The sequence below is a fragment of the Dipodomys spectabilis genome, unplaced genomic scaffold (assembly GCF_019054845.1).
Source record: "Dipodomys spectabilis isolate Male_0828 unplaced genomic scaffold, ASM1905484v1 ptg000207l, whole genome shotgun sequence".
Classification (NCBI taxonomy): Eukaryota; Metazoa; Chordata; class Mammalia; order Rodentia; family Heteromyidae; genus Dipodomys; species Dipodomys spectabilis.
The window spans coordinates 11,096,582-11,239,130 of NW_024870884.1; the positions used below are offsets into that span (position 1 = coordinate 11,096,582).

General features: G+C 44.3%; 5 protein-coding genes and 1 pseudogene across 9 annotated transcripts; 1 reads left to right on the top strand and 5 right to left on the bottom strand.

The window, feature by feature from the left end:
• The first annotated feature begins 4,367 nt into the window (after positions 1–4,367).
• Positions 4,368–38,382, top strand: LOC122122265 (core histone macro-H2A.2). Its single transcript, XM_042696354.1, has 9 exons — positions 4,368–5,284; positions 20,837–21,067; positions 26,338–26,444; positions 28,864–29,061; positions 29,886–29,996; positions 31,656–31,755; positions 34,536–34,625; positions 36,544–36,718; positions 37,403–38,382. The coding sequence occupies exons 2-9, from the start codon at positions 20,896–20,898 to the stop codon at positions 37,566–37,568; spliced, it is 1,119 nt and encodes a 372-aa protein (XP_042552288.1). The 5' UTR covers positions 4,368–5,284; positions 20,837–20,895; the 3' UTR covers positions 37,569–38,382.
• Positions 38,383–38,608: 226 nt separating this feature from the next.
• On the bottom strand, positions 38,609–55,767 carry Aifm2 (apoptosis inducing factor mitochondria associated 2). Of its 4 annotated transcripts, XM_042696352.1 has the most exons (10): positions 55,743–55,761; positions 47,392–47,590; positions 46,784–46,899; positions 45,683–45,799; positions 45,244–45,336; positions 43,498–43,606; positions 42,211–42,363; positions 41,129–41,329; positions 40,152–40,308; positions 38,609–38,645 (listed from the first exon to the last, which is right to left on the bottom strand). In XM_042696352.1, the coding sequence occupies exons 2-9, from the start codon at positions 47,567–47,569 to the stop codon at positions 40,157–40,159; spliced, it is 1,119 nt and encodes a 372-aa protein (XP_042552286.1). In that variant the 5' UTR covers positions 47,570–47,590; positions 55,743–55,761; the 3' UTR covers positions 38,609–38,645; positions 40,152–40,156. The 4 variants fall into 4 exon arrangements, with proteins under 4 accessions (XP_042552286.1, XP_042552285.1, XP_042552284.1 ...); XM_042696351.1 differs by lacking the exon at positions 38,609–38,645 and having other exon boundaries at positions 39,003–40,308; positions 47,392–47,585; positions 55,743–55,767; XM_042696350.1 differs by lacking the exon at positions 38,609–38,645 and having other exon boundaries at positions 39,003–40,308.
• Positions 50,418–50,833, bottom strand: LOC122122266 (annotated as a pseudogene).
• Positions 55,768–60,221: 4,454 nt separating the features above from the next.
• On the bottom strand, positions 60,222–68,850 carry Tysnd1 (trypsin like peroxisomal matrix peptidase 1). Of its 2 annotated transcripts, XM_042696494.1 has the most exons (4): positions 67,538–68,843; positions 65,884–66,014; positions 64,779–64,964; positions 60,222–61,107 (listed from the first exon to the last, which is right to left on the bottom strand). In XM_042696494.1, the coding sequence occupies exons 1-4, from the start codon at positions 68,707–68,709 to the stop codon at positions 60,890–60,892; spliced, it is 1,707 nt and encodes a 568-aa protein (XP_042552428.1). In that variant the 5' UTR covers positions 68,710–68,843; the 3' UTR covers positions 60,222–60,889. The 2 variants fall into 2 exon arrangements, with proteins under 2 accessions (XP_042552428.1, XP_042552429.1); XM_042696495.1 differs by lacking the exon at positions 64,779–64,964 and having other exon boundaries at positions 67,538–68,850.
• Positions 68,851–74,167: 5,317 nt separating this feature from the next.
• Sar1a (secretion associated Ras related GTPase 1A) lies at positions 74,168–84,576 on the bottom strand. Its single transcript, XM_042696345.1, has 7 exons — positions 84,475–84,576; positions 80,938–81,011; positions 80,691–80,810; positions 80,128–80,193; positions 78,709–78,812; positions 76,685–76,816; positions 74,168–74,324 (listed from the first exon to the last, which is right to left on the bottom strand). Exons 2-7 carry the CDS (start codon positions 80,993–80,995, stop codon positions 74,208–74,210), a joined length of 597 nt encoding a protein of 198 aa, XP_042552279.1. The 5' UTR covers positions 80,996–81,011; positions 84,475–84,576; the 3' UTR covers positions 74,168–74,207.
• Positions 84,577–100,881: 16,305 nt separating this feature from the next.
• Ppa1 (inorganic pyrophosphatase 1) lies at positions 100,882–129,602 on the bottom strand. The gene is made up of 11 exons (XM_042696341.1): positions 129,421–129,602; positions 127,218–127,276; positions 121,621–121,674; positions 120,429–120,548; positions 115,919–116,005; positions 114,123–114,249; positions 108,203–108,330; positions 107,267–107,352; positions 104,789–104,858; positions 103,278–103,320; positions 100,882–101,229 (listed from the first exon to the last, which is right to left on the bottom strand). Exons 1-11 carry the CDS (start codon positions 129,482–129,484, stop codon positions 101,198–101,200), a joined length of 870 nt encoding a protein of 289 aa, XP_042552275.1. The 5' UTR covers positions 129,485–129,602; the 3' UTR covers positions 100,882–101,197.
• Positions 129,603–142,549: the final 12,947 nt, after the last annotated feature.

A 142,549-nucleotide genomic window follows, 5' to 3' on the forward strand; every position in this document is an offset into this window, starting at 1 on the left:
AGAAAGAGCAATTTTGTTTAGGTGCAAGGTCACATCGCATGACCTATCAACACAGATGCCAAGGTCCAGATTCTCTGGATGCCGTCACTTCCCATTACATGCTGCAGAGCTCTGCTTAGAGATAACAGGATGATCTCCCAGAGCACATCGTCGAGCTGAGCAAGACTGGCCCCCTGCCCCTTAGCTTTGGGTTCTGTGTCTGCTAAACTTAATAATACCATGTGCCTTATTTTCCTAACCCAAACTTTTCATAATTGGGACTGACAGTGTATGAAAGGCCAGAAATACCTCCTTTTCCTTTACAATACAGTTCATCAGTTAAATACTAAATAGTTGGTAGATTCCTGTCGATCAAAACCAGCCTTACTCTGAGCCTACTGTAATTTCTGGCACTGTCCATCTTATAACTATATATAATGTAACAGTCACATCAAATATTTACATAGTCATGCACACACACAAACACACAGATTTGCATCTGTGAACACTCACTGGTGCAAAGCTCAAGGTTTACTATCCCAAAGGATAATTTTTTTTCAGAATCAAGATTAGGAAAATGCTTCTTTTGCTAAAATACCAAAACATTCATTTCATCCAGAGATGGTAAGACTCAGTGGGCACTGCTGTCCTTCATTCACAGGTGTTATCTTCCTCCAAAAATGATTCAAATTGTAAAACTTTTGGTTCTGGTCCAGGAAGTACAAGTTTAACACTAATTGCATCCACTGTTCAAAACAGAACAACATAAAAATGTGCAAGCTTCTAGTTTTAAAAAATTAATCAGATTGCTTGTGTGGCCTTTTTCTAGCTATACAATACTTTGAGGCACTTGGGAGGCTGGGACAGGATGATCTTCAACTTGAGTCTAGCCTAGGCTACATGGGGAGAAAAAGGATATGTTGGAAACCCCTATTTATTTTTTAAAAATAAGTGAGATGCTGTTTAATCTAGTGCTTGTGTGCATTTAAATCCTCAGACACACGTAGTTATTTCAAGTTATGTAAATTGATGCTTTAACTTGCCCACCTAACATCCACAGAAGAGCTGAACCAATAACTTGCATCTGTTCCTGTGACACTCCTAGCAATCTCAGGTTACTTCAAAGGAAATCAGAAACTCTCAAACAAAATTAATCTGGTTATACAAATCTCTCTCTCTATTTCTCTCTCTCTCACACACACACACACACACACATACACACACACACACTTATATATGTCAAGTATAAATGCTTATCTATATGCAAAGTCTTTCTTGGAAGATGCAAAGGTAAGAAATCAACAGGTAATTGCTCATAAAGATCCTACAGAGGTAATATGATCTCATTACAGTGATTGGATTAGAGCAAATCTTGGAAAACCAAAGTCCACTCACTTCACACAATATCATACATGGATTATAAGACTTCTAAGATTATAAGAAAAAAAACAGGAGGCCAAAAGTTATGGAGCTACATTTTAAGATCTTTGCATTTTTATTATCAATAAGTTATACAATAGAATTTCATTTTGTCATGTACATACAATGTACCAGGATCAGACTCTCCTTCTCCATTGCTTCCCTCTTCCTTTTCTTCATTTCCCAAACTAACTCAACAAGCTTCATTCTTCCACTTCACATATGTACATAAAGGATTTTTACCATATTTATTTTCCATCCCTCCACTCACCCTCTCTAGATAGTACAGGATCCTAAATAGTACCTATCTATTTAGTACATTCCTGTCTTTTTTTCTTTTTGGTGTATGTTATTTGCTTTTAAAAAGCTACATTGGAGGTGTATTGATTTTGAATTACTAGTTGATCCAATAGGACATGAACCCAATTGCATGGCTGACTTATTGGATCCATTTTTTATCCTCATCTCTAAGTTATGCTACATGCCTGGTTCTGAATGGTGAAGCAATTCATCCTGCATCTCAATAAACTTTTACTAGACATCCGTGTTGCTAATGGAGCTGACTCGAAATCAATATATGTATTTATCATGTTATACACACACAGGTCAAAGGTTAAGAAAATGTTTTCCATGAAGTTGTAATCAACCATACCTCTTATAATTAGGCTGCTTGCTCACTTTGTGCAGATATGTTGGGAGGAGCCCAGAGGGCTCTCAATCATGTGAATAATACAAAATCCCTTTGCTTAAAGCAAATGCACTTCCTCACCATCAGATTAAGATGATGATTGACAGAATGAACCTGCTGCCTCCTAACTCGGTGGACAAGCTTCTCACCTACTCTGTGCCTCAGTTTCTCAATCAAGTAGTGCCTAGCCCTTAGTTGTAAGGATAAAATGAGTTAATAAGGGTGAAGGACACCTAGTAAATGTTCAGTAAATGTGAGCTCTTATCACCATTTATAAAGACTTCACAGAAATTTCCTGAGGAACTTTTTGAGATCACAGTAGAATTCAAGATTACCAGCAAATTTATCATCATGTCCACTATTTTAAATGTATCTTAGTTATATACTGTTCTCTCCATGTTAGATGTGTATGTACATGCATGCATGTGTGCATGTGCACAGGTACTGGGGCTTGAACCTCAGCCATTATCATTAGGTATCCAGGAATGTTTTGGAAGCTCTGCCAGATTTCTTCCCATAAAAAGAAGAGTGACCTCTCTGATGCCTTCTAGTATAAGAGTATTATAAAGTTAATGGTCCCCCTGATTCTCTGAATTGTGAGTACATCTTTGCCAGATAAACCTGACTTTACAATGGTTCAGCTTATGATTTTTCAACTTTACAGTGATTTTCCAATTCTACAATGGTGTAAAAACAATGTCATTCTGTGTAGTACAATGTTCTTGAAGTTTGGATTGTTGATCTTTTGCCAGGCTAGCCCTATGCAGGGTCATCTTCTCACCATCTGAGCAGCTCAGCAGCAACTGCAAGTTGCCAGAAAACAGCTGGCTTTTTACAGCAGACCCCATTGACAAGCCAGGACACTCAGTAGATTAGATGCACATGAATTTCTTGAATTCAATTTATAAGTTCTTTCTGGTAACATAATCCCACCCTAAGTGGGAGGAGCATCTGCGTTTGAAGAAATCATGCTGAACCAAACAGGAGAAGGCAGGCTCATAAATATCCTGCCCTTAGCCTTTCTCGGGATCACATATAACCAAATTCTAGAATGAAACAAGTTACACGAAGTTCACATAAAAACCAAACCAAACAAACAAGAAAAGACTAGGTGTATCATTTTTACTGGGAAATTACAAGGAGAACATGAGCCCAACACCACAGAGTGGGGGTAGGGCCAGAATAGCAGGGAGTATTTAGGACAAGTAGTCCTAGAAGGCTCCAGGTCTCTCTTGAATGTTGGCCTGATGATTTTTAGAAATAAGAAGAGAGGTGGGCATTTCCTCTAGAAATGGGAACAGAAGCTACAAGGAGGTACTCTAGGGTCTCATTGGAAATCCTTCAAATATGTCTCATGGAAAAGAAGTCTTTGTCCTGCCTAGACTTGACAAGTAGTTCAGGAGACAAAGAATAGTGAGGCCACATGTAGAAAAAAAGGGGTTAGGAAGAAGAGTATGGATGTGTCCTCTACTAAGAATATGGGGTTCAAGGAGTCAGAGAAGCCGTGAGGTTTAATCAAAAGAGGTTTATTTATAGCTTCCTAATGTATGCATGATAGGTGACACTGGAGAGGAAGATGGCTGGTTCTTCAAGAAAAGAAAATCTTGAGTTCAAATGCACATAATCTTAATAGTCAATGAACACATCTGAAAATGGAACCTGAAAACTTGAGGAGACAAGTGGGGATGGAATGGGTGGGGTGGGGAGAATAGTGGAAGGAATGGCTCTGACAGACAATTGTACACGTACACACACACACACACACACACACACACGGACCTGTTACATTGGAACTCTTTGAAGATAATACAAAACCCGCACGATCTATAAATGCCAGCCACTGCCATGATTAGGTCATATAAATCCCCTGAGGTTGTACGCATTTGGGCTCTGCCTACCCATCTATGCAATCATAAACTTCAGTCACCTAAGGGCCCCTTTGCCCACAGAGTTACAACTTTATAGTAGCAAATATATATATAGTATTACCAAATAGTAGTTAATGCCTTTGGAAAGCATCCATTTGGCCAGTGGTGAAGAATTGTTATCACTTGGGTGGGTTCAAAATGTTAAATATATGTATGCATATATATATATATACATATATATCCATTTGATTTATTAAGAAGATATAATGGGAAATATGGATGATGCCACAGCAAGTTAGGATTTTTGCCCCCCCAAAATAAACACATTCCTTTGGCCCTGTAGTCAGGGGCTCTTGCCAGTTCTCCTGATACAAAAGATCTCCTCCAGGAATGGAGCAGTTACTAATGTCATTGTCACACCTGAATTTGTCCATGCCCCTGCCCAACTACATAAACGGTGAGTTTCCTAGAAAATAATAAAAATTGCTCCTTCAGACAATACCTCTGTGCTAACCTCAGTCCCCTTTAGAAGATGACAAATTAACGCACAATTAAAAATCACATCCACACACACGGTGTGACCCACCAGAACACACATCTGCTATTCCAAGTATGACACAACAACGGATTCTAAATCGATGTTAATTTATAAAAAGCGGCCAGGCATTGGGAGATACATTCCCAGTTCTCGGAGCTGTGGCCGCCCTAGGCTAGCTTCCCAGTGGTGGACACAACGTCGGTGTGTTTTGTTCTTATCGAAGGACACGAAAGAGCCTCGAAGGTGGCTTTTCTCTCTCTCGATCGCTTGCCCGGGTTCATCCTCTAAAGCTGTCCCCAGCATGGGCAGATGAACACCCACGCCTCCTTCTTCCCTCCAAGGTGGATCTTGGCTAACAGGAAAGCAGACTGGGTGGTGACCACAGTGCCTTTGTGTCCTCGGATCTGGGGCAAGGCTCAGCTTAGTCCCCGGCAGATCGGCGGAGGCCGCGCGCGCCGTTTCCTCATTAAAGCCCCTGAAGGACAATAGCTCATCAAGCCCCACCGAAAGCCCCAGGCCCGTGGCGGAGCCTGGGCTGGCGGGGGCTGAGGCTGAGCGACTCCTCCTAGAGGTGGTTATGTGGAGAAGGAGCAATCCCTTCTCCCTCCTCCTCCTCCCCCCGCTACGATCCGCGGCCCAGAGAACTGCCGCTTGCCGCCATTGACACGCACAGATAAAACCCAAAGAAAGGCAAAGAGTCCTGCCCCGCACCGGCGCTGCGCGGGCCGAACCTGCGCCCGGGGAGGGGCGCGCAGAGGGCACCGGCGCCCGGAGCAGGGGGCGCAGCACCAGGTGAGCCCGCCATGGCGGTGGCATTATTGTTTAGGAGCTCTGGGGGGGAAATCTGGAAACAAAACGCGCTCTGGCAGGGCAGTGTGAGGGGCCGGAGAAAGCCACCCGCCTCTCCCCCCCGCCACAGCCCACCCCAGCCCCACGGGCGCACCCCATAACCAACCCGCTCTGTGCAAGAGGAAAAAAAATTAATAAATCAATCTGCCCAACTTGCATGGTCGGGAAATGAAAGGGAGATTGCTCAAGAAGGTGAAATTCCTGCGGCGGGCGAGGGGCCGGGGCACGGCGGGCGAGGAAGGAGGGCTGCGGGGTCCCGCGGCGGGCCCCCCCGGCCCGGCTGTCTCCGAGGGAGCACCGGGCTCTTGGGGATGCGGAGTTTGGGGCGCGGAGGAAGGAGGGGGAGGGACTGGGCGAGGGGCGGGGGCTGCGCCAGGGCCGCTCGGGGCCTCGGGGGGTGCCCAGGTTGGGCGCGGGCAGCTGGGGGCTGACAATGGAGGGGCTCCGGGGCGCGGGGCAGCGGGAAGGGGCCGCGATCCGGGGATGGGCGGGCGGCGCCGGGGAAGGTCAGGCCGGGGACGCCGGGCGGGTGGCGCGGGCGCTGACCCGGACGGCTGCGCGGCCCCTCGAGCGTGCGTGCGCCCCGGGGCGGGCGGGAGGAGGGCGCGGGGCCGGGCACTCCCCTCCGGTTCCCTTTCCGGGGCGCCCGGTGCCGACGCGCGCGCGCGCGCGCGGGCGGCGCGGCGCTTTCACCGGGAAATGGCGGCCCCTCCGCGCTTCCCTCTCGGGGAAGTCTCGGAAGCTTGCTTTGCGCGGGAAAAATAATCCTCTAAAGAAAAAGGACATCGAAGCAAAGTGGCTGCGACGCCGTGAAGACCCGTGCCAGGCGCACGCCACCAGGGGACTCGCGCGTGGGGCGCCCTGGGGGTGGACCAGTCCTGCCATCCCCGGCTCGCAGCCAGCCATCCAGGTGTGCCCCAGCGCCAGCCCGACCGGCCTCCTGGAAGGTCCGAGCCTGCCTTTCCACGCCTTGCCTCGTGGGGGCGCCCTCCGTTCCTGCCCTCTTTGTTTCTCCCAACAATAGCCTTAGGGGCATTGGTCCCGCAAGGATCCAATGAGCTGGCTTCTCCAAGGGTTTCACACAGATCATTGTCCCTGGGGTGAAATGGGTCGCTGTGGGTCTGATTGCTGGGGCACCTGAGTGGGGGAAAGGACCTGAGAAACCCAATGGGTCCTTGTGTGCTTGATAGGGTGCACTGGCAGCTCTGATGGTAGGGCAATCCTGGGTACAGCAGTCCCAGAGAACACAGGCCAGCCCTGTCCAGCTCAGTGAATTTCAGACACAAGAGCCCACAGACCCAAGGACCACCCCACCCCATTGAGGACCGTCGAGTAGCCAGATGGCAATACACTGTTGCAAGTGGTGGCCTGGCTTTTCTCACTTGTGTTTGCATCGGAATACAATTGTACCCTCTCTGTGCAGTTGCTATTGAAGTGGTTCAGGAGAGGAGAGAAAAATGAAACATTAAGAGTGTCTTTATTTTTGTGGTTTCCAAACAAAGCTACCCATAATTCTCAATCCGTTCGTGCTCAATTGCAAGTTCTCGCTTACTTCTTCGGAACAGTGTTCTAAGGTTCAAATTCAGTGTCCAGGGCTCCAAGATTTGTTACTGTGCTTTTAGATTTTTTTTTTAATAGCACTGCTTTAGGCCAAGATGATCGTATAATAAATATAGGCATTGTCCAGTGGGAAGATATCTCTTGAACCACATAATGTACATCTTCAACGCTTTTCTTTCTAGCATGCAGAATCCTTCTTAAAAGATGCTCAGTTTTCTTCTGTTTCTGTTTTTTTGTTTGTTTGTTTTGTTCGTTTGTTTGTTTCTATCCTAATTGTTCTATCTCACCTGAACCCATTTACTCTCAGGCTCTCGACATTGTTCCTGGCTTGTGCTATTTCAAAACTCCATGAAAGAATTTACCTCCGTGGATCCAAAATGTGCCAAAGAGTCTGACTACTTTCTCACTGTTGTATCTTCTGTCTAGTTCCTAGGGTTTGTGAGGCGCCTTTGGTTGGCTCTGTCCCAGCAGGTGGGACACCCTGCTAGGTATTGTCTGAGACAACCAGTCTGTTTTCTCTGCCTCCTGCCAGCAAAGCAGGAGGGGATTTACGTCCCAGGCAACTTTAAATGAAAGCTATCTGTAAATTGCTTTAGGGCAAGTGGTGTGCAAAAACTCAACTAATTTCCTTAAGAATGCTTTTCAGTCTTAAGAAATAACCTAAGCTGGGCACCAGTGGTTCACACCTGTAATCCTAACTATTGAGGAGGATGGGATCTGAGGATCATGGTTCGAAGCCAGCATCGGCCAGAAAGTCTGTGAGATTCTTATCTCTGCCAAACGACAAAATAAGCTGGAAGTAGAGCTGTGACTGAAGTGGTAGAGTGCTGATAGCTCAGGGATAGTGCCCAAGCAGAGTTCAAGCCACAGGACAGGGAAGGGAAGGGAAGGGAAGGAAGGAAGGTACCCTTAAGACTCATGCCCATGATCTTAGCTATTCAGGAGGATGAGAACTGAGGATCCCAGTTAGAAGCCAACCTGAGCAGAAACATCTGTGAGACTCATCTCCAATTAACCATCAAAAAACTAGTGGTGGATCTGTGGCTCAAGTAGTAGAGTTTCAGCCTTAAGCAAAAAAGCCAAGAATAGTATGAGGCCCTTAGTTCAAGCCTGGCACACACACAAAAATAATAACAATAATAACCTCGAGGTATCAGACACAATCTTGCAGTCTCTAGAAATGCTTTTGCAGAGTGTGTATTCCAGAGTTGAACAGAGTGTATGGTTAACAATCATCAGCATCACCTGGGGTAGGAGAGAAGATGGGAGGAAGTTATACCCTGTTTGCCCATTAGGCTCCTGACTCAAGCCTAGAAAACAAAATGCAAATTCAAGCAAAATAAGGTAAAAAGTGGTAGTGGAAAGCTAAGGGGAAGACAGGTACGTTCATTTACCAACAGGAGTGTATATTGATAGAGCCAGTTTGATAAGTAGTTTGGCACTCTTAAATGAATGATGTCCACATTGTATGACCTAGCCTTTCATTTCTTGTTATCTTAATGAATTAGGCACCCAGTTGGGCACTGTGATTCCCAGAGGTAGCCCTCTGCCCCTTTGCAACCACACCTCACATTTCAGCTGACTTTAGGAAAGTGCAAAGCCAAGTCCCTTCCAGACTTAACCCATGCTTTTTTGAAATCCTGTGGCCTCCACATTGCAATGCATGTAAATCTCAAGCAGGTGGAATTTTGGTGAACATGGGATTAGATGAGGAGGGATCCAGAAGTGCTCAACCAACCTTAGGAAAAGACTGTCCAAGTTTCCCTAGTACCAGATTGGGGACATAGCTCAGGGATAGAGTGATTGTCTAGGGCTAGGCAAGCTCTGGACTCCAGCCTCAGCATCACAAGTAAGTAAATAAATGAAAACTTCATTATCACTGCCAGGCTCTGGTAGCTTGCGTGAAGGAGAGACATGAAAGATTTTACTGGGTATCTCCTGTTGTGACACACAGCCTCAAGCCCAGTAATCTTAGTCTTGACTCTGAAACAGAGGGATGAATAGAGAGAAACATGATGAAGAAAATACAAGAAGACTGCCTCCTACAAAATAGTTCTGTGTGCCAGTGCTGGGTCTTAAACTCAGAGCCTCACAGTGTAACTTGACTTTCCTGCTCAAGGTGGTAGCTCTGCTACCCCCTCCACTTCTGCTTTGGTTGGTTAATTGAAATTAAGAGTCTTCTGGTCTTTTCTACCCAGCCTAGCTTTGTTTTGTCGGGGGGGGGGGGGGGGAGGTGTTTTTGTTTTTTGTTTTTGTCAGTTGGGGACTTGAACTTAGGGCTTGGGTGCTTTCCCTGAGCCTCTTTGTGCGCAAGTGCTCTACCACTTGAGCCACAGTGCCACTCCAGGCTAGCTTTGAATTTAAGATCTTCAGATCTTGGTCTCTTGAGTAGCTAAGGTTACAAGCGTGAGCCACCAGCACCCAGCTTATAATGGTTTCTGTGGAAAGGACACATCATAATAGGTTGTGTTTATTAGGTGTTTACTGCCAGCCAGATGTTGCTTTGAGTACTTTGTATGTCTGAACTCTAATTCCAACCACAGCTCACAGGGAGATACTATTATTACACCTATCTTAGAGAAAAGAAAAGCTAAGAGCCTGCTGTGTCACTAGCTACAGACTACATTCATTGGAATAGTGCTGTATGCAAATTATTTTTAAAAATCCTATTTGCATCGCTGTTTTACCTGACATTTTTATTTTCATGACAAATGAAAGATAAAGAGTATCACATTGAGCCACATGACACTGTACTTTAAACTGTCTTGTCACAAAGTATTAAATAAGATAAATTTGGTTTCTCTGAAGCCCTTACTGTTCATCTAACCACCTCACCATCCATCATACTTTGCCCAATTTATTAGACTGTCATTGCCAATTTGGACCCAGGATGGAGTAAGTCATTCAATTCAAAATTCCCATACTATGAGGGGAATGTGGGCAGACAAATGCACCAACCCCCAGCTAGATACTCACTTCAGCTCACTGTTGGCTCAAGAGGCTTTCTACACTGGCCATTTTTTGTTTTGTTTTGTGTTTTTGTTTTTGTTTTGCCAGTCCTGGGTCTCAAACTCTAGGCCTGGGAGCTTGTCCTTTGCTCAAGGCTAGCACTCTACCACTTGAGCCACAGCACCAGCTCCAGCTTTTTCTCAGTAGTTTATTGGAGATAAGAGTCTCTAGGGGCTGGGAAGGTGGCTCAGTGGTAGAGTGCTTGCCTTGCATGCATGAGGCCCTGGGTTCGATTCCTCAGCACCACATAAGCAGAAAAGGCCAGAAATGGCGCTATGACTCGAGTGCTAGAGCACTAGCCTTGAGCTGAAGAGCTGAGGGACAGTGCCCAGACCCAGAGTTCAGGCCCCATGACCGGCCAAAACAAACAAACAAGAATCCCACAGACTTTCCTTCCTGCACTGGCTTCAAACCATGATCCTCAGATCTCAGTCTCTGGAGTAGCTAGGCTTACAGGTGTAAGCCACTGGCACCCAATAGTGACCATATTTTTTTTAACCCAAAATGACAATATGACATCCAATCAAAGAATTGGGGGGTTGTTTCTGGATGTGAGAAGCAGTCTTAATGGTAGAGTTTAGAAGCCTAATTTGAGGTGTTTCCATGACAATGGGACAAAGATATAATAAGAGTAAAATCAGACCTATTCTGGATCCCGGACCCTGTCTATGCTGGGCTGGCCTTACCAATCCTCTAGACAGAGAATGAGGCAACTTGTACTTTTGACAACCTCCATTTCTCAACAAAATTAAGGAGTATAGTAGTGGAGGAGTTCACATAGGTAAAATCCAGTAGCTTATGCATTGACAGCACAGACCATTAGGTCGGATGATAATTCACTGGGTTCCACATCAGAGTGGTATACTTCCAAGTTGATGACTCTTCTGCAATTTTATTAAAGTAAAAATCCACTCAAGGGGCTGGGACTGTGGCTTAGTGGTAGAGTGCTTGCCTAGCATTCATGAGGCCCTGGGTTCAAATCCCCAGCACCACATAATCAGAAAAAGCCACAAGTGACATTGTGGCTCAAGTGGTAGAGTGCTAGCCTTGAGCTGAAGAGCTGAGGAACAGTGCCCAGGCCCAGAGTTCAGGCCCACAACTTACAAAAAAACAAACAACCAGAAAAAGCCAAAAGTGATGCTGTGGCTCAAGTGGTAGAGTACTAGTCTTGAGCAAAAGAAGCTCAGAAGAGACAGTGCCTAGGCCCTGAGTTCAAGCCCCTGGATTGGCCAAAAAAAAAAAAATCCACTCAAATATTTCCCCACACCGTCCCATCATTAAACTGAATTTTTTTTTTTATTGTAAAGATACTATACAGAGGGTTACAGTTACATGAGTAAGGTAATGAATTAGTACACTTCCTATTGAGCATTGTTACCCCCTCCATTGATTAAACTGAATTTTTACATTAGCCAATCTGTAGTCAACAATGTAGGTTATTATCTTGGAGTGAGAAAGACATTCCTAGAGGCAAAATTAAGGCGAATTGGGGGCCCACTTTTTCTTTTCTATGATTTTCACGGGCAGTGAGCTAGTGAGTGTAAAGGCAAGCTCTCTGGGTGTGGCTTCCTCTCTGGGTACTTTGTGTCTGCTTGTAACAGGGTCAGGAGGAATGGTTCATTGAGCATCTTCCTGTAACAGTATCATCTTTCTAGCTTGGGAGGACCTTGAAGGTCAGGAAGTGCAATGTTCTTAGGCAGAGCTATGCAGAGCCTGGGGCATGAAAACCACCCAGGTCCCAAGCACTTCCTTCTCCATCCAGGTCAGGTCTCCTCTCATGTGTATTAAATATTAGAGCTCCTACAAACTTTGGTCCAAGCCAAAAAAGAGTTCTGGCCACACCTAAAATCCTAGTTACTCAGGAGGCTGGGGTCTGAAGATTGAAATTTGAAAACAGCCCAGGAGGAAAAAATCCATGAAACTCTTATCTCCAGTTAACCACCAAAAGCTACAAGTAGAGCTGTGGCTCAAGTGATAGAGGGCTAGCTATGAGCACAAAAGCTCAGGACAGCACTCTGAGTTCAAGCCCCAGCACACACACACATGCGCGCGCGCACACACACACACACACACACACACACACACACACACACACACACACACACACACACACACACACACCAGAGTCCCAGTGTGCCAAAGTTCAGAGAAATCCTAAAAACCCTCATTCTCCATCTCTTAGTGCCCCTGGCATGGCTAAAGTAAGCATAAATATTCTGCCTCTGAGTTACAAAAAATGTTCAGGCTTCCCTACTGCTCAGCATAAGTGAAAGGCTTATTTAAAAGGAATGATTTGCAATCATCATATAATTTAAATAAATTGGATTAATGCTTGGTTCTTAAATTCATGGTTAGTTAATTTGGTTAATTTCATCTGCATGTCATTTTGATGAAATTGCATTTGATGTAGCTCTTTACATTATAAATTGTTAATGTGTTTTAACATATACGACGATAAAATTATTGACTATTCTCATTCACTTAAAGGTGGCCCTCAAAGAAAATGGTTTGGAAAGTATTACTTGTGCAATCATGATTTGCCCTTGGAGTTCATAAATGGGAGTGTAATAGAGTAAGAGATTTAGCTGGTGTTACTGAAATGGTTTTTACAGCTACCAAGCAATGCTAACAAATTATTATTATTTTAATACAGTAGTTAGGGTAATACATCAAAATATATTAGAATTCTATTAGGTGTGAAGCTGTATAAGAGATTTTCTTCATACCCTTTAAAATACCTTTCTCCACAGAGTTAACATATTTATATTGAATTCCCTGATGGTCTACTTAGTTTTATTTCATGTCATTTTCTTTTCCCAAAGGACAGTTTTGAATTGACAGCAGAAAGCTGCTTCTTTTCAGTGTCTACTTCATGTTTCATAAATATTTACAATATAAAATATTCCGAAGCACAGCAGTACCTAGTGTACTAATGGTGGTTTGTATCCATGAGAAAACATTGTGAAGATTAACTGTGAACACATTTCCAAAATGTTCATACCACACCTGAGTCTATTAGGTACAACAGTGTAAATTTCATGCTCATGATCATATCAAAAAACAGTATTTGAAGATTTTTGAAAAATTTACTTCTATCATTAAAAATCCATTTAAGGCCTCATTTCTTGATTTTAAATTATATATATGAAAGTATTCTGATATATATATATATATATATATATATATATATATATATTTCTGAAGGATATATCTCAAGAATATTTTTGAATAAGCTCTCGTAATTTTAGATCCTGTGGCAAGTTATTCCCTGGTATGACAAAACCTAATACTTGTTTTCTCTCTCTCTCTCTCTCTCTTTGGCTCTGGCTTTCTCTCTGTCTCTCTTTCTCTCTCTTTCCCCCCCCCTCTTCCCCCTCCCCCCCTTTTTTTGGTAGTCATGGGGCCTGAACTCTGGGCCTGGGCACTGTCCCTCAGCTCTTCAGCTCAAGGCTAGCGCTCTACCACTTGAGCCACAGCGCCACTTCCAGCTTTTTTTTTTCTACTTATGTGGTGCTGAGGAATCAAACCCAGGGCCTCATGCCTGCAAGCCAAACATCCTACCAATGAGCCACCTTCCCAGCCCTCCTCTCTCTCCTTTTAGGAAACTTTGGGCTACAGGCTGTAGGTCAGTTGTAGAGTGCTTATCTATTGTGCTTGAGATCCTGGATTCAATCACCAGCACTACAAAAATAAATAAAAACTAAAGTCTTTTTCTAGAAGCTTTATTAAAAAGCAGTCATTAAACTGGACATGGTGATATACATCTGTAATCCCAACACTGGAGTCTGTAGCAGGAAAATCATGGTTCCAGGCCAGCCTGGGCTGCACAGTGAGACCCTGTTTCAAAAAGCCAACCAGGGGCTGGGAATGTGGCTTAGTGGCAGAGTGCTTGCCTACCATGCATGAAGCCCTGGGTTCAATTCCTCAGTACCAAATAAACAGAAAAAGCTGGAAGTGGTGCTGTGGCTCAAGTGGTAGAGCGCTAGCCTTGAGCAAAGGAAGCTCAGAGACATTGCTTAGGCCCTGAGTTCAAGCCCCAGGACTGGCAAAAAAAAAAAAAAGCCAACCAGATAGATAGATAGATCGATAGATAGATAGATAGATAGATATTTTAAATGGTCATTTAAATCAAGGCACTGAAAGCTTCTTGCTAATTTGCTGTGTCTTTTCAGTTTTAAAAAGAAGTGCCAAGAAGTTGTTTAAGGCATAAAAAAATTGATGCTCTCTTGTCAGCTCTTTATACTTGAAAAAGAGCTTACATATAAGAAAAATAAGGGTCTAAAGAATCCAGACCATTTTTTTAGGAAAGCAGTCTGTGTGTGATTAAGTTTTCCATTCTTCACCAAAAGCAATTTATACAGTAAGGACAAATGCTAAGGGTTTGCCCTTTCTTTTTTTCCTCCCCCCTGGAATTGTAGTATAATTTGAAATATTGTTTGCAAGAATGCCATATGTTGCCACCATGCAAATACAGACACACTGAATTGGAGTCAATTATATCAATGCGTGTTATAAATCTCTTGATATGAAATTTTATACTCTCCAATTATCTTCAGATCGGTTAGTTTCTAATGACTCACCTGATGATAAAAGTGATCTTAATTTTTAATATGGCATTATTATTTAATTATAAGATGGGTGAGCAGTTGTTCCGCACCAGCATATCTACTTCTAGGCTGATGTCCAAGCAAGGTTTGTTAAGATGTTAAAGGAAAATGACATTTCTAGTTTCCAGTTCAAAATGATGGACTGAGAGCATATGCTGTCCTTCCACACCATGCCCCCTTCTTCCTCCCTAGAGCCCACAGAAATAATAATAAAGATGTGTAATGGTGTAATTAATGGGGCACATCTGTAATCCCAACACTTGAGAGACTATCTCAAATTTGAAGCGGGGCTGGATTATACATAATGAGTTAATTTAATTAATTTTAAAGCACAGCAACAAAAGAGCAGGACTGGTGTTGGTTATTAGAAAGATCAGAGATAAGAGTGAAAGCAGGGGCTGTGAAGGTGGCTCAATGGTAGAGTGCTTGCCTTGCATGCATGAGGACCTGGGTTCCATTCCTCAGCACCACATAAGCAGAAAAACTCAGAAGTGGAGCTGTGGCTCAAGTGGTAGAGCACTAGCCTTGAGCTGAAGAACTCAGGGACAGCGCCCAGGCCCAGAGTTCAGGACCCACGACCCACAAAAAAAAAAAAAAAAAAGAGTGAAAGCAAGCCAGTCATGGTGGGACAGGCCTGTCATCCCAGCACTGGAGAGGATAAAGATGGTGAATTCAAGACCTGCTTGGGCAACATTTGAAACCCTGACTCCAGATAAAGAAGGAAAGCAAGACGTCGTAAAGATGGGCAGGATGGCAAGTGGGACTGGTTGAAAGCCTGTCCCTTGAGTAGCTAGGTGAATTAACTTCTCTTCCTTCTCAGCCTCTAGTTGAACTTAAAAATCTGGTGCTCACTGGGCACTGGTGGCTCATGCTTGTAATCTTAGCTACTCAGGGCTCTGAGGTCTGAAGATCGTGGTTTGAAGCCAGCTGGTAGGAAAGTCCTTAAGATTCTTAACTCCTCCGATAAACCTCCTAAAACAAAACAAAAACAAAAATGAAAGTGGAACCGTGGCACCAAGTGGCAGAGCTCTAGCCTTGAGCCTTGAGCAAAAAGAGCTCAGGGATAGCACTCAAGCCCTGAGTTCAAGCACAAGGACCAACCACCACCACCACAACAACAACAACAAAATTACCTGGTGCTCATCTCTCAAGCTTGCAATCTGAAGTTTCCACTCTAAAGAAATCAAATAAGCCGGGCGCTGGTGGCTCACGCCTGTAATCCTAGCTACTCAGGAGGCTGAGATCTGAGGATCGCGGTTCAAAGCCAGCCCGGGCAGGAGAGACCGTGAGACTCCTATCTCCAATAAACCACCAGAAAACCGGAAGTGGCGCTGTAGCTCAAGTGATCGAGCGCTCGCCTTGAGCTGAAGAGCTGAGGGACAGCACCCAGGCCCAGAGTTCAAGCCCCACGACCGACAAAAAAAAAAAAAAAGAAATCAAATAACTACAGGGTTCATTTAAAGTTTTTAAGATGAGAATGACTCTACAAAATAAATCTCCCCATTCTGGCCGTGGAAGCTTTCATTTCCTTTCAGGACACCCTAAGGTGATTTCTGTTAGTTGGCAAGCTTGGCATACACAACCAGCAGCCCCAAGTAGAAAGCCTTCCTATTAAATACTAGTTACAGAAAGTTCTTCTACTTGCCTGTGGTAATCAACTATGTGCTTCATGCATAAGTGCCAGTGAATAACCAAAGGCCATTAGATGCTTAGGAAATCCAGTGTAAAAGGTAAAGATGAAAATAAGCAGAACAACTTAGAGATCAGAAAGCAATCTTTAATTACTAAACAGTTTGCGGACATGGTACACGCATAAAAGAACAGAATGCTATGAGAAAATAACAGAGCTCTTGATATTTACAATAGAATGATTAAATTAGATATTAGAAGGAGCAAAGAAATGAGAGAAAACGGTATAGAAGAGATTTGAAGGCACAATCAGGACATTCAACATCTGGCTTACAGGAAACTCAGGAGAAAAAGTAAATATGAACCTGGGGGATAATAGAGAAAAATGCCCAAGTGATCCAGTTTGAACTGACTTCCAAGTGCTGCATGGGATGAATGGAGAAGGGAGGGGGCCCACTAATGGCCTCAAAAGGCTGGAGCATTGGATGCCAGTCAGTACTTACCTACTTAATGATAATCCAATCCAGCATCATTCAATGAATGCAGTTCTGTTCATAAACAAAGTTTACTTCTCTATTCTGTTCCTAAAAAGTTCAATAAAGTATATAAGGACACAGTAGGAAAGGAGTCATGGGACCATGGAGAAGCAGAGAAGGCAGGTCCCAGGATGATGGAGGGAAAAAACAACTCTCATGCATGTGTGGCACTACACAAACCTTCATGTAGCCATATTCTTTCTTCAAACGTGTAAACAGACATAATGTATTGTAGTCCTGAAGCTTTGCCTAATCAGAGCAAAATTGCTTAAAAACAGAAGGCAAATAAGTATAAACATTTCAATATTATGCAGATGCATAATATTTCAGTGAGTGCTTTGTCTTTAGATGGTAGACCTACATCATACTCAAACTCCCAGTATGCAAATACAAACTGCCCAAGTTTTGAACTCCTAGCTTCCCAAGACTGAATAAAGTGAGAGGAAAGGGTAACCTACCTGGAAGAGATAGAAGTTTGGGTTATAGTTTCTCCTTACTCCAGGCACAGGGGGCAGAAGTGGTCTTGGGACTTGGAGTCTTCTGAGTGGGCCTTCCACCTGTGGCTAGGGTAAGTGGAACATGTCAGATTATATCAGCCCCTATCCCTACCCCTAAATTCCCTGAGAATTCCTGATGCACTCAGACCTACTGTGGAAAGGGGTCTCAGAGCCCGACACCTCAAGAACCCAAGAGATCTACACCTTGCTGCTAAAAGCACTGTGTCTTCTATTTCTAGGTAAAGCACATCCACCAGTCACCTGGCCCTGCATTCCAGCTCTGGCCCAGGCCCTTATGGAGAGGAAAGCTGAAATCACAGAAGGAAAGGCTTGCCACCAAGTGTGTGTGTGTGTGTGTGTGTGTGTGTGTGTGTGTAGGGGTGTCTACCATGTGGCAACTTCATGCAGGGTTGGACTAGTAGGGCACAATTCTGACCATTTAGCACACAGAGTGTCGTCCATGGGGCACATGTACCCTGTGATTGGCTTCTCAGGTGGTTTCCTTGGCAGCGAGACTTCTTTATCCTCCTCACACACACACTTGCCACAAACTGCAAAAAGCACTTAATTGGCTTAGTGAAATCACTAGCACATCTTTGAAAACCTGCATGAACTTCTGAACCCTAGAACAACTTCTCAAGAAGGCTATGCTAAGCCGGGCGCTGGTGGCTCATGCCTGTAATCCTAGCTATTCAGGAGGCTGAGATCTGAGGATTGTAGTTCAAAGCCAGCCCGGGCAGGAAAGTCCGTGACCACTAGAAAACCAGAAGTGGTACTGTGACTCAAGCGGTAGAGCTCTCACCTTGAGCTGAAGAGCACTGGGACAGCGCCCAGGCCCAGAGTTCAAGCCCCATAACTGACCAAAAAAAAAAAAAAGGCTATGCTTCTTTACCAAAACATTTCAAAGTACATTATAGAAAAATCAAAAAGTTTAAGCCAGAAGGACCTAAAGGATCAATTTAACCCCCTCTCAGCTTGTATAGAAGAAGCCCCAGAGGCCCAAGCAGGTGACACAGGATGATGACATAGGAGTTACGTAGAAGTCAGACCATACCCAGCTTCCTTCTTCCAGGCCCGGGATCTTTTTTCTCTACCAAGAGCCATTTGCATTTTGAAAACCAGCACTCAGCCAGCATACATGTGTGGTGTGAGCACAGGGATCATGTAACATTGCCGAAGGTCCCCAGCCCCTAGGACAGCGCAGGCCAGCATCAGGTGGTCCATGCTTTCACCGAAGTCTGGCTCCAGTCTCCTCCATGTGTGCTAGTGGGCAGAGCTGGCTCCAGCCACATTTCGTGCATTTGTGACAGTGGCAGGAGGTTCTCAACATGCAACACTGTTTGGCCCTTGTCTCTGTCCAGTAACATTTAGAGGCTATTTTTGTTTACGCTTCATTCATGATTACCAACAACCTGTGCTGGCAAAATGGCATATCAACTAAGCGTAGTAATCCTCCTGAACAGTTAATAATAACCTGGTGAGCCATGTAGTAAAACACCCCAAGCTCGCTCATTCACCTCGGCTAGGTAATGCTGAGAAAGTGATGCTATGTAGTGATGATTCATCACTACGCAGCAACCAAACATTGCAGAAAATTCAACTCTAGGTTCACTCTTTAAACCAGATTACATAAATTCCAGTTTGGGCCATGTGTTCATTTAGTATTTTCTTTCCTCGCGCAGTTAATCACATACTCAGACTTGATTCTTTGCCATCCTGGCTTTGAGAGTGGTTGAGAGGAAATGTAACATGGAAGCCTGGGGTGTATTCTGACTGACCATTTGCTAGTTCTCGTCATTACTCTGCAGTACCTTATTCCATACCATTACAACTTCTGGGTCACTTCTGTTTTCAAGAATGCTATGTGATTGCAGAAGTTAAAAAGGCGTTTGGACAAAGGCACAATGCCTAGGTGCCTCTGATCTTATGAAATAATATTTATCAAGATGAACTGCAGGAAATAGAAACAAAAGAGTTTTTTTCTTTGTTGTTTTTGTCTTGTTTGTTCATTTGTCTGTCTGGGGAGGGTAAGAGGATGCACAGAAATGGAGGGACAAGGGTGAACAAATGCAGCAGTGGAAAATGACAGCTATACAACTTGTGGGTGAGGATGGGAGGAAGGGACTGGGAGAGAGCATGGGAAGGGGTGACATTGTCCCAAAAAGAAATATACTTATGCTGGGCACTGGTGGCTCATGCCTGTGATCCTACCTATTCAGGAGGCTGAGATCTGAGGACCATGGTGCAAAGCCAGCCTGGGCAGGAAAGTCCATGAAACTCTTTTTTTTTTTCTGGGGGGGGGGGGTCTGGTCGTGGGGCCTGAACTCTGGGCCTGGGCGCTGTCCCTCAGCTCTTCAGCTCAAGGCTAGCGCTCTACCACTTGAGCCACAGCGCCACTTCTAGCTTTTTTTCTTTTTGCTTATGTGATGCTGAGGAATCGAACCCAGGGCCTCATGCATGCAAGCGCTCTACCACTGAGCCACCTTCCCAGCCCCTACATGAAACTCTTATATCCAATTAACCACCAGAAAACCAGAAGTAGAACTATGCTCAAAGTGGTAGAGTGCTAGCCTAGAGGAAGAAAGAAAAAAAAAGCTCAGGGACAGTGCCTAGGCCCTGAGTTGAAACCCCATGACCACGAAAAAAAAAAAAAAAGAAATGTACTGATTAGCTGACTTGTGTCTGTTCATTACCTATGCAATAACGATTAAAAATAATTTTTAAAAAGGAAAAAGATGTTCAGAATAAATAACAAATAATAAATGCATATCGGCTCCAAATAATGTTGCTCAAAAGTAATTTTAATGAGTGATTATACAATTTTTATAGACTTTTTGTTGCGTATATATTTACACATATATAAATACATACATAGTCTTTTTCTTTTTTTTAGACAGTCTTACTGGGTAACTCAGGATGGCCTCAAAATCATTATCTCCTGCTTCAGCCTTCCTAATGCTGGCATTACAGTTGCGCGCCACTACACTTGGCTTGAGTGTTTGGGTTTTTTTGTTGCTGTTGTTGCTGCTGCTGCTGTACATATGACCTCAAGCTTCAGAGTTTTGAACAATACTAAAGTCTCTTCGAGTTCTGAAGTATGAAAGCTGACATCATCTCTTCTGTGAGCTACAGAGCAAGTGCTGGCACACAGGTTTCTTCTGAAGGCTCCAAGGGGAGAATCTATGGGCTCTGTCCCTACACCCACCACTCCTCATTGATTTCCTGCCTCTCTTAGGAGGACGCTGGAAATTATATGAGGTCACCCAGATCACCTGGGATAGTCTTCTTAATCTCCAGATCCTTACCTTAATCACACCTGCGAAGTTGCTTTGTCACAGGAAGCCACACGCTCTGTTGTGGGGCTGAGAAAATGTCATATTTAGGGGTCATTGTGCAGCTGACTGAGGACTATACCCGGTCTCTGCTGGGCAATTTTCTCTCCTCTGTAAGGTGAAGCTGCTGGCTGGGGGAGACTGGTTTGCGGGTAGGCCACCCATTCCCAACAGAGACCCCCCCTCCCTACCTGGCTCTGTGCCCACAGCACCTTGCACTAGCAATCAGATGTTAGTGGCAGCAATGTCCTAAGGTCACACCACTATGCCCATGTGTGCCCACATTTCCTGCCACCTGTCCTCAACCCTGCTTTTTCCTTTCCAGCATTGTGTTAGTGCCAGGAGGCCAGTAAGTCAGCAAGCTGAGAGGGAAACTGAGGCAAAATGTCAGGGCGGAGTGGGAAGAAGAAAATGTCCAAGCTGTCCCGGTCAGCCAGGGCCGGCGTCATCTTTCCGGTGGGCAGGCTGATGCGCTACCTGAAGAAAGGGACTTTCAAGTACCGGATCAGCGTGGGCGCCCCAGTCTACATGGCAGCTGTCATCGAGTACCTGGCAGGTAAAGAAGCACCAGAGGGCTCCACCCACTCCCAACTCCCCATCCTCCCCAGGCACTGCCCACACAGAGATTGGGGTGGGATGCTCCCATCAGCCCAAGGCTCGGGTGGCTGGTGACAGGGTTTTTCCTGTCCTGTGGGGCCAAGGTGAGCTTCCACAGGCACTGGGGGGAAGATGAGAATGTGGGAGGGACAGATGGCAAATATGACAGGCAACCACATGCAAGTGGCTCTTGTTCTGCCCCCAAAGCTTGATGTATGCAAATATGTAAATTAATTTGCCTAAATTCTTGAAGAAGAGAAACTGCAGAGAGAATGTTGTAAAAGGGGGAGAAGGTCTTGTCTTTACATCACATTGCTGACTAGGCATCTGTTTTCTGGCTGTATTTAAACTACGACTCAAGTCACATTTATTAGGACATTTAAAGCATGAGGCCAGTATACCATCCTCATTTTGCTCTCCTTGCTGAGCTGGTTCTTAGTTTCTGTGGATACATAGGGAAAAGTATGTGCGTGCATGTGTGTGTGTGTGTGTGTGTGAGAGAGAGAGAGAGAGAGAGAGAGAGAGCGGGACCAGTACAGGGGCTTGAACTTGGGACCTCATGATCTCCATTTTTGCTCAAGGCTGGCATTCTAACTGCTTGATCCATATTTCCACTTAAGGCTTTTTGCTGGTTAATTGGAGATAAGAGTTTCAGATTTGTCCTCCCCAGGCTGGCTTCAAACAAGGATCCTCAGATCTCAACCTCCTGAGTCGTTAGGATTATAAGCATGAGCCACCAGTGCCTGGTCATTATTTTTTCTGCTGATAACTGTCTTGCTTTTTGATGCATATTTTTGGGGATTTATTCTGTTTTTGTTTTTGTTTGAAGATAAGGTCTTGCTACATAGCCCAGGCGGCCTCAAATCATAATTCTCTTGCTTCAACCTTCCAAGGGCCGGAATTACAGGTGTAAAGTACCATGCCTGGCTTGATCAGTATTATTTTAAAAGAAAGAAATTGTGTAGCAACCTTATGCAGCATACCAGGTTATTTAATACTGTATTAACTTCCATAGCATTCTGTCCCATTGTCCCAATAAATGTGCTCATTGTTTTGAAACCAAAAGTCTCCAATCTTTTATTGGGTATATAAGTGAGTTTTTGGTATACATAATATTCATTGCTTAATAATCTGGGAAAGATACGAGAATGAGTTTGCAGTGATTTAGCACTGATTTTCTACATTTCATTATGGAGATGCCATGTAAATATTTAACTCTAATGTTTATTTTATTCTAATTTTTTGTTAATCACATTTGCTTAGTTAATATGGCATATTTATGCCAAGTTTTTATTATCAACATAGATTTTATGGATAATGGCAATTTTATGTGCTATTTTATTTGAAATTAGGTTGATGGTAAAGACTTTCTGCAGAATTGCCTGATAATTTATGGTTGGGGGTTTATGACATTGTCCTGGCAGATTTCCTCAAAACACCACACACCACACACACACACACACACACACACACACACACACACTGCCTACACACACACAAAGGCTAAACACAGAGTGCCTTCACACACATACACTCCACATAACATACATGCAAACATGGTGCCTATACAAACACATGCATACAGACAGTGCCTACACACACAGAGTATCTGCATGCACACCCACAAACAGAACACATTTATGCAAACACACATACCTACACTTCCCCCAACCATTACCAATGGGACACGATTGGTACATTGCTTCTAGATTTCTAAGTGAAGAAGAAAAGGAATTTTTCTTAAAGGTGAAGTCATACTTTTTGATGTTGTTGTTGTTGTTGTTGTGAGCCCTGAAATCTGGGCCTGGGCACTGCCCCTCAGTTCTTCAGCTCAAGGCTAGTGCTCTATCACTTGAACCACAGTACCACTTCTGGCTTTTTCTGCTTATGTGGTGCTGAGGAATGGAACCCAGGCCTTCATGCATACAAGGCAAGCACTCTACCACTGAGCCATCTTCCCAGCCCAATATACTTTTTTCTTTTTGAGATGAAGTCTGCCTATGTATCTCAGGCTGGCCTTGAACTTAAGATCCTCCAGCCTCAGGTTCCCCACTGCCAGAATTACAGGATCGTACCACCATTCCCAATTCATTCCTACTTGTTTTGTTGGGTTTTTTTTTTTCCCATTCATACTTTTTAAGGAAAATGAACTCAATTCAGCAGGACATTCCTCTAAAATTGAGGAATATAAAAAAAATAAGAGAAAAGTAGCCAGGCACTGGTGGTTCACCCCTCAATCCTAGCTACTCAGGAGGCTGAGATCAAGAGTTCAAAGCCAGCACAGGCAGGAAAGCCCGTGAGACTCTTACCTCTAATTAACCACCAGAAAACCAGAAGTGGAGCTGTGGCTTGAAGTGGCAAAGTGCTAGCCTTGAGCAAAAAGAGCTCAAGGATAGCACCCAAGGCCTGAGTTCAAGCACCACAACCAAAAGAGAGAAAGGGGGAGAGAGGGAGAGGAAGAGGAAGAGGAAGAGAGAGACACAGAGAGAGAGGGGAGGGGTAGAAAGCAATGCTTTTTACAAAATGGCCCCCAGATTTTGATAGCATATAAAATAACTTTGGGGAAGATCATTGTTAGCATTTTCACGCCTACCAAGTGCCATGTTTGATAAAATCAGAGTCATATCTATCCTGATAGGTATGTGGGAGACCCTGGAGCCCCAACATGCCTTCCTACCCAGGATTCATGGGTAGCATGTTTGTGAATTCAGTTTTCCCTATCTACTCTGCTCTAGGGTAGGGCAAAAGGGAAAAGGAGAATCTGTAGAAGGTTCTGGTGGAGGTAGAGACAGCTTTACCTACAGCACTATTTTTTTTTCCCTAGACTTGGCTCTACTCTGTAGACTGAAATTTAGGTCCTAGGAGTCTGTGTTAGGATTCACTTCTGCTAAATGTAATTTAAGCAAGAGAGTTTATTTTACTCTCATACAAAGGAAATCTAGAAAACACTGTCCAGTTCTTTTTTTCTGTTTCAATATCCTTAGTCTTTTTTCTTTTTGTGGTCAGTCATGGGGCTTGAACTATGGGCCTGCGCACTGACCCTCAGCTCTTCAGTTCAAGTCTGGCGCTCTACCACTTGAGCCACAGTGCCACTTCTGGTTTTCTGAGTGCTTTATTGGAGATAAGAGTCTCACGAACTTTCCTCCCTGGGCTGGCTTTGAATTGCAATCCTCAGATCTCAGCCTCCTGAGCAACTAGGATTATAGGTATGAACTTCCAGCACCCAGCTTCCTTAGTTCTTTTTTTAAAAACATTCATTCATTTATTTATTTTGTGCCAGGACAGGTGCTTGATCTCAGGGCCTCCCTTAAGCTTTTTCCCTAAAGGCTGGTGCTCTACCACTTGAATCATACTTCCACTAGTTTACTGGAGATAAGATCTCTCAGATTCTTGAGTTCAAGCCTCAGGACTGGCAAAAAAGAAAGAAAGGAAGAAAGAAAGGAAGAAAGAAAGAAAGAAAGAAAGAAGGAAGGAAGGAAGGAAAGAAGGAAGGAAGGAAGAAGGAAAGAAGGGAAAACACCATTCAACTTCTTCATAGCTAATACTGTGAGATTAAAAGCAGTATTTTAATTTATGGCTTGTGTTCTTGCCTGGCAGCAGCATAAAAAAAAAAACTATTTTTCATCAGCTCTTCCACATTTTGGTGCATTTCTCTAGACTCATTATTTGAAATGATTACCATGGATGAGATAAACGTTTCACGTTTAAGCTAAGCACTGGATGGAGTCTCACATCTGTAATCCTAGTTAATCAGGAGGCTAAGATCTTAAGATCATGGTTCAAAGCCAGCCTGGGCAGAAGTCCCCAAGAAACTCTTTTTTTTTTTTTGGGGGGGGGGGGGGGTCTGGTCGTGGGGCCTGAACTCTGGGCCTGGGCCCTGTCCCTCAGCTCTTCAGCTCTAGGCTAGTGCTCTACCACTTGAGCCAAGCGCCACTTCCGGCTTTTTTCTTTTTGCTTATGTGGTGCTGAGGAATCAAACCCAGGGCCTCATGCATGCAAGGCAAGCGCTCTACCACTGAGCCACCTTCCCAGCCCCCCAAGAGACTCTTTTTTTTTTTTAATACTATTGCTTTTTTTTTTTTTTTTTTTTGGGTCTGGTCGTGGGGCCTGAACTCTGGGCCTGGGCGTTGTCCCTCAGCTCTTCAGCTCAAGGCTAGCGCTCTACCACTTGAGCCACAGCACCACTTTCGGATTTTTTCTTTTTGCTTATGTGGTGCTGGGGAATCAAACCCAGGGCCTCATGCATGCAAGGCAAGCACTCTACCACTGAGCCACCTCCCCAGCCCCCCCCCCCCCCCAAGAGACTCTTATCTCCAATTAATCACCAGAAAACCAGAAGTGGAGCTGTGGCTAAAGTAGCAGAGCACTAGCCTTGAGCAAAAGAGCTCAGGGACAGTTCCCAGACCCCAAGTTCAAGCCTGATGACCAAGAGGGGGGAAAAAAGAGTCTCTCAGACTTTCTTGCCTGGTCTGGCTTTGAACCTTGATCCTCAGATCTCAGCCTCCTGAGAAGAGGATAATAGGCATGAGCCATCAGCAGCTGGCTTTCCTACGTTTTGTTTGTTTGTTTTTTATCAAAGATGGCTACTCAAAGTCTAACCATCATGTCCTCCATGCAGGAGTAGGAAGGGAAGAAGGGCAAAGCCCTTCATTGATGGCATGTTCCCAGAAACCCTAGAGCAACTACTTGTCTCCCATTGGTCAGAATTTAGTGACATGAGCACACAACAGAGGAGGATGGGAAGTGTAGCCTTTGTTCTACAGTTTCAGGCTTAACAGAAAATCAAGTGCCAATACAGATTTCACATAAACAATTAAAGATTTTTGCCCCAGGATTATATGTAAGGTCTTGCTAAAAATCTCTTCCTCTTAATTTTCTGGGTTTTTTTCTTTTGTCAGGCCTGGGGTTTGAACTCTGGGCCTGAGTGCTGAGCTCTTCAGCTCAAGACTAGCACTCTACCACTTGACCCACAGTGCCACTTTCAGTTTTCTGGTGGTTAATTGGAGAGAAGAGTCTCATGGACATTCCTGCCCGGGCCAGCTTTGTACAGTGATCCTCAGATCTCTCCGGAGTAGCTAGGATTACAGGGGTGAGCCATGGGCATCTGGCTTTACTGGATTTTAGGTCCAGGTGAAAGAAAGTCACAAATGAAACACAATTTCTAACTGTAAAGAAAAGGAACCCTCCGGCTCCCAATCTGTGAATGTTAATGTCCTGTTTTAATTTCAGCGGAGATCCTAGAATTGGCTGGGAATGCTGCAAGGGACAACAAGAAGGCCCGGATAGCCCCTAGACACATCCTGTTGGCTGTTGCCAATGATGAAGAGCTCAACCAGGTATGTCTGAAGCACAGAGCACCTGTTAAAGGCTGGCCAGGTGACTCTGCTGGCCACCCTCACTCCCCTAGCGGTTCTTAGTCCCACCTACATAAAAACTGCAAACCAGGAAGGGAAGAAGAAATCCTGACAGCCCTGTCATACGGAGTCATAATCAGGTCACCTCTTTTGCCTTCTGGATCTTGCCAGACCTTGTTTCCTCATGAAAGACCAGATCTGTGCTGCTGAAAGACATGCACACCCTCATTCTTGCCGTTTCTTCAAACCTCATGGATGGCTTCTTCCTTAGTTATTCATTGGCACTGACCCTTTACATTTTGGAACTCTCTCCAAAATCAACTGAATGCCCCCCTCCACCCAGTCTCCATCCTGGGATACACAGGTAGTGGGAAAATAGTATAAGTATGTTTATATTTCTTTTTTTGGGGGGGGGGTGTTACTGGGGTTTGAACTCAGGATCTTGAATGTGTGTGAGCCTTGCTTCCAATCCTTTTTGCTTTGGCTATTTTTAACAATATAATTTCATTGTCATCATGAAGGTGTTGTACAGAGAGGTTACCATGTCACAATTCCGGTAATGTGAACATTTCTCTTTTGGACAATGTCACCCCTTCCTTCGCTCTCCCCCAGTTTGCTTTGGTTATTTTTTTTTTTTTGGTTGATTGTGGGGCTTGAACTCTGGGCTTGGGCGCTGTCCCTGCGCTCTTCAACTCAAGACAAGCACTTTACCCCTTGAGCCACAGCACCACTTCCGGTTTTCTAGTGGTTTATTGGAGACAAGAGTCTCACAGAGGGGTGCTGTAGCTCAAGTGGTAGAGTGCTCCTCTTGAGCTGAAGAGCTGAAGGACAGCGCCCAGGCTCAGAGTTCAAGCCCCACGACCGACAAAAAAAAAAAAAAAAAGAGTCTCACAGACTTTCCTTGTCCAGGCTGGCTTTGAACCTTGATCCTCAGATCTCAGCCTCCTGAGTAGCTAGGATTACAGGCACCCAGCTGCTTTGGTTATTTTTGAAAGACGTTTTCTCCTTTTCCTCAGGCTGACCTAGACCACAACCGTCATATTTGTGCTTCCTACATATGCCAGGATGACAGGCACGTGCTTCCATGCCCAGCTTTTTATTAGTTGAGATGGAGGTTTTTGCCAGCTTTTTGCCTGAGCTAGCCTAAACCAAAGTCTTCCCAATGTTCATTTCCAGAATAACTAGAATTACAGGAGTAAGCCACTGCACTTGCCTCCTATTTATTTTGAACCACATTCTTCTCAGACTATGGTAAAGAATGTGAATTTATTGCCAATCCATCAAAGACTGATAATTTCAAAAATGTAATAAAAATTGATTCTTAGAAAAATGTAAAAAGCAAAGACATACAGGCTACAAGCCATAATAGATTCAATAGATATTCAGTAGCTGTCTATTTGCTGTGAAGGTTTCTAGATTCTTACTTTTGCATGGTTCTTTTATCATACAAGATATCTGAACTTCTCTGGTCACAGGTAACCTAGCCAACAGTTGACATATGAGTCGGATTCTGAGACCACTCGGCCTGGTGCTGCTTTAGGAGATGTAGAATATATTAGTGTATCAATACAAGTGGATTATTTCCAAATATATATATTAAACATATCAATTTGGAGCTGGCACCAGTGGCTCACTCTATAAGCCTAGCTACGCCAGAGGCTGAGATCTGAGGATTGTAATTCAAAGCCAGCCTGGGTAAGAAAGTCTTTGAGACTCTTATCTCCAATTAACCACTAGAAGACCAGAAGTGGCACTGTGTTTTATATATATATCAATTGGGAGGTGCATAACGAAACATCTTTTCCTGACAGTACACATACTCCACAGTGTGCAGCGCACTGCTGTGTTTTCTGCTCTCATCCCTATGTTGACCTTGGAACTTAGTTTTGTCCAACTGTGTTCCCCATGGGTGAAGTCCTTTATCTCTGTTTTGTCTGGAATTCCAATGTCTGGGCAGCATCCCTGGTTTTAATTCTTTTCATTTTGCTTTGCTTTGTTTTGCTTTTTGGTATGAGATCATAGCATGCTTTGATACCTACAGAGAGATGATGTTCTAACAAATAAAAGACAGGAAAACCAATTAAATTATGTATTATGAGGAAAGTAATGACTAGAGTCGAGCCTTGCTTTGCCAGTAATTAGAACTGAATCAAATCTAGAAGCGAGCTGGGCATGGCTGCATACTTCTATAATCCCAGCACTGGGGAGGGAGAGGCAGGAGGATCATGATTTTGAGGCCAGCCTTGGAAAGGTCCTGTCTCAAAAAGCCAAAACCTTGGCAAGGAAGCTCAGTGTAGAGTGCCTGCTAGCATGCACAAGGTGCTGGATTTGATCCTCGGCACTGAAAAACAAAATCCAGAGCTAACAATTGCTTTGCCAGAACATGTATTTCTCTCCCCAGCTGCTAAAAGGAGTGACCATCGCCAGTGGAGGTGTCCTGCCCAGAATTCACCCTGAACTGCTGGCCAAAAAACGAGGGACCAAAGGCAAGTCAGAAACTATCCTTTCCCCGCCCCCAGAGAAAAGAGGGAGGAAGGCCACATCAGGCAAAAAGGGAGGCAAGAAATCCAAGGCTGCCAAACCACGGACATCCAAGAAGGTAAGCCAAGCACATTTCATGCAGGTATGCACACCTTCCCGGCCTCATTGATTGCATCTCCCCAGAATTCACTTGTTAAAACCCAATAGAAAGCCAGGCACCCGTGGCTCACACCTGTAATCTTAGCTACTCAGGAGCCTGAGATCTGAGAATCACAGTTCAAAGCCAGCCCTGGCAAGAAAGTCTGTACGAATCTTATCTCCAATAAACTACTCCCCAAAAAAACACAGAATTGGAGCTGCGGCTCAAGTGATACTAGCCTTGAGCAAAGGAAGCTCAGAGACAGTGCCCAGGCCTGGAGTTAAAGCCCCAGTACTAGCACCAAAAAAAAAAACCAGACAAAAAATGAGACTAAGTGGTAAAAGGTGATGAGGACTGACTCCAGATCCCTCACCTATGAGACTAGAGCTACAGGAAAGAGACAGAGATAAAGGGACAGAGACAGAGACAGAGAGACTAGAGAGAGAGACAAAACAATGTGTGCTAGAGATTTCCAGACCCAAAGCATGCTGGATTAAAATCACTTTCACTGCCTATATTAGACTACTTTCCATTATTGTGAGAAAATATCCCCCTCCCTCCTCTCTCCTTCCCCCCTCTCCCACTCCCTCACCCTCTACAAAGAGTAGAGGCCTGGGACGTGCCCTGCTTAGCAGGTACAAATGTCCAGGTTTGATCCCTAGCACTGTAAACAAAACAACAAAAACATAGCAGGATATAACACTTTCCTTCTACACGTCCCAGACAGCCAAAAAAGGAGTTTCACAGGCACTCTGGGCTTTCTCTGGGTTGCTTTTCATCTGCCTTTCTGATTTTTACAACAGTCCAAACCAAAGGATAGTGATAAAGAAGGGACTTCAAATGCCACCTCTGAAGATGGGCCAGGGGATGGATTCACCATCCTGTCTTCAAAGAGCCTTGTTCTAGGACAGAAGGTAAGAAGAGTATCAATGTACCTTGGTCAGCCAAAGGTCAACATAGAGGATCTGCCTTATCAGTAGACAGGATAAGCATTAAATGTTTTGCTGGGCTTGGCACTGTGGGCTGGGCGCTGGTGGCCTACACCTGTAATCCTAGCTACTCAAGAAGCTTAGATCTGAGGCTTGAGGTTCAAAGCTAGCCCAAGCAGGAAAGCCCATGCAACTCATCTACAGTTAACTACCAGAAAACGAAGTGGTGGTGTGGCACAAAGTGGTAGAGTGGTAGAGTGCTAGCCTTGAGTAAAAGAGCTCAGGGTCAGCTCCCAGGCTCTGCTTTCAAGCCCCAGGAACAACAACAGCAACAACAAATTTGCTGGGAAATCTCCAAGTCCCAATTACATATACACCCACCCCACCCCTCAAAAAAATTCCATAGTTCACTGCTTCAGACAGCCTGGCTTTCATGATTTGATGCAATTCATCAGAAAAAGAAAACAGAATACATGTTTCCTGTATCTCTTTGGTGTGAGAAATGAATTATTTGCCAATAATTCAGTGTGCATGCCTTTCTGGGCTGCAGGAATTAAAAAAAAAAACACACAAGCAAACATAATTGTATATTTGAATAGTCTCCAGCTACACAATAAGCAGCCTGGCCAGACATGTAAATAATTCATCCTCACAGCATAAAGTTTACTGAGCAGACAATTTATCTGCACATAGAGAAATTCAGAGAGTCAGATCTCTGAATGTTGGCAGGTGCATGCAGTGAACTTCCCATTCTAGCTGCTGTGAAGTGCATGTTCTAAGAAGTCAAGTGTGGCAGGTTCCTAATTCATCTCCTCTGGGATCTAGGGGCAGGGAAGTAGAGAGGAGGGATTTATGTCTGATGATTAGTTTTCTCTCAAACTTGCCGAGGGAATTTTGAAGTTCTCCTCCACGCAGGGGGACTCTAGAAAAATGCTCTTTATTCTGCTCTGCATTGAACAGCCCCAAGATTGTGATCTCCAAATAGCAAGGCAGTCAGAGCTCATCAAGTCAGAGTCAACCCATTTCTTCCCTTAAACAAGATCATTGGCTGCAGCACTCGTTCCCAAAGTTCCCTACTACTCCAGAACACTGGGACAGGGAAAGAGTCCCTGTCCTAAGAACCCCAAGTCCTAGGCTCCCCTCCCTCCCAGATCCACTTGGGTACATCACCCCAAACCATGGCCACCAGCTTGGGAACTAAAGGCATTAGCTGCAAGGGAAAGAAAGAGATAGCAAGCCAGGTACTGGTAGTGCATGCCTGAAATCCTAGCTACTCAGGAGGCAGAGATCTGAAGATCTGAGAAAAATCTGTGAGACTCCTATCTCCAAGTAACTAGCAAAAATCTGGAAGTGTAAGTGTGATCCAAATAGTAGAGCACCAGCCATGAGTGAAAGCGCTAAGAGAGAATGCAAGGCCCTGAGTTCAAGCCCAAGTACTGGCCAAAAAAAAAAAAATGAGGAAATAAATTTGTTGCATGTTCCTAGCCTTGTAGGAACCCACTGGAAACCAAGCACTGGGACACAGGACATTGCTCTACATGCAGCACTTAAGTTGGCAATTGGTCAGAATAACTGAGAGAGGAGATGGGGATTTTCCGTGGGATTTAACGTTTCTCCTATTTTCCTATTTTCTTCCTAATGCAGCTGTCCCTGACCCAGAGTGACATCAGCCACATTGGCTCCATGAGAGTGGAGGGCATTGTCCACCCAACCACAGCCGAAATTGACCTCAAGGAAGACATAGGTAAGGCCCGGAGACTTCCGTAGCAGTGCGTGAATAGCCCAGTGTCCAGGCAAGGTCTTGAGAAGGCTGTAGCTGGGTGCTGGGTGCTGGGTGCCATCTTGCCCCTGAAGGTAATGCAATGATGTTGCCAGAGGTTCACTCACTTGGTGTTAATATTTACTCATGGTTTGTTAAATCCACATAGTCGTGTCATATAGAAACAGATCATTAGTGTGCAGCTTTATGAATTTTTCTCAAAATGAATACCTCCATGCAACCAGCCCCTTGATAGGGAGGTAGATCCTCCCCAGTACCCCCAGAAACTCCTTAGCTCCCCACCACGGCCATTATCTCCTCCAAAAGAAACCAACACCTCGTCTTCTAGCAACACAGAGGGGTTCATCTGCTTTGAACTTCATTTAGATGAAATAATATGCTCTTTTTGCTCAGATTAGTGTTTGTGAAATCTGCCCAGGCAGATGGGTGCACTTGTGTTCATCCATTTTCTTTGGTGTATATTACACCACATGGATAAACCATCATTTTTGAATTCATTCTACGACTGACTGGGCCATCATAAACAGTATTGCTGGGAATATTGTTGAACATGTTTTGCATCAATTTCACATAATATTGTATTTTGCATATTGAGAATGCTATTGGTTAAAAAAAAAAAAAAAAAAAGGAAAGGGACAGAGCCAAGTGTGATGGTGTATCCCTGTAATCACAAAACTGGGAGAAGAAGGGAGGGTAGTCTGGGCTACATAACAGAATCCTGCCTCAGAAAGCAAAACACAACAAAGATGGAGGAGGACACCTAGAAAAAATTAAGCTATCGTTAAGCTGGGTGCCAGTGCCTCACGCCTATAATCCTAGCTACTCAGGAGGCTGAGATCTGAGGATCATGGTTCAAAGCCAACCAGGGCAGGAAAAGTCTGTGAGACTCTTATCTCCAATAAACCACTAGAAAGCCAGAAGTGGCACTGTGACTCAAGTGGTAGAATGCTTGCCTTGAGCTGAAGAGTGCAGGGACAGCTCCCAAGTCCAGAGTTCAAGTCCCATGACCAACAAAAAAGAAAACATTAAGCTATCTTTAAATCTATGTCCTTTGACTTATTTAACCATTGCTCTCCTAGCATGAGTTGGGGAAGAGAGCTGTTGCTGGGAGAGGAGGGGCTTGGGGCTGTGGTTTAAACTGTCCAGGGAGGTCACGGGCACCACACAAGCCAAGTAGCCACCATGGTCACCATGTTGACTGCCCTAAACTCTCCATTGAAAAGTAAAGTGGACAAAGAAAAGCCTCTGTCCTAGGGAGCAGGCTGGCCTGTGGGTTGGATAGTTGAGGCCTTGATAGCAGTACAGCCCTCTCCGCACCCCACCCTCAGCTCATTTTAACTCTCTCCTGGCATCAGAAACTGAAAAAGGAGATGGGAGGACTTTGCTGCCCACTAAGGGGCAAGGATAGTCCATTACCTCACAGGGGACCAGGCCTGTCAGTTCCCACTGTAGAAGGGCACCTCCTATTGGCCCAACCTCAACTCTGTTTTGATTTGTGTCCTAGCTTCTTGCAAACAAAGCAGATTGTTCCTGCCTCATACATTCCCATGTGATATGGGGTGGGGGGAGAGAAAGCAATAATAAATAATAAAAACTTCCTTCTTTTTGGTAGTAAAGGGGTTTGAATTCAGAGTCTTATACTTGTTAGGCAGGTATTTCACCACTGAATCATGCCTCTAAGCATTTGTTCCACTGGTTATTTTTGAGATAAGGTCTGGTCTTCATCTCTGGACACATGCCTGGGCTGCACTGTAACTAGGATAACAAGTATATGCCATCATACCCAGCTCTTAGTTGAGAACTTTTTCCAGTCTGGTTGGCCTGGAGCCATGATTCTCTTAATCCTAGCTTCCTAAGTAGCTAGAATTATAGATGTGAACTATCAACAGTTGGGGGGAAAAATAAAAAGTTCTTTGTTTTAAAAGTAACAGAGTAGAAGTGTAGAAAAAAAAACCCATTGCTGGGAGCTGGTGGCTCACACCTGTAATCCTAGCTACTCGGGAGGCTGAGATCTGAGGATCACGGTTCAAAGCCAGCCCAGGCAGGAGAGACCGTGAGACTCCTATCTCCAATAAACCACCAGAAAACCGGAAGTGGCGCTGAAGCTCAAGTGGTAGAGTGCTCGCCTTGAGCTGAAGAGCTGAGGGACAGCGCTTAGGCCCAGAGTTCAAGCCCCACGACTGACCAAAAAAAAAAGAAAAAAAAACCATTGATATTGGAGCAAACACTCAAACTCAGACCATACCAGTGTAGAGAAAAGAGGGGAGAGGAAAGGAAGGGAGGGGAGGAGAGAAGAGAGATGAGGAAGGGAGGGAAAGAGAAAGAAATATGGCTTTCAAATCTGCATTTTTCCACTTATAATTAAGGCCCAGATAAAGGAAACATGGCAGGCTATTCTGGGCCTGTGTCTGGCCCTTGACCCCAAATCCTTACAATATGTTGGCTATGCCGCTGAGAACACTATAGAAATTCAATATGGGTTCTAAACATATAGAACAGAACACTCTTGTGTTCTGTCCCTTTAAAAAAATCCTCAGGGCTCAAGTTGTAATTACTGCATGGCCCTAAAAAGATCCTTTACTAAAGCTTGCTGCCTAAGTCTGTCACGCACAGATCCAGAGACCCCTGCTACTGGGGAGGATGGGAAGGCCAGGATAACAACTGGAAGCTCTGAGTCCTGGCTGTTTCCTGATCTCCCTGAAGGAAGGACAGGATACCTTCAAACCCTCTACTGTTCTCTGCAGGTAAAGCCTTGGAGAAGGCCGGGGGCAAAGAGTTTTTGGAAACAGTAAAGGAGCTTCGCAAATCTCAAGGCCCTTTGGAAGTTGCTGAAGGTAAGGGTGAGCCTGGGCCTTGTTCCCAGTGGGGCCCCACTCCACACATCACACACATATTCCACATGTGCAGCACAACACACTAGAGCTAATCAGACTCCTCTCTGACCATTTGAGTGGCCCAGGCAGACCTTGTCATATGCTCTGGGGACTAGAAAGTGTCCAATGTCCACATGCAACCTCTTCCCCAAAAGGTACAATGGGTTGATGTGTGTGTATGTGTGTGTGTGTGTGTGTGTGTGTTGTGTGCATGTGCACGTGCATAGAGATTAATGGAGTGTGGGCTTGGTTTGGTAGTGTCCCCAGGAGACATAGAAGAAAATGTAATTTATTTCTAGAAGGACTCAGCTTTAAGCAGGCTGATAACAATTATTTTATTTTTATTAAAGATGTGAAAGCTGGTAGCCAGTGGCTCATGCTTGTAATCCTAGCTACTCAGCAGGCTGAGATCTGAGGATCATGGTTCAAAGCTAGCCTGGGCAAGAAAGACTAAATAACCACCAAAAAGCTGGAAGTGGAGCTGTGGCTCAAGTGTTAGAATGCTAGCCTTGAAAATAAAAAGCTCAGGAACTGCACCCAGGCTATGAGTTCAAGCTCCATGGCCAGCACAAAAGATAGAATGCAGGAAGGCAGAAAGAAAGAAGGAAAGAAGGAAGGAAGGAAAGAAAGAAAGAAAGAAAGAAAGAAAGAAAGAAAGAAAGAAAGAAAGAAAGAAAGAAAGAAAGAAAGAAAGAAAGAAAGAAAGAAAGGAAGAAAGAAAGGAAGGAAGGAAGGGAGAGAGAAAGAAAGAGAGAGAAAGAGAGAAAGAAAAAGGAAGGAAAGAAGGGAGGGAGGGAAGGAGGGAGAGAGGGAGGGAGGGAGGGAAGCAGGGAAAAAGAAAAAGTTAGCTTGGCAAAAGGAGCTAACCACAGCCAAGCAGGCATAGGGTCATCCGCTCCACAGAGGGGCCTCCAGGCCTCCATGTCCCCTCTCCCCCACCCCGTCATCACTATTCATTCTGAACGAGAACATGGTGCTGCTGCTAGGGAACAAATCACCACAGTTACTGAGTCAAGCCTCCCAGGCACGACATGCCAACTGCTTCGTTGGTATTTGGTGGACAGGCTCATCCTGTTTGGTTGCACACAGTACCCACTGGGCACAGGCAAAGCCAGGAGCTATAGACTTACCTGCCTGATTCCAGCCCCCAGACTTGCTCTCCACCCCTGCCAGCAACTATGTGGACATTGTATCTTTCAAATGAATCTTTCTGGTTTTGTTGTTTGGTTTTGTTTTCTTTTGTTTTCTTTTTTTGTTGTTGGTGGTGGTGGTCATGGGGCTTGAACTCTGGGCCTGAATGCTGTCCCTCAGCTCTTCAGCTCAAGGCTAAGGCCCTTCCACTTGAGCCACAGCGCCACTTCCAGTTTTCTGAGTGATTTATTGGCGATAAGAATCTCATGGACTTACCTGTCCAGTCTGGCTTTGAACCCTGATCCTCAGATCTCAGCCTCCTGGGTAGCTAGGATTATGGGTGTGTACCACTGGCGCCCAGCTCATTTTTTGTTTGTTTAATTGGTTGATTGGTGGTGGTAGTTGGCTATACTTAAGACATACCTTCATCCCTGTTTTCTTTCTCTTTTTTTTTTCTTTTCTTTTTTTCTGGTGCCAGTTCTAGGGCTTGAACATGATTGTTTTGGGGAGGTCACTAAACAACCTAATACAACATGACTTCCATGTGTCCCCACAACTAGATGTGGGAATAAGTTGTACCCAGAGCCCATTGGTGGCCACATAAGCGTGAGACACTGTCACAGACTCAGCTCCCTGCACTTTGTCCCCCCATGAATCTATCAGGTGCCCCTGTGAGGCTCTGCTTGACTTCCTGGCTTAAGTACACTTAGGGAATCACCTGCTGGTTATTTTCTTGCCCATGTCCCAGCCGCCATCAGCCAATCCAGTGGACTTGCGGCCAAGTTTGTCATCCACTGCCACATCCCCCAGTGGGGCTCCGACAAATGTGAAGAGCAGCTGGAGGAGACCATCAAAAACTGCCTGTCAGCAGCCGAGGACAAAAAACTAAAGTCCGTTGCCTTCCCGCCCTTCCCCAGCGGCAGGTAGGATATGGTTCCCGAGCTGATGGCTTCAGCATTTTTGTTGGGCACCAACTACTCCTCAATACATTTATCCTTGCTCTGCCCATTCTAGAGCCCACGGCCAAGGCCTAGCAGTACAGCCAAGCACAATAGCCTGGCAACAGGGTGAGAAACCTAGTTTCCACCTTCCACACATCTAGAGGCCTTCTCTCCAGCTGCAGAGAGATACCATGATCAGAGGCGAGGTGGCATGTATGTTGTTTTTCTGTGCCAGTTCTGGGGCTGGAACTCAAGGCCTAGCCACTGTCTTTGAGCTTTTGTGCTTGAGGCTAGAGGGATATCACTTGAGCTACAGCTCCACTTTTGGCTTTTTGGTAGTTAACTACCAAAAGGTCTCACAGATTTTCCTGCCTGAGTTGGCTTCGAATTGTGATCCTCAAGTCTCATCCTCCTGAGTAGCACACAGCTATGAAATGCTGAACTGCTAGAGGTTTTTAGGCCAGCATCTACTTGGGTCAGGAGACCTGCCAGCCTGGTAACCTTGGCTAGTAGTATAGTATCTGTTAATGTGGCACCTCTGAAGAGAGGTTCCAAGTGAGGCCCCTCACACCATTAGGACCTGGTAGCACTGCCCCTGGGCTAAGGACAGTTACAGCAGTGGGACTTGGGACAAAATGACATGGCTCTCCTTTTGCTTTGGCACAGAAACTGCTTTCCCAAACAGACGGCTGCCCAAGTGACCCTCAAGGCCATCTCGGCCCACTTTGACGACTCAAGCGCGTCCTCGCTGAAGAACGTCTACTTCCTGCTCTTTGACAGTGAGAGCATCGGCATCTATGTGCAGGAGATGGCCAAGCTAGATACCAAGTAGGGCCTCCAGCACCAGCAGGGATGGAGAATCGACTCATGAGAGTGGGGTTTTATTTTTTAAAGCAACAGGGAAGGATGTTGGCAGGGGAGCAGAGGGCAGATGAGGGGTCGTGGGTAGCCAGGGAGGAGCAGACCCTGCCCAAGGAAGGAGCCCTTTGCATTATCTTGTCTTTACAAAGGGCCTTGGCTATAATTTTCCAGGTCTCCACCAGGGAGTTTTTCCATGTGTTTTCTTCCTGTTTTAGAACTTTTTTAAAAAAACAGACCTCATTTTAGATTTATAGCATTGACTTTTACACTCTCTCTCTCTCTCTCTCTCTCTCTCTCTCACACACACACACACACACACAAAATCTTTCCAGGATTCTTAAATCTTTTGTTCCTCCTTTTACTGAGGGAAGATGATATGAGAGGGACATGGGTCTGTTGGCTATCTCTTTCCTACAGGGAAGAGAAGAAAGGAAAGAGATTTCATGGGTGCTTTTCTCTTGTTTTAGAGCCCCCTCCCCTGACCTCTGACCCCTATAATATCTGTAACTCTCCTCAAGTTTTTTTGCTCTGGGCTTTCTTGTTTATTTCATTTTGTTTTTTAAAGAAAAAGAAAATGAAAGGGAAAAAAAATAAAAGATTCAGTGTCTTTCTTATTATATATTCTTTTTTTATTGAAAGCTTTCCTTCATTCTTAAAACTGTTCCCTTGGACAGATACTTCTAGACGGGTTTGTATGTAAATAACAAAAGGCAGTGGGGTGTAATCCTAGCTACCCAGGAGAGGCTGAGATCTGAGGATCAAAGTTTGAAGCCAGCCCAGGCAGGAAAGCCCATGAGAGTCTTCTCTCCAATTAACCACAAAAAAGCCAGAAGTGAAGCTGTAGTTCTGATGGTAGGGCACTATCCTTGAGCAAAAAAGCTCAAGGACACTGCTCAGGCTCTGAGTCAAAGCCCCAGAACTGGTGCGCATGTGCGCATGCGCGCGCACACAAACACACACACACACACACACACACACACACACACACACACACACACACACACACACACACACACACACACACACACACACACACACACACACACGCTGGCAATGGGTCCTGCCTTTGGGTAGAAGCCTGCTGGATAGGGTCCCAAGGGCAAAGCTGTGGACAAAGCCACATGTGGGCTACCAGCCTCTGGGACAGAAGCACAAGTTTTACTGAGACCTGGGCAGCTAAATGAAACAGACTTGGTGGGCACCAGTGACTCACAATCTTAGCTACTCAGGAGGCTGAACTCTAGAGGACTGCAGTTGGACCATCCTATCAAGCACAAAATACTGAGTTCAAACTCCATCAAACACTACTACGTTAGAAAAAAAAATCTATATAAATGGAACAAAGAACCAGTGGGGCTAGTCCCCAAAGACTGTCCCAGGAATCACCATCAGAAGTGTTCAGAGATCAGCAGAACCAGGCCAGAATTTATTCAGATGATCTCCATTTAGCTGAGGCAGTCCAAAAGAGGCTTCTCCATATTGGAAGGTCCCTCTCAAATACAGAATTTATTTGTATACCTAGCCAAGTCAGTGGAAGACATTACCACCACCAGGCTGAGCCTGCAAACCAGGGATAGGGGTTGACCAGGAAAACAAGCACAAAACCAAAAAGTCCCTGGGATTCTCTTCGCCTCCCCCAGAATTGCTAGAGCTTCATACAAATTTGCTTGTAAGTCTCACTCTTGTCTGTTTCTGATTTCCCCTCTTAACACTTCCTCATTGTCGTTTTTATATGAGTTGCATTCCCCAGAAACATTAGGGTAGCCTGCGGGCTGCTCTCAGCAACCTGAATGCACTCATGACACCTCCTCACAGGTGATCTGCCTTTCCTTAAATACATCAGCAGCCCGCACAGCTTCACAAAACCTCACCATGACTAGCCAGAACAAACTGTGTCTAGCTCTTCTTAAATATGCCTATGGTATACAGTTAGGACTGAAAACAGGAGAAATAGAAAGGCTCACAAAGATGCAAGAAGATAGAGACTAGTCAGGTACAGCAGTATATACCTGTAGCTCCAGCAACTAAGGAGACTGAGACAGGAGGGTGCTTGAGCCACAGTTCATAGATATTGTGTCCAAAATATAAAGTACAAACACTAACCAAAAACTAGAGTTTACAATAAGGCTTACTAACACCCTGCTTATTGTCTGAGCTTCCTCAAACCCATCTGAGGAAAGGCTTGGGGTGCAGGCCAGTTCCCTTTCTTAGCTGTTCCCACCTACAGGCTCTCCTTCCTGTCCTCACAGACAGATCTCTGCCCAACTCTGAACACCACACTCAAGCCCCAACACACACACACACACACACACACACACTGCAGAGGAGCCTGAGGGGCAGAAAGCTGCCTGCATCTTCCCCAAGACCTTGCCAGCTGAGCAGCAAACAGACCTTCAAACAATTCTTTCTTTTAATGTTCCCCTCTCTCTACTCTCTCTCTCTCTTAACTTTTTGGTTTCATACGAGTAATTCTTTCAGACAGGACATTATCTCCTGCCCTTTGTCAAGAGGCCCATTGCCCATCTGTAGCAGTGCTGAGCCTTCCATCTGGCCTCCCCGTCAGGGTGGAGACTGCCGCATGGTTTTCCAGCTTGTAGAGATAAACAGGTCTCTGCTCTTAGCCAGCCGAACCATGAGCCGGCCCACGTAGAAACCACTGATCTGGCCCACACCATCATTTCTGCCCATGGTCAGGAGGAAGGTCAGTGCACCTGCAGGGCAGAGACACAGCAGAGAGAAGGATCCACTTACAGCCATGGCCTGCAATTTCTAGAGTGTACACTTTTCCCTTTCCCTCCAGGGCAGGAGTTGTGTGATTTTTAGGGAAGCAGTATCCTAGGGCTTAGGGGGACTTGGTTTGCTTTTTGAGCTAGAGTTTCAATATATAACCTAGGCTGGCCTTGATCCCCCTGCCTCAGCTTCCCAAGCATGGGTATTACATGACTTTTTTTGTTTGTTTTATTATGTGCTAGTCCTGGAGACTAGCACTCGGGGCCTGAGCTTTTGTTATCAAGGCTAGTGCTCTACTACGTGAGCCATAGCTCCACTTCTGGCTTTTTGGTGGTTAATTGCAGATAAAAGTGTCATACACTTTCCTGCCCAGGCTGGCTTTGAACTGCAATCCTCAGATCTCTGCCTCAAGCAGCTAGGATTACAGGGCGGGCCACTAGCACCCCAGCTAGTGGTTTACTTTTTATTCCCCCCTCTGTCAGTCAAGGAGCTTGAACTCTGGGCCTAGGCGCTGCCCCTCAGCTCTTCAGCTCAAGGAGAGCACTCTACCACTTAAGCCACAGTGCCACTTCCAGTTTTCTGGTGGTTAGTTGAAGGTAAGAGTCTCATGGACTTTCCTGACTGGGCTGGCTTTGAACTGCGATCCTCAGATCTCAGCCTCCTGAGTAGCTAGGATTATAGGTGTGAGCCACCAGCACCTGGCTGCAAGTTACTTTTAAAGAGCCTTAAAGGGAGTTATTTGTGTCAGCACTATGGTCTAGTGGCTGGTCATTTTCCCCATGTGATGCTCACTCCCCGTACCTGGTTTGTAGGCCTTGAGGGGCCTCTGTTTTATGGAGTTGACGATGTTGGCCACAACAACGTTGGCATGAAGGCCAGCGTGATAGGCCATCTTGGGCTCCTTCACGTCGGCACAGTCACCAATGGCATAGATATTGTTGTAGCCCTCCACCTGGAGGAACTCATTCACTCTCAGAGAACCATTTCCAGCCAGTCTGCTCTCTGCAGGACAAGACACACCCAGATTAAACCCAAGGAGCCACACTCAGTAGCAGGCCACAAGGGGGATGAGGCCTGGGTGCTGGTCCAGACACCTCAGAGCCACATGTTCAAGAGGTGCCCTCTCCACCTGCTGTGGTCCTGCCCAAAGTCCTCACCTCACACCCTCCTGCAAGGTCAGGCATGGAAATCCAGGTGGACACAGGAAAAACTCAGTTAACAGGGTCTTAAATTCCTCTTTGGACACAGATCAGAATTTTAAAATAAATGCAGGACTTTCATAAATGATAAGGAACTTATCATGAAAACACATGAGGGCAATGGGATGCTAATTCTAGGCTCTGGGTCCATGATTAGTCCTTGATCCCACTCCTGCTGGATGCAAGCAGGAGCTCCTGGCCCAGAAGCAATATTCAGGAATAAATGACAAGGACATGAGGACATCAAGCAACCACAGGACCTGGCCACTGAGTCTCTTGCTCTAACAAATCAACCCACTCCCTCCCACCTCCGGGCAGCTAGACACTGAGCTATAAGGCTATAATAAGGCTATAGCACCATCCCCAACCCCCAAAACTCTCATTACAAACTGTAACCTGAAGTAGCCAAATGTTTCTATCCAAATTTGGAGAGGAAGACACTTTTGCATAAAAGGCCTGACCCAGGATTTACCACTAGGGGGCACCCTAACTTTAGAAGATTCTGGTGTCCTTGGTCACCTTGAGCTAGGGTCATCATAGAGCAGAGGAAAGCTCAACAAGGGACTCTGGCTTGCATTTAAACTTCAAAGTTACCATTCATAATTTAAACAAGTGAGCCTCTGAAGGGAGGGGGAAAGGCAAGGCATCCTGAGGAGTGCTGGAGAGAGTCGGCTGCCTGCTTACCAAAGGTGCTGCAGTAGGCAGAGCTGTTGATCTTGACACCGCTGCAGAGAATCACTAGGTTGGTGGCCACCTCTGTGCCCTTGTCCGTCTGCACCTTGATGTACTCCCGATATTCGTTGAGAGGCAGCTCCTCCAGGTTGATCACCCGCTCACCTGTCAGGGGTTCCATGACCAGGAGCCTGGCAAAGGCTGGCACCACACCGTAGCTGACCATAGGCAAGGCCAGGGCTGTCCCACAAGTCCTCCCTCTACTCCATCTTCCCACCCAGTCCTGTCTACAGTCCACTCTCCTGCCCCAGGAAGCACACAGGTGAATACCCTGCCCCAGAGGACGCAACTGGAGGGGAGTTTTCCAGGGAGTCACCGGAGGGAAGTAAGACCGTTTCCCTGGAAGTGCTTGGAAAAACTACTCCACAGAAGGCCTCAAGCCTGACTCTGGATGTCAGCTTTCTCCTCCCAGCACACCTCCCATCAAGTTTTAGGGCAGGTAGCTTCAGAGAAGCACCTCATGGTATTCATGACTTGAATAAACAGTTACCAAAAGGAGGCTGTGAACCTGACACTGGGGCTCATGCCAGTAATCCCAACTACTCAGGAGGCTAAGATCTGAGAATCTCAGTTCAAAGCCATTTGGGGCAGGAGTATCTATGAGACTCTTATCTCCAATTAACTACACGCAAGTGGAGTTGTAGCTCAAGTGGTAAAGCACTACCCTTGAGCAAAAAAAACTCTGGGATAGTGCCCAGGCCCTGAGTTCAAGACCAGGACTGCCCACTCCCCCAAAAGAAAAGAAAAGAAAAGAAAAGGTTGTGATGGGTGGGAAGGACTTATACATGCCTCACCTTCTTCCACACAAAGCACAAGGGAGTAAATCGTGGATGTCCCACTGCTGGGATTAGAACTCCTCTAAAATGCTAGATGCTTCCCTCACTACCTGTTCTGGATAAAATGCCTGCCACTCAAAATATAAACTAACAATCCTCTCCCCGCTTGCATATAGACATCAAAACTCAGGGCAAATCCTTTAGATGCACTTTAAAAAATTCAGAAAATAGGTATCACCTATCTGATTAGCACTGTTGCCTTGTTGACTTTCACCTCCTGGATGAGGAGCCTCACACTGGCTTTGATGCTTGACTCTATTACCTGTGCTTTGTGCTGAATCCAACCACAATGGGGAAGACATGGGCCCTGCTGCTGGAAGCCCTGGCCAAGCCCCTGGGCCACCTCAGCAGGCCAGGAAGGGCAGAGAGGTGAGGTCACATGGAGGAGTGAGGTCACACGTACTGAGCAGTAGCTGCACACCCTTCCGGAGGAGGATCTCCTTCACTTCCTGCCGCACACAGGGCAAGAGCTCCTTGTCAGCCAGGGGCACTTGGGAGTGAATCAGAGTGACCTAAGGACAAAAGGACCCAGAAGATAAAAGGGAACGCAAGTCTCTGGCTCACATAAACACCCACCATCCCTTTCCCCCATCCTCCAGAAAGGCGAGAAAAACTAGAGATTAAGTTCATAATCCATCAGGCCTACATGATGCCTCTAGAAACTCCCTACAGGGTTTGGATAGCTCCATGTGCCAAGAGGATGGTATGCTCCACATCCAGAGCATAAAAGCCCCTGAATTCAGGACCCTTCCTACCCTTGCACTAGGAACCTCTTTCCCTGGCCTTCCATTTGTACTCTGTAAACAAACCTCTGTCTTTAATCACAATAGTAAGTCCGTTTTTCCTAGGTTCACATTAGCCACCCAAGCACAGGGTCATAAAAGTTCTCAATTAGAATCTAGTCAGACAGGAGTATAGCTAAGTTGGGGACCACTACGCATGGCTGGCATCTGACTTGAGGCCAATATTGTAGAACGAAGCCCTTGATCTACAGGGCCAGGAGCTAACTCCTCAGTGTCACAGCTGAACTGAACTGCAGGACCCACAGCTCCTCTTGGAACACCAATATGTGAAAAATCCTACAGCAGTGTTATTCTTGTGGCTTTATCCCATTCAGTTCTCATCAATCAAAATGAATAGCCTTTAACTATACCAATCGCTCATAATTTCCAACAATCTGTCAGAAAATAGCCATAGAAATAAATTAAGGGTAGATTGATTTTTTTCCTTTCAAAACTAAGCACTCCCTTGGGATGAAAAGAAGCATCCACAGTCTCTGCGTAGCTCTTAGAAGCTGTGTGCATGTGCAGTGGGCCAGCTGCAGCTTGCAGGCCCATTACTGTCATCACAGCCCACTAGCCCAGAGGAGGCCAGTTCTTCCCTTTCTGAGTGCCATGCAGGTTCTCTACCGCTCGAGCATTAGAAGGGCCAGGACAGAGGCACTGCTGTTTGGGCAGTGAGGGACTGTCCTGGGGCTTCCCCCACTGACCAGAGCGTGGACCATCACATGGCTCTCCAGAGCAAGGACGTGCCCATCAGGAAAAACACCAAGAAGTCAACTGAGGATGACCTTGTCCAAACTGGCTGACAGCAAGAAGAGGTTATCAAAGTCTAGGTTTCATGATAAAGACCAGAATTCTAGGGAGACACGAATAGCCATCTTTATAAGACATCAAGCCTGGGCCAGGCACCGGTAGTTTCATGCTTGTAATCCTAGCTACTCAGGTGGCTGAGATCTGAGGATCGTAGTTTAAAGCCAGCCTTGGCAGGAAAGTCCGTGAACTCTTATCTCCAATAAACCACCAGAAAACCAGAAGTGGTGCTGTAGCTCAAGTGGTAGAGCGCTAGCCTTGAGCTGAAGAGCTGAGGGACAGCCCCATGGCTGAGGGAAAAAAAAAAAAAAGACCAGCCTGGGGCTTGATCTCCTCCTCTCCCTGGATAAGGTCAACCTCAGAGCAGCACCATGGAGCTGTAGGATCCTAGCTCTCTAGGAAAAGGTCCTGCAGAATCTCACTATAACACAAGATGGGAAACACATTGGCTGTATGTGGAGCTCCAGCCTCTGAGACCTGCGTAAACTCCTGAAGCTCATCAGGAAAAGCAAAAGCAGTTGGCCACATGAAGTTCATAGCCCAGGTGGGAGCCTCACCTCTTTCTCGGGGTACTCTGTCTTAATTTCCGCTGCCATCTCCACTCCCGCAGAGCCGCCTCCCACCACCACGATGAACTGTGATCGCTGGACCTGGAGAAGAAGGGAACATGGAACCCACCTACACATCTACCCTTTGCCTGGGGCAGAGGGCCTAAGAAGCTTAGAGAACTCTCTATGTTTGGGTTCCAAATGGGCCCCTTCCTCCCCTTCTTACAAAAATGCTGTGGAAACTGACTGCAATCAGGAGCTAAGCCTGCTCCACCAATCACGAAGCCCCAGTCACAGGCCAGTGGCCACATCCCCAGAAATTTCTACCCAGTGACTCTCAGCACTCCAGCTTCATAGGCAGCTCTGAGCCCCTACCCCCCAGCTGCTATTCACACCAGATGCTCTCTGGCCAGCCCTGACTGCCCCTACGCCTGTTGCCACAGCTCACCTGCTTCACCATGTCCTCATAGGCCTGGATGGCAGCCTGCTGGCAAAATATATTACACTTGCCTGGGAACGGCCCAGTACTGCCAGTAGCCAGGATAAGATGTGAGAAGGGCAAGGCCTGTGAGGGACAATAAAAAGAAAGGTTAGGGGGTGAGGATGCCTGGATACCTGCATCCAACACCAGGCCCCCAACCTGCCAAGGAGTAAGGGATAGAGAAGCCACTGGACACATGGAAAGCAGCCCCATTGGAAGGAAGTGAAATTACCAAACCAATGAGGCCAAGAGAAGACACTAGAAACCAGGAGCCACCTAAGGAAGCAAAACACCTGGGCCACAGAGCCAGCCATGCTGGTAATGGGAGGTGAACCTGTCCAGCAGTGCAGCAGGAGTGGAAGGGCGGAAGCAAAGGACCAGGAAAACACTGGTAGGGAAAAAACAGGATAAGGGGTAGTTTAGAATTTCCTGAACATTTTATAAGATCTCTCTACCTACCCATAAAACAGGAAGAAAGAGAAGGGTAAAGGAAGAGGAAAAGAGAACTGTGTGTGTCATGGCAGCCCTTGGTTGATTTGAGCAAGAAAATCTGAAGTTCAAAGTTATCCTGGGCTATGGTAGCTCACACCTATAATCCCAGTAAACTCAAGAGGCTGAGACCTGAGAATCAAGGTTCAAAGACAGCCCAGGTAGACAAATCCTAGAGATTCTTATCTCCAGTGGGAAGCCAGGGTGAAGGTGTGAAAGGTGTGACTCAAGTGGTAGAGCACCAGCCTTGAGCAAAAAAAGGCAAGCAAGAGTGCAAAACCCCGAGTTCAAGTCCAACCTGGGCACAAAAATATTTTTTAAATGATGATATATCACCTACCACACTGAGCCATGGCAGAAATTAAATGAGATTCACATAAATGCATCAGACAATGCCTGGCATATGGGAGAGACATGAAATCCCTGCTGTCGCATCCCATGCTCCTATAGTGGAGCCTTTGTTTACAAAGCTGCACCTGTCCAGCACCAGGCAGGGCAGGGAGGGCGCAGAAGGCTCTCTCACACCTTGACAGTCCTCCAGAAAGCCCACTGATACCAGAGAACAGAGTTTGAGCTTACCTCGCCACCCTGCAGCAGCACCGTCTGACTCTTTAGGTCTATCCCAACCACCTGGGCCTGCCGGAAGTTGTCCTTGAAGGTCACTGAATAGGAAATGAATGTCTTTTTGGCGAAGCCTGGGGAACAGATACAGAAAAGGTGGCATTATAGAACTAGGCAGAATCTTCCCTAAGCTATATACCAATAGGCCAGAGCTAGGCTAGCCAGTGTACACCAGGCATTCGTGCCCCTAAAATGCCATCCAGTCCTTTGGTCTTTCAAAAAGCCCAAGCTCTTTAAAACTTTAGGGCTTTATTACAGTAACTGTTTAAGACTAGCAATCATCAGGGACTGGGGTGTGGCTTTCAGCCTTGCAAAAAGTACAAAGTACTGAATTCAAATCCCAGTACTATTCTCATAAAACAAAAGACCAGTAACCATCAGGTTCTCTGAAATAAATCTAGCAGTGAAATGGTAGCATTTAGGTAACTTGCTCTCCATGAAAGAAAATCATTCTCAGCCTTGAAACCATATACTCTGTAGTGACACAAACATTCTCACAAAGGCAGCCAGAAAGAGAGAAGGGAAGAGGGAGGAAAGGAAGGAAGAAGGGAGAGAGGCCACCTTACCACTCTCCACCGAGGCTCGGAGGGCTGCCACATTGTGATGAAAGGAGTCCTTCATGTCCACCAGCATGAAGGGGATGTTCAGTGCCTGTAGTTGGCTGGCAGCTGCAATCCCACCGAAGCCTCCGCCCACAATCACAACATGCAGAGCTCCGGTATCCACTGACACCTGGGACCCCATCTCCAACCAGGCACTGCTGGGCTGGGAAAAAGACCATATTAGAGTCAGGGGAGAGAGGCCTGGACTGGAGTGACATGAGCCTCCCTTTCTAAATGAGGTGAATCTGGCAGGCACCAGTGGCTCACATCTGTAATCCCAGCTACTGAGGAAGCCCAGATTTGAGGATTGTGTTTCAAAGTGAGCTTGGGCAGAAAAGTCCATGAGACTCTTTTCTTCCAGTTAATCACCAAAAGCCCTAAGTGGAGCTGTGGCTCAAGTGGTAGAGTAATAGCCTTGAGAAAAAGCTAAGGGACAGTGCCCTGGCCCTGAGTTCAAGCCCCAGTACTGCCTACCCTGAAAAGAAAAAGGTAAGTCTTTCATTAGTGGAATCTGAACTGACTTCAGAAGGAAGAGTAACTGATTTCAACCATGTTGCCAACCACCTTGCTCCCTTCTACAGGGACCTGCTGGTGTCAAGGCTATGTGACGCCTTCTAGAAATGCTATGTACCTACCTATGGTCATGACTAATTTGTTTTTTTTGTCAGTTATGGGGCTTGAACTCTGAGCCTGGGCACTGTCCCTCAGCTCTTCAGTTCAAGACTAGCGTTCTACTACTTGAGCCACAGGGCCACGTCTGGTTTTCTGTTGGTCTATTGGATATAAGAGTCTCACAGACTTTCCTGCCCGGGCTAGCTTTGAACTGCGATCCTCAGATCTCTGCCTCCTGAAAAGCTAGGATTACATGTGTGAGCCACCAGTGCCCGGCTATGACTAATTTTTTGCACGCATTAATTTGTTTTTATTCCATATGCTTCTTTTGAAGAGGGAGTAATGTTCATTCAACACATAGGGCATGTTCTTGCTGTGGATCCTGTAGCCTCACATTTGTATGAGGTCCCTGCTCTTATAAATGGAGAGAGTCCAAAGTCAAGAGCCAGGGGAAGTTAGGGAAGTGAACAGAAATGGTGTCATGACTGTGAGGAACTGGCCAGCACAAGCCACCTCTAAATGAAAATTAGTGTATTAATAATACAAAATAATGGGTTTCATTGACATTTTCATGCACATACACAAATGCTTCAATCATATTTACCCTCACCACCCACTCTATCCCTGCTGATCCCAAATAGTCCCCTCTATATTCATGCCTTTTTCATGTGGTATTTATTGGAGTCTGGTTTATTTCACTTAACATGATGATCTCCAGTTCCACCTATTTTCCTAAAAATGTCACAATTGTGTTTTTCCTTGTGAGTAGATAACACTATATTGTGCATTTACATAGAGCACCAGCCTGGAGCAAAATGCTAAGGGATAGCATCCTGGCCCTGAGTTCAAGCCCTAGGACTGCCTACTCTGAAATTTAAAAAAAAGGGGGGGAGAGGGGTTAAGTCTTTTATTAGCGGAATTCAAAAGGAAGAATATGTGACTTCTACCCCCATTCCCAGCCACCCTGCTGAATATACATATATTCACATATATACATGTGTGTATATACACATACATATTTTCTTTACCCAGTCATCTGTGGCTTGGCACCTAGGCTGACTCCATGACTTGGTTATGGTGACCAACACTGTTATAAACATGAATAAGCAGAAACAGACCTTGATTCCTTTGGACATATCCACAGTTATAGTATAGCTGGATCATATGGTAGGTCCATGTTTAGCTGTCTGAGGAGCCTCCATGCTGATTTCCACAGTGGCTAACTGCATGACACTCCCACCAATGGTGTATAGTCTCTATGGGGAAATTCTTCAAGACTGTGCTAAGCAAACACTGCAGCCAGATTCTTCCAGGCTCACCAGCTTGAGTGCAAGGCTGAGAGCAACTAGAGTAGAACAAGCGTGCCAGCTGTGATATGTGTTTCCTCCAAAACATGCACTGAAAACTTAATCACCATGTGGCAATGGTAGGAAATGACTGTAATGGAAGGGTCCTAGGTCCTGAAGGTTCCACACCCACAGTATGGATTAATGCTGAGTGTAAAAGGCCTCTGGGTTTCAATTTTGATCTCTTTGTTGTCTCACTCTTTTGCAGCAGGAAGGGCCTCATCATATGCTGCCCTCTTGATTTTTTTGGACTTCATGCTCACCCCAAACTACAGGAGGCTGACAAGTTCCCAACAAAATGAAAGAAAACAGTGGCTGAATCTCAGTGGAGCTAAAATCTGGGAACCCTTGGCCCATAGCCAGAAGCAGAGGCCATCTGAGACAGAAGGAAGTGCTAGGCTAGGTCACTACAGCGGAACTGCTAAGCCTAGAGGCAAAAGGGAAAAGCAGCCAAGTTGCAGAGCTTGCCTAACCATACCTGGGAGGCTGGTACAGCACCTACAGTATCCCTGAGTCTGCCCCCACAGGAAGTTGAGAGGCTGGTCTGGGGCTGCAGCCATGGGGCTTGTCTCCAGCCCAGCTGAACCCCAGACAAGGACACTGTGGCCTTCAAACAGGCTGCAGATGCTGATGTAGGGGGAAACATGGAGCCTAACAGAGGGAAATTAACCCTAGTGAAATCCTCAGCTGTGGAAGGCTTGCTGGGGATGATGGCTTCAGCAACAGGTGATCAAACATCCTCCTGCTTGCAGGAAGCCATACACAAGGGACCTGCAGTAGGTATCCAGGGGAGAAATAAAGCTCACAACACAGACAGCAGCCAAGGGTGCTGGCTGGAAAGGGAAGCCTCAAGGAAGGAAGACCTGGACTTGGAGGCCAGGGCTTCATGGGGAAGTGTATGCTAGCCCCTCTAGGGAAGACGGAAAGACCACCCATTGTCTGATCATCACTGCAGTCACTTTCTGGGATGTTTTATTTTATTGCAGTTTCTGTGCTTTATTTAAGCACAAATAAAAGGTGCAGGTGAGCCCTCTATTCTTTTTCTTCACTGCACAGCCTGGCATTGGGATTGGTGACTCTGATGGCCAGCAGGGCTGCTCTTTCCACGATGGCTTTTCAGTTCTTGGAGGGCGATCTCAGCACAATAAGACTTGTTGCACATGAGCAGCACTTCCAGCACTTGATGTTGTGGACTAAGAACTTCAGAATCCACTGGGCAGCAGGTGCTTTGCTTGTTGTTCCATAACCAGTGTTGGGCATCAAGATCTGGCCCTTGAATCTCCTCCACACACTGTTGTCAATGCCCCTGGGTTTCCACCAGTTACGCTTAATCTTGACATATTGGTCTGACTGGTGGCAGATGAACTTCTTGGTCCTTTTATTGACAATCTTGGGCTTCACCAGAGGTCCGAGGGCAGCCATGATGCTTTGAGCAGAAGGAGAGGGCAGCCACCTTTATAGTTAGCGCCAAGGAAGAGGAAGGGGCTCTGGGATGTTTTAGTATATACAGGTTTCCAAAACATGGCTGCCTCCAAGATGGTTTCCAAGACCCCTAGAGGCAGTGTAACCTTCTCTACTCTAAGTCCTCACGAGGTTGTCCAGCACTGATCCCAAGCATTTGTCAGACTGAATCTGCCAAGTGGGTCTCAGGAGACTGTCTCCTGAGGGTTAGGACTAGGAGGGCTTAGGGACTACCTAGAGGCCTGAGCAGGGCCTGGGAATGTGGGAGGCCAGAGATGGGGTATATTTGCCTGCCTTCTTCTGCATAGGCCCCTCTGGGGCTGTCAGACAATGATAAGATCAGGAAAACATCCAGAAAAAATCCCACTTACAAGCTGGCTGGACACTAGCCCTGAGAGGGGCTACATAGCTTGAAAACTATTATCTATGATCCATGACAGATTGATCGTATTGGACCATCAGGGTTGTTCTAGAACCCTGAAGAGAAGGTGGGTCAGGACCTGTCCCAGCAGAGGTCAGGTGTAGATGAGAGGCCCAGAAGAAGGAAGGGAGGGAATGTGAGAAGTCCAGGGCATGTGTAGCAGAAAGGTAGAAAGGCCACAAGGACAAGGGACAGGGACCAGAACAGACACCACTGAAATCTTGTCATGCCAGGAGAACAAACAAGCCTGACCTTGGCATATCATGGGGTCTCCCTCCCTGGGAGGAAAAAAAAATCAGGGACCCCAGCAGGCCAGTCAGGCATCCTGGTTAAACCAAAGAGATGAGGCCCCATTTCCCACAGTCCCTAGGATCATTGACCTGTCCCCCAAACATGAAGGCAAATGCTTTTCTAGGGTTCCCAGTGTTAAGTCTAAGGGGACCCAGGGTAAGCCCAGGAGTATAGACACCCTGTCTCACTGAGAGCTGCCTAGGCTTCTTCTGGAATCTTCTCTCTCCTCCACTGACCTCTGACACCCTCACTAGTGCTTCTCCTCTACATTCCATCCCTCCCCCCACTGCAGCCATTGCCTAACTTGGACAGCAGATTTTCTTTGGCTCTCTTAGTTGTTAATTTTGCCTAGTCTCCAAGGATGTCACATTCCCCTCTGTGGGCCATGACCTACTTTGCCAGACACCTAAACCAAGGACTTAGTATCAGTATTTCCAGCTGCATACCCTGTAGGTTATGAATGAATGTTGGTGTGTTCTCACATGGCAGTAGGGATGGGTACACTTCAGTGAGAGACTCCATTAGTCCATGGAAGCAACCATTATATGGCCATACAATGAAATTCTATAGCTATTCGTGCGCGCGCGCACGTGCGTGTGTATGTGTGTGTGTGTTTTCTCATGTGTGTGTGTGTGTGTGTGTGTGTGTGTGTGTGTGTGTGTGTGTGTGTGTTCTCATGAGGCCTAAATTCAGGGTCTTAGTGTTGTTCCTGAGTTGTTTCTTTTGGGTTTTTTTGTTTTGTATTGTTTTGCTTAACGCTAGTACACTACCACGAGTCACAGATCCACTTTTGGCTTTTTGGTAGGTAACTGGAGGTGAGTTTCACAGACTTTCCTACCTTCAAACTGTGAAGGCAGTGGCTTCAAACTGTGATCCTCAGATCTCAGCCTCCTGAGTAGCTAGGATTATAGGTCTGAGCCACTGGCACTTGGCCTTTTTTTCTTTTTCTTTTTCTTTATGCTGGAGTTTGACCTCAAGGCCTGTGATCACAGCTGGTACTTTATTTTTTTTTGGGGGGGGGGGTAAGGTTGTCCGTCATGAGGCTTAATCTCTGGGCCTGGGCACTGTCCCTCCTCTTCAGCTCAAGGCTAGCACTCTACCACTTGAAGCCACAGTGTCACTTCCAGTTTTCTGGTGGTTTATTGGAGATACAAGTCTCACTGGACTTTCCTGCCTGGGCTGGCTTTGAACTGAGATTCTCAGATATCAGCCTCCTGAGTAGTTAAGATTACAGGTGTGAGCCACCGATGCCCAGCTGGTACTATACTATTTGAACCTTGCCTCCAGCCTTATTTTTCACTGCTGATTTTAGAGAATAAGTCTTACAGACACTGCCCAGAATGGCTTTGAATTTCCGTTATCCAGATATCAGGCTTCTAAGTAGCTAGGATTACAGGCACAGGTGAGTCGGGAGCATCCAGCATAGCTATTCCTTTTTAAAAGGTGAAGATATTTTCACATGAAAAGTTTATCTATGAAAAGGTCAGGCAAGCTGGGCACCAGTGGCTCATGCCTGAAATCCTAGCTACTCAGGAGGCTGAGATCTGAGGATCGCAGTTCAAGACCAGTCCCAGCAAGAAAGTCTGTGAGACTCCTATTGCCAATAAGTTACTCAGAAAACCAGAAGTGACACAGTGGCTCAAGTGGTAGCCTTGAGCTAAAATTCTGAGGGACAGTGTTCAGGCCCTGAGTTCAAGCTCCATGACTGACAAAAAAAAGAAGAAAGAAAGAAAGGAAGGAAGGAAGAAAAGAAAGAAAGGAAGGAAGGAAGGAAGGAAGGAAGGGAGAGAGAGAGAGAGAGAGAGAGGGAAGGAGGGAGGGAGGGAGGGAGGGTGGGAGAGAGAGAGAGAGAGAGAGAGAGAAAAGGTCAAGCAATAGAACTTGTCTTCTTTTTCTTCTTCTTTTTTGCCTATCATGGGGCCTGAACTCTTGGCCTAGGCACTGTCCCTGAGTTCTTCAGCTCAAGGCTAGCACCCTACCACTTGAGCCACAGTGCTACTTCTGGCTTTTACTGCTTATGTGGTGCTGAGGAATCCTGCATGCAAGGCAAGCACTCTACCACTGAGCCACTTTGTCTTATTCTTACAGGCAACAAGATAATGGTACTCTAGTACTGAAACAAACATACATACAACTGCTACCACAGTTAGCATTCCTGGCACTTTTACTACATTTTCACATGGAATTGGTATCAAATACCACCCAACTTGAATATATAACATTCTGTTTTCATTCTTAGCTATGACCAATCAGGCTGTGTCCATCTATAGTGAGTAATGCACTATGAACATGTGGACATGACTTGGAATAGCTGAGCCATATGGTAACTAGGTTGAAATTTTCTGAGACCTCCCAGGGAGGGAGTGCAAGCAATCCCAACCACATCTGCCTAGATTCAGGAATAGTACCTCAGAAAGCCCGAAAGAACAGAAACCTAATTGTCCAGCAATTCCTAAGTCATTGTACCTCTACCCAATCCCCTAACACACAAAATGTGGTTTGCACTTGAATCTGCTAAGTCGGTCCTGTTTCTTCTCCCAAATACCCAGCTCTTCTTCAGGAATCACCAAGAAAAGCCAGAACTTGTTGAGAGGTCAGGCCTCTGAAGACCCACAGTAGGAGCCATGTGAGTTCTGAATTCCAAACAGAACACACAGCTTTTCAATTCGTCATGTATTACGCAGAAGGTAGATTTCAACATTGGTCCTTTGGGCTGCCATGTATCCAGAGTGGCCAAGATGCAAGAGAGCCACTACTGTGACTCAATGGGCTATGAATGCCCATCTAACACCTGGTGGAAGGGGAAGGAGATGGGGAAGGGTAGCAACCTCCCTCCCTGAACACAAGTGGCCAGCTGAAGAATGGGTACTCCATGGGCAACCCTCTAGGGAACATACCCTAAATATGCCCTCCAAAGAGAGAACTGCTGCAAGGAACTCTGTCTTAAGTGGGGACAGTCTCCTTTAATGCCCTCAAGAGAAAGAAGCTCTGAGGCAGACAGGCTCACTGAGGTGCCATAGCCACTCCTGTGCCAAGCTATGTGTCCACCCTCCTCAAAGCCAGCCACTCTGTGGACCCTTCAACACTCTCATGGTCTGCCACAGTGTGCAGCTGGACCCTGACTTCATTTCATCACCAAAGACCAGGCTGGCTCTAGAGTGCAAAGCCCAACAGCCCCACTCCCCCCCCCCCCACACACACCTCCATCACTTCTGGGCTGCGTAGTAGTCCTGTGTAGCCCCATTCTAGCTAGCCTGATGAAATGAAGGTTACAGGCAATCCCCCCTTAAACGATTCATCTCTAGGAGCTCCAAGAATCCGGGGCATTTGCAGCGTGCTGGCAGCGGGTGCCTGGACGCGTGCTAGCAGGAACCTTTACGTCTGGGAAGCCTGGAAGTTCCCTCCCAAGCTAAGTCTGACTCTGCCCTGGGTCCGGCCTGCAGGAGCTCGGTCCCAAGCCCACCGGCCCCCTCCTCACTCCCGGCCGTGCCGAGCGGATTTCAGGTCCCGTGGGAGCTCCGCTACTGTTGAACTAACAGTTCCACTTCACCACGGGGCCAAGTGGGACTTCTGGTGCACCCCGAGTCCACTGGCACCCGGTAGGGGGACTGAGGCTGCTCCTGGCCCTCGGACCCCGGCCTCATTGCGCCTGAGACCTCTCAGGATCGGGGCCACGCCGCCCCGTGGCCACTGCTCACCCCTCCCCTTCGGGCCTGAACCCCTATTTCTCGGAAAGCTTAGCTGGTATTTAGGGGCCTCGGCTGGGGAACCCTCCTTCCGGCGTTTTGCTGGGGTACAGGGTGCTGCGGTCCCAGCCTCTGTTTCCTAGGCAACGGCCCCCTCCTCCTTAAGCCCCGATTCCACGACCCGACCTCCCCACGCGGGGCACGCCGTCTGCCAGACCCTGCTCCCCGCGCCCCTGTAAGCGAGGGGAGTAACCCGTCCCGCCGAGGCGCTGACGCCCCCTCCTCGAATCCCACCCCAACCTCGCGACGAGGGTCCGCACGGTGACTTCACTTACCGGCCGCCACCCGCCGCACCCGCGCCCCCGCTCCGCCCGGCTACCGCCGCCGGCGCCTTCCAGAGCTGCCTGCCTCAGGCCCTTTGGCCTGGGCGGGGCCTAGCGGAACCCGGCGCCCCGCCTTTCCCGTCTGCGCCCCGCCCCTGCCGCTCCTAGAACTGACCTTGACCGCGAGCAAACTGCCTTGAACTTCGGAACAAATGCCCCCTAGATAGGCCGAAGTCTCCTCCGCGGCCAGACTGCGCCGGTCCCCACCGCCCCACAAGCCACGCCCGCCCGTCGCACACGGGCCCCCTCCAACTCCGATCTAGCCAGCCAGCGCCCCGCCCACTCTGCCCCCACAAGCCACGCCCATTTGCGCCCAAGTCCCGCCCGTCCCACAGGGCCTTCTCCAACTCCGATTTAGCCAGCTAGCGCCCCGCCCACTCTGCCCCCCACAAGCCCCGCCCATTTTGCGCCCAAGTCCGGTCCGGCGCACACGGGCCCCCTCCAACTCCAATCTAGCCAGCCAGCGCCCCATCTGCTCCACCTACACAAGCCCAGCCCCGCCCCTAGCCAGGCTCTACCCCACCCCATCCCAGACACTTCTGTTGACACCTGTTGAGCTGTTTTGGGCTCACCCGCTAGGCTGTGGCGACCCTGGGTGCCATAACCGCCTCTTCGATACGTAATTATTCGGCCAACCTAGCTGAGCACCCACAGTTCTGGCAAAGGGATAGGATAATGGATATTAAAAACAAAAGCGATTTTTGCTTTGGTGGACGCCATGAAAGCCCAGAGAAAAACAAGTGTGAGGGACAGCCCCAACCAGAACCAACCACAGGAATCAACAAGCTCATCACTTGCAGGGACAAAGACTAGGGACCTAGAAGTGTGCAAAGACCTTCCTCCCAGAATGAGGAGTCAGCTCTGGGCTGACAACAGGCAAGTGCCCTTTTTGTGTGCTAAGATCCAGAGGACGGACAAGGATCCTGAGCCAGCACATTTGAAATTAAATCTAGAAGTATTCAAGCTAACAGTGAAAGATTAAAACCATCCCTGTCTTCTTTGTGGAGGAAGGGGGCTGGTACCTCAACTTAAAAGGGCCTCAGCTCTTGCCCAGTTTTCTTGCTCATAGCTGGCACTCTGCTACTTACTTGAGCCATGCCAACAGTTTGGCTTTTTGCTGGTTAGTAGAAGATGTAGTCTCACAGATTTTTCTGCCTTGGCTGACTTGGAGCTTCATCCTGTAGATGTCTATTTCCTGAGACAGGCTTGAGCTACTAGTAACAGATAACCATCTCCATCTTCTTAATGTAAACATCAGCACCTACCTTAAGAGCTGTGAGGAGTATCCAATGAGACTACTTATGTGAAGCCTTTTGTGTGCTGTCAGCCACACATACATAGCCAGTGTTTTATATTACAGATTAGCCTGCCCATGTCCTGGCAGTTCATTGGTAGCTTCAGATTGACTCTCTCACCTTCCCAGTTTTGTACTTTTTACATGCTGTGGTCAGAGATAAGACAGGGTAATAAAACAATGGCTCACACCTGTAATCCTAGCTACTCAGGTAGCTGAGCTCTGAGGTATTTCACTGACACCAAGGAGGACACCTTAGACCTGCTCTTTGGGCACAGACCTCACTTTGCTAGATTGTGCCTGGCACTGACTCCAGTATCTAGTTCCCTTGTAATTCAATATTGTTTTCCAGGTGAATTTTTTTTTTTTTTTTTTTGGTCCAGTCGTGGGGCCTGAACTCTGGGCCTGGGCGCTGTCCCTCAGCTCTTCAGCTCAAGGCTAGTGCTCTACCACTTGAGCCACAGCGCCACTTCCGGCTTTTTTTCTTTTTGCTTATGTGGTGCTGAGGAATCGAACCCAGGGCCTCAGACATGCAAGGCAAGCGCTCTACCACTGAGCCACCTTCCCAGCCCTCCAGGTGAATATTTTTTAAATTGACATAATTTGTGTCCGAAAAATCAGTGAGCTCAAGATTGTGTAATCAACACTACCTCCTATATATATAACTCTTGACCATCTTCATCATCACAAAAAGAAATCTCATATCCATCACAAGTTGCTCTCCATTCTTGGCTCATCCAGCCCCAGCCCTTGACATCCAGAAGGATTCTATTTTTCCCTCCGCTGAGGTGTACTAGGATTTGAACTCAAGTCCTTTGCTTTTAGTTTGTTTTTCAGATAGCATGTTAATTTTTCCCTCCAGACTGCCTTCTGACCAAGACTATCTTCCTACCTCCACCTCCCAAGTAGCAGGAACCACTGGTGTGTGCACCACGGACATTTATTTCTCATTAAATGATCCCATCAGTACTCTTTGAAAATATACAGCTAATATTATTGAACATTAAGTGTTTGCATACCTCTTTGAGTTCCTTTTCACACAGATCTTGTAGGGCAAGTTTTTCTCTTCTGTTTTACATATAAAGACAGAAGCCTCTACAGACTTAAGAAACTCAGTTAGTAAAAGCAGTGGGGTTAGCCTTGAGCAGAGGTTGAAACCATGATCCTGATGCCAGGATGTCCTTCAAAAGGGCTGGAGTCATCCCTAAGAGAGCTAAAGGGCATGGAGCAGGCAAAGCACAGTCTCAGTTGTGGTATCAAGCACATGTGACGCCTGCCCAGTTAGTTCCATGTAGCACAGAGGTGAACAGAGACATAACAGCCTTCCTGGGAGGGGGAGATGGTCTGGAGCTTGGGAAAGGAAGATATCCTTGGGCCTTCTCAGAGGAGCTGGCTCTGAGCCTGGATGGAAGAGGATCCACCTGGCAGAGTACAAGGGGTACACACAGAGATAAAAGATGGAAAGGAGAAGAGAGAAGTGTGAGGTGGCTAAGCACTGGCCTCTGAGCATGGCATGTCAGGGGTGGAGAAATCCAAGTTTTAACACATTTTTTTTTTTTTTGGTCTGTCATGGGGCTTGAACTCTGGGCCTGGGCACTGTTCTGAACTCTTCAGCTCAAGGCAAGCGCTCTATCACTTGAGCCACAGCGCCACTTCCTGAAATCCAAGTTTTCTGGTCACCACTCAGCCAAAGTGGCAGATAGAAGACAGTTGATCCAGGACAGGGTCTCATGCAACTATCTCTGCCACTTCCAGAACGCTTCTTACACTTCACTCCTCTTTGCCCACCCAGTAGCGCCCATAGCTTTGGAATTGAAAAACAAGGCTAACTACTGAACAAAGGACTTTTCTGGGTGCCAAAAGAAGTGGGAAGGTGTGGTGGTTGTGATGGTTGAAACCCTGGCAGTTCCCCAGAAGCTTGCTTCTTGGAGACAGCAATGTAATGTCAAGTGGTAGAGTGCTAGCCTTGAGCAAATGAAGCTCAGGGACAGTGTCCAGGCCCTGAGTTCAAGCTCCAGGACTGGAAAAAAAAAAAAATAATAAAGCCTGGACCCTTTGATCACTCTTATATAAGAACAAACCTTCCCTCCTTGTTCAGATACTACTTCAGACTTTACATGAACAGTAAACTTCTATTGTCTTCTGTCACCAGAATGAGGAGTATATGTTTTTCTGCATTCTCCTAACATCTTAACAGCCTGTTGACCTGAGGCTCCAGACCCATCAGTCATCCATCACTATCAAAGCAGGTACTATTAGACTTTCCCCTCTCTGTGACATCACGCCACATCCCACACCCACTAGTCCTGCCTTAGCCATCTCCTGTATAAGGCCTGTATAACTGGTCCCAGGGCCTCAGTTTCACTCCTTTCTAGTTTTCTCTCTACCTACCACTCCCAGAAAAACCAAGTGGTTTTATCTTTCTTGTCCTACCTCTTGCTACTATCATCCTGGAACATCTTCCCTGTTTCCAGTCTGTTTGGTGTTTCCTGAACTCTCCTGCCACAGTCTGGTACATGAGTCACCTTGATGAAACCTCCCCCATCTTTGGGTGTCTGGACATAATCTCCACACACAGAGCTGCCGTGCCCATTGTAAATGTACAGACACACCAATCTCCCCAGAATACCTGTGAGCACCTTGCTATCCACACATGTTGAAATAAACTCTGACTCCCAGCTACCACTGATTTGCCATAAGCCTTCTCTCAATGGAACCTTGCCTGCTCCTAATCTGTAAAGGGAACAAAGCGATCACAGGAATGTTCTGTGGTTTTCCAGAGTGAGCATATATGAGATATAAAGCACTCCTAGGCCATGTTCTTCCTGCTTGGATTAGCCCCTGCCTTCTCCAGATGGCATTCAATGGGCTGGTGAACATCCCCTCTCAGGGGCCCAGGGTACCATGTCATGCACATTCCTGAGGAGTTTGATCTTGGCTCCTGAGGGTTACTTTACCCTCTTGTTTTAGTTTTTGTGGTGCCAGAGAGGGAAGCCAAGGCCTCACACATGCTGGGCAAGTGCTGCCTACCCCCAGAGTTAAACTCCCAAACTCCCTCATTCTTTGACCTTCCACCAAGCTAGACTCCAGCACAGACCTAAGCATATCCCAGGCATTCTGTACACACCTGCTGCCAGGCCAAGGTCACCACTTTCTGGGATCTCCAAGTTCCAGGCAAGTCCTCAACATAGCTAGTCAGGCTAGCCCAACAAAGCACCCTACACAATGACCCTCTGCAGGGCATCCGCACAGAAGGGCATTTTCTAGCCAAACTGCACTCTGGAGAAAAAGACATCAACATACAGAAGCACAAAGATTGTTTATTTCCAAGCCCCAACCATACATGCTATCTCCCCAAAATGCCTGGGATTAGTCTGTAGGATAGAAAATGAAGGCACTGTGTCGGACTGAAGGCCCAGAGATCCTGGCTTGCAGGAACCCTGCTGCCCATATGTGTGGCACTATAGGGACACACTCCTGTCCATACCCTCATCTCTGTGCCTAAGAGTAGGGTCTCTGTGCTGATGTATTCCCAGCAAACCCAAATCGCCTGACACTCCTGATTGCACAGGCAGCTCATGGGCTCTGTCCCGGGGAAGCAGCTGCTCCAGGTGGCTAGTGGCCTTTCAAGGGAATAGATACCCAAGCAAAGCTAGTCCGCCTTCCCCCAGCATCTGCCTACCAGGACCAGGGCCTTTATGCGATTGGACTGGAGTCCTCAGAAGGGAAAATCACATAGGTAAGCCTAGTGCTGGGGACAGAAGTGGGGCTCAAGAAAGCATCCCACAGTGGATCCCATCTTGCTGAAGACAAGTCTGTACCTGGTCCAGAGCCCCAAGTCCAGACTAGAGTCAGGGGTGGAGACCCGCAGTCACCCAGCTGGGCCCCAGATCCTACGACTGCTCACCACCTCCATATCACTTCCCAAAGTATAAAATCGTCCCTCTCATCCGGAGGGTGACATAGCCTCAGAGCTTGCTCCGAGGGGCCTGGGGCAGGGGCTGCTGTAGCCGCCATACCACCCTGACTGGCTCAGCAGCATGGTCCAGCTCCCGGAGGCCACCAAGGTCACCAGTCTGACTGTACCGCCTCAGAGCCGGCTGGAGCACTGTGATAGGAATGCTGAAGTTTAGGTGTGGGTAGGTGGCCCCTGTGTTATTGTCCCGGGTGTTGCTGGTGACCATGCCTGTGGGAAAGTCAAAGAACAAAATAAGTAAGCCAAGGGATAAAGAGCCACTGGGGCCTGTTAGGACCCCATGAGACAGACACTGAATGCCCTGCCATGGACATCTGTTCTGCATACTCTGCCCTCTTCCCAACCGCCTTCATACCAGCCAGACCTAATGTCCTGATCACTTTTTATCCTTCTTTCCTGTCTAATGAGCATCTTCCTTGTATCTAGAAAACTGTTTGGCACAAAGTAGACCCTCAACAAATACTTGCTGAATGAATGAATGAACCAGAATCACAGACATGTTTGAATCAGCCTGCTCAGTGTATATTAAGATAATTTTACACTTAATGAGGCCTCACCTAAAGAGTTGCTTTTGTTGCCTTTCATTCAGCTTTCCCCTTGAGCAACATTTTGTTTATCACAAAACACTTATCAGGACCAAAAGCTCCCTTTGGTACAAGATTACTGATCTTGTTAGGATTTCAGTTTTTTGCTCTTTCTCCTCCATGACCCTACATCCTTCCTAAATTTCTTCTCATTCAAGTCAGCTCCTTAGGCTGTCATTATCTTATGGCCTGGACACTTGGAAGACTGCAAGGCAGTTCTTTTTGTCAAAGGGCTCTCAGGTAGATCCCTGTGGAAGCAGTTTCTTTCCCAGTGCATCGTATCAGGAGGCATCAGGTATCTATCTTAGTACTCAGTGTTTGCATGCTGAGGTTGAAACCAGGTCCTCATACATGCCAGGCAAACACTCAGCCATGGAGCTATACCCAAATACTCAACCACTGAGCTAAACCCCAGCCCATTTAGTCCTGGTGATGCTTACCTTGATCATTTGGCTAAGCTGGCATCTACTAGGCCTCTCCCCCCAAAATAAGGCTTTTTTTTTTTGGAGGGGAGGGCCGTCGTGGGGCTTGAACTCTGGGTTTGGGCACTGTCCCTGTGCTCTTCAGCTCAAGATAAGCACTCTACCACTTGAGCCACAGCACCACTTCTGGTTTTCTAGTGGTTTATTGGAGATAAGAGTCTCATGGACTTTCCTGCCCAGGCTGGCTTTGAACCACGATCCTCACATCTAAGCCTCCTGAGTAGCTAGGATTACAGGTGTGAGCCACTGGCGCATGGCTTTGAGGAATTCTTTTGTAAATACTAAGTATTCCATGGAAAACACTGAGCTTACATAAATACTGTCTCTACTTAACTTTTGCACACCATTTTATTTTATCTACCCTTTTGTGTTAGCATGTAAGAACACAGTATCTTTTTTTTTTATTGTGAAAATACCGTACAGAGGAGTTACAATTACATGAGAACATAGTATCTTCACAGTGATTTCCTACTTCCCTCATTTCTTCCTCTACATTTATTAATTAAAATTGTGTAAAGAGCTGGAGCTTGTCTCCATTTCTAAACTTCCTCAATTATTTGTATCAGTGTAGACTCACACATATCTACTCTTCTTTGGTTTGTAATCTCATACTAGTGCTACCTGTTTCGTTGTTAGACTTGTTCCAATAGAAGCCTCTTCCGGTTGGCTCCTGGTTAACATTTCTTTCTAGACAAGACACTCCAGGATCAACTTGGATTTTCCTTGTCCAAATCCTACAATCAACCAATTCTTGGTTCCTTGATCAGAGGACAGTATTTAGAAACCAGTCTGGACTGTGAGTGTGCTCAGCATTGCTCCTTACCCTTCTCAGTGGACAGTGGTAAAAGATGTGTGTATGTATACTAACTTACACGTACACATCTGTATTTATTTCTGTATTCATGTATCTATCAACTAGGATTTGTGACAAGTTACTCTAGGAATGACAGCCTCACTGAAGGCAGAGTCAGGGCTACAGCCCAGTGGTAGAACACTTGTCTAGCATATACAAGGCCCTGGGTTTGATCCCAGTACTGAGAGGGAAAAAAAACAAAAACAACAATGCACCAATGCACAGAAATATTCAACTCTACTTGCTAGAGTTGGTGCCCCGGGGGTGTGGGAATAGCAATTCTAAAACTACTTTAACTGTATACTAAGGTTGAACAAAGAAGTAAATAGATAGAAAGCAACAGCCAGGTTTTTAAATACCTAAGAAAAAGTTATAAATAAGGGAAAACAGAAATAACAAAGTCTAGCACAGCCTAAGTAGTATTATATAGAGAACCTTAGAGGTTTCCAAAGGAATGCACAATTTGCTTTGCTACCTAAAAAGACTGGGTTTTGTTTTGTTTTTGGCTTTATGTTTTGGTGCTAGGATTAAACCCAGGGCCTTGTGAATGGTAGCTCTACCACTGAGCTACCTGTCCAGCCCTCTGTTTTCAAAATCTTTTTTCTTTTTTTTCTTTTTTTTTTTTTGGGGGGGGGGGGGTGTCCGGTCGTGGGGCCTGAACTCTGGGCCTGGGCTCTGTCCCTCAGCTCTTCAGCTCAAGGCTAGCACTCTACCACTTGAGCCACAGCGCCACTTCTGGCTTTTTTCTTATGTGGTGCTGAGGAATCGAACCCAGGGCCTCGAGCATGCAAGGCAAGTGCTCTACCACTGAGCCACCTTCCCAGCCCCTTTTTTCAAAATCTTTACTAGTGAAGTTGAAATTTTTTATTGGGAGGTTCTCTTTTTCAGCCCAGCCTGGGTAGAAAAATTCAAGAGGCCTTTTTAACCCATAGATAGCACAGTACTGTGTATCAGTACTATGGGTCCTAAACTACATAGGAGGATGAAAGCAGGAGGCTCGCAGCTTCAGGGGAGCTCACGCAGCAAAGTCTGTAAGATTTCCTCTCCATAGAGGGAAGCTGCACACAGTAGCCCATGTGTGCCGCCCTAATAACCACAGGAAACCTAAAATAGGTGAATCTTAATCCAGGGACATATCTGGACAAGTAGATCCTATCTCAAAAATAGCAAGCAAGAAATGGGGCTTGGGGTGTTACTCAGAAGTAGATTGTGAGGCCCTGTACAACACAGGAAAAAAAAAAAGTAGGGGGGATGATTTAACAACAAGTAATAAAATCTCATGGCTTTTTGTGACGTGAGACCTATTTTCCCTCATGGCCCCAATCTGCTACAGCTGAGCTGTCATCCCCTGTCATCTCACCCATTGATCTCTGCCCTATACCTACACTCATTTATCACCTGGCCAGTTTCTGTAGACTTTCTTTTCTTTTCTTTTTTTTTTTTTTGGGGGGGGGGGGAGGTCCAGTCATGGGGCCTGAACTCAGGGCCTGGGCGCTGTCCCTCAGCTCTTCAGCTCAAGGCTAGCACTCTACCACTTGAGCCACAGCGCCACTTCCGGCTTTTCTCTTTTTGCTTATGTGGTACTGGGAATCGAACCCAGGGCCTCATGCAAAGCAAGCACTCTACCACTGAGCCACCTTCTCAGCCCCTCTGTAGACTTTTGAGTTTGTGACCCTTAGATTTTAATCTAACTCTTGGATTTCATAGAACAAATGCGTAGGAGACTTACCTAAGGTCATGAAGTGGGTTGGTGGCACAGAAGGGCCCAGGGCCCAGATGTCTTCCCTCTCAGCTCAGCATCCCTTCCTCTCCAACCCTCAAAGACAGAACATCCTGAAAACTTTGGCTAACTAACTCTGGGGGTCTTCCCCGACAGAGGGTCTTCCCAGGGCTATAGCATCTGCTGGGAAGACTGAGGCTTTGGCAATGGTTAGGTTGAGAAAAGGCCAAGAAGCTAATTACCCAGGAGGTCCCCTGAGTGGGTAGAGAAGAGGGGTCCACCACTGGAGCCACCATGCACGGCACATGTGGTCTGCAGCATCACCGGGGTGTCATCCACCTGCACCACAGCTGACAGGATGCCTGAGGTCACAGAGGGCCCACAGGCCTGACCAAATATGCCGAAGCCCACCACACTGACAGCCTCACCTGCCAGAGGAAAGGAGAATGCAGCTGGGGACTCTGTTCTGGCAGGGTTTTGCCCATCTCACCTCCCACCTCCACAAAGGTCCAACCTTCTCTGCCCTTTGAATTTCTGCTCAGATACTCCCTGCAGGGAGCCCTTCCCATGAGCCCCTTAAGAAGTAACCATTCAAAATCACTGCTTTGGGGCATCAAGCTGGTCCCCAGTCCTTATTCCCTTGCTATACTTGGCAGTAACTTGTTGGAGTTCCTGTCACCTAGGTGCTCATGTTTGTGGAGTTAATACTCATTTCCTCCTGGAACTAGTCTCTTAGTAAAAGGATGGTACTGATGGTTACTATAAAGTAGCTGTGAAAGTATCTTCTCACCTAGTCATTACTATGGCAGGGGCAAGGTACAGCCCTGTTTAACACATGTGGAAACTGAGGCAGAGAACAGTTAAGTACTCTGTCCAAAGGCACCAGTGGTAGAAGGGTGATGCTAATCCAGAGATTGGTCTTCTATCATACACACACACACACACACACACACACACACACACACACACACACACACACACACACACACACTGCCTCCATAAAATAGGACATCTGGTACCTATGTGGCAGCAATTTAAGCTTTGTTTCCCAAATCATGCCAAGGCAGTCTTGAAGGTGCCAAACACTTTTGTGACCAGCTTCAAGTGTTACCAAAGGCCCAGCACCTTAACATCACACTGCTGTAGGCCCTGGGGTAGGCTAGCACACAGATTCTAGCCTCAGCAAGAATCTGGCAATGCCACCCTGGCTCATTAGCTCAGCAGGGGTGGGACAGGGAGCTGGTTGCCTAGTCTGGCATGGTTAGAGGGCCCAACATCAATTCTCCTTCCTGGGGTCCAACTCTGCCCAGACAGGCCCTCCAGCACACTACGCCCCTTGTCCTTTACCTTCATGGAAGTGCTCAGCAGGCACAGGTGTGGGGACACCATCCAGGTCTTCCTCCAGCCTCACGACCGCTATGTCATAGGGAGATGTCTCCTGGGTGGCAAATACCACATGTCCCCAGATGGCAACATTCCTGGAAGCAAAGGAAACAAATGATAGGCTTGTTTTCTGACCCCTCAGCCCTGGACAGAAAGCAAGGAGATGAGAGTGGTGAGAAAATCAGGGACTTAAGGTCAGGAAATCTGGATGTCAGCCCTGGAACCTACCAGCCAGCAGCTCTGGGCATGACACTTAGGCAGGCATGCTCTACCAATGTAATCAACTGTGCAAAGCTTCCTCTGCCTCACCATAATAAATAGCCGACCCCAGGTAAGCATGGTAAGGCCAGGCCTCATGCTCATGCCCTCCTAGCCCTACCAGCCAGGCAGTGCTATTATCCTCATTTTACATGTTGCAAGTGAGGCCCAGAGAAATTAAGTAGTCTACCCAAAGTCATAAAGCAAGCAGCAGAGGTCAGGGCAAGCACACAGAACTCTTCTTCACTGCCTCAATAACTCTGAACAATCCAGTCAGTGAGTGGACAGCATGTGCTTTTACCCTTGAATTTAGAACCATGCTAGCACATCATAGCACACTATGTCCCAGGATCTGTCTTGTCCAAGGCTATACATGTCAACTTATGAGAGACTGCTTAGACTATTAAGTGACTTTCCCACGCTCACCTCGGGGCACCTGAATACATTCTGCAGGGTTAAATTCCACCAGACCTGATGGCTTCCTTTAGGGCCAGAGTGGAGGGGAGAATAGAGTTGAGGGGAAGGTAGAGTTGTGGGGAGGGTCACACCACAGGCCAACTTCTTCATCAGTTTTCCCTTTCATGACTATTCTAGGTTAGCTGTACTGGGTCAATCTAAGGGATTCAGCAGAGAGATCGAAAGGCTGGCCTACAAGGCTGGGCTGAATCAGAAATGGGGAAGGGTAGCCATTAACACCAAGGTATTAGCTTTGACCTGAGAGTTCACAGGAAACAGAACATGCTAGAAATTCAAACCAGTAGTCAAGGCCAACTTCCACAGCAAATCCCAGTAAAGGAGGGCAAGGGTGACATTCTCTGCAAAGGGAACAAAGGCCCAAAGTCTCAGCCTGACTGCCCAGCAGGGCCACATACAGGTTATCCAGAATACATCTGTCTACCTGGAAAACACCACAATCTAATTAGGTACAACCCCACATCTGTAATTTTCATGCAAAAAGGGCAGCTCTGGCTAGGCTCTAGGGAAAACCTGTGGAAGATTTATCAGGTCTACCTCATCACTCCCTGGGACTTCACCACCACTTCCAGAGCTGAAGTGAGCAGGGTAGGGAATCTGGTCAAAGGAGTTAGTTGGATGCAAAGTGCAGGGCTAAGAGACAGAGAGGCTGCCCAGAAGAGCCTCAGGCTGACCAGTCCTACATGCCCGGGACACACAGACTAGACTCCAAGTTGCTTGGAGCTTGTCACCTTGCTCTACCTGAAGGCTGGGAGCCCCTCACCTAGATATCAGATGAGAGGATGATCCCATGTCTCACCAACATCGTAGGCCCGAAGCCCAAAGGGCTGAGTCCTCCACTGTCCCCACCTGAACCCCCACTAAGGAGCTGCACAGAAGGCCTTACTTGGGCATAGTGGAGTGAATCTGGACCTTAGCCAGCTCCCGTGGAGCCACATGCCGGCAGGTCACCACGAGACGAGGCGCCACGGCCACTCCGGATCCCCAAACGGTACCACACTCCACCAGCACGGCCGCGGCTGCCCATGGAGGTCCAGGGTCTTGCAGGGGCACGCCCCGCGGGGCGCCCACCTCAGGAGGCAGGAGGGCGGTCAGGGCTGCAGAGTCGGGGGTCAGGCTGGCAAGCGCGGCGCGGGCGGCGTGAAGCAGCGGGGCGGCGGCACACAGCAGCGTAAGGCCCACCCACTCGCGGGCCTTCCAGCAGAGCGGCGCGGCCACCAGCGCCACCAGCGCCCCGGCGGGTCTCGCGGCGAACACGCCGCCACCCTCGGTGCCCGGCAGGCAGCGTGCGTCGGTGAGCAGCAGCGGGCCGGCCGCGTTGCTGAGCACGCCGCGGCTCAGCGTGTTGAGGAAGATGTCTGGGCAGAAGGCCCCGAACGGGGAGCCGCAGGCTAGCAGCGGCGCGCCCTTGGGCACGCTCCCCAGAGGAGCTACGGCCACCGCCGGCCCGCAGCCCTCCTCGGCCTCCGGGCCGGGCTCCACGCGCAACAGCGCGAACCAGCCCAACGCTCTCAGCTGATCCTCTTCCTCCTCCTCCGACACCTCATCGTCCGGGGCGGCGTTCACAAAGTGCCAGTGCTCGGCCGCTTCGCCTCCAAAGAGGCGCGTGAAGTGTGCTCGGAAAGCTGGGCAGCTCAGCAGCAGCAGCAACTTGGCTGGGCGCGGGGGCTGTAGGGGCCGGCCGCGGGGCCGGCTGGGAGCGGTGGAGGCCCTGGGCTCGAGGCCGGCGCAGCGGGGCATACTCAGCCCAGGGTGGCTCGGTTCCGCGCGCACAGCGGGGCTCTCGGCCGTTGGCCCCCACTGCACGTGGAGGCACAGATCGTCGCCACAACTGTCGCCCGGCAGGAACGCCGCACTGGTGGCAGTCAGGACCCCACTGCCGGCGCGTAGGAACGGAGTGAAGATGCCCCCGTGGCACAGCACCAGGCCCGGGCTCCGACTCAGGATTACCCCGCTGCAGCTCCACCAGCCCGCTTTGGGATGTCCGGCCCGGGAGGCGCTCACCACACAGCCCGCCTGCTCAGCGGCCCTCATGGAGGGCCCCCACTGCCGCCCCATCGCCTGCAGCACCTGACTCTCGAGGTCTCCTCGAGGACAAACTAGAGGACCAGGACCCCAGTAACGACAGCCTCAGCTGGACGCGACGGGCGCAAGCACTGACTCAGGTCTTCCTCATCCAGCCCGATTGGCTGAGCCCCAGCAGACCCGACCCGATTGGCTGGGCACGGCGCCGAGCCCGGATTGGCTGCTAATCCTGCCTTCCCCCGCCCTCCCTCATTGACCCAACCTGTGGGATTTAAGCAAGCGGATGCGACCAGGGCTAGCCCGGGGAGAGGAGCATGTGTGTGGCCTCACCAAGGGAATGGGGTGAGATAGGAGGGTGGATTTCAACAAGCCTAATCACTGATGTTTGTTGGGTTTCCAGAAAGGGTAATAACACTGACGTGGCTAAACTTGACCAAGATGAAGCCTCTGCACAGGTGTTAAGTAACCTTCGGCCTCTGAACCCTGAGATAATACGGGCCAAAGGAACCCTTGCCCAATTCACAATGTATTTTCATTTTTTTAAGTAAATCCTAAAGCAGTCCACTAGGAGGCATGAGAATCACAAAATTACGAAGGGCTTTTTGTTACCAAAGCCTCAAGACAAATTTCATGGAAATGATTTGTTCTAAACTTAACTGCTCTTTAAATGGATCATCATTAATAGTAGCTAAAGTAAAACAACTTTAATCATACAGACATACATTCTGTAGTACAAACATACCAAATAACACTCAGGATTTGTTAGGCTGGAGGCTAAGTTCTGTTCCTTTAAGAGACCATAATGAAAACAGTTCAAGTTTTGTGGGTTATACAATCTGTCAAACAAAAAAAAAAAAATACCTCTGCAACTAAACATAGAACTCCAACTATGACCCACCCTATAATCCAGTCGTACCAGACTCTTGGACATCTACCTATAAGACAGGATATGGTAAAGACACTTGTACATCCATGTTCACTGTTGCACTATCACAATAGCCAAGTTATAGAAACATCCCAGATGCCCTACAACAGATTATGGATTGATAAAATGTGGCTTATCTCCACAATGGAATTTTACTCATCCATTGCAAAGAATGTCATTTGTAGAGAAATTGATGGACCTAGAACAAATCATGCATGCCAAGTGAAGTAAGTCAAACTCAGAGACAAAATGGTATGTTTTCTCTCCTGTTTTTGCTTTGGGTTTTCTTTTTCCTTTTAGGGGAGGAAAGAGGATGTGCAGAAAGGGAGGGAGGAAAAGTGAACAAATGTAATCATGCTGTTTAGTGGATGTGGAAAATGACTTATGTAATTTGTGAGCAGGGATGGGAAGAGGAAACTGGAGGAAATGGAATGGTAACCCCTCTGTACAACAACTTAATAACAATGAAACTATATTTTTTTAAAAAAAAAAGTTTACCTCTGCAGTTGCAGTCCAACAAGAATGGTGGGAGGCTACATTCCAACAAAATCTTATCAATTTAAATTTCATATATATATATATATACATATATATTATTTTTTTGGTTGGTCGTGGGGCCTGAACTCTGGGCCTGGGCGCTGTTCCTCAGCTCTTCAGCTTAAGGCTAGCACTCTACCACTTGAGCCACAGCACAACTTCCGGCTTTTTCTGCTTATGTGGTGCTGAGGAATCAAATCCAGGGCCTCATGCATGCAAGGCAAGCACTCTACCACTGAGCCACCTTCCCAGCCCCTAAATTTCATATATTTATGTGTCACAAAATTGCATTAAATTTTAATGCAATTAAATATTCTTCAACCATTTAAAATTATTTAAAAACTTTTTAGCTCACGGGCCATAAAAAAGCAAGCAGGAAAGATCTGGGTAGCTGGCCATCTCTAATACAGGACTATATGATCAAAATTGTTCTACTTTACTGTTAATTATGGTCAGCTTAAAGGGCAGTTTGAGTTAGAGCAAATAGTTCCCGTGTAATTTGTCAAATTGAGGCTTTTGGCTAGCATAAAACTTCCCTTGTTTCCTAAAGAAGTATCTGAAGGCAGGTGCACATGAACAGTCATGTTTGGGGAGACTTCATAATACCACCAAACTAAACATTCGTCACAAGCTAGACATTTTATGAAAGTCCAATTTATCAATGTCACTCTTATTAGTACATATCTTTGTAGGCATTGACAAAATAATGAGTTGCTATTTAAATCATACAATTTGTGTTGGTATATGTGCCCATACTGGTTTGAACTTCTAGCTCTAGCTTATTAGGTTTTCCACTCAAGCTGGTCTTCTACCACTTAAGCCACATCTCCACTTCCAAGTTTCTTAATAGTTCAATGGAGATAAATCTCATGGACTTTTCTGCCCAAGTTGGCAAATCCACAGATCTCAGTCTCCTAAGTAACTGGGATTATAAGCATGAGCTCCAATGCACAGCTGCATGAATTCTTTAAATAAAATTAAAGCTACCTAGTGTACCCCTCAGCTTCCAAAGCACCTGGTAGGACAAATCCACTGAGAAAGAGAAACTATACATGACACAGGACTGAAGTTAACCGACTTTTTCCACAGCAAGCATGCCCACCTTTTAGTTTTATGACTCAGAAGATGGTTTGATCACAGCAAAATCTCTTACCCCAACTTCCTAGCAATTAAGACTTTCTTTCTCTCTAGGGTCCAGTGATTCTCCCTTAATGACACTCAAACCTCCAGCACAAACTGTTACACGTAAAGTTTGTCTGTATTTATGGCAAGCCCCATTACAGAGAAATCCCAAATCACAGTTAAGATGAGTGAGTTGGGTTGGGGCTCACTGACTTAGCCTTTGGTCTTCATTCTACTATGCCTCAAAGAAAACAAATTTTTGCTCAAACCTCCTCATAGTAAGGAAGAACAAAAGGACACTTCCAATGATGGAATTCTTGGCTTTAAGAACCTGTTGCTTTGCTTACATTCTATTTGTTCTAGTAATTTAACTTTGGAATCTCATTTGATTTTTTTCCAAAAGAAAGTTTCACAAACAGAATCTTTGTTTGATATGCATGTAACATTCACATGGATTCTCTCCAATGTGTAAAGTGATAAGGGAAGTAACTAAACTGGACTCTGTCCTTGCTAGAATGTCAATTAGAGATTCTTTCCAGTCATCTGCCACCAGCACTCTGTTGCAGAGATGATCAAACACCCACAGTACCCTCTCACATACTCAAATGGTGTTAAATTTACTACCAACATTTTTCCTCTCCTGGTAGCAAAATTCAATTTTAAATTCATCTTTCACATCCACTCAAAATGTGTCTTTTAAGTAGGAATAACGTTTCCCCAAACAAATGACATCATATGCTCAAACCCAGATCAAATTAATTTTTAAAAAACAAAAAAAAATACCAAGTTTTTGTTTTAGCTTTTTATTAAAATGTTTAGGATACAGATTGACTTTCTTTTGTAAATGACTGTTTTACTTTTGCTGAAACAGGACATAAGCACACTCTGATAAAACACAATGAAGAATCTCAATGAGAATTCCTGTAAAAGACTCGGCCTCGGACCCTCTGTGGAGTCGAGCTCCTCACAGCAGCTTCTTTAGGAAGGAGTTCTGTGGGCAAGAAACACACTGCGGCCACTCAACTTCTCAACAACCTCTTTCTCCAGTGATCAAAATAAACCACTTTCACAAAGAGCTGCTTTACGTAGAGCCCAGTTTTCTAGCTTACTACAAAGTGATCAGGGAGAAAGAGAGGGGAAAAAAAAAAACTAACACTGAAGCCATCATACTTCTCATGTCTCTGGACAGAGATGTAAGGACAACCTTGAGCCAAAGAAAAAGTGTGCAAGTTGCAACTAGTTTACTGACAGATTTGTTCACTTAAGGCTTTAATAAACCCTTTCCAACCTGACAATTCTGTCTTAACCAGCTATGCCTGCTGTAAACACAGTGAGTACATGTACTTCCCAGACCTACCTCACTGAGCCTCTGCCTTCAGTCCCTGGCTGTGGAGCAGATGCTTTCTCAACGGTCAGTGCACTAGACTAAGAAAAAGGACTCCAACTGAACACATGACTCACTCTTACCCTGGAGTATGGCTTCCTCCTTTCCTACCCTACCACTAGGTGGAGGAAACCACTGAGTTGAACTTAAGAAGCATAATTTTCACCTTTGAAAAATCTACCTCTAATTCTGTATTAAGTAGGGGAAAAGAGAAAATTATTCTCCCATGTTAACACCATTTCTTAATTTTTCATCTTTTGCTACAAGTAGAATATAAATTAGGATCATGAAAATCCAATTTCATGTGTCACTGAGAAAATGGAATGCTATATGCTATAAAAATGTTCTCTCACACGGGGTCCTGGCAGCAGGGAGCCACCTCCAGAGGCTCTACAGGAAGTCCCAGCTGATTTCTGCAATGGAGAAAGGCAATTTCATACAAAAAAAATTTTTTTTTAAGCCACAGATGTTAACCATTACTTTCAAACACCAACAAAATAATCAGTAAAGAGAAAAGAACAGCTCAAGAGAAACCAAGTGGAAACTTTAAAACCCACTAAGAAAGTCTTTCCTAGGTTCACACAAGTGCTACAATATCAGATGACTTAAGTCCTCAACTCAGAAATGAGCCCCTAAAAGCTGTGTTCCCCTATCCAGAACATTCCCCCCTACAATCTGTACAAATAAGTGACACACTTATGCATGAGAAATGTTCTCAATTCTTTTTACTTTTTATAACTGGAAATGAAAAAGGAAGGTGCTATGAAGAGAAATGAAATGTCACAACAGTGTGAAAGCAGACTGGCTGAAGCTTGCAACGTTATAAGAAAAAATAATACCAATAACTGACCCTATAACTCATTTCTCCACAGTGAACAATCTACTATCCACTCTGTGACGAGGGATCACCCCAGCTTACCACAGTGGAACCTGCACAACTGCAGGGTTCTGCCCCTTTTCTAGTTCTCTGTACACAAGCTGATGCCAGCTCCAACTAGGAAAAGGCAGGAGAGCTTCTCCACCAACCTACTATCTCAGCAGGCAGAAGTTCACCCACCCTACTTAGCTCTGGCCTCCAATGTGCATGTGTTCATAATTTTGCCAAGGATCTAAATGCCATTCACTAGTTTAAAAAAAAAAAAAAGAAATAGAAAACTCTGGACCAAGTAAATTTTGAACTCAAACAGGAGGGATACCAATCACATTAACAACACTTTTTTTTAAAAAATAGAATCACTTTCTTTTGAAATCAACCACAGTGGTGAGACGTGTTTTTCTTTTCAGGTGTCCTATGATGGCACACAGTTTTACCCAGCAAATCCTGCCAGCTTCCGAGTCCCAGGATACTGACCTGACCCAGCATGAGTGGGCAGCGTTACCTCACAACAGTGTGGAGAAGAGCACATGTCACCACTGGGTGATGAGAGTTGACAGAAACTCTTGGCTTCTCAACACCAGACATGGTAGGAGAGCTTTCCTTGCTCTATTAGAAAAGTTCATGAGGAAGCTGTGAATAGGATCAGTCCAGAGAAGTAAAACTCTTTTATTTTCACTGTCCAAGTATCAGTCAATGTACTGGGAAAGCCAGCGAAAGCCCTCGCCGTAGCCTTGTCTCTTGAGTACACTGCACATGAACACTTCCATGGGGCGTGCATTCAGTTCCTTCAGAGTCACATTTCCCTAAAGAAGGCAAAACCAAGGCAGGCCTGTTAGCATCTCCACAGAGGCAAAGAGTGAAAGGATGATCACTATAATCACTTCCTCACTTCCTTAAATGAAAATCTAAGTAGAAACATGTCTCTTGTTTTCAGGATAGAATAAGCAACACCATTCTATTCCCAGCCACTATCTCTTGAAAAGCATTTGCTTTGAATATTGGACATTAATTGGGAAGTTATGGCAGTAAAGTGAAAAATAGCCACCGGAACTCATGGAACCAACAAGCTCTTTGATGTGTTAGAGGTCTGTTTAGATGAACATTCAGCAAGGGACACTGACAAAGTTGCACTGAGGAAATTAACAGCTCTGAACAATTTGTAAGTGAAGGTAAGCATTTCTAGAAAGAAATATAACAGTAACAAGACTAAAGAAACATGTAAAAAAGGAAGTTATCATAGATCACAAAAAAAAGATGGTTTTAAATATTAAACAAGAGTCACCAGGTGCCAGTGGTTCATGGCTGTAATCCTAGCTATTCAGGAGGCTGAGATCTGAGGATTGCCGTTCGAAGCCAATTTGGGCAGAAAAGTCTATGAGATGCTTATCTCCAATAAACTACTAAGAAAAAGCCCCAAGTGTCGCTATGGCTCTAGTGGTAGTGCTCTAGTCTTGAGCACAAAGAGCATCAGGGACAGAACCCAGGCCCTAAGTTCAAGCACCACAACCAACAAATAATAATAATAATAATAATAAGCCTAGGAATTCTACTTATCATATCTGATCTGTGTATACTGTCAGAACCTGCTTTTTTAAACAGAACCCTTCTTTAAACTGGAGAATTTATAAGCTACTAATGTGAAGACCAGTTCTATTTCTGGTTTTATATTGAACTTGCTGTGAAGACTGTTTCCTCATCTGCAAAATAGGTAACATTCTTCTCCCAGCGGAGCACCAGTAATAATCAAATACTTACTTTGATTTGATACTTCAAAATTGATGTAATACTAGTTTATAATCTAAAATCTCCACTTACAAAAATGGATTTCTAGGCTACAAAAGTCAAGAACCAAGAAGGGGCCTCTTTCTCAGAATCAATCTGTAAGATAATCAGAAAATTCTAAAAAAATTAAGATTGCCTTTTCTACTAAATTCTTCATATACCTAAATAATTACATATTACTACTTGGGAGACAGAGCTGGGTGGCTATGGTTTAAGGCCAGCCTGGGCAAAAAGAAATTTGTGAGACTCCAACTCAACCAATGGCTAAGATGGCACCGGACATCCCCAGGGCTATGAAGAAGCACAGCCCAGGCCTGCCCTGGCATAAAGGTGAGACCATATCTCAAAAATAACCAATGTACCAGGGTGCCAGTGGCTCACACCTATAATCCTAGCTACTCAGGAGGCTGAGATCTGACGATTGGTTCAAATCCAGCCCCAGCAGGAAAGTCCCAGTGAGACTTTTTTTTTTTTTTGTCATTCATGGGGCTTGAACTCTGGGCCTGGGTGCTGTCCCTCAGCTTTTCAGCTCAAGGCTAGCACTCTACCACTTGAGCCCCAGAACCACTTCTGGTTTTCTGAGTGGTTTTACTGAAGTCTCACAAATGTTCCTGCCAGGGCAGGCTTTGAACTGCGATCCTTAGATCTCAGCCTCCTGAGTAGCTAAGATTACAGGCGTGAGCCACCAGAGCCCTCCCGGCCTCAGTGAGACTCTTATCTCCAATTAACCACACAAGAACTGGAAAGTGGCATTGTGGCTTAAGTGGCAGAACACAACCCTTGAGCTGAAGAGCTCAGGGACAGTGCCCAGGCCCAGAGTTCAAGCCCCACAATGTAATATGGGGCTGGAGGCATGGCTCACGTGGTAGAATATCTGCCTAGCAAGCATAAGGCAGACCCTGAGTTCAATACCCCATATTAAAAAAAAAATCAGCTGGGAATGTGGCTTAGTGGTAAAGTGCTTGCCTAGCATGTATGAAGCCCTGGGTTCAATTCCTCAGAACCACATAAACAGAAAAAGCCAGAAGTGGTGCTGTGGCTAAAGTGGTAGAGTGCTAACATTGAGCACAGAGGAACTCAGGGACAGTGCCCAGGCCCTGAATTCAAGCCCCAGAATTGGAAAAAAAAAAAAATCAAGAAAATGGGTAAAGAAAGGGACAGGAAGTTAATCAGTAGCCTGATGTGTAAGGCCCTGGATTTAATCACCAGCACTATCCAAAATAAATAATTTCCCTTCCTTTAGTGAGCCTACAAAATACCCATACTAAGATAAATCCTAAGCCCATTTTAAACTTTTGAAAGTAGATTCCAAACAGCAAAACATCCATTATTTAAACATTGTGGATATTCTTCCTAAGACTCACAAACATTTTCCCCTTACCTTTCCTGTGGTCTGTCCATAAAGTCCAAATATCTCACGGAGCTTTTCTTCACTGATAGCATCTGATCTGTCAATTTTGTTTCCCAAGATAAGGATTGGCACATTGGATATTGTTTCATCAGTCATTAAAGCCTAAAGGTAGGATTTAAAATAATTTTTTAAAAAAAGCTAAATGAAGAACCTATAAAAGCCCAACAGATTAATGAAAACTCTGACTTTTCCTGGTTTCATATGGCATCATATATGTAAAGTGTGAAAATCTGATGAAAAGACTGCTTTCGCATTAACTGCCTCTGTTCCCAAGATAGAACTGTCCCAACCTCCACTCAGAGCTGATTTGCTCAACTACAAGAATAAGCACTGAGCACAGACTTGGAAGAATGAATGCTCTGGCTACAGAACTCAAGGATATTATAGGAACTCCTGTACAGTCATTCAGTGCCAATACAGACAAAGCACAACCTCCAATACTGACAGAGATACCGATAGTAGAAAAGAGTTGCCTTCTTTAAAATCCTAACTCTTATTATTTTTTTTTATCCTATTTCTCCCAATCCTAAATTCTATAGATGGTCATACTACCCTGAATGCACCCAATCTCATCTGACCAAAGTACTTGGCTGGGATAAATCCTAATTCTATATTCATGTTAACCAAGCTAAAAAACAAAATGTAATACTTGACTTTCACAATGAACTAGGATAGACTACTAATACTAAAACAAGTTCAGGGAAAGAGAATGACATTTGGGTTGGAGAAAGTCTTAGCAAAGATATACAGAAGTATAAAGAGTATAAAGGAAGTATAGAGTTGGATTAGTGGAAAGGAGAATACAAGCAATGGCTCTGCAGCAATTTAAGAACTGAGGAAGCCACACAGAGAATAACATGGCTAGATTAATGCCCTTACATCAACCTGCAGTGAGAGTAAACAAAATGGTGCCACATCCCACATTCTGGAAGTTAGCTGCATCATTCCCTAACAGAGACTGTAAGTCCAGATGTGAATTAAAGTCTAGACCTTCAGACCTTATTCTAAAAAGGGTAAAAAATAAAAAAGGCTGGCAAGCATGAGTCAAGTGTTAAGAGAACCTGCCTAGCAAAGCACAAGGCTCTCAATTCAAACTCAGAAGTATAAAACAAGGAAAAGAAAAAACTCTAACAGTTACAGGAGGTGAAAGGAGGAAGCAGGCAGGGAATGACTTCTACATATCCAAAGAAGGAAAAGGGTAAGTTGTTCTCTATGTTTGAAACATATTTGATGATACCCAATACAAAGAAAGGATGCTGGAGAAAAGCAGCAAAAGGAATAAGAGACTTTCGTGCTTCACAAAAAATTTGTGGCCAGGAACCAGTGGTTCACGCCTATAATCCTAGCTACTCAGGAGGCTGAGATCTGAGATCACAGTTCAAAGCCAGCCTGGGCCGTAACTTCCGTCTTAACTCTAACTACCAGAAAACCAGAAGTGACACTGTGGCTAAAGTGGTAGAGCACTAGCCTTGAGCTGAAGAGCTCAGGGACAGCATCCAGACCCAGAGTTCAAGCCCCACAACAGACAAAATAAAAGCAGGGAAGAAATAAAAAAGAAATCATCAAGCCAAGAAAATGAGAAACTGATAAAAAGAGAATCCTATAAAGTGAATTCTTGATAATATCAAAGGATTTATGTAAATAGACCGTTAAGGTCTGGCAAGTAGGAGAGAGGTACAACCCAAGAAGGAAGATCTGCAATGCCAATATAGAAGTACTACTAACTTGTTGCTCAAGCATAAACTATTGTGTCCTGAGCAGTATTAGCCATACCATTACACTATGACAGAAACCATCAAATTTATTCAAGTTCAAGCTGAGGTTGCTCAGGCAGTGAAAAACAATGTCACAGATTTTCAAACATTTTTTTTTTCTTTTTGACTACAACTCTGCACACATGCTAGTTGGAATGATTAATCACAGACACTACTGAGCTACATATCATAGAAGAAAAAGAGGCCAAGAAAAAAAAAACAACAAAACAAAAAACGTACATTAAGCTCAACTTTGGATTCCATGAGGCGAGAATGATCTGCACAGTCCACCAGAAAGACAATCCCATTAATTGCTGGAAGATAATTTTTCCAAACCCGACGTGCTAAAAAACAAAGTTTGTAGATGTATCAACAAAAACACATTTTGAAAATGTCTACAAAATAGGAAAACTTTGGATGGTCTCAATACCTTAGATTTCCTATGGATTTCCAACTCCTGGCCAACAGGATGCAAGCTGATAACCCATAGACTAACCCTGATTTCTGTAAATTTAACAAGAGTTTCTGCCTTCCTTGAAAAATAGCAACATGTGGTGGCAATCACATGCTTACCTACCTAAAAACCAACAATCAGCTAGAAGTGAACAGTGGCTGCCCCTTTAGATGAAGTCTGAGTTCTTCAGTTTACCAAAATGTCCACCATTCTCTAGTGTTACACCCTGACAATCTGACTCATGTAAGTGACCAGTGCCATACTGAGAGCCACTTGTTTGCAAAAGCAGTAAAAAAAAAAAATTCAAATTAGTTGCCAAAAAAAAATATTTAGTCACAAGTTAGTTCCAGTCACTCAACCTCTCACATTGAGCATAAAGTCTTAGAAATGCTTTAGGATTTTTTTGTTGTGACAGGGTTTCCCTATGTAGCTCAAGCTCACCTGGAACTCTCAGCCTCACCTGGAATTATAGGCATGAAATGTTTTGTGACAAGAGGTAGTAAATGAAAGTAGTGCCGTGTGTGTGTGTGTGTGTGTGTGTGTGTGTGTGTGTGTGTGTGTGTGTGTGTGTGTGTGTGTGTGTGTGTAATTTCTTATAATTATTCAGCCTCACCTGGAATTATAGGCATGAAATGTTTTGTGACAAGAGGTAGTAAATGAAAGTAGTGCCGTGTGTGTGTGTATGTGTGTGTGTGTGTGTGTGTGTGTGTGTGTGTGTAATTTCTTATAATTATTTCTTTTATCCAGGTAATATTAGTTTGAACTCAAAGACTTGAATTTGCTAAGCAGGCACTGTACTACTGAGCTATGCCTCCAGCCCTAATTTCCTAATTTCTTTCTTTTGTCAGTCCTGGGGCTTGAAGGCTTGAACCCTGGGCCTGGGCACTGTCCCTGAGCTTCTTTTGTTCAAGGCTAGCACTCTATCACTTGACCCACAGTGCCACTTCTGGCTTTCTCTTTGTATGTGAAACTGAGGAAACAAACCCAGGGCTTCCTGCATGCTAGGCAAGCACTCTACCACTAAGCCACATTCCCAGCCTCCAGCCCTAATTTCTAAGCCATTCATTTCTAATCCTTACAATGGGGTGAAAAAGAAAGCATACAGTGAATTCTAAATGCAAATAATGTATAAGATAAAATGACACACTCCTTTGGGAGAGAGAACAAAACTACAAGTTCATTATACACATTTACTGAGCTCTTACCTTGCTCATGCCCACCAAGATCAAAAGTTGTAAACGTCATTCCAGCAATTGTCAGTTCTTCTGATGCTGAAAAATTGTGAAGAGGAAAGAAATTTTTCCAACCAAAGGTCCAACTACCATTACTATACATTAACACTAATATACAACTTAATGTTTTCTCCTTGTAAAGATAAAGATACAGGAATAAAAAAACACTCTTATTAACCTGTTTCAAACAGGTTCCAAATTTTCTTGTCCCCCTATGATGTTTTCCACTTTGTAGAAGCAGGTATGGGAGATGTGCCCCATTACAGAAGCAGTGCGAAGAAATAATGGTAAAGTTCCAGAGGTTTACAGTAAGCAACCTGAGTATTTCTTATAGGTAACTTCAAAATGAGCTGGCTTCTGGGATCTCAGTTAACAAAAGTTAATTGAGTATTCACTCTCCAAGTTTCACATTGACCTTCAAAGAGCAGTAGAACACTTGCTTTGAGCTGAAGAGTGCAGGGACAGCGCCCAAGCCCAAAGTTGAAGCCCCACACCGACAAAAAAAAAAAAAGGTCACCTGGTATTTTGAAACCTACTTGGATGTAGTGTTGGAACATGCTGGCCCAATCTGTCATCTTTGAGCATGTGAAGAAGAGTAGTTTTGCCCGCATTGTCCAAGCCCAAGAACACAAGTTTCCCAGATTTCTTGTAGAGTCCTAAAGGAGAAAATAATTTTTTAATGTAAATTGTCTCTCCCCAATACCAAAAGCTTCTCACATGTAAATTGTTGGGGAAAATGTACAACGTTTGAAACTACAACAGGGTTCAAGGAAAAAGCTTTACCTAGGAACTGGAGCACACTGCTGAAGCCATTGTAGATCCACTCAAAGATGAAAGACATTATTAATGCTTACTACCTGTATAAAACATTAAAATAGCAACATTAGCTTTCTGAATGCCACCATATTTCTAGAGAAGTTAACTTTTATTCCTATATGCATGTCTACAGACTCTTTTCTGGCTGATCAAAGACAAACTAATCCTCGCCCCCCTCTCCCCACCAAGACAAGAATTCTGCCTTGGAAGAAGCTTCTAGGATCTGATGTCTACATTAGTTTCTGGTTTCCTAATTTTCAAAGTGATATTCAAAGAACTAGAAGTTAGTAGGTACACTTTCTTCTTTTACTATGTGACTGGCTCCTACAGGCAGCTGCTCATTCACACTCCCTAGATATACCACTGTTGTCTGTCTACCAGTTTACAACACCTCTAAGAAAATCATTCTCATCAATAATCTGGATCAAAAGGCCAAACAGATGCACTAGGTAGGAAATGAAAATGAAAAGCATATTAACCTGAATGAAAATCCTATTAAGCTACCACTGTTCACAGTTCTAAAAAAAAAAAAAAAAAAAAAATTCCAGGCTTGGGTGACTCATATTTGAATTTCTACTATCTAGGAGGCTGAGATCTGAGGATCACAGTGTGAAGCCAGCCCAAGTAAATAAATCAGACAAACTCTTACAACTAATCTGCAAAAAACAGGGAGTGGAGGTGGCTCAAGTGGTAGAATACCAGTCTTGGGCAAAAAAGCTAAGCAAGAGTACAAGACTCTAAGTTTAATACTGGTGAGGCGTGCGTACATGTGCGCACACAAACACACAAATACACACACAATCATTATAATAAAACAATAGGTTCCTAAGTACAACACAGTATTGATATTAACATCACCCTTCCTACTATTCCACAGGCCTAGACAAGCAGTGTACAAAACTACTAACAGGTCTACAATGGTATTGAGCAACAGCCTCAAGAGTGAAATTAAGAGAGAAGGATCTAGAGAAATTAGTGACTCCTTAGGTTTCTCAGGCACATTTCCTGGTCACATTGAATGTTTTGCCTCTATCTGATTTAGGGCAGGGCAGGGGAAAGGAACGTTATCACCATTTTCATTCCCCTCCCTCAGCAGGGGCATCTCAACACAAGATTTTTAATTAGCTATGACAAACTGCTGTCTTTTTCTGTGTTGCCCAGACTGGCCTGAACTCCTGGGCTTAAGCCCTCCTCCTATCCTAGCCTCTGAAGTCAGGACTAGCCCCTTTGCCCAGCCCCACCTGTATTCTTAGAAGAATTCAGGGTGGAAGGAGTACAGATAGCTCCTGTCTACAATCCTAGTTACTTCAGGAGGTTGAGGTCTGAGGATCTGGGTTCAAAGCCAGTCCAGGAAGGAAAATCTCTGAGACTCTTATCTCCAATTAACCACACACACACAAAAAAAGGCCAGACTGAAGCTGTGGCTTAACTGGTAGAGTGCTAGCCTTGAACAAAACAGCACTAGGACAGTGCCCAGATCCTGACTGGTGCATGCACCTATGCACTTACAAAAAACACATGCACACAGGCACACACACAAGAATTCAGGCTGAAGAGGAAACTGAATGTAAACATGGTTTTTTTTTTCTCCTTTTTATCCAAAAAAAAAAAATGTGTTTTTATCAGGTCTGTGTTGTGGCCTATGAACACAGGACCTACTTAATTGCTTACTTTCCTCAGCTCTTATCATAGAGGGAACAAATAAAGTGGGAGTCTGGGTAGTGATACAGATTGAAGAAAAAGTTTTCATGAAAAGATACTAACTAAAGGTTTGTTTTACCCTTTTCTACTGAAAATATTTTTTGGAAAAAAAAAAACAGTTGACATGTTAAATATCTTTTTTATCTGGAAATGTAGCACTGTTAAGAAATCCAACTAGTTGGGGCCAGGTGTGGCTCAAGTGGTACAGCAACTGCGTAACAAGTATGAGGTCCTGAGTTCAAACCCAAGACTAAGAGCAGCTGCCCAAAACAACAACAACAAAAATAAACAGGAAAAGAAATATAGAACCTTAAATATACTTACAGAGGTCCTATATCTCTGTTCCCATTTCTGTAGGTAAATAGAAGAATGTTTTCTCTATAATCCCCTCTGGCCTTGATGGCTCTTCCATCCTTGAGATCTCAACATATCAAACAACTCATCCTTGGTAACAGAGTTTGTACACTACCTGCACATACATCTCAATTCATCCTTACACCAACTTAACTGAGCAAGGACCACTGGCCTCATTTACCAAGAGGAAGATACTGACACTCCTAGGCTAGCTAGTTTGTCCAAACTGCATTGCTGAAAAAGTAACAGTTCTAGGACTTAAATCCTCCTGTTTTAACACCAAAGTCAAAGCCCTTCCTGTTACTATAAAATTACAAAATTGCTTTTAAAAAAATAAAGGAAACACTTCCTATAATACACCAACTGCACAGATAACCTCTAAAGCCTTTATAACAAACACTTTTTGAATGGTATTCTAATAATTAGCAACTTACTTTCGTTTTTTCATCCACTTTATGGCATTATGACAAGTTAGAGTACTCTAAAACTTAAGGGCTCTGAAGACCAACAAAAACACTGCTGTACCTAAAGCAAAAGCTTGCAAGTTTCAGGACTGACTGGTTCAACCAAATATAAAGGATAAACATCAAAATAACCATTAACGAAAAATTTACACATTACTTCTTACCTTCTTACACACACTCAGAGCAACTTGGAAACACCATTCCAGACAGTATCTAGACAAGAAGGCAGCTGGCCTTTAACTAACAAACCCTGCTTGGCTTGGGGGATATAAATGTCAAAGGTCATCAGCCCTACAGCAATTCTCCCTAAACCTCAAGCATCTTCCTGAACAGATGGATTCCCCTTCGAGGGAAAAGACAGGATGAGCAAGGGTGCAAGAGGCAATCTGGTGCGATCTTCACCTCCAATAAATCATGCGGAAAACACTAATCTATGCCAAACGCCCAAGAGTAAATTTTTCCATGCACACCGGAGAAAGGAAAGAGGGAGGGAGAGAAGGAAAGTCAGGGTTCGAAACAGGCCATCAGAAGACAAGAGCAAGCTTACGTGGGGAGGAGCCCTGAACTAGGAGCCTGCTGACCTGGTTGGGGCGCTCTCACCGGCTGACCGGGCCTGGGGCCTCGCCGGGCCCCAATCCCTCCCAGGGTCTGTGAAACAAGGGGGAAATCGCCGAGGAATCCCACCACCGACGCAAGGCCGTTTTGTGAACCCAAGCCCGGTCTGTTACCCGGCCCAGCTGCTGTAAGGACCCCCAGGAAAGATGCAAGTGGACCTCATACCCTCGAGGCCGGCGGCCGCAGGAGCAGCCCCGGCGCAACCGGCCCGTCTCCGCCCAGAACCAGCCCCAGGGCCCACAAAGCCGCCTGCGTGTCACTTCTCCCCCCCCCCAGCCCCCGCCGGGCTGGCCTCCGCCCCGACCCTCTCCGCCGCCCACCCCAGAACCTCGGACCCCGGCTGCCTCCTCCGAAAGGCCCCCAGACTCACGGCCCGAGGGTCTCCTCTGGTGGCGGCGGGCGGCTCCGACCCTCCCTCACAGCGCACGGACCAGCAGCTCCTGGGACCGCCAGCAACTCACCGGATGCACGTCACCACACCTCCCCAGACACTTCCGGGCGCGTGCTGGTCTCCGCCCCTTCGTAGCGTCCTGCCGCTCTCCCTAAGTACCGCCCTACCAGCCACTCAGGCTTTGGGGGCCGGCCGACGGCGTGACGTTGCTCTAGGGGGCGGAGCTTGGACCTAAGCTTTTGTCGGGCCACAGGATACGTGGCACAGCTGGGCTGGGCTGAAGGGTGTGTGTGTGTGTGTGTGTGTGTGTGTGTGTGTGTGTGTGTGTGTGTGTGTGTGTGTGTGTGTGTGTGTGTGTGTGTGTGTGTGTGTGTGTGTGTGTGTGTCTGTGTGTGTGTGTGTGTCTGTGTCTGTGTGTGTCTGTGTGTGTCTGTGTGTGTGTGTCTGTGTGTGTGTGTCTGTGTGTGTGTGTCTGTGTCTGTGTCTGTGTGTGTCTGTGTGTCTGTGTGTGTCTGTGTCTGTGTGTCTGTGTCTGTGTGTGTGCTTGTGTGTGTGTGCACGCTTTTGTGTGTGCTTTCGTGTGTGTGTATGTGTCTTTTGCTTCTAAAATTCAGACGGGAAAATAAGATATAAGACTAGTAGTGCAACAAACAGGCTCCAAAAAAAATCTAATAGTGTCCACTACTAATTAAAAACAGCACAAAAAAGACAAACCAGCTGGGCTCTCTGGTGGCTCACACCTGTAATCATAGCTAACTCGAGATCCTTTAGGTTTAGAAGATCTCTGAAGCCAGTCTGGAAAGAAAAGTCCTCAGGACTCTATCTCAAATTAAATAGCAAAATATCAGCACTAACCAAGCAAGCTGTGAGGCGAAGTTCAAACCCCCAGTACACCACACACACACACAGAGATGAGCCTCCTTCAGTCCATCTCAAGTATGTGAAGAAAGAAAATTAAAATGGCACTAAACATTCTAGCAGTACACAGAAAGACCTAGATAGGCTAGCTCACCAGCTTCTCTGCTTCTTCATCCTGTAGGTTTTTGGATATTGAGTTTGAATCTTCCTCAGATACAGAAAGGGTTCAAGCCATATTCTGAGGTTTTTTTCGCCACCTTTGGGCAAATCAGGGATTTTATGGGGCTAGGATCTCCAAAGTTTGCAACCCCAAAAGGAACAGATCTGCCTCAGTGCTAACTAACAATTTGGGTTACTGGTTCTGAGGGAAGCTTGGCTGTAAGAAATATGGTAGTTCAGAGCACAAGGAGACATGGATGGCTTACGTTGCTCTGGAGGAAAAAGAAAGCACTCAGGCAGCTTTTCAGGAAAGGTACACATGTTACTTACCAAGTTGAAATATTTGGTCAAGCTGAAAAATTCCCAAGGTCTCAGTGCACCCACCTTTAAAATGGTAAAGATTACCAAAAAAAAAGTAGAGATCATTATCAGTATAAAACAGGTTTTTCCAGATTAAATGTTTCTACCATTTGTTCTTAAATAATATTTAGATGATTGAGGCAACTTGATGGGTTTACAAAAAAGCCAAATTGTGTCCATGACACAATATATCTAATAAATTCCAAATGATTCAGAGGCTTGCCTATATTCTGCTTGGAGTGAGGTTCAGTGGCAGAGCACAGGCTTAGTATGCCCTGAGCCCTGGGTCTAATTTTCAGCACACACAAACACATATACATTTTGGGCTGGGAAGGTGGCTCAGTGGTAGAGTGCTTGACTTGCATGTATGAGGCCCTGGGTTCGATTCCTCAGCACCACATAAGCAGAAAAAGCCGGAAGTGGGGCTGACACTCAATTGGTAGAGTGCTAGCCTTCAGCTGAAGAGCTGAGGGACAGCTCCCAGGCCCAGAGTTCAGGCCCCAGGACCGACCCAAAAAAAAAACACATACACATTTAAATAGCACTATTGAAGAAGAATAAAAGATAAAAGAAAGCACAGATTCTTTATAATCTTTCTCTCTCTCTTTTTTTCCAGTCCTGAGGCTTGAACTTAGGGCCTGATCATTGTCCCTGAGCTTCTTTTGCTCCAGGCTAGCATTCCACCACTTATGCCATAGCAGCACTTCTAGCTTTTTCTGTTTATGTGGTACTGAGGAATCAAGCACTCTACCACTAAGCCACATTCCCACCCCCTCTTAATAATCTTAAAATATCAAAGATCTTTCTGGTTAGGATTGAAAATACAGAAACCATAAAGGAATCACAATTGTCAGATACTGGTAACTCATTCCTATACGCCTGCCATTCAGGAAGTTGAGATCTAAGGACTGAGATTCAAAGTCAGGCTGAGCAAAAAAGTCCAAGATACTCTTATTTCCACCAAAGAGCGAGAAGTGTAGCTGGTAGAGCCAGTGTACTGTGGTGGTAGAACACCAGCCTTGAGCAGAAAAGCTAAGGGACATGGCCTAGGCACTGAGTTTAAGCCCTGGGACTGGTGTAAAAAAATACAGCTAGTATGAAAAACGGCTGCAGAGTGCCTCCTGGAAAGTCTGAGGCTCTGAGTTAAAATCTGTGCCACAAAAAAATAGTTTTTCTATACTTGGCACCCAAATCAGCACCTCTTCCATGCTAGGCAAGTGTCCTACCACCATATTATACATGACCCACATCCACACCCTATCACCTCTGCACACTCAGCCACTTCCTACATACATAGAAATGAAAGAATTTCTAGATTGTTCATAATATATAATACAATGCAAACTATATTTCATTGTTGTACTGCCTTGTTTGTAGTAATATCTGTACATGTTCAATACAGATGCAGTATTTCCAGAAATATTTTTAATCCACAGTTGGTTATATCCTCCAATGGAGAGCTAATATGGAACCAACAAGTGTACTGGAGAAGACATTGAAAGGTTTCTTTGATAGTAGTTTGACCTCGATTCTGGAAGGCACCTTTTTCAAAGGCATTTCTATGGTATGCTGCAGAAGGGAGCAGCCAGGGGCAGTTCAGATGGCCTTTTCTCCAACTGCTATATCTCCTGTGTCTTCAGCTCCTCATGTTCAGTAGAACAACTTAGCATGTCTTGGGTCAGCACATTCTAGTTTCCTAGATGTGTAAGATTATACCATCTTGGAAAATGGGTTCTTGATTTACATTCCAGTTCTTCTACTTTTGTGTTTCAAAAGGTTTTTTTAGACATTTTATGGCTTCCTTTACTTAGCATCATGCCTTTAAGGTTTATCCATATCCATGTTGTAGCATATAGCAACACATCAGTTTAGTTTAGTTTAGTTTTTTTTTTTGAGGGGGGAGACAGGGTCTTGGCTTAGACTGAGCTGGCCTGCAACATGAATACAAGGTTGTATCACTTTCACTACTTTTTACAGCTGAGTAGTAGGCCATTGTTAGTATATGTCATCTTTTACTCATTCATCGATTTTATTTATGCTTTTTGGCTATTTTGAATAATACTACTATAAAATTGTATAAACATGTATGTATTAGCTTACAGTTTTACTGTATTTCACTAGTGAACACTTTGTTGTTGGTTGTAGGGCTTGAACTCAAGGTCTAGACACTGCCCCTGAGCAATTTTGCTCAAGGCTAGCACACTATCACTTTGAGCCATAGCTCTACTTCCAGTTTTTGAGTGGTTAATTGGAGATTTAAGTCTGGTAGGGACTTTTCTGCCTGGGCTGACTTTGAACTGTGATCTTCAGAACTCAGCCTTCTGAGTAGCTAGGACAACTGGTGTGAGCCACCAGTACCCAGCTGTGAATAGTTGGTGTGTGTGTGTGTGTGTGTGTGTGTGTGTGAACACTTTTAAAAGCAAACAACAACAACAATGAAGTAAACGAGTTATTTGGTCACTCCAGCTCTTAGCTCAGTATGTCCTTAGGACTACCTTGCATACTTATTCACTCCAGAATGCTGATCAAGTCCACCCCCTGCTGATGGTAATGGATAGGTTGGAAGCTGTATTCTGAGTAAAACAGATTGCTTAGCAGAATTTACAGTACAGAGTAAGGCAGGTTCCATAGAGCATTAGCCATTGCTGTGAATCCAACAGCATGAGTGCAGCCCACAAATCCCCACCCAAGAGCTTGTAGAACCGCATATCCTCAGCATCTACTCCATATCTGGGAAATCAGAATCTCCGGGGACAGGGCCCAGCAATGGGCTTTAACAAGCCGTTGAGATAATTCTGACTTACCAGGGAGGCTTGAGAAGCAGTTACAGAGTTCTTTTGAAAGTTAATTAGGCATTACTAGGAAAGGAGAAAAACCATATTAAATAAGCTCAGAGATTTACTTTAATACTAAGATGTTCAAGATTTTGGAGCACTCTCTTAAACAGCTAGTATGAGGGCAAACCAGTCAGACTTCCCTGAGGGAATTTAGCATACCTGAATGTTTGTAAAGGTACAAACTCATCTACCTGTATCACTTCTAGGAACTCAACCTTGGGGAAGAAAGACAGAGATATTTTCTGAGATATGTCTACAAAGATGTCCCTTCATTACAGAATGATTTTAAATCAGAGGAAATTAGATAAAAACAAAAAGGTTTATTGGAAATAACCAAAATCATAGTCAATTAAATCAACTGTTACAGATTTTTATTACATAACTTTTTGAGTCTTTTATATAATATGAGCTTTTATTTTTATTTTCCTTTTTTTTTTTTTTTTCTGGGCCTAGAACTTGAACTCTGGACCTGGGCATTGTCCCTGAGCTTTTCTTGCTCAAGGCTAGCACTCTTACCAGTAGAGGTACAGTTCTACTTCTGGCTTTTTTGGTAGTTAATTGGAGTTAAGAGTCACACAGACTTTGTTCTCCAGCCTGGCTTCAAACTGTAATCCTCAGATCTCAGCCTCCTGAATAGGATTATAGGTGTGAGCCACCAGCTCTCAGCTCTCAATTTTGTTTTATAGCTATCCTCACAGACTGTATATGTGGGTGTATAGACAAATGGTTCTTATTATTAGTAACAGTTCTCTTCTATAAAGTCACTGCTATCTGCTGTTCCTTAGGAAAGGGAATTTGCTCAAAAACATGGACTGGAGGTATGGTTCAGGTGGTAGAGTGCCAGCAGTGGGCAAGAAATCCAAGCAGGAGCAAGAGGCCCTGAGTTCAAGCCCTAAAACCAGCACAAAAGAAATAATAAAATGAAGCCAGGTTAGGAGGCTGGAATCTGAGGATCATGGTTTGAAGCCAGCCCAGGCAGGAAACTCCATAAGACTCTTTTTTTTTTTTGGTCCAGTCGTGGGGCCTGAACTCTGGGCCTGGGCGCTGTCCCTCAGCTCTTCAGCTCAAGGCTAGTGCTCTACCACTTGAGCCACAGCGCCACTTCTGGCTTTTTTCTTTTTGCTTATGTGGTGCTGAGGAATCGAACCCAGGGCCTCAGGCATGCAAGGCAAGTGCTCTACCACTGAGCCACCTTCCCAGCCCCTCCATAAGACTCTTATCTCCAATTAACCATCAGAAGTGGTGCTGTGGCTCAGAGTAATAGAGTGATAGCCTTGAGCAAATTTTGCTCAGGAACAGCATCCATGCTCTAAGTTCAAGCCCCATGACTGACAAAAAGAAAAAGAAATAATAAAATGAAATGAAGTAACAAAATAAAATAGGGGAAGTGAATGATCTGATTATGCAAGTCCCACTCAAGTCCTTCCAGTAGATTCCTTGAAAAGACTGTTCATCTTACAATTGAAGACATAGCTGAGCACTAGACTGTCACCCTGAGGTGTGCTCCTTTGTCCTGAGGGTTTGGTGCACTTCCTGTAACTTCCAGTCACAACGTTCCTGTCACTGCAAACTATTCCCAAGCAGGAAGTGAGGAAGCAAAGCCAAAGTGGACTACAGCATACTGTCTTATTCAAGTTGCACCTCTGTCCCTACCTTAACAGGACACTTCCGCTGGAAGGGAGGGACAGTGCACAGATAGATGCTGACCCAGCAAAAACTATAGGCAATCTCTGTGGTTCAAAATTCAGTAATCATCTAAATGTGTGTTGAACTTTAGTTATCAAACTCCCAATTACCCACCTGCCTTCTTCAGTCTTAGAGAGGATTTTCTTCCCATTTTACCCCCATCCCCCATATAAAATGGATGGTTAAGGTAGGAACTCACTAACTTGTAGTAACAGAATGGGGAAACTGAGGCCCAGAGGGGTGAAAATGAAAAGACCTGCCCAATGTCACAAGGGGCTAGAGTCAGTGGGAAGGTTTCAGGACTTCTAGCGGAGAATGCTTCCTCATAGTGCTGTCAATCTTGACTTCAGGGGTGTGGTGGCAGAGCCCTAAGATGGCGCCACAAACAACAGCTTGCCCTGAAACTTCACATTTTTTCCCATCATAATTCATGAAAGCCAGCTACCAGTGGCTCACACCTGTAATCCTAGCTACCCAGTAGGCTGAGATCTGATGATTATGGTTCAAAGCCAGCCAGGGCAGGAAAGTCCACGAGACTCTTATCTCCAATTAATCACAGAAAAAGCCAGAAGTGGTGCTGTGGTTCAAGTGGTAGACTGCTAGCCTTGACCAAAAATGAGCTTGGAAGCAGCACCCAGGCCCAGAGTTTAAGGCTCAGGACCAGCCAAAACAAAAAAAAAACATGAAAATTGCCATTCAAAACCATAACATATCCTTAGCTGGGTGCCAATGGCTAATACTTATAATCCTAGCTAGGCTGAAATCTGAGGATACAGGTTTGAAGCTGTAGGGGGAAAGGGTCTCCTAGACTGTTAAGGTCCCAGACTGTGTGAGAAAAACTAAGCTGAGAAAATGACCCTTTACTAAAAACAAAGAGAGGCTATAAAGGGAGACCTTAAAACATATTTCACACGGACTTCAGCCCTATCTCATACCCTGCCCAATTAGAATGGTTTCTGCCATGCAATGTTGTGCATCCCACTCCATGATTGATAACCTCCTGCTTCAAGGGAGTAGATGCCTCGGTGTGCACATTGTATATCCTCCTGTAGCTATCTTTGTAACACCCCCAGCTTCAAGGATGCAGGGGTATATGACATTATGTTTCTGGAATGTACAGCACCCATGAGTAAGAATATCCCCTGCTTTGTGTGAGGACCCCAAATTCGTACACCAGTTCAAACCAAAATGATAGGTTAGTTCAAACAATTACTATGAGACGGACTGTAACCCCATTAACCACTGACTTAAATATGCAATCTTTGTGTGTGTGTTACACCCCCTTTGGCCACCTGCCTGTGGCCAGGCTGGACCACATGATTTTGCCTTTAAAAATCCTAACTTGTGGGCTGTTTGGGGTCACAGTTTCCAGTCCAGAGTCTGTGCTGTGTCCCTGGCTGGTCAGCTATCCACTTCCCCAATAAAGTCATCTTTTTACATGAGGCTGTCTCTGAGTGGTAGACTCTTTTCCCCATAACAAAGCCAGATGGGCAAGACTTTTATCTCCAATTAACCAGCAAAATCTGGAAGTGGAACTTTGGCTCAAGTGATAGCCTGAAGCAAAAAAGCAAAGGGAGAGCACTCAGGTCCCAAATTCATATCCCAGTACCAGCACAAAAACAAACAAACAAAAAAGCCCATAACATATCTGTGTCTTGTAATTGCTCACAAGTCAGTGAAATGGAAGTGTTGCCTGTGTCCAATCCATGGCCGTAGGACCCACTGACACAAGCTGTGTCCCTGTGGGATATAGGAGCCCCAGTATAGAAAACCATACTTAACTCCATGTTGATGATACCCGGTGAAGAAGCCCTTGGTGAAATCAGGCAGACCCAGGCTCCTGGCTCTGCCATCTTGAAGATCACAGCATAACTGTAACCCCTCTGTACAGCAGCTTTACAATAAAATTAAATTAAAAAATAAAAGAACACAGCAGAGAAGTCCTGTTTGAAAGCTAGCCCTTCAAGAAGCAATCAGAAGACATTAACTGAATGCCTAATATTGACTCTGTGCTGGATTCTAGGCCCAGAGGTGACTATGACAAGATCACTGTACCTGAAGGCCTAGATGAATAGGGATCCAAGTTTCATGGTCACCATTCATCTCTATGAGCTGCAAGGAGAGTCAGAAATGATGGGAAACGGACCTGAAGAAGGAACTAGGGAGAGCAACCCTTTCTGTCCCCACAGAGGACAGGAAGACAGGCTACAGGAGGATGGCTTTGGGTGTACAGGCCCAGCAGCAAGGAGCCTCATGTCCCACTGGAATGTCCACACTATGAAGGGAGTGATGAGGTTCTTGATGCCAGGATGTGGAAGCTGGATAATGCCTTTCAGAGTACCTAGGTCAAGCCAATTTTGTAGGTGTGGAAATCATGTGCAAAGGTGACCCAGCAGCAAGTAAGTCTCCTCAAATGAAACCACAAAGTTAAGCCATTAGCTCATGGCTTGCCAGGTGACAGACTAGTTTGTGACCATGGAGACTAATTTATGACCATGGTCAGTATTGTTCCACCTGCATTTCCAGCTCCTAGCTCAGCACCTGGTCCAAACTAGGTGCTATGAGATCTCAGCAGGGCACGTCCAGGAGTCTACATTCCTCACACAGCCTGTGGCTTAGGATTGCTATATGAATTAGATCAACTAGTCTAGTGAAGCACAGGCCTATAGCACAGAGCCTGACTTTCAGGAAGTGCTCCAAAATGGGGGCTATCCTTATGGATATTGCTGCTAGCATATCTTTGTTGATTTATCTCCATCTTCTTATGCTAATCATTTGCCATTTCTGGTTTGTGACCAACACAGTACCCTCAAACAGTAGAGTACAGTGGAATACAGGAAACTGATTGAAAAGTAGATTTTAGGACCCAACCGCTTCAGTTCTAATCAGATCTCATTTTTGGTTTCTAAACATATTTTCCAGGTGGTCCAGGGAACACCAAAGGGAGTGAGTGAGAAGGAGAGCAAGAGACAGAGACCATGGACTGAAAGTCCATCAGTCACTGGCTGGGCTGGATGCTGTTTACTTATGTTCTCGAAGTTCATTTGGTTTGGTTATTTATTTATTTATTATTGGTCTGAGGGTCCTTGAACTCAGGGTCTGGGTGCTATCTCTGAGCTCTTTTGCTCAGGCTAGCACTATACCACTTTGAGCCACAATACTACTTCCAGGTATTTTGTTTTTGGCTTTTTTTTGTTGTTGTTGCCAGTCCTGGGGCTTGAACTCAGGGCCTGGGCACTGTCTCTGAGCTTCTTTTGATCAAGGCTAGCACTCTACCACTTGAGCCACAGTGTCATTTCTGGCTTTTTCTATCTTGTACTAAAGAATCCAATCTAGGGCTTCATGCATGCTAGGCAAGCACTTTACCACTAAGCCACATTCCCAGTCCTCCAGTTTCTTTGAGTAGTTAATTGAAGAGTCTCATGGGGACTTTTCTGCCTGGGCTGGCTTTGAACCACGAGCCTCATATCTCGCCTTCTAAGTAGTGAGGATTATAGGTATGAGCCACTGGAGCCCAACCTGTAATTTATTTTTAATTAAATAAAGTACATATGCTATTGTGAAAACATTTGAAAGAACACAAAACTTTGAAAGCAGAAGGAACCCCCTGGGCCCATTTCTTCTATGCTAAACTCTACATCCCATGCCTGAGATAAGTGTTGGAAACCATGGTTTGGGGTTTTCCTGAGACACTGTCTATGCTTATAAACAAAACCCCCCTGAAAAAGATAGTTTTTCCTTTGCAAAAACAAAACAGAAACTCAAACAGGATTATAAGAGCAAGGATTGGCAAATTCTTTCTATAAAGTGTCATATAGGAAAATGTTTTTAGGTTTTGGGATCCGATGATTTCTGCTCCAATTTCTTATCTTAAAATTTTATTGTAGGGGGCTGGGAAGGTGGCTCCATGGTAGAGTGCTTGCCTTGCATGCCTGAGGCCCTGAGTTCGATTCCCCAGCACCACATAAGCAAAAAGAAAAAAAGCCAGAAGTGGCGCTATGGCTCAAGTGGTAGAGCGCTAGCCTTGAGCTGAAGAGCTGAGGGACAGCGCCCAGGCCCAGAGTTCAGGCCCCAAAACCGGACCCCCCAAAAAAATTATTGTAAAGGTGATATGCGGAGGGGTTACAGTTACATTAAGTCAGGTAATGAGTACACATCTTTTTGAACAGTGTCACCCCCCTCCCTCATTTTCTCCAAGTTTTCCCCCTTTCTCACTTCCCCCCAAGATTAACTTCTATGTTTTTCATAGTCCCCAGGAGACAGCTGAAGATGATTTCAAAATGAATGGCTGTGGTTCCAAAAGCTTTTACTAAACACGCAGCAGGCTAGATTTGGCCTTAGGGAATAGTTCACTACTATTGGAGTACTATACCACTTTCTCTCTCTCTCTCTCTCCACTTGCAGAAATTGCATCTTTTCCCAGTCAGCCCATGCAGTGAATTCAGTCTAACTGCTACATGGTAGGGACTAGATATCCAGTCATTTTCCTGTAAGTAGGTAACTACTCCACTCCAGCCTTGCTATTAAACAAAGCTGTAGCCTGGCTGAATGGTTCAAGTGGTAAGTGGTGGAACATCTGCACCTCAACTGCAAAGTCCTGAGTTCAAACCTCTATACTATAATCAACAATGAAGACACACTACACATAAGCTATGTAGTAGTGATTCTCAGAACTGCTGAGTCAACGGGCAAATACAAACACAAAATTTTGATAGATGGTGCTAAATTGCTCAGACTTGAAAAAAAAAATCAGATCGCCACATATAACCTTGTGATTCTCATTGCTTAATCTCATTCTTGTTTTGTTGTGTTTTTGTTTCTTTCTTTTTTTTTTTGGGCAACACTGAGGTTTGAACTCAGGGCCTGGGCACTTTCCCTGAGCCCTTTTTGCTCAAGGCTTGTGCTGCCACTTTGAGCCATAGCACCATTTCCAGTTTTCTGGTGATTAATTAGAGGTAAGACTCACAGACTTTCTTGCCCAGGCTGGCTAAACTACAATCCTCAGATCTCAGCATCCTGAGTATATTTAGAGGCTAGCACTCTACTGTTGGGTCTTGTCTGTCCCACCAAAGACGGATGGGGTCTGAGGAAAGGTAAGTGTGGCCGCCGGTTCTCCAGCCTCCCTTAGCCAGGGAGTCAAGTCAAGCAGGAAAACTTGTTTATTAACACAGAGCAAGCCCTTTTTAAAGCAAAAAAGAGAGGGTGGCATGGCAGGGGAGGAAAAGGAACCAATCACTGTCAAGTTCACACCCTATCGTGCACCTAAGCTTCCATGGATTGGTTACGCACTGAGTAAAGCAAATCGGGCTCTGCCCACTCAACTCCCTCTCAGCGCCATCTTTGCTGCCCATGTGCTCTACACTCTACCACTTGAGTCACAGTGCAAGAATACAGGTATGAGCCACCAGCACCCAATTTCCTTTTCTTTTCTTTGAATATAAGTTTGTTGTTATTAAGGTGTTGTAGAGAGGGGTTACCATTTCATAAGTCAGGCAATGAGTACATTTCTCTTTTTGGACAATGTCACCCCTTCCTTTGCTTTCCTCCAGTTTCCTCATCCCTGCCCACAAATTACATAGGTCATTTCCCACATAATGTATGCTAAACTGCATGATTGCATTTGTTCACCCTTTCTCACTCCTTTCTGCCCCATCCCTAAATCCCTCTAAAAGCAAAAAAAAGACCAAAGTAAAAACAAACAAACACCAACATCAATAACAATTTAAAAAAACCCACTGTTCCATTTCCTGGATAAATGTTCTGAGAAGTTATACCTTTGGGTTCTTCCCCTAAGGGTATCCTCCTTGTGTGTGTGTGTGTGTGTGTGTGTGTGTGTATGCCTAGAGTCCTGTATAGGTCATGTTCCTGGTGAGCATTCTGTTTCAACTGTCTGAAACAACTGAGAGAGAGATCCTAAAGACCAACAGAGAGACAGCAATGAACCATTGGCAACTAAAACTTTTCTAGTATTTTCTCCTATGAAGCAATTTGCACTGCCTTCTTGTCAATGTAAAAACACATTCCCTTTTGCTGAGAGACTCCCAGAAAGCAACAGGAGGCAGGTTTCTGTAATCATAAACATGTTATATGAGAACGTGTGATTTAGGCCTTTGCAGGGCCCAGGTGCTTCTATGCTATTTGAGTTGCTGCTCTCATAGTCTAGGCTCAGGGAGGAAATGAAGTTTGAATTTCCAAGTTTCCACTCACATTCCTTACCCAAAGGGGCCAATGCTTCAAGTTGCTCTGACTGAAATATACTGTGCTGCTATGATTACAACTGTGAACAGCTAGCACTTATTGAGCACTGACACTAGTGAAAGGATACCAAGCAGAGGCAGGCAGGCACAGGAGAAAGATTATTATAAGGTTTATTAGAGGAGCCATATTTCCCCCGGAGAGAGAACACATGGCGACCTCCACTATCTAGGTAGCATAGTAGATAGGAGCTCAGGCGGGTCTGGGCGGAGAGAGGTAGGGGCCAGTTGTATGGCTAAACTGTAGGGCAGGGAGGAGCTCAAGTCTGGGTGGAGCTGAGGACCAAAGGTGGGCATAATGCTTACACCTAGGACCTTGGCAGTGAGTGAAGTCCTTCTTGTTCTTCTCCTCCAGCCCTGTGGTGGTGGCATCACCTCTGGGCACTGGGAAAGACAGAGTTCAAGGGCTAAGCAACTTGACCAGCTACCACTGTCAGGCCTCTTTGTTTCCCAAGGCTATAAGGAAAAATACAATCATGTGCTGCGTGGAAAATGGGTAAAACGCTGGAAGAAAACAAAATAAAAGGTGGGAAGGTGGCTTAGTGGTAGAGTGCTTGCCTTGCATGCATGAGGCCCTGGGTTGGATTCCTCAGCACCACATAAGCAGAAAAAGTTGGAAGTGCTGTGGCTCATGTGGTAGAGCACTAGCCTTGAGCTGAAGAGCTGAGGAATAGAGCCAAGGCCCAGAGTTCAGGCCCGCAACCAACAAAAAAAAGAAAACAAAGAAAACAAAATAAAATAGTTGGGTGCTTGCCTGTTAAGAATTAGTAGAAAAGGGCTGGGAAGGTGGCTCAGTGGTAGAGCGCTTGCCTTGCATGCCTGAGGCCCTGGGTTTGATTCCTCAGCACCACATAAGCAAAAAGAAAAAAGCCGGAAGTGGCGCTGTGGTAGAGTGCTAGCCTTGAGCTGAAGAGCTGAGGGACAGTGCCCAGGCCCAGAGTTCAGGGCCCACGACCAGACCCCCCCCCCCCCCCCAAAAAGAAGAATTAGTAGAAAAGTAGCCAATCAGGGACAGCTTGCAGATAAGCTGATAAACCAAAACTTGCCAGACAATAAAATGGGGGCAGGGGGCTACAAAAGAATGAGGAAGGATAAAAGAATGAGGAAATAAGGATGGGACTGTATATATTTGACATCACAACCTTACAGGAATAGAAAGGGGAACCATAGGTCAGAAAGCCATCTAATTCTCACTAAGGTAAGGCCAAGATAGTAGATTGTGGTTCAAAGCCAGCCCGGGCAGGAAAGTCTGTGAAACTCTTATCTCCAATAAGCCACCAGAAAGCCGGAAGTGGCACTGTAGCTCAAGTGGTAAAGCGCTGGCCTTGAGCTGAAAAGCTGAGGGACAGTGCTCAGGCCCAGAGTTCAAGGCCCACGACCGACAAAAACAAAAACTATTTCGGGGCTGGGAAGGTGGCTCAGTGGTAGAGTGCTTGCCTTGCATGCACGAGGCCCTGGGTTCGATTCCTCAGCACCACATAAGCAAAAAGAAAAAAGCCGGAAGTGGCGCTGTGGCTCAAGTGGTAGAGCTGAGGGACAGCGCCCAGGCCCAGAGTTCAGGCCCCATGACCAGACCAAAAAACAAAACAACAACACAAAGAAGATATACAGGTGATAAACACATGATACATGTTTCACATCACTAGCCTTATAAAAATGCAGATTAAAACGTTGCTGAAGCTGGGCCAAAGCCAGCCTGAGCAGAAAAGCCTCCATGATACTCTTATCTACCATTAATCACTCAAAAACTGAAAGTGGAGCTGTGGTTCAAAGTGGTAGAGTGCTAACCTTGAGCAAAAGAGCTCAGAGACAGTGCTCAGGCCCTAAGTTCAAGCCCTATGACTGACAAAAAACCTTTAATGAGATATCTCTGGCACACCTAACAGAATAGCTAAGTGAATCAGTGGAGAAACCAAATCATACATGACTACACTCGTACACTACTTTTGCTGATATAAAATGGTATAGTAACCCCAGAAAAACAATTTCATAGCTTCTTCCAAAATAAAACATCCAGCTGCCATATGCCCAGCAATAATTACACTTCCAGAGATCTGAGAGAGTTATATTGACACAAAGGCACATAGACAAATGTTTATAGCATCTTCATTTATAATAGCCCCACCCAAACTGAATCAGCCTAGATCTCCTTCCACAGGAAATGGTACATACCATGGAATAATACTCAGCAACAAAAATGAATGACTAAACTGGCATAGTGATACATACCTGTAATCTCAGCATGTGGGAGGCTGAGCTAGGATCCAGGCTAGTCTGGGCTACATAGTGAGACCCTGTCTCTAAAACCGAATAAAATGGAAGTGGCGCTGTAGCTCAAGTGGTAGAGCACTAGCCTGGAGCTGAAGAGCTGAGGGACAGCATTCAGGCCCAGAGTTCAAGCCCCACGACCGACAAAAACAAAAAACAAAACAAACAAAATAAAACCTAATAAAATGAATATACTAATGATACATACAATAGCTTGTGAGTTAAAAATAAGAGAGAGATGGGATGGAGGGAGAATGATAGAGGGAGACTGGAAAACATGAGAGGAAATGTCACAATGAAATCATTCCTTGTTTTTTTTGGTTGATCATGGGGCTTGAACTCTGGGCCTGGGAGCTGTCCCTGACCTCTCCAGCTCAAGGCTAGCACTCTACCACTTGACCCATAGTGCCACTTCCTGCTTTTTTTTGTGTATGTGGTACTGAGGAATCAAACCCTGGGCTTCATGTATGCGAGGCAAGCACTCTACTACTAGGCCACTTTCTCAGCCCTGATTTTTTTCTTTCAAGAACATTTTTGAAATGACAAGTTTCTAGGAAAACAAAGGACAGATTTATTAGTTGCCAGAGGCCAAGGATGGGGCATAAGGAAGACACAACAGGCCGGAGTTTGATTAACCAAGGGCCATAAAAAGGACCCATGTACTATTGGAAGAAGTCAGTGTCTGGTAAGACCCTAGGTGATTAAACTTTGAGAAACATCAGTGGGGGCTGGGAAGGTGGCTCAGTGGTAGAGTGCTTGCCTTGCATGCATGAAACCCTGGGTTTGATTCACCACTTAAGCAAAAACAAAATACAAAAAACGGAAGTGGTGCTGTGGCACAAGTGGTAGAGTGCTAGCCTTGAGCTGAAGAGCTGAGGGACAGAACCTAGGCCCAGAGTTCAGGCCCCATCACCGACAAAAAAAAAAAAAAGAGAAAAGTAAGAAAAATATCATATCAAATTACTAAATGCAACTTGACCAGCTACCACTGTCAGGCCTCTTTGTCTCCCAAGGCTATAAGGAAAAATACAATCATGTGCTGCGTGGAAAATGGGTAAAACGCTGGAAGAAAACAAAATAAAGGGTGGGAAGGTGGCTTAGTAGTAGAGTGCTTGCCTTGCAGGCATGAGGCCCTGGGTTGGATTCCTCAGCACCACATAAGCAGAAAAAGTTGGAAGTGCTGTGGCTCAAGTGGTAGAGCGCTAGCATTTAGTCCTGGTTGCAATACTATGCTGTACCCTTACAAAACATTAACTTTTGAGGAAACTAATCAAGGTGTTCAAGGAATGTTTTATATCTAATAACTACTCTAATTCTAGTCATGATTTGATTTAGAAAAATCTAATATTTATGATAAACCATAACATGGTAGCATTTTTTTTTTTTTGGGTCCAGTCGTGGGGCCTGAACTCTGGGCCTGGGCGCTGTCCCTTAGCTCTTCAGCTCAAGGCTAGCACTCTACCACTTCAGCCACAGCGCCACTTCTGGCTTTTTTCTTTTTGCTTATGTGGTACTGAGGAATAGAACCCAGAGCCTCAGGCATGCAAGACAAGCACTCTACCACTGAGCCACCTTCCCAGCCCCAGCATTTGTTTTTATAGAGAGAACTGAGCTTGAGGTTACTTGTCTAAGATTACAGAGCTAATGAGAAAGTAGGCTGGGATTCAAATTCAGGTCTGTACAGCTTCAAAGGCATGGACTTATCACAGAACTATCTTGAGACAACTGTCATTCTTTCTGCTAAAATGAAAGCAATAAAGAAACTTTTGCTTTAGCTTGGGAAGCCAGGCACTAGGCAAAGGAACCAAGACTACTATAAGGGTTTCATTCTAAGATTCCTACAAACAATGAGTTTTAAAGCTAAATATGAAATTGAGTAAGATCACTAGTAGAACACCCCAAATTACCCACATCTGATTAGTAATATTAGTTTCAGAATAAGAAAAAAAAAATCTTAAACCAAGTTTCAGCAAAATAACTTTATTTCCTAACACATGGTACACACGTACACCTCACCTGTGCTCCAATTGCACATCTGTTCACAAATGACTTCCAAACCACCGCTGCCCCCACAGCTAAGATGTACTAAGTTACCTTAGTTGGCATATGTAAAATGCCTCTAGACAGAACATTCTGAATAGATTGGATTGGGTCACAGCAGAATTTGCATTAGTCAGATGAGTCTATAAATTTAAAGCTTTGAGAAGCTACTACTTTTACTTCTAATACTTCCAGATGAATAGGATGCAGAAAATCAGCTTGTACTCCAGAGAAATTGTATCAGTTTTTCTGGTGATGGAACCATTTATCCACTGTAACCAAACAACAGAAAAACAAATTAGAATCCCCATTACGAACCAAAATTGTCAACATATAAGTGCATTCATTTTAGTGGACCCTACTACAGAGAACTTAAAGCAAACTTAAACTTAAATGTAAAGCTGCACCCTAGCAAAACAGTTTTTGTCTGGGCCACAATGTTTTTATCTGGACTTCACTTTTCTTTGTCAGTACTGTGGCCTCAAGCTCTTGAGCAGCTTTTTCTCTCACAATTAGTGCTCTACAACTTCAGCCATGCCTCCAGTTCCAGCTTTTCTTCTGGTTAATTGAAGATAAGAGTCTTGAGGATGTGTCTGTATCTGCCTAAACTGTCTTCACACCTTAATGTTCAAATTTGCCTTGTGAAAATTAAAAATGTGTTTGACTCTAACTATCACTATTCCATAATACTGTGAAATATGTGAAATTTATGTAATCACCTAATCTCAATTAAAGAAAAAAAGTGAGAGAAGGGATGGGTTAAGAGAGATGGATGACAATGTTGTCAGACACTTTGTACTCATATACTGTTTTGTTTTGTTTTGGTCCGTCGCAGGGCTTGAACCCTGGGCTTGGGAGCTGTCCCTGCGCTGTTCAGCTCAAGGTGAGCGCTCTACCGCTTGAGCTACAACACCACTTCCGGTATCCTAGTGGTTTATTGTTGATAAGAGTCTCATGGACTTTCCTGCCCGGGCTGGCTTTGAAACATGATCCTCAGATCTCAACCTCCTGAGTAGCTAGGATTATAGGTGTGAGCCACCAGTGCCCAGCTAGAATGGGAACTTTTTTGTATAACTACTTAAAGATTAAAAAAAAAAAAACCCTCAATGTTCAGATCTCAGCCTCCTGAGTAGCTAGGATTATAGGTGCAAGTTGCTGATGCAGGGCTCATCTTTCTTACATTAACTATAATGCAATTAAAAAAAATTTAAGTGACAGACTCCTTTCTTATCAGAAAAACAAAAAACAAAACAGAGATTCTTAAGATCTAAAGGGGGAGAAAGCTGTTTTATAGAGTTATCTACCCAGACTTCAAACATTGTGGTTACTGCTTGGATCTCAGAGTGATAGGAAGTGGCACTGAATACAATCAATCTGGAATGTTTCTCTGTTCCTTCCTTTTCTTTCTCCATATATTACATGGTATATCAAAATAAACACACATACATAAGCATGGAGCATATTATGTCAAGTGACATAATTCAGGTACAAAAAGACACCTACACTTATTATATGTGGAACACTTGGACATATAAGAATAAACAATGGAAAGGTGCTCTTAAGGGTCTAGGGAGTAGGGACAGGTAGACCAGGAAAAGGGAGATGCTGATCAAAGGGTTCAAAGCTGCAATGAGAAAGGAGAAATAAGCCTTATGGATTTTTAGTACACAGGATGCTGACTATATTAAATAGCAATACATTGTCCATTTCTTTTGTTAGTACTTTGAACTGAACTCAGGGCCCAGTGTGTGAGAGTCTCATATTTTGTCTATTTCTTTGACGCAGGGGATTAAGCTCAGGACCCAAATACAATAAGCACAAGCTACATGCTCAGCTCCACTGCATATTTCAAAATGGCTAACACATTAGATTTTTAAAGTTCACTACACATAAAAAATGTGAAGTAACAGATTAGCCAGATTTAATCATTCTAGATATTGAACATCTGTGAAAGTATCACATTGTACTCCATAAATATATCATTATTTTTCAGTTAAAAAAATTTTTTTTTGTCAGTCATGGGATTTGAAGTCTGGGCCTGTGCACTGTCCCTGAGCTCTTCAGCTCAAGGCTAGCACTCTACCACTTGAGCCACAACACCACTTGTGGTTTTCTGGTGGCTTATTGGAGATAAAGAATCTCACGGACTTTCCTGCCCAGGCTGGCTTTGAACTGCAATCCTCAGATCTTAGCCTCCTGAGTAGCTAGGATTACAGGCATGTGCCACTAGCACCCAGCTTCAGTTAAAAAAAATTTATATGCACATTTAAGTTTCCAAACAAGTCATTTCTAATGTAATTTTACTAGACTCTGGACTTACCATCTGTTGGTACTGTGCATGCAGATTCACATGGGGGTGGTAACTAAAATGTTAAAATATATTCATTAGTCCTAGGGCAAAAAAGCTAAAAGTGTACTGGCAAAAAAAAAGAGTCTAGCATTGTAGTACACTCCCATAATCCTAGAATTCAAAAGGCTACAACAGAAGAATAGAGAATTTGAGGCCAGCCTCAGCATCATAGCAAGATGCTCTCTCAAAACAAAGAAGACTATCTGACTTTTTATGCTCTAAAAATAACTTATAACATATAGGAACAAGGAGGGTGTGCTCCACTGCTCAAAGATATTAACAACTTAAAAGTTCTTTACTTTTAAGAACCTATAGAATAATTACTACAATTTTTTGAAATAAAATATAAAAATTTATATATAATGATTCCATATATACAATATATACACAAATGCAAACCGTTTTCTCATTGAAAAACTATGATAATTAACACTAGTTTTTCCCTTTCAGTTTTTCTTACTCATCTCAACTTTGTCAGGACACATATGTAAACAATGATGAATCTGAATGTACAAGGTTCACCAATAAAGTTGTCTTTTCCTATACCCTACTTATAAGGCAGGAAAAAGTCAGAATTCACTCTGGGGTGCTCAAATCTTGCTTCATGCTGGGGCACATTCTTAGACCAAGATCATGTTCTTAGCTTCCTGCCAAAGCTGGACACACACGCACGCACGCACGCACGCACGCACGCACGCACGCACGCACGCACGCACGCACGCACCTAACACACTGAGATGTAGTCTCTTGGGCTTTTCTGCCTGGTCTCATCTAGAACTTCAATCTTCCCAATCTCAGCCTCCAATGTAGCTAAGATGCCATGCATATAGCACAGTACCCAGCTATTGATTGAGAGAGGCTTAGGGAACTTTTTCTGCTCAGGCTGGACTCAAATCATGATCTCTTAATCTAGTTTTCCAAGTGGCTAGGGTTACAGGCATAAGCCACTGTCTCTGACTTCTGTTTTTATTGCTTACATGAAAATAATTTTTAGATGATTTAATTATATCTTTTGGTTAAGCCCAAATCAGATAATTGTACAGAGACAAAACTGTTGCTCTTATAGACATTTTACTATTTCATATCAAAGTCTTTTCTAGTGTTATAAACCATTACTGCAATGGTACCCTAAAGTTGGTAATTTCCTCGGCTGTTTCAAGTACATTCCAATGGGTTCCCTTGTTGAAAACCCCTCAAAGTGGATAGACATTTGGGTCACTCAGTATATTCTAAAATCAATTTGACTTTTGACTTTTACAAATTATACGACTTTGTTTATGACTGATTGATCAGGGCCACTCAGCAGTTCCTCTCCTCAGTCTAGTGCCTACTTATATGTGCTACGTGTCCTAATTTCAATCCTTTGTACAGAAATATGTACACAGGAGGTACTCAAATATTTGTTGAAAGTACTTCCTCTCCCATCTAGCAGTGTATCTTTTAGTCATCCCATTCTCTCATTAAAGGAAATGAATACATACAGCATCCACAATGGCCTTGGCAGCATCAGGATCACACTTGAAGGGGCTCTCAGACACTGTTGTATTCATACTATGGAAAAAATCCCCAAGTGAGTGGTCATGACAAAACAACAACAACAACAGCAATAACTACAAGTCTCTCTTTTTCTGTGTGTGCTAATTAGTATTGGTATTTGAATTCAGGGACTGGGCTCTCTCTCTTAGCTTTTTCACTTCAGTTTTTTTTTTTGGGTGGTTAACAGGAGATAGTCTCATGGACTTCCTGCCTGAGCTGGCACTAACTGTGATCCTCAGAATTACCCACATAAGTCAACAGTGTCTGGCGAAAATACTAAACACGTGATCTTTAAGTTGGGATGAATTGAAAGCTTGTTCACCTATATTAAACGTTCGAATTGATTTTAGCAAGGTACATATATTCTTTTTTTTTTTTTGCCAGTTCTGAGGCTTGAACTCAGGACCTGGGCACTGTCCCAGAGCAATTTTGCTCAAGGCTAGCATTCTACCACTTGAGCCACAGCACCACTTCCAGCCTTTTCTGTTTATGTGGTACTGAGGAATCAAACCCAGGGCTTCATGCATGCTAGGCAAGCACTCTACCACTAAGCCACCTTCCCAGCCTAGTACATATATTTTTATGACTCAGCTATTCAACAGTTAGTTAGCAAGTTCAGATTTAAAAATCTGAGATCTCTCTATAGTTCTCATTGAAAGAGCTGGGAAAGCAAATTAAAGTAAGAAACACATCTTTCCTAGTGGAAAAAAAAATCAAAGCAACCACCATAACAAATCCTGTCTCTATTAGTGCTGATCAAAGATTTGAAATATGTATTTCTGGCTGTAACTGGCTGCAACTGTGAACTGTTTGGCATTTCTGCAAAATAACTCAGCAAAATATACGAAAAAATCTTTAAAAACTTCATAGGCTTTGATAGGAAAATTCTGCCTCTAAGACCCCAAGATTGAAGCAACATCTATGAAAATATTCACCATATGCCTATTTCAAAAACTGGACATAATTCATTATAATCAATATACATAATTAAAATAATTTGAGGATATGGATGGGACTGAAAAAATGGGCAAGAATGATGGAAAGTGTAACATTAATCAAGATGCATTGTACTTATAATCTGATTTGTTGAACCGAAATCCTCTTGTACAACTACTTAAAATTTAAAAATAAAAAATAAATAAGAATCTTGGAAGAGAAGACAAAAGAAATTAGACATAATTAAAATGTCTAACAAGAGGAATGATTAAAACACTTTATCTAGGGCTGGGAGTGTAGCTTATGTGATAGACTAATTGCCCAGCAATGCACAAAGCCCCAGAAATTAGACATAACTAAAATATCCAACAAGAAGGAATGATTAAAAATACTTTATCTAGGGCTGGGAGTGTGGCTTATGTGGTAGAGTACCTGCCAAGCAATGCACAGGCCCCAGGTTCAATCTCTAGTACTCAAAAACAAAACGGAACAACAACAACAAAAATCAATGAATCAAGTCATACACAGAATGGAATGTTATGTAACATTATGGAGAGATGCTTATAATACAATGTTAAATTTAAAAAGCATAAATTGTGCATAATATAATCCTAAAAAGAGGTAGGAGCTGAGAATGTAGCTTAGTGGTAGAGTGCTTGCCTAGCATGCATGAAGCCCTGGGTTTGATTCCTCAGTACCACATAAACAGAAAAAAGGGTCTTAGGGCTTTGCACATGACAGACAAATCCTGTATCACTGAGTTTATCCCAGGTCCTAACCCACTTTGTGGTGTACTTGTATTTGAACTTGGACCTTACACTTGCTAGGCAAGTACTCTACAATTTGAGCCAAACCTCCACTTTCAGCTTTTTGCTGGTTAATTGGAGATAAGAATCTTAAAATCCTCAGATTCAACTACCTGAGAAACTAGGATTATATATAGGCAGGACTACTACAAACACCTGGAACTTAGCTATTATTATTATTAATAATATTATTATTATTTTGCCAGTCCTGGGGCTTGAACTCAGGGCCAGGGCACTGTCCCTGAGCTTCTTTTCCTCTAAGCTAGTGCTCTACCACTTGAGCCACAGTGCCACTTTGAACTTTTTCTGTTTATGTGGTACTGAGGAATAAAACCCAGGTCTTCATGCATGGTAGGCAAGCATTCTACCAATAAGCCATATTCCCAGCCCATAGCTATTAAATTATTTATATCAAGAATAGCATCCTGAAACTCAGAGCCTTTCCCAATTATTCTCATATAGCTCTCACTCACTTGATGGCTTTGGTCTGTACTTATTCAGTGTCTTACAGGCATTTTTAAGTTGTTTATGTATTTCCCTTCCCATTTACTTCAGCACTAGCTGACAAACCAGTTCTTTTCTAAGCAAGAGTAATAGTAAATAGCATTTTGTGGTTGCTAAAACCTTTGATGCAAACAGATCTGTTTTATGTGTTAAACACAGAGAAACATTACAACTTACCAACTGATTCCTTTTCCATCTGTTTTCTTAGTCACTAATGCTTTCCAATAGTCATGAGTGCTTTTAATAATATCAACTGCAAAGGCCTATAATTTGAAGAGAGAGGCATTACAGTGATAGATAAGTGATCTTTTTCTACTATCAATATTTCCATAAAGTCTGATATTTTGTCTCTTTTCAATCACTTCCTTAAAAATAGGAGAGAACATTTTTTTTTCCTTTTTTCTTTTTGCCACTCTGGGGCTTGAACTCAGGGCCTGAGTTCAAGGCTAGCACTCTACCACTTTAGCTACAGCATCAATCCTTGATTTATTTATTTTTTTGGTCGGTTGTGGAGCCTGAACTCTGGAGCCTCAGCCCTTCAAGCTCAAGGCTAGCACTCTACCCACTTGAGTCACAGCACCACTTCTGGTTTTTCTGCTTATGTGGTGCTGAGGAATCAAACCCAAGGCCTCATGCATGCAAGGCAAGCGCTCTATCACTAAGCTACATTCCCAGCCTGAGAACTTTTTTTTTTTTTGGTGCGTTGGTCACGGGGCTTGAACTCTTCAGCTCAAGGCAAGCTCTCTACCACTTGAACCACAGTATCACTTCTGGTTTTCTGAGTGGTTTATTGGAGATAAGAGTCTCACAGACTTTCCTGCCTGGACTGGCTTTGAATGGTGAATCTCAGATCTCAGCCTTTTGAATAGCTAGGATTATAGGCATGAGCCATGAGAATTATTTTTTTAAAGACAAGAATTTCACTATGTAGCCCAGGCTATCTTCAAACTTCTGATCCTCCTGCCTTTGGTTCCCAAATATTGGGATTACAGTAGTATATATCAAACACAGTAAGGACATTTAAATAAATAAGTATCTATAGAATTTTATGAACTTTGATGGGAATATGGTCAAATTTTAAGTATTAACACATAGTTCTATATGACATATTACCTTATCTTTAAATTCTGCATTGAAAGCAAACTCATTTTCTGGTTTTCCATCTGGAACCTTGTACCTTCTAAACCAGTCCACAGTCGCTTCTAGATATCCAGGTTTCAGCCGTTCAACATCACTAATATCTAAGGAAAGAACAAACACATTACCTGATATGTAAGTAATTATTTATGCATCGAGAAAGCTATACATTGGATCAACAAAAAGTTCAAGATAATATTGGAGCTGACCTGCTTGTTGAAAAGAGAATCCCATGTAAGAAAAAGAAATCATCTAGTGTGTCAGACTAGTTCTGACATTAAATATCAGAGGAGCAGATTAGTATGACAGTAACTGCTATTAGGGTAACTGTAAGGAGAAATGAAATAATTGAGGTGAAATAATGAAATTAGTTTGGTAAGCATGGATAATTCCTATAAGAGTATAAAATACTAATGAAGCCAAGTAGACACTATTTCAGAGAACCACATGCCAATTACATACGAATGGACAGGAAAACATACTAGCTGGGTGCCAGTGCCTCATCCTTACAATCCTAACTAATAGAAGGCTGAGATCTGAGGACTGAAGCTTGTAGCCAGAAAAGGCAGAAAAGTTTATGAGAGTCCATCTCCAATTAACTAGCAGAAAGTTATGCTGGAGGTATGGTTCAAATGTTAGGAATACAAGGCTTGAACAAGCAAACCAAGTGAGAGTGTAAGGTCTTGAATTCAAGCCATAGTATTAGTACAAAGGGAAAAAAATAGACGAGGCAATACCCGTCGGCTTCAAGTTTTATTTTATTTTTATTGTCCTGGGGATAAAATGGAGGGTCTTGTCCATGCTATTGAAGCACTTTACCACTTGAGCCACATCCTCAGTCAATGGGTAACATTTTATTTTTTTGTTTTAAGTTTTTTATTGTAAGGATACTATACAGAGGGTTACAGTTACATGAGCAAGGTAATGAGTACACTTCCTATTGAACATTGTTACCCCCTCCATTGTTTTCCCCCTACCATCCCTTTCTTCCCCGAGGTTCTTTTTTTTTTTTTTAATAGTGGTTAAGTGATTACATAATTTCCCAAATTTCACAGTATTGTGGAATAATGATGCTCATTTATGGTCACAAGTTCATTCTAACTTTCCTGGAGCAAATTGTCTATCACAGTCTATAACATATAACAGTGTACACTATACACCTTACATGTGATCAGCAGCATGGGGATATTTAGTAGTGGTTCGACCAGATGAGTGGGAGTTCTTTGTTTCTTAAGTCCTGTTAGTTTTGTCTTATCACCTAACATTTTGGATTTAGCATCTACTTATCAGGGAGACCATGTACTGTTTGTCTCTTCGCTCTTGGCTTACCTCGCTCAACATGATTCCTTCTAGCTCCATCCAGTTCCCTGCAAATGCCATATTTTGTCATTTCTAATGGCTGCATAATATTCCATTGTGTATAGATACCACAATTTTTGTTTTGTTTTGTTTTTTTTGGGGGGGTCCAGTCATGGGGCCTGAACTCTGGGCCTGGGCGCTGTCCGTCAGCTCTTCAGCTCAAGGCTAGTGCTCTACCACTTGAGCCACAGCACCACTTCTGGCTTTTTTCTTTTTGCTTATGTGGTACTGAGGAATCGAACCCAGGGCCTCAGGCATGCAATGTTAGCGCTCTACCACTGAGCCACCTTCCCAGCCCATAGATACCACAATTTTTGGATCCATTCATCTGTGGTGGGGCATCTGGGTTGTTTCTATATCCTAGCTATTGTGAACAGTGCTGCAATAAACATGGAGGTGCACGTGTCCTTGTATATTGGTTCCTGTTGTTCAGGGTAGATGCCTAGAAGTGGTATGACTGGGTCGTAAGGGAGGTCAATCTTTGGTTTTCTAAGGACCCTCCAGACTGCTTTCCAAAGTGGTTGTATAAGTGTACATTCTCACCAGCAGTGTAATAGAGTTCCTCTTTCTCTGCATCCCTTCCAGCATTTGTCGTTGGCTGATTTGAGGATGTGGGCCATTCTGACTGGGGTAAGGTGGTATCTCAGGGTTGTCTTTATTTGCATTTCCTTCACCACCAGGGATGATGAACATTTCCTCATGTGTTTCATTGCCATTTTTATTTCTTCATCTGAGAAGTCCCTCTTTAGTTCCCTTGCCGATTTAGTAATTGGTTTGTTAGGTTTGGGAGGGATTAGTTTCTTGAGTTCCCTGTATATACAGGATTTTAACCCCTTGTCTGATATATTGCTGGTAAATATTTTTTTCCCAATTAGTTGGTTGTCTTTCTAGCTTGGTTGCGATAGATTTAGCTGTGCAGAAGCTTTTTATTTTAAGGTAGTCCCATTTGTTGAGTCTCTCTCCAATTTGTTGTGACCCTGGGACTCTGTTCAGGAAGTTCCTTCCTGTGCCTATTAGTTCAAGTGTCTCTCCTACTCTGTCCTGCAGTAGTTTTAGAGATTCAGGTTTAATGTTAAGGTCTTTAATAATGGGTAACATTTTAAACTTGATAATTTAGGTATCTCTCAACTCCAATGAGTTAGTTTTGGCCAACAGAAAAGCCAAACTACTGTTGGATGTAAACAAATAAAAGACACAGCACTAAAAAGTCAATCATGAAAGGGGAATACATTCACAGCAGGAGTTAATTTATATTTGTACAACTTGGAATAGTCTGGCATGTGGTATACATTTGTAATCCCAACACTCAGGAGGATAAACTAGGAGGATCTTAAATTCCAGTCAATCTAGACTATAAAGTAAGACCGACTTCTTTCTTTCTCTCTTTCCTTCCTTCCTTCTTCCTTCCTTCCTTCCTTCCTTCCTCCCTCCCTCCCTCTTTCTTTCTTTCTTTCTTTCTTTCTGTCAAGGCTAGTAACTTAGAACTTGAGCCACCGGGGCTGGGAAGGTGACTCAGCGGTAGAGCGCTTGCCTTGCGTGCATGAGGCCCTGGGTTCAATTCCTCAGCACCACATAAGCAAAAAGAAAAAAGCCAGAAGTGGTGCTGTGGCTCAAGTGGTAGAGCGCTAGCCTTGCGCTGAAGAGCTGAGGGACAGCGCCCACGCCTAGAGTTCAGCCCCCACAACCGGACCAAAAAAAAAAAAAAACAAAGATGGCTTTGGTCCAATTTGTGATCTATGTAGTTAAATGATATGCTTTCTATTATAGTATTGCTAAAGTATTGAAAACTTAAGAGTGAATCAGCATATTTTTCAACACTGGTACATTTCAAAGAACTTAGGTACCAACTGGATGTTTAGTAATTCTTTCCCTAGCTACCTAAAGTTAGCATCAGATTCCACAAACTAAAGGCCTTAGTCTCAGAAGGCCAGGGACTGAATAAATAAATTCAGAAATACAGGATGATGTATTTCTGACTCTGTAGCTATAACTTCAAGTTCCCAACTCCATCATTCTCTGTTTAGGTTCATAATCTCTAGAGCAGCTCACAGAACTGAGCAAACAGTATACTGGTTTATCACAAATGACACAACTGAACAGCTAATGGAAAGAATGCAAAGGGGACAAGCAATAGATGCTAAAAGAGGCAAGAAAATGCATTCCCCTACCCCAGAGACTCTAGAGATAACTCTACTGATACTGATTTTAGAAGACTAATGTAATACTTAGATGGAGTAGAACATTAATTAGAAGCAACCAAATATAAGAATCTTGATAGAGCTAGGGGTGTAGTTCAATGGTAATGTGTGTGCTTAGCAAGCTTGAGGTGGGAATTTAATCCAAAACACAAAAGTAATTAAGTAGCTAATTGATTAAAATGAAAAGAATCAAGACAAATGTCATAAAATGTAAATAATCAAATTATAGACCATACATTTATGGTTAATTAATTTTCAACAAGGATAAAAGATAATTCAAAAGGGGAAAGTCTTTCCAATATATGCTCTTGTGACAACTGGATATCCATATACAAAAGAAAGAGGTATATTCCTATTTAATGCCACTTAGAACAATTTTTTTTTGTTGTTGTTGGTCATGGGGGCTGAACTCTGGGCCTAGGCACTGTCTCTCAGCTCTTCAGGAGAAGGGTAGCGCCCTACCACTTGAGCCACAGTGCCACTTCCAGCTTTTTTCTGCTTATGTGGTGCTGAGGAATCAAACCCAGGGCCTCATGCATGAGAGGTAAGCACTCTACCACTGAGCCACCTTTCCAGCCCCACACTCAGAACAATTAACTAAAAAAAAGATCAAAGAGGACTGAGGATGTAGCTTGTGGTAAAGCATTTGTCTAGCATGTGCAAGGCCATGGATTACAACCCCAGCACTGTAAGAAAACAAAACAACATAAAAAAAAATTTGATCAAAGACTTCACTGCCAAAGTTAAATAAAAGTCTTGGAAGAAAACTTAAGTTTAAATATTCATGACCTTGGATTAGGCAATCATTTCTTAGTTATACTACCACCAACAAAACACTATAAACAAAAGAAAAAAATAGATACAACTATACTTCGTGAAAAACTCCCATTGGGAAGGCTATAATCAAAGATAATTTACAAGAGCCAGTAAGGCTGTGGGGAAATTGGAATCCACATGCACTGCTGACAAAAAGGTAAAATGGTATAACTGCTTTGGAACATAGTCTGGCAGCTCCAAAAGTTAAAGCCTTTCCATTGACTCCAAAACTCTACTCTTAGGTATATGCCCAAGAGAATTAAAACATGTCCACCCAAAAACATGTATAGGAAGAATCACAGTAGCATTTTTCATAGTAGCTCAAACAACCAAGATGTATATTGCTGATAAACAGAAAAAATAATATGTGCCATATCCATATCTGGCCTGAAAAAGCAACACCGATATACTCTGTAACACAGATGAACTTTGAAAGTGGCCAGACACAAAAGACCACATATTATACAAGACCATAGACATGAAATATCTAAAACAGGCAAATCCAAAGAGACATAAAGCAGACTAGTGATGGCCAGGATCTCAGAGAAGGGATAGGTAGTGCTATGAACTAGAAGGGTGCACATTTTGGAAAGTACCACAAATGAACTGTATACTTTAAAACAGTGAATGGTGAATTTTAATGTTATGTGAATTTTGTCATTAAAAACAAGGGAGCTGGGCACTGTTGGTTCACACATGTAATCCTAGCTACTCAGGAGGCTGAGATCTGAGGATCTTGGTTCGAAGCCAGCCTGGGTAGGAAAGTCACTGCAACTCTTAGCTCCAGTTAACCACTCAGAAAACTGGAAGTGGCAGTGTGGCTCAAGTGGTAGAGTGCTAGCCTTGAGCACAAAGAGAATCAGGGATAACACCCAGGCCCTGAGTTCAAGCTCCACACCCAATCAAAAAAAAAAAAAAAAGCAAAAAAACAAAACATGGTAAGTGAAAGCTAACATAGAGAAGGGGTAAAAACAATAAACTCAAACTACCAACTTTTTTCCCCCCTGGAATAACGAGTTATTTAGTTAATAACCTCAAGAAATTTTTTGTCAGCTACCTTGCTTCTCCACTCTAAGGCAGGGACTTATAATTTATTTTTTTCTTTTCTTTTTTTTTTTCTTTTTTTGTCAGTCATGGGGCTTGAACTCTGGGCCTGCGCACTATCCCTCAGCTCTTCAGCTCAAGGTGAGCGCTCTACCACTTGAGCCATAGAGCCATTTCTGGTTTTCTGAATGGTTTATTGGAGATAAGAGTCTCATGGCTTTCCTGTCCGGGCTGGCTTTGAACTACGATCCTCAGATCTCAGCCTCTTGAGTAGCTAGGATTATAGGCATAAGCCACCGGTGCCTGGCAATATTACCTAGCAGGACTTACAATTCTATCATTATAGGATAAGCCTAAAAGGACTTTTAGCCTGTATGTGTGGCTCAGGCTGGAGAACTCAGAGGTAGACCCTAAGTTAAAATCCCAGTACCACCAGAACAACACAAAACAATTAGATTCCAGTCTTCTGATATTCTTACCATTGTAATTGGCTGCATCAGGATCATCCATATTAATGGCAATAACTTTCCAGTCTGTTTCTCCTTCATCGATCATAGCCAATATGCCCAAAACTTTCACTCTGATTATCTCACCTCTTGCACATACCTAAGATTCAACAAACACAGTTAAGGAAATGTCTCAGAATGAAATTTGGAGATGAAAATTTTATTTGGTGATAGTAGGAAATAAAACTGTCAAATTTCTATACATTTAAAGATAGTTCTTGAAGCACACTTTCAAAAGCTAGACAAGCATATGCTTCATTAGTACTATTAAGATGGAAGATTGGTGAGGGGATTGGGAGGAGGGAAAGAGGAGAAAAATGAGGGAGGGGGTAACAAGCTAGACAAGAAATGTAATCACTATCTTACTCACGTAACTGTAACCACTCTTACATCATCTTGACAATAAAATTAAAATTAAAAAAAAAAAAAAAGGAGTCTCAAATACTCTGCCCAGGCTGGCTTTGAATCTCAATCTTCCAGGTCTCAGAGTCCTGAGTATCTAGGATTACAGGGAAGAGCCACCAGCTGGTTCCACATTCCTTTTTTTTTGGGTCCGGTCGTGGGGCCTGAACTCTGGGCCTACGCGCTGTCCCTCAGCTCTTCAGCCCAGGGCTAGCGCTCTACCACTTGAGCCACAGCGCCACTTCCGGCTTTTTTTCTTTTTGCTTATGTGGTGCTGAGGAATCGAACCCAGGGCCTCAGGCATGCAAGGCAAGCATTCTACCACTGAGCCACCTTCCCAGCCCCTGGTTCCACATTCCTAATGTGAACTGTTTACCATTTATCTTATAGAAGACCCTGAGTCAGGCCAGTCATAATGCCTAGTCTGTCTTAAAAACTTTGACTTGAAGTGGCACTGTGGCTCAAAGTAGTAGAGCACTAGCCTTGAGAAAAAAAGCTCAGGGACAGCACCTAGGCTCCACAACCAACCAACCCCCCCCCAACCCAAAACAAAAGTCAACAACAAAAAAACAACTTTGACTTAAGGACTGGGACTGTGGCTTAGTGAAAGAGAACTTGCCTAGCATGCATTAGGCCGTGGGTTTGACCATTAGCCTAACTCCCAACAAAGCATAATAAAATGAAACAAAAAAAACTTGAGTTAAAAAAAATAATGACAACTTTGGTTTTAATTGTTTTTTCCTGACCCTAAGAGAGATATAAAGATATAATGAATCAGAATCTCATAGTAGCCCTACTTCATAGAGGAATCCCTACCATAAATCTCCAAGCAAAGAGGTTATTTGGCTTGAGTCAGTTCACAGGTCATACCAAACCCTTCTGCAAGGGTTATCTCATGCCAATTTGAAATGTGCTTCCAGGTACTTTTACCTATGGACTATTTATCTGTCTTCTAAAGTAGTACAGAGCATGTCTCCCTGTTCAACCCTATATATACATGCACATTTTTCCAGCCTAGGCTTGAAAATGACAATTATGAATGCTTAGAATGAAATCACCCAGAACCATTATTATTTCTGTAATATTCATAGGTTTTATTCACAGTATTCTTTTTTTTTTTTTTTTGGGTCCGGTCATGGGGCCTGAACTCTAGGCATGGGCGCTGTCCCTCAGCTCTTCAGCTCAAGGCTAGCGCTCTACCACTTGAGCCACAGCGCCACTTCCGGCTTTTTTCTTTATGCTTATGTGGTGCTGAGGAATCGAACTCAGGGCCTCTGGCATGCAAGGCATGCGCTCTACCACTGAGCCACCTTCCCAGCCCCTTCACAGTATTCTTACGCTACAGAAAAGATGTCAGATTTCATTACCTTGCTTCCAATTTCACAAACATCAATTGGGTCATTGTCACCACAGCATCCAGTATGTTTGTCATTGTGACCTGGGTCTTCCCATGTCTAAAAAAAAAAAACAAGGGTTACATCATTCCTATACATTCTGGTGACAAAGGGGATCTTGGTGATGGACAAAATCCAGTCAATCTTTCTACAAAACTATAAATTGACCTATTTTTTCTCATTTTTAAGTTCATTATGTTTAAGAATCTTAATTATATATAACTATTTCAATTAAATGCTATAGCTTAACTAAATTTAAGATTGAAAACAATGATCTTATTTTTAGAACAACAACAATAAAACCCAAACTACACTGGGTGTGGGTGCATAAGCCTATAATTCCAGCACTCAGTAGGCTGAGGAAGGAGTATCTGAGTACCAGGCCAGTTTAGACTAAATAACAGGATCCTATCACATACACATACACATACATACTCACTTCTCTCTCTCTCTCTCTCTCTTTCACACACACATATACACACACACACATACACAGTCAATAAACAAATAAAGGTTGCCAGTTGTTCAAACTTGTAATCCTAGCTACTTAAGGGGCTGGGAAAGGAAAAGAAAGGAAAGGAAAGGATCTCAAGAATCTATGTCAATAAGGTAAGTTGGGCATGGTGACACATGCTTGTCATCAGGGCTACAAATGGGAAGTATACAATAGGCAGATCATAGTCCATAGAATCTGTCTCAAAATAAATCAGTGCAAAAAGGACTGATGGTGTGGCTCAGCAGCAGAACATATGCTTAGCCTGCATGAGGCTCTGAATTCAAAACCCAATTCAACCAAAATAACAATAATAAAATAGCAAAAGAAAACTGCTCAGTGGCTCATGCCTATAATTCCACTATGGGTTCAGTGAGGGGAGCATGCAGTTGGCCTAACAAGAATCTGTCTCAAAAAAACAAAACAAACAAACAAAAAGAAACAAGGCTGGGGCACTAGTTAGCATTACTACTACTACTAATGCTAACTACTCAAGAGGCTGAGATCTGAGGATCAAAGTTCAAAGTCAGTCTGCAGGAAAGGTAATGAGACCCTTATTTCCAATTAGCCACAAGGAAACTGGATATGGAGCTGTGGCTCAAAGTAGTAATGTGTTAGCCTTGAGCAACAAAGCTCAGAGACAGTGCCCAGGCCCTAAGTTCAAGCCCCATGACCAAAACAACAACAACAACAAAAACTAAGGACTGGAAGGAGAGCTGTGACTAAAGTGATAGAGCACAAAGAGGCTCAGAGATAGTGCTCAGGTCCTTAGTTCAAGCACCAGGACCAAGATCTGCAAACAACTAAGGACTGGTTATGTAAAGTATTCTTAAATGCACAAGGCCCAGGATTCCAATCTCCCAACCAAAAGGAAAACCTTTGAACTCTTCCGGGCACTTACTATTTTCTACTAATTAGCTTTTCTTTATGGCCAATTTCTAAAACACAGACTAGAAGCTGTGATACTAAAATGGAAATATGTTCTGATGTTAAAAGCATTGATGTTAAAAGCTGGCCAGGAGCCAAGACTGAAAAGTTTAACCAGGTTTTTCTGAAGCTTAAATGACTGGTTTTCCTTCCTTGCTAAATTGCAAAGCAGAATCCTCCCAAAACATCTTACAAAAGAACTGAGGCTGTGTTTGCCAGGAAGCTAGGTTTAAAATGCTGCTATTGTTCAGGTTTTCTCCCCAGTCAGAATATTCTTATGACTTGAGTTTCTTTGACTCATCAGGAGTGAAGGAAGAAAGATAAAAGTGAAGAAGGATAAAGGAGGACTCACAAAGCCAACAAACAGTAAGACAGAACAAGCTACAGAAGGGTAAACATTTCAGTGATGTTTTCCCGTAGGGGCATACTTCAAAGCAAAATACTAAATCAGAAGTACAAGGCTAAGTGCTGTAATTAGGCAGAAAAATGACTTTGTGATTACTCACAAGCTTAGATCAATTTGACCTATATTCTAATAGCTGTTCCACAAGAAAATTCTACTTAACAATTTCACTTAATGGAGAATAAACAAAGCACTTAGAAACCAGAAAAAAACTAAATTGAACATGTAGTTTAGGTACTACAGCATTAGCCTAACCAAAACAATTAAACAGGTGTGATTCTAGAAGAATCTTCACTCAAACATGAAATAAGAACCTGCTATGACAACTGATCATTGTACTTGAGATAAAATGGTAAGCAATTCAGCTCTCCTTCCAACTCCAGGCTTACCAACACTTTTGCCACAAAGAGCTCTACTTCAACAGGAAGAAATCAATTACTATGTGAAATGCAGAAACTAGGTGCTTTATTCTATAATAACTATACAAACTCAGTATTAATTTATATCTCAAAAAGGAAAAAGGACACACAGGGGAAGGGAGGATGAGAGAAAGAAAGGGAAGAAGTGTGTTTGATCAGGGCACATTGTATATGTGTATGGAAATGCTACAATGAACTCTCCACCCTGTTCAAATAATATATTAATTTAAAAAAATCTTTGAAAATAGAAAGAGACATGTACATCTGGCTCCAAACACCAGGTTTTTGTGTTGTTTTAGTTTTTTTATTTACAAGACAGAAGCTCACTCTGTAGCCTAGGCTCCCCTGAAACTTACAATGTAATTCAGGATGGCCTCAAAGTCTTCTTGCCTCAATCTGTCAAATGCTGGGATTAAAAACATGTACCACATCTAGCTACAAATCAGTTCTTTTTCTTTGGAACTCTGGGTCTGAGCATTGTCATTGAGCTCTTCAGCTCAAGGCAAGCGGTCTACCACTTGAGTCACAATGCCACTTCCAGCTTTTTCTGCTTATGTGGTTCTAAGGAATGGAACCCAGGGCCTCATGCATGTGACACAAGCACTCTACCACTGAGCTATTTTCCCAGCTCCCAAATCAGTTCTTTCAAACACTACCATACACTCTCTTAATAAAATTTAGCACTGTGAGATACCACCTCACCCCAGTTAGAATGGCTGTAGTCAAAAACTCTAATAACAACAGATGCTGGAGGGGATGTGGACAGAAGGGAACCTTACTGCATTGTTGGTGGGAGTGTAAACTTGTTCAACCACTTTGGAAAGCAATATGAAGGTTTCTCAAAAGACTCCACATAGAGCTCCCCTATGACCCAGCAACTCCACTTTTGGGCATTTACCCAAATGATCACAAACAAGGCCACACTAAAGCTACCAGCACGATTGTTTATTGCAGCATTATTTACCATAGCTAAGATATGGAACCAACCCAGATGCCCCTCAGTAGATGAATGGATCAAGAAAATATGGTATATATACACAATGGAATTCTATGCCTCCATCAGAAAGAATGACATTGCCCCATTTGTTAGGAAATGGAAAGACTTGGAAAAAATTATATTAAGTGAAGTAAGCCAGGCCCAAAGAAACTTAGGTCCCATGGTTTCCCTTATTTGCAATAACTAGTATATGTCTGAGTCAAGCAGAAAAAGTCAGATAAGTTGATGTTAGGGAAATGAACCATAAGATATGCATTCAAATGTTTTTTTTTTCTTTCAGGTGCTTGTTTCTAACACATTTATAAGATTATTTCTTTGTTGCTTTGTATGTCCCTCCCCCATGGTATAATTTGTGGAGGGGAAGTGAAAAAACAAATCGTTTAAATAGGGATACAGGTGGACCCGTTGCAACAATGAGATGTACAAGTTGTTATGTGGAAAAATGAACTTTACTACTTTGGTGGGGGGAGGGAGGATTGGTTGGGGGGGCAAGGGGAGGATGGGAAGGGATGAGAAGGGGAAACAAAGAAAGAGGCTACAATGCTTGATAAGAAATGTACTCATTATCTTGCCCATGTAATTGTCACCCCTCTGTACAGTATTTTCACAATAAAAAATAAAATAAAATTTGGCACTGGATCTATAAATAATCTCTCTCCCTCCCTCTCTCTCCCTCCCTCTCCCTCTCTCTCTATATATATATGTATATATATGTGTATCTTACAACGAGTCCACAGAAAAAGAAACATTTCAGAAAAGAAACCTCCAAATCTGAGCTTAAATATTTTTAATCTAGCCTTTCTAGTTATTAAAAAATTCATTAACCAGAGCTAATTACCCCTTCCTATGTTTTAAAAATCTATAGCAAGCTGGGAGCCAGTGGTTCATAACTGTAATCCTAGCTACTCAGGAAGCTGAGATCTGAAGAATGGGGTTCAAAGCCAGCCTAGGTAGGAAAGTCTGTAAGACTCTTACCTCCAATTAACCAATAAAAAGCCACAAGTGAGGCTGTAGTTCAAGTGGTAGAGCACTAGCCTTAAGCACAAAAGCTCAGGGACAGTGCCCAGGTTGAGTTCAAGCTCCAGGAGCAGTGTGTGCACACATGTGTACGAACAAGCACACATGAGCACACACACACAAATCTACAGCAAACATTATTTGCAGGTATTTAAATCTTTTGACCATCAGCTAAGGTCATTTTTAGTAGGCGATAGTACATTTTCAACAAGTGTATAAAGACATACCTGAGGGATGGCACCATAATTCCAGATATATCCTTTATATGGGAACAGATTTGCAACATAACGCAGTTTTCCTTTTTTTACATCTTGCTTAATTGGATTTAAAGGGTCCTTGGTAGCAATCTGAAATGTTATTTCAAATGGTTACACAGCTGCATATGAAATGGAATATACTTTGGTGTGGCTAAAAGCTTGCTTGAGGAGGTATACCAACTACTCAGGAAGGGCAGAAGAGCATTTATTAACATTTATGTACTGCAGAAAGTGACAACTACAATTAGCTGGAATAAATCCTAGTATTGGAGAAATAAAAACATGAAGGTTTCTTTCTTTTTTTTTTTTGGTCTGGTCGTAGGGCCTGAACTCTGGGCCTGGGGCGCTGTCCTGCTCTTCAGCTCAAGGCTAGCGCTCTACCACTTGAGCCACAGTGCCACTTCCGGCTTTTTTCTTTTTGCTTATATGGTGCTGAGGAATTGAACCCAGGGCCTCAGGCATGCAAGGCAAGCACTCTACCACTGAGCCACCTTCCCAGCCCGCATCAAGATTTCTATTAAACAAAACAAACATCTAATTTCAGTTTTCCTTTAAAGCATTTAAAATTATCCAAATACCCAAGTCTACTGTATGCAAATATGAAAATGTATAAAACAAAGTTCAAATGATATAAAATGTGAAATAGTGATTAACAAAAAGGCAACTATGTCAGGTATCATCAGGAAAAAAAGCTGAACAATGAGACAAAAGTTTCAATGAGATCACTATAGCCCTCAATTCAATGAAATTTCTCCTCTTAAGATGAGAAAAGAAGCAGGGTACCGGTGGTTCACACCTGTAATCCTAGCTACTTAGGAGGCTGAGATCTGAGGCTCATGGTTCGAACCTAGCCCGGGCAGGCAAGTCTGTGAGACTCTTATCTCCAATTAACCACTCAAAGAAAAAAAAAAAGAGGAAGTAGTACCGTGGTTCAAATTGGTAGAGCACTAGCCCTGACCAAAAGAGCTCAGCGACAGTTACCAAGTTCAAGCCCCACAACTGACCAAAAAAAAAAAGAGAAAAGGCTTAGGGAACATTAGTACCAAGGTATGGGGAAGTGAAGTCCAGGGTATGCAGGGAGACTGGCAGACAGTGGGAGCATGACTGAAAAATAGATCGAAACTAATGTGCTAAATCTCCTTGAGATAGATGAAAACATTACCTCCATTTTTGCATTGGACCAACGTGGAACTTCAACAACCATGTGGAACACATCCTGGAGAAACAAGGAAAGGAGAAACAAGGTAGCATAAAAATAAAGCTATTACTTAACTCTAGGACTAAATAACTATATATTCCTATAAAATAACTAAATGTTTTTAGAAAAATTTAACAGTAGTTTTTCATGAGTGAGAAACTTTAGGACCAATCTTATTAACGTTTATTTTACCCACTGTAAGTTTTCAAGAATTACATTTAGGGGCTGGGAAGATGGCTCAGTGGTAGAGTGTTTGCCTTGCATGCCTGAGGCCCTGGGTTTGATTCCTCAGCACCACATAAGAAAAAAGCCAGAGTGGCACTGTGGCTCAAGTGGTAGAGCGCTAGCCTTGAGCTAAAGAGCTGAGGGACAGTGCCCAGGCCCAGAGTTCAGGCCCCACGTCCAGACCCAAATAAATAAATAAAAAGAAGCTTTGGCCCTTTAAAAAAAAAAAAAAAAAGAATTACATTTAGCTAGTACCACTTCTTAGATATAAAAATGAAAGAGCTGTATAGGAGTTCAGTTTTCAGCAATACTCTCAAGATTCACAAGGTGGAGCTGTTATAACATGAAAGATTAGGAGCTGTTTGAACTTGAAAAATTAACTGTAGAGTAGATCAACAAGAAACCAAGGAGTTTTTCTTTGGGTTTGGTTCTTTGGGGATAAGGTCATAACATAGCTCAGAATGCTTTGAATTAACTATGTAGCTCAGGCTGGTCTCAAACTTAAGATCTTCCTGTCTTGACCTCTTGAGTGCTGTTGTTCTAGTCATGTGCCACCATGCCAGGCTTTTTCAGGCCTCCTTTAATCAATCTGGTTTCAAATGCTAAGTTCACTCTTGGGTTTTATTTTTCCTACTGTCCTGGATCTCATGAATGCTAAGCTATTATTCAACCACTGAGTTCCATTCCCAGTTCTTAATCCTAGATTTAGTGCCATCTTAATACCCATTGTTTGGTCATTCCATTGGTAATCCACATTTGGCTACTCAAGACTGTTCTTTTCATCTTTCACCATGTTATGGATTCTGTGTGGCTGCTCAGAAAGAAAGAAAGAAAGGAAGGAAGGAAGGAAGGAAGGAAGGAAGGAAGGAAGAAAGAAAGAAAGAAAGAAAGAAAGAAAGAAAGAAAGAAAGAAAGAAAGAAAGAAAGAAAGAAAGAAAGAAAGATTGATTCATTTCCCTAGATAGGAGGGGTTTTGTTGTTGTTGTTGTTTTTGGCCAGTCCTGGGGCTTGAAGTCAGGGTCTGGGAGCTGTCCCTGAGCTTCTTCAGCTCAAGGCTAGAGCTCTACCACTTGAGCCACAGCACCACATCCAGCTTTTTCTGAGTAGTTTACTGGAGGTAAAAGTCACAGGGACTTTCCTACCTGGCCTGGCTTTGAACCATGATTCTCAGATCTCAGCCTCTTGAGTAGCTAGGATTACAGGCATGAGCCACTCGCACCTGACTTAGAGGGGGAAGCTTAATAAACCTGCAGACAGAGCAGGTAAAGCCAAACCACAAATGAGTTCTGACATTCCAGAGGGCCAGAAGCATAGAAGTTCACCTCACTTCACATCTGTAACTATTTCCTCAAATTATCAAAAATGTTAAGGATGTTTAGGCTTTAAGGAATTTGGAAACTTAACAATTCTAAATTGTAAAACACCATACACTTAGGCTTAAACTCTCATCAACTAAATCAGGCTGTCGTAACTAGTACAACTGAGGATAGGTCTCCTCACCAAGGTGGTTAGTGTTCTTGTGCAAGTCTTGTGCAAATCTGACCAGCTGTTTACTAATGTGATGTGTAGGCTATTATTTTTTTTTTTGGGGGGGGGGTTTCAGTCATGGGGCCTGAACTCTGGGCCTGGGGACTATCCCTCAGCTCTTCAGCTCAAGGCTAGCGCTCTATCACTTGAGCCACAGCACCACTTCTGGCTTTTTTCTTTTTGCTTATGTGGTGCTGAGGAATAGAACCCAGAGCCTCATGCATGCAAGGCAAGCACTCTACCATTGAGCCACCTTCCCAGCCCTGTGTTGGCTATTATTACTACATAACTAAGTATATACACAAGTAACAGACTATTATTTCCCATTTCTGAATGGAAGTAGTAAAATGTGTTTTCAGTATAACAGAAACATCTCACAAAAGGGAGAGAAAGAGAGAGAAAGAGAGGTCCTCGAAAAAATACCAGGCTTGGAAAGAAATAAAGAAAAAAAAATTATTCTCTGATCTCACTAGTCTGGCTTTCTTTTTTGGCAGTCCTGGGGATTGAACTCAATGCCTGGACGCTTGGGAGCTGTTCCTGAGCCTCTTTGTGCTCAAAGCTAGTATTCTACAACTTGAGCCACAGCGCCATTTCTGGTTTTTGCTGAGTAGTTTATTGGAGATAAAAGTCTCAGACTTTTCTGCCCAGGCTGGCTTTGAACTGTGATCCTCGAATTCAGCCTTCTAAGTACCTAGGATTATCCTGTTTTTAAGTTACTGTTTTGCAGTTAAATTTAGAGAAAATCAGCGGTAGTGAAAAGAAGAAATACCAAACAAGAATAACTCCTTTTAAAAAAAATCAACTGGAGGGCTGGGAAAGTGGCTCAGTGGTAGAGCGCTTGCATTGCATGCATGAGGCCCTGGGTTCGATTCCTCAGCACCACATAAGCAAAAAGAAAAAAGCCAGAAGTGGCGCTGTGGCTCAAGTGGTAAAGCGCTAGCCTTGAGCTGAAGAGCTGAGGGACAGCGCCTAGGCCCAGAGTTCAGGCTCCACGACCGGACCCAAAAAAAAAAATTTTTTTTAATGTAATTAAATACAATTAAATAAAAAAAGCAGGATATCTGAATTACAAGAGTTTCCAGAACTGGTTGACTTTATTACCTAATGGTATAAGCAAACTGCCTGTTGCCCACATTGAAAGATCCTGACTTGGAGTAGAAAACAATAGCCTTTGGACATTAATAACATTCACTTATTACCACTCCTCAAATGACTGCCTATATTGGGGATAAAGTTTAGAACTGTACATATATAAGAACATTCCTGTAAACTTAATCACATTGGATGTTTTATTTTTTAAAAATCCTTTGTCTGTAAAAAAAGTGAATTAATCTGGTTTGGTTTTTTTTTTTTAAGGCTACAATCCAAAATAACTTGTCATCCACACCCTTATTTGTGTTTTAAGTAAATAACTTCCTTAAGAACAAAACACAAACTGTTCCTTCCGGCTTCTCTGGCAGGAATCAGAAGGGCTTGAAGGACTTAGAGTTTGTTTGGGTCACTGGTGAAAACCAGTTTGAAGAGCTCATGCTTCAGAGCCTGCACAGGACAGCACCAGGGCAGAAACTGAGCAACCATATCATAGATACAAGCAGCTTGGTACAAGACTTCAATAGTGCAGGGTAACTTGAATGAAAAGTTTTACATCAAACCAAAATGTCAACATGTTTCCTATTGTGGAATACTTTGAAGCAGCAATAAGACCGGTTATCAATTCATTCTGTTCCTCAGCTAAACTGCTCTTCAAATCACCAAAATCAGGCATGAGTTCCAAAAATCAGCTATGTGTCAAGATGATGTTTTACTTCTCAAAACACCCGTCTGTATGTGAGGGTGCCATCAACATAGTCTGTGTCTAATCATACTTTCATATCTCTTCATTACTCAGAGTGGTCTGAGATGTCATTTCATTTATTTTTATTTTATTTCTTTTGTTTTGTTTGGTGCTGATCCTGGGTCTTGAATTCAAGACTTGTGTGCTGTTCCTGAGCTTTTTTGCTCAAGGCTAATACTGCTGTACCATTTGAGCCATAGCTCCACTCCAGCTTTTTGGTAGTTAACTGGAAAGAAGAGTCTCACAAACTTTCCTATCAGGACTGGCTTCAAACCATAATCCTCAGATCTTAGCCTCCTAAGTATCTAGAATTATAGGCATGAACCATCAGCAACTGGCTCTGAGATGTAAGCAGATAATTCAAGCCAATCAAATAATGGGAATGCAAGAGGTATAGAAAATCTATAGTTCATATCAGCTCCCAGGAACAAACTGGAGTTCCTGAATCTACAGTTTTGACATTCTTTAAGGGTAATACATGCCAATTGGAGATCTCTCCTTAAGTGTGGAACATAACTGCCTCAAGCCATTTGCTCCACAGCCTCCAATTGGAGCCCAGCTCTGGCAGGCTCCTCAGAAGTAACATATCAACTGGATTTCCTGCCAAGGCCCAGGTGTCCATATACCTGTGGCAAACTTCCTGGTAAAAGTACAGCATATAAACTTGTTTCTGAGAGTTAAGTCCAGAAAACAGTAAGAGCCCACAAAAGAGCAAAATTTCACCTTTATACTCTTCTACACATGTCCTGGGATGCATTACATCCAACACTGAGTCAATACCCTATACAGCTTGTACAACTCAAAAAGCATTGTGTTCAATGTAAACCATGCTTCCTTAATAAGGGGGTAAAAAAAAAAGAGAAGATTTTAAAAGAATCAGATATCTGTCCTGTGTCAAGTTCCTAAATACAGTTCAAACTTCTCCCAGTAGGAAAGAAGCTTAATATGCTGTGCTTCTTAAAATAATTACTTTAAGTTGTAAAAATATGGGCTGGATAATAGTGTTTGCCTAGTATTCATGAAACACTGGGTGTCTGATTTCCAACACTGAAAAAAAATTTTTAAAGTTTAAAAAAAAGGACAAGGAAAAACTAGTCAGTGGTTAGTTATTCTTCCACTACCCCGGGATCATAAAACATTTTTTAAAATATATAGTTGTACACTTTTTTCCTAGCAAATAAAAAATTCTGAGTCAGGAGCTGGGAAGGTGGCTCAGTGGTAGAGCACTTGCCTTGCATGCATGAGGCCCTGGGTTCAATTCCCCAGCACCACATAAGCAAAAAGAAAAAAGCTGGAAGTGGCACTATGGCTCAAGTGGTAGAGCGCTAGCCTTGAGCTGAAGAGCTGAGGGACAGCGCCCAGGCCCAGAGTTCAGGCCCCACGACCAGACACCCCCCCCCCAAAAAAAATTCTGAGTCAGAGCAATATATCCATATACATAGTAAAGATTTTTACTGATTTTTAATAAATCTGTCAATCTGTGCTAAAGTTGAATTTCTGCAACCCACTAGTGAATATAGAAACACATTTCTTTTTAGGGGTCTGTGTACTAACACTATTTGCAAATCTCTCTCAAGCTCACTGAAAGTACTGACTTTTCTTGTATTCATTGAATATCTAATTTAGTTCTACTGTTTAATAAACATCCACAGTCAAAATTCTGTGCTGGATACCTGGCTTATTTTAAAACCACTAATGAATATTAGTTCCAAGTATATATACAGAAAAGACAAACCTTTTTTTTTCTAAACAAGGCAGGTTAAAAACCTTTGGTTTTATTCCTTCTCTAATTTACAACTGTTTCTTTAACCAAATGTTCTGGTTTTAAACTGACTTCTTATTGAAGCAACAAACCTTTAACTCACAGCACAATGAAGCATTTTAAATACTCAGTAAGAAGCATGTAAGAAAAGTCACATACACAAGCAGCTAACCTTAGTAAAGAGAGCATGCTCAGGAGAACAAGATTCCTTACCTTATCTGCATAAATTGGAATATCATGAAATGGAGATATATACTGCCCTTTTTCATTTTCTGTAAGATAAATAGAAAATAATTATTATTGTGATTTATTATATATAAATGCTGGGTGCTAGTGATTCGCCTGTGAATCTAGCTATTCCAGAGGCTGAGATCTGAGGATCATGGCTCAAAGCCAGCCAGGGCAGGAAAGTCTGTGAGACTCTTTTATCTCCAATTGACCACTAGAAAACCAGAACTGGAGCTGTGGCTCAACGTGGTAAAGCACTAGCCTTTAGCAAAAGAGTTTAGGGACAACACCCAAGCCCTGATTTCAAGCCCCATAAATGAAAAGCAACAACCACCACCCCCAAAAAACCATAAAGCACACATTTTTTAATATCAAGATTTTATTCCTATATCCATCCATCCAGAGGTAGGGTCTTACTGTTTTTGTTGTTGTTTTTTTTTTGGTCGTGGGCCCTGAACTCTACCTGGGTGCTGATCCTCAGCTCTTCAGCTCAAGGCTAGTGCTCTACTACTTGAGCCACAGTACCACTTCTGGCTTTTTCTGTTTATGTGATGCTGAGGAATCGAACCCAGGGCCACATGCATGTGAGTCAAGCGCTCTACTTCCTGTGCCACCTTCCCAGCCCTTAGGATTTCACTCTGTAGCTCAAGCTGGCCTGGGACTCCTGATTTTCATGGCTCTTACTTCCCAAGTGCTAAGATTACAGGCATGAACCACCATGCCCAGCTAAAAACTAGTTGTAAATTTCACCTTTCCTGACCCTTCCTGAAGACTGATTTTCAGCCCATACACTCTAAGCTTCTGACAGGTATTGACCTATATTATGCCTTGTATCCCCTGAGTGGAGCAGTGCTTGCTATACAAAATGTGATCAAATTGTTTTTAATTGGGCTTACTTCAGTTAACCATTTACAGAACTTTTTATGAAATAACTAGGAGAAGGGAGGAAGTGGGGCTGTGGCTCAGGTGGTAGAGAGCTAGCTGTGAGTGAAAAAGTTAAGGACAGCTCCTAGGCCATGAGTTCAAGTTCCAGGACCAACACACACACACACACACACACACACACACACACTCAATTTCCAGGACCAACACACACACACACACTCAATTTCCAGGACACACACACACACACACACACACACCCTTCTTGGATTTTCCCTCACACACACACACACACACACTTGGATTTTCCCTGAGCAGTTTAATCCGCCCCTAGATGTGTAAACTTCACACTCACTTTCCTTTTCCCCACATTACCAAGACTACACGCTTTCTTCATTATTTCAGTATTGCTAGTCCTTGCATCAACTTCCCCTCATCCTACCCTTCCCATTCTCTTCTGAATAAAACTGGACAGATGTTTAAACAGGAGGGCCCTGGAGGTAGTTTTTGTAGGGGTTAGTGCCAGTCGTCTCTTCTTAGTAGCTGGTGGGGGCAGGGGAGAGGGAGAAAGGTAAGCTCTAGGTAGCGTTTCCTGTACCTACAAAGAAAAAAGCAGTATCGAGGGAGGGGGCGCGCCGCCCTGGATGCGGGGCGGGACTGGGGGCTGCACCCCTGGACGCCCCTCTCTGCAAGCGGGTAACAGCTCGGTGCAAATGCCTCCCTTGACGTCACCTGTGCGGGTGGGGGGGGACTCAGCACCCCGTTTCCTAAGGAGAGTTTCCCAGCATCCCCGCTACGAACAAACTCCCGGCGCGAGGGCCTCGAGCGCTCCTCGCTGGCGTGGATCCCGCAGGTTCGACCCTCAGTTTCCCCCCACCTGGGGGCCGAGGGGGGAGGGGAATCTTGACTTCTTTCGGCGCCCACCGTCGGAACCCGAGCGGTGCGATCGCCGGCCTGGCAGCCCCGCCCGGCCCCGCACGGAGCAATCCGCTTAGGGGGCCGGTTTACCTCCAGCACCTTCCCAGGGTGACTCACTCATTTCCCTTCCCTGGCGATCCCAGACCCAGCCCGCCTCGGGTTCGAGTTCAAGTCCTGAAGGGCGGACGGGACGGACGGAGGGTAGAGGGCGCCGGCCGCCGTCCAGCCGCCGCGGGGAGGTGAAGGGAGGACGGGTAGCCGGTCCCGCACACACTTCCCCGGGAGCCCGGCCCGGGTTCAAGACCCGCGGCCCGCGGGCGGCCAGGCCGGGAATGAATGGGCGGCAGGACCGGGAGACGGCCGGGTTCCACAGGCCGCAGGCACTCACTGAGGAAGACGCGGTACTCCAGGGTGAAGGGCGCGGCGCGCTCCTCGCTGCTGAAGCTGCTCATGGTGCTGAAGACGGGTCGCCGCCGCCGCTGCTACTACTGAGCCTCCGCCGGCACGAGGCGCCCGACTGACAAGGAGAGAGTCCGCGCCTGCGCAGCGCGAGCTGGACCCCGAGCCCTGCGGGCCGCCTTTAACGCATTGGGCTGGCCTTCCACCGCGCCCCTGCCCCGCCCATCCGCGCAGGCGCACTCCGTCCGACGCGCCTCCCAACGCCAGGCTCCGCCGCCCGAATCTCTGGCCCCGCCCCTCTGACCACCCAGTGGCGTTGATACTGGGCCACGTGGCTGCCGCTGGGTTCGTGCTCTGTTCTTAGTCGCCATCCCCAACTTTGGGGCTCTGACCCGGGAGGGGCAAGTACTCCCACTCTCAGCTTCCGTCCGCTGTCTGGAGATCGTTGACCTCTCTACCTCGCACACAATCAACTCACCTTCGACTCACACAGCCTTCTCCTAAGGCAGTTCCTTATTGATAAGTTGCCAGGTTCCTAGACAGGCCCTGCTTGGTCTCAAAGGTGAGCGTTCATTCTGAACAGTGAAGTTAGGGCGCGTTACTGACACTCCTGACGGCTTCCAACAGCTCTGCTTTCTAGCCTTTGACGTGGGGTAAATGGTTTCAGATCTCTTGGACTCAGTTTCTTATCTGAGAAATGGAGGTGATAGTAGTGATTGTTCTACCGGCATTTAGCTGACGGTGCTTGCTTTTAAGTATCAGGAACTGTACTTGTTATTTACACCTTAGGGTAGACAAATTTGGGGGAGACGATTTACTCTGCCTTGCTTCTTGCCTAATCCATTCCAGGTCCTCTAGGACTTGTGCTGGAAACCCTGGGGAAGATCCAGATCTGAGCTCAGAGTCCCTGGAGAACATTCTCTCAGACAAGGCTCCTAGGAGCTTGTTTTCCTGCTTTTGTTCATGTCAGGCCAGACCTCCAGAACCAAAGCCTGACTGAAGCTGTTTAGGCCGGTAGTTTGCATCATTTACGTCTTCACTCCTACAAAAGCACACTCAAAATCCCATACATAATGTAGGAAGTGTTTTAAAATAGTTATTTAATACTCCCCACCCTTCCCCCCAAGAATGGCTAGTTTTATTTTGAAATTTGAGGGGCAGAGTTTCTTTAAATAATACTGTTTTTCAAGGACATTAAACATAAAGTGCTTTAAATTTTTTTGTTTTATGAGACAGGGATCTCTCAGCTGGTCTTGAACTTCAGAACTCCCTGTACTGCATTATCACCACCACCTCACTGAGCTTTTTTTTAAAAGAATATGTGTTAAATAAAATGGAATTTATAAAGTGGGTATTAAATCAAAACCTGGTAAAATAAATTTCTAATTGGTTAATGTCTCTGCCTTTGCCAAGTCCCAACCCCACTGACATCTATTAATTCCCAGAGGGCTGTGACTGACCTTTTGAACACACCATGCTGTTCCAGAACACAAGGGCAGAAAATAATATAGTGGGACAATAGTTAGTAATATACAATGTAGATATGAAAGGAAGTCTCTTCTGAGTAAATAATAAGTAGTACCAAGTCTGGGGAATATTTTTAGGGAATGTACCTTTGATTTAACTATTGCTATGTCATTTTCTTTCATTGAGCAGATGAAACCAATTTTTTGGAAAAACCCAGAATCTCATCTCTGACTGATGAACAGACAGAAATGATGCAATAATAATAGGCTATGTGCACTTTCTCTTTTGCTTTCCTGCCAGCCTGGAGCAATATAATAAAGTCTTGTTGACCTCTAGACTTGGACGTTAGTTCTAGTTTCATTAAATGTGCTCAGAGAGCCAATCAGTACTAGCTCCAATAAAACACCCTGCCCTGGTACATGGTAACTTTCCCTAGCAAGCAAGGGTCATGAGCCTCACAGGCCAAGAGGACCTTATTGTATTTCTCATTTCTCTCTAGGGCTTAGCATAGACCCTGACCTAGAGTAGGTGTTAAATGATTTTTTTTTTTTTTTTTTTTGTCTGTCATGGGGCTTGAACTCTGGCCTGAACACTGCCCTCAGCTCTTCAGTTCAGGGGTAGCATTCTACCACTTGAGCCACTGCACCACTTCCGGTTTTCTGAGTGGTTTATTGGAGATAAGAGTCTCACGGACTTTCCTGCCCTGGCTGGCTTTGAACCACGATACTTAGATCTCAGCCTCTTGAGTAGCTAGGATTACAGGCATGAGCCACTGGCACCCAACTGTTAAATGAAACTACTGGACCAATGGATGGAAGAATTAAGGCAAAAGAGGGAGGGGGATAGATATCTAACATTCTCCAATATTATCTTTCTTGCTCTATAATAAAATCCAATGGCTCGTTTTAGTTTAAATTCTCTCGTTTCCTGTAGGTGTTCCTCTGGAACACTTCCAGTTTCCTGTTGTCTTCTTTTGAGCTTGTGACTGCATTCTCTTCTGATGCTGCTCTACTTCTCACACCATTCGTTCTTGCTTTCCCCCTTAACTTCTCTTCAACTTATTTACTTCATCTTAATCATCTTCACCTTAAGTGAGAGTTCTTGCTCACTGTTTCTCTCTAGAGTAGCTTGTATGTTTCTTTTTTCTTTTTCTTTTTCTCTTTTTGTCAGTCATGAGGCTTGAAGTTGGGGCCTGGGCACTGTTTCTGAGCTCAAGGCTAATGCTCTATCATTTTGAGCCACAGCTATACTTCTGGTTTTGAGTGTTTAATTAGAGATAAGAGTCTCTCGGAGACTTTTCTGCCTGGGCTGGCTTTGAACTGAGATCCTCAGATCTCAGCCTGTTTAGCAGCTAGGATTATAGGTGTGAGCCACTGGCACTTGACATAGCTTGTATATTTCTTTTTCTTTCTTCCTTTCTCTCTCTTTCTTCCTTTTTTTTTTTTTTTGCCAATTCTGGGGGGCTTGAACGCAGGGCACTGTCCCTGAGCTGCTTTTGCTCTACCACTTGAGCCACAGTGCCACTTCTGGCTTTTTCTGTTTATGTGGTACTGAGGAATTGAACCCAGGGCTTCATGTGTGCTAGACAAATACTCTACCACTAAGCCACATTCCCAGTTGTAGCTTGTATATTTCTTTTGTTTTTTGGGTCCGGTCGTGGGGCCTGAACTCTGGGCCTGGGCGCTGTCCCTCAGCTCTTCAGCTCAAGGCTAGCTAGCGCTCTACCACTTGAGCCACAGCGCCACTTCCGGCTTTTTTCTTTTTGCTTATGTGGTGCTGAGGAATTGAACCCAGGGCCTCAGGCATACAAGGCAAGTGCTCTACCACTTAGCCACCTTCCCAGCCCCATGAGACTCTTTATCTCCAGTTATCCACCAGGAAACTGGAAGTGGTGAGGTAGCTCAACTGGTAGAGCGCTCTCCTTGAGCTGAACAGTTCAGGAACAGCGCCCAGGTCCAGGGTTCAAACTCCACGTGAAAAAAAAGTCAAGAAAAATTTAGTAAGAGATGAAAGGAGATATGCAGTTCAGATCAAATGAAGGGGCCCTGGGAAGACATGGCCTGGGATCAGAACTTTTCCTGAAGAACAAAGGGAAACCTAAGAAGAGTTTTGTTGTTTCTTTTGTCAGTTGTGGGCCTTGAACTTGGGGCCTGGTTGCTGTCCTTGAGCTCTTTTGCTCAAGACAAATGTTCTTCCACTTTGAGCCACAGCATCAGTTCTGGTTTCCTGGTGGGTAATTGGAGATAAGGGTCTCACAGATTTTCTTACCTGGGTTGATTTTTGAAACATGATCCTCAGATTTCAGCCTTCTGAGTAGCTAGGATTATAGGCATGAGCCACCAGCACCTGGCTAAGAAGCATTTTTAACACGAAAATTACTTGACCCAAATGGCTTTAGAAAGAAACTCTGTGAGCAACTTAGAGCCTGCACTGAGGTTTAGCAAGACCAGAGGTGGAGAGACCAATGATGAAAATGATGGTTCTGGGCTACAGGCCTGGTACAAGTGCTAGAGTGCCTGCCTAACAAACGCAGAGCTCTGAGATCAAACCCTAGTACCACCAAAAAACAAAACAGTGGATGTGGCCTGGACTTGGAGGTGGGGGGGGGGGTGCAAAAGAACCAACAAGAACTACGTTCAAGATGGAATTGGTGGAGCTAATCACTGATTGGACAGAGAGGAGAGGAGTGAGATGGAAATTTGAATATGATTTCCAGGTTTGGGCTACCACTGATTAGATAGAGTGTTATTTACGGAGCTAGCCTGATTGAGATGGAGAATGATATTATAGAAAACACTGAAAGTTGGCCAGGCACCGGTGGCTCATGCCTGTAATCCTAGCTATTCAGGAGGCTGAGATCTGAGGATCGCAGTTCAAAGCCAGCCAGGGCAGGAGAGTCCATGAGACTCTTATTTCCAATTAACCACCAGAAAATCAGTGGCTGTGGCTCAAGTGGTAGAGCACTTTCCTTGAGCTGAAAAGCTCAGGGACAGCATCCAGGCCCAGAATTCAAGCCCCACGACTGACAAAAAAAAAGACGCAAAACATTGAAAGTTGCCTACCCTGTGGCCACATTGCCTCTTCCCTCAGAACCTGATTTCACTAAGGAATGTTCTCCATGTACTTTTGCTCCAGGCCAGCCAGCCTCTCCTTCACTTTCAAGAAAGAAATCTTAAATGAACTAAGACAATCATGGTGACCAGTGTGGGTTTTTTGCTTTTTGCTTTTTTTTTTTTTCAGGCATGTAAACATTCAATGTGGTCCAGGTGGATGAAGAGAAGTCTACGAAAGTTAATTTTGGAAAAGTTTTTCCTTAGCTTAAGGAGAATACTTCTAGATGAATCAAGCTGACCTACAGAGATCAACAACATAGAAAGAAGGGAATCTGACCTGATTTCTAAGGTCTCTTTAAGCTACTAACTTAGCCAAGTTTAAGACTATTTTGTTTCTGAATGCCTTATTACATTGCATGATAAATGCCCTACAATTTTCACTGTAAAATTGGGTTAAATCGCCGGGTGCCAGTGTCTCATGCCTGTAATTCTAGCTACTCAAGAAGCTGAGATCTGAGGACCGTGGTTCAAAGCCTGCCTGGGCAGGAATGCCCGTCAGACTCTTCTCTCCAATAGACCACTCAGAAAACCGGAAGTGGTGCTATGGCTCAAGAGGTAGAGCACTCACCTTGAGTTGAAGAGCTGTGGGACAGTGCCTGGACAGAATTCAAGCACCATAACCACCACCACCAACAACAAAAAAAATGGGTTAAATCAAGTTTTGGTTGTTTGTAATCAAGAGCATCTTGGTTGGTACAGATTGATAGCTCAAAAGAAGGATAAAATTCTGACAGGTTGAACTTTGAAGACATGGAACAAGCCAGACTCCAATGACAAACATTAGGAATTTAATTTACATAAAGAATTGAGACAGTTAAAGTTATAGGCACATAGAATGGTGGTTGTCAGGACCTGGGAGGAGGAAGAAATAATCCGAGAAAGGAGGGGGGAGGTGGTGTTTGATGGATATGGAATTTCAGTTTGGGAAGATGAAAACTTTCTGGAGATAGGTGGTGGTTGTGGTTGTACAGCAGTGTGGGTGCATATGAGGCCAAGCCTAAAAGATTGTTTATGATGGTTGAATGGACAGTGGTACTCAAAGGAAGGAACTTGGGCTGGAAGCATAGGAGCCTAGGGTAGATGTGAGGAGTGGGGATTCTTCTGAGGCAGAAAGGGAAAGTGAGATAGAATTTTTCCTTTCTTCACTCCTCCCCCCATTTCCCTAAATGGAAACCAGCTGTATTAGTCAACTTTTACTAATTAATTACTTATTTAGTTTTTGTGCCAGTAGTCAGGGCGTTGGTCTTTCACTCTTTTTCTACTCAAGTCTGGCACTTAGTACTAAGGTTAGTTGTTTTTTGTTTGTTTGGTTGGTTTTGTTGTTGTTGTTAATTGGAGATAAGAGTCTCATGGACTTTTCTGCCCTGGCTAGTTTAAGCTACAATCCTCAGATCTTAGCCTCCTGAGTAGCTAGCATTTTAGGTATGAGCCACCAAAACCTGGCTTAGCTTTTACTAACGTATACTGGTATAGCAAACTCCACCACAATATAACAAACAAAATTACAATCTCTTATTGGAATGGTCATTTCTTTTTCAAGTGCCATGATGGTGATTCTGGGTCAGCTATAACTTTTTCCTGTGTCTCTTTCCTTCTGCTTACTCAGGCTGAAGTAGCATGCCCAATCTTGGTCTTGCTGCAGAAGGAAAAAGAAATGGCAAACCACATGATGGCTTGCAAGCCTTTGCCCAATGAATGGTATCTGTTGTTTCTATTTGCATTCTACCAGCAAGGTCCTGTGACTTTTTTTTTTGTTGTTGATCATGGGGTTTGAAATCTGGGCCTGGGTGCTGTTCCTCAGCTCTTCAGTTCAAGGCTAGAGCTCTACAACTTGAGCCACTTCCAGTTTTTCTGAGTGGTTTATTGGAGATAAAAGTCTTGTGGATTTTCCTGCCCGAGCCAGCTTTGAACTGTGATCCTCAGATCTCAGCCTCCTGAGTAGCTAGGATTATAGGCGTGAGTCACCAGCGACTGGCAGGTCTTGTGACTTCTGATTGCAGAAGGATGTGAAGATACTGCAGGTGCAGCCTTTATGGGACACACAAGCATGTAGGACACATCCCTCCTCAGAGAAAAAGCAAATAATTGGGAGCAATAATAACCTCTCTCAAAGTCTAATTCCTTAGTCGCAAATGTTTACCCCCACCCCTTTGATAGAAAAAAACACTCCCCAGAGTATGACATCCCAAAGTCTCAACCAATCATGTCATTAGAGTCAAAGTTTAGTACCTCGTAATAGCTCCCACATTGTCTCCCCCTACAGCTTTTCTTAATCTACAGTCTTGTGAAATTAAAAACAAATTGTCTACCTCCCACCTATACCTAATATGCAATGACTGAACAAAGACAGCGTTAACCCTGGAGTTAATACATTCAAAAACGGACAGAGTGGGAGGCACATGACCATCCAAGATTCTTAGAATTCCAAAATCTTGCTGGGCAAGGAAACATTTCTTGATTTTCTCCCACATCAGTTGCTTGGAAATAAGCAGTATTATTTTTCAAGGCTCTTAGCTTTATATTCTGGAAGGGTCTTTTCTTTGCCATTACCTTCTTGTCCATATCAAGAAAATTATGTTCCTTGGAAGCTAAGTAGATAAGAGGCCTGGAACTTGAAAGAAAAAGTTGTCTGAGCCACTGATGTGGGACAGAAGCTAAAAGGGAAGATGAGGTCTAAAGAAAAGGGGTAGAGTGAAACAGCAGAGACCTGGGGTAGTACCCTTAAGCATGGACCATAGAAGAGCTCCTAGCTCTTCCATCTGAGTTGGAATGAAGAAGTGGCAGTGTGCAGTCTGGAAGTCAGGGCACAACAAGAGGGGTTTTGAGAAGAAAGGTAGGGTCAGCCCTGATATTGCTGCCTCTAGGCAGCAATATCAACTTGATGATGTCATCATCATCAAGTACATGTCCAAGAGTGAGTTCACCATTTCTCCCTTGAGTATTCTACCTCAGGAAAGCCTCAGAATTGGGGCAGAGGCTTCTAGAAGGGAAGAGATCTCTTGTTCATCCCTCCCTTTGAGTACTTAGTTTAGACATCAGACCTCAAGCTTTCAGTTTCCTGGGCTTCCATTTAAGCCATAACCCCAGCTCTTTCATTGCTATTTCTTCGGCTGGCCTTGGAATTCTCCTGCCTTTGCCTTCTAAGTAGTAGGGATTACAGGTGTGAATTACTACACTCAGCCTAGGTTCTCTTGCTTCTATGAGCCATAACATTAGAAGAGGCTGCCCTTTCTTCTGTTGTATCTTGTAGAACTTTCCAGCTACAACTTTACAAATCAAAGGATAGGTAGCCTATAAGTCTTGTTGATATACCTCTAGTGAAGATGTAAGGGGAAAAATACCTTGATGCTTGATAAGGCTATTGGACTGCTACTTTAGCCCAGCCCTGGAGCTTCCAAGTGTGTGTGTGTGTGTGTGTGTGTGTGTGTGTGTGTGTGTGTGTGTTTCTTAGCAAGATAAATGAATGGGCCTTGCAGATTCAGAAAAAAGCTGGAAATTATGCTAATGCACACAAATTGTCCAGTCTCTCACACCCTCCCCAGGCTAATTAAATGAGAAATTGATTCTAATCTAGGATTCGGGATAGGTCTTTATTTGTTTTGATCAGTCATACTCTCTCATCCTCAATAACTGGTCAGGATCCCTGAGGTTTGCTCTGGACACAGGGATTAGCTCAAAACACCAAGAACAGTTTCAGTCAAAGAGGGTTAGCTGCCCCCCTCATCCAGAAAATTGTGACAAGAGAGATACTCCTCTTTCCTCTTTTTCCCCTCTCCTTTCTTCTCCTCCCCTCCTCTCCTCTCTCTCCCATACTCTGATTTTAAATGGCTACATTTTACACCATAAGGGAAGCCAGATAAGATGCATTTTCACATTTCAGAGAGCAGAGCTGAAGAGTGGACACAGCCTATGTTCTTGAAGTCCCTGAATCTACCTGCATCCATACTGGCTATGCTGTTACGTGAGTCATTCTTTCCATTTAGTGCATTTGTATGTAGCTGGTTTCTATTGCTGACAAAAGCATGGCAAAGCATGGCAGTGATACCATACCCTGCCCCAGCCAGACAAGTCAGGGGCTGCTGAGTTGATCTCTCCAACATCTTTCCTCTTATCTCCTCCATCCCTCTTTCCTCAGCCAGTCCCCTGACATCTCACCTGAATTCCTGCAGACTCCTTCTGCTTACCTGAACACCACCTCCACTTCCTTCTACTTCTACGTGCATGCTGCCAAAGTGAGTGGGCAATGACAGATGAGGAGCTGAGTGTGTTACCTCTGGCTTCAGACCCTCCTCTCCACATGCTTGTCCTCATAGCTTATTTCAGCCTGCTTTCCTGATACCCTCAAGCTGTCCTATGACTTCTTTAGCCAACCATAAGGACCATACTTAAGAGAATACTGAACTGCATTATGTGTTTCCTTTATTATTTATTTTTTGTGTAGTACTAGGGCTTGAACACAGGGCCTCACTCTTTCACTTAACTTCTTGGCTAAGGGCTGGAGCTCTGCCACTTGAGCCACAGCTCCATTTCCAACTTTTTGGTGGCTAATGAGAGATAAGAGTGTCATGGACTTTCTTGCTCAGGCTGGTTTTTTTTGTTTGTTTGTTTCTGTTTTTGTTTTCCAGTCCTGGGGCTTGAACTCAGGCCTGGGCACTGTCCCTGAGCTTCTTTTGCTCAAGGCTAGCACTCTACCACTTGAGGCACAGTGCCACTTCCCACTTTTTCTGTTTATATGGCACTGAGGAATCAAACCCAGGGCTTCACACATGCTAGGCAAGCACTCTACCACTAAGCCATATTTTCTAGACCATTTAGGTTGGTTTTGAACCATAATCTTCAAATCTCAGGCTTCGGATTAGCTGGGATTACAGGCATGAACCTTTGGTGCCTGGCAACATTATACTTTTTCTTTTCTCTCTCTCCTCCCTAGCAGGTGGGTATATTCCTAACCCCAGACTCCATAGACACTGCTGAGTAAGCCCAGCTAGAATTGTCATCTCTACTGTCCCTTACAATTACAAACAGAGAGTTAGCCAAACAGCCATTTCAGCTAATTCACATTAAGAACACTGGACTGTAGTTCATTTTGTTTTACTTCACCACTAATAAGCTGGGAGGACCTGGAAATACCCAGGCCTCAATTCAACTCACCATCTGCAACATGGGGGCCCTGCAAGTACCTTAGAGCTAACGGCCTACTGCTCTTTGGAAGGGGATAGCTATTCTGCCTGAAAACTTTCTTCTATAGCAAAGACACCGAAGTGGGGGAAAGGGAAACTGATGGGAAATAAAAAAGGAACACCAAACTCTTTCACAGTAAGTTTATTTTCTACAGTTTACAGCACAGGCAACAGAATTGTGTCCCACATATCTGGAAAAACAGAAATAAAGGCAGTGATTATGAGCACTAGCAGTGGATGCACAGGACCACCAGACAAACAAAGTACCCCTTTCCCCTGGTGGGGTGGAACTCAGAAATGTCAACTGCTTCATCACTGGGCAGCCTGGCTTGGCTGTTCTCACCTCTGCTCAGAAGGGGTACTGGTAGGAGAGAGCGATGGCTCCTCACACACAGAATGATTTAATACCACCACTGGCGACATGACAGATAAACTCACGATTCCAAATCACTAAGCTGGGTTTTTTTCCACCCATATTTATTTGGTTGTTTGCACATAACAACAGTAGCATTTGTGGGTGAGCAGATTTGAGGACCTGGCCATTACTGCTAGCAAGAAAACACAAACAAGTCAGGATGCCCCAGCCAGGTCAGCAGCCTTCACTCCTGTGTGACCACAGGGTAGGGGGCCCAGGGCTGCCGTGATGGCTTGAGGTGGTGTTGGAACAAGCTAAATTTGTATCCTTTACTTAAAGTGCTAGTATTCCCTCCATCTCAAAACTTTGGAAACTTTCGGATGTGATGGAAATGTGGCCTTGGGATCAAAATAGTCTGGAGCCTGTGGCTGGCTAGATTTATTTTTAGGATTATAAGAAACCTCTATCCAGCCTCTTGCTTTTATTTTGAACCTCAGTTTCTCATATGTGGGATTAAGAAACCATAGAAGATTGGGGAAGTAGAAAGCTGGGATTGTGGTCAGATGGTCCAAGATTTGAGTCTCAGTACCTCCTACTAATTAGATGATCCTCAGTATGTTACATCTTAAAGCCTTGGTTTTCCCATGAGAATTACCCACTGATTTCATTGTTTCATTCCTTCAGTAGACATTTGTTGTATACTCCTATGCAGCAGATAATACCCTGTGTGAAGTGGACACAGCTCCTGCTCACATAATATTTGTGTTTCATTGTGAGAAATTAAGTACAGATATAAACCAGACACTGGTGGCTCACACCTGTAATCCTAAACTCCTCAGGAGGCAGAGATCTGATGATCATGGTTGAAAGCCAGCCCAGGCAGGAAAGACCTGTGACACTCATCTCTAATTAACCACCAAAAAGCCAGATGTGGAGCTGTGGCTCAAATGGTTGAGTGTTAGCCTGAAGCATAAAGCTCAGGCCCTGAGTTCAAGCTCGAGGACCAGTACAAAAACAAAAATCACACAAAAACAAAAATAGATATGATGTACTGGTACCATGCCTGGCTTTTAATAAGCATTGAATGAGTATTTTGAGTTGGCCAGAAATTTAATTCTTGAAATTCAGTAGCACTTAGGAATACATCAATTCCTTTTTCACTTCTTTCCTGCCTCATGGCCCTTGTACATGATACACTGTCTGGCTAACTCTGTCTTTCCCTATCTATCCAAATAGCTACCTCTCTTACGTAATACCTATACTCAAATTTCACCTCTTTAGAAAAGCCATTCTTGGGAAGGTGGGCTCAGTGGTAAAGTGCTTGCCTTGTATGCATGAGGCCCAGGGTTCCATTCCTCAGCACCACATAAGCAGAAAAAGCCAGAAGTGGCGCTGTGGCTCAAGGCTAGCGCTAAGGGGCAGCACCCAGGCCCAGAGTTCAGGCCCCACGACTGACCAACACACACACACACACAAAGCTTTTTTTTTTGGTCAGTCGTGGAGCTTGAACTCTGGGCCTGAGCGCTGTCCCTCAGCTCTTCAGTTCAAGTTGAGTGCTCTACCACTTGAACTACAGTGCCACTTCCGGTTTTTTTCTGGTGGTTTATTGGAGATAGGAGTCTCAGTCTTTCCTGCCTGGGCTGGCTTTGAACCACAGTCCTCAGATCTCAGCCTCCTGAGTAGCTAGGATTACAGGCATGAGCCACCAATGCCCGGCTACACAAAGCCATTCTTTTTTTTTTTTTTTTTTTTGTCGGTTGTGGGGCTTGAACTCTGGGCCTGGGCGCTGTCCCTCAGCTCTTCAGCTCAAGGCGAGCGCTCTACCACTTGAGCTACAGCGCCACTTCCGGTTTTCTGGTGGTTTATTGGAGATAGGAGTCTCACGGTCTCTCCTGCCCGGGCTGGCTTTGAACTGCGATCCTCAGATCTCAGCCTCCTGAGTAGCTAGGATTACAGGCGTGAGCCACCAGCGCCCGGCTATGTGTTATAGATATTTTATTTTTGTTTTGTTTTGTTTTGTTTTTTTTTGGTTGGCCGTGGGGCTTGAACTCTGGGCCTGGGCGCTGTCCCTCAGCTCTTCAGCTCAAGGCGAGCGCTCTACCACTTGAGCTACAGCGCCACTACACAAAGCCATTCTTAAACATCCATGTTAATAATCCCTTGGGAGATGGAGATCTGGAGGATCATGATTCAAAAAAAATTTTTGAGACTCTATCTCAACCAATGAAACCTGGCTGGCATGGCATGCGCATCTCATCTAAATACTATCAAAGCATAAATAAAAAGATCACTGTCCAGACCAGCCTGGGCATTAACAGGAAATCATATTTGAAAAATGACAGTAAAAAGGATTGGTGGTTTAGGTCACTTGGTAGAATGTCTGCCCGACAAGCAGAAGGTCTTGAGTTCAAACCCCAGTACCAAAAAAAAAAACAAAAAACCAACCCACAAAAAAACCATGTAACACTTGTGGAAGACACTTCAGCAGTTTCTTATACCAAGTATTTGCCTAAAATAACTGAAAACATGTATACATACAAGGACTTGTATATGATATATTCATTGCAATATTATTCATACTAGTTAAAACTAAGAACAACCCAACGGGGTATCACTAAATGAATAGATAAAATGTGTGTACACACATGCACACATGGAATACTAATTAGCAATGAGAAGGAATGGACTTGTAAATGCTACAACACGTCTGATTCCATGGACACAACATTCTGACATGAGATGGGAGTGATTATGGCTAACATGAGGGAACTTTGGAGGATGGCAATATCTGATGGTGACCTAGATATAATTGCAAATACTCACTGAAGATACTGAGGATGAGTGAAGTTAAAGCCACAAAATATATGCTGACTGCAGGGGTCTTGTGTCAGGATTTGGTACATTAAATTCTCCTGTTTTGCTTGTCTCAATTTTATAAACTTTTTACAATGATTATATGGTGCTTTGTAGAGGAAGGAGAAAAACCCAGTAATTGTGTTATTC

Bases quoted from the DNA above. Each gene is read 5' to 3' on its own strand.
- LOC122122265 (XM_042696354.1), top strand. From the start codon at position 20,896: ATGTCAGGGCGGAGTGGGAAGAAGAAAATGTCCAAGCTGTCCCGGTCA. The intron at 29,997-31,655 runs GTAAGAAGAGTA...TTCCTAATGCAG, and splicing joins GCCTTGTTCTAGGACAGAAG to CTGTCCCTGACCCAGAGTGA. The intron at 31,756-34,535 runs GTAAGGCCCGGA...TGTTCTCTGCAG, and splicing joins TGACCTCAAGGAAGACATAG to GTAAAGCCTTGGAGAAGGCC.
- Aifm2 (XM_042696352.1), bottom strand. From the start codon at position 47,569: ATGGGGTCCCAGGTGTCAGTGGATACCGGAGCTCTGCATGTTGTGATT. The intron at 43,607-45,243 runs GTGAGGCTCCCA...TTTTGTCCTTAG, and splicing joins CAGAGTACCCCGAGAAAGAG to GTCACTCTGATTCACTCCCA. The intron at 41,330-42,210 runs GTAAGCAGGCAG...CTTGTCCTGCAG, and splicing joins TGCCTACTGCAGCACCTTTG to AGAGCAGACTGGCTGGAAAT.
- Tysnd1 (XM_042696494.1), bottom strand. From the start codon at position 68,709: ATGGGGCGGCAGTGGGGGCCCTCCATGAGGGCCGCTGAGCAGGCGGGC. The intron at 64,965-65,883 runs GTAAAGGACAAG...TTCCTCTGGCAG, and splicing joins TGCTGAGCACTTCCATGAAG to GTGAGGCTGTCAGTGTGGTG. The intron at 61,108-64,778 runs GTAATTAGCTTC...ACTTTCCCACAG, and splicing joins CCACTCAGGGGACCTCCTGG to GCATGGTCACCAGCAACACC.
- Sar1a (XM_042696345.1), bottom strand. From the start codon at position 80,995: ATGTCTTTCATCTTTGAGTGGATCTACAATGGCTTCAGCAGTGTGCTC. The intron at 80,811-80,937 runs GTAAAGCTTTTT...TTTCTCCTTTAG, and splicing joins CAGTGTGCTCCAGTTCCTAG to GACTCTACAAGAAATCTGGG. The intron at 74,325-76,684 runs GTAAGGGGAAAA...TGCCTTCTTTAG, and splicing joins ATGGACAGACCACAGGAAAG to GGAAATGTGACTCTGAAGGA.
- Ppa1 (XM_042696341.1), bottom strand. From the start codon at position 129,484: ATGAGCAGCTTCAGCAGCGAGGAGCGCGCCGCGCCCTTCACCCTGGAG. The intron at 121,675-127,217 runs GTAAGGAATCTT...TTGTTTCTCCAG, and splicing joins TTCCAATTTATGCAGATAAG to GATGTGTTCCACATGGTTGT. The intron at 103,321-104,788 runs GTATGTATTCAT...TTAACATTTTAG, and splicing joins CCAAGGCCATTGTGGATGCT to TTACCACCCCCATGTGAATC.